This window comes from Uloborus diversus, chromosome 5, assembly GCF_026930045.1.
Source record: "Uloborus diversus isolate 005 chromosome 5, Udiv.v.3.1, whole genome shotgun sequence".
In the NCBI taxonomy this organism is placed as follows: domain Eukaryota; kingdom Metazoa; phylum Arthropoda; class Arachnida; order Araneae; family Uloboridae; genus Uloborus; species Uloborus diversus.
The window spans coordinates 40,760,226-40,904,404 of record NC_072735.1 but is presented as its reverse complement, the minus strand read 5'-3'; the positions used below and the strand labels follow the sequence as shown (position 1 = coordinate 40,904,404).

General features: G+C 32.1%; 1 protein-coding gene across 1 annotated transcript; it reads right to left on the bottom strand.

The window, feature by feature from the left end:
- Positions 1 to 36,634: 36,634 nt before the first annotated feature.
- Positions 36,635 to 138,766, bottom strand: LOC129222177 (cell adhesion molecule DSCAM-like). Its single transcript, XM_054856642.1, has 24 exons — positions 138,605 to 138,766; positions 134,176 to 134,322; positions 131,589 to 131,882; positions 112,289 to 112,558; positions 108,568 to 108,978; positions 96,714 to 96,878; positions 94,109 to 94,399; positions 92,622 to 92,741; positions 83,892 to 84,065; positions 83,120 to 83,267; positions 78,641 to 78,792; positions 78,098 to 78,229; positions 70,266 to 70,427; positions 69,474 to 69,544; positions 58,684 to 58,921; positions 55,675 to 55,773; positions 53,359 to 53,544; positions 50,270 to 50,563; positions 48,331 to 48,501; positions 46,952 to 47,178; positions 44,843 to 44,906; positions 43,850 to 43,952; positions 41,349 to 41,461; positions 36,635 to 36,783 (listed from the first exon to the last, which is right to left on the bottom strand). Exons 1-24 carry the CDS (start codon positions 138,759 to 138,761, stop codon positions 36,716 to 36,718), a joined length of 4,257 nt encoding a protein of 1,418 aa, XP_054712617.1. The 5' UTR covers positions 138,762 to 138,766; the 3' UTR covers positions 36,635 to 36,715.
- Positions 138,767 to 144,179: the final 5,413 nt, after the last annotated feature.

Here is a 144,179-nt window from a genome sequence, read left to right as displayed (position 1 = left end):
GACTCTTGTGAAGGGAATAATAAATAAATAGGTATATACTTTTAATTAAACAAGTTACTAAGCAACATAAACTGTCACACGTGACATGCCACGGAGGTGAGAATTCACATATTGTGAACCAAAAATATACTCAAATAAAATTAGCATTAAAAAATTGTTGGCTGGTTTAAAAAGATATATTTTTGATGAAATTAAAAAGCACTGTTAAATAAATTGTTCCTTCAAATTTTTACTGTAAAAAGCGTTTGACAGAAACGTTACACTTTTTGAAGAATGACCCTTATAAGTAATTTGTGTTGGTTATACTATTTATAACTGAAGAACGGTTGAACCGATTTGGCTGAAAATGGGTGGGGAGGTAACTTAGAACCAGGAGACGGACATGGGATACTTTTTATCCCGTTCGACTGCGTTCCCGAAACATTTGTAATAGCAAATTAAATGTTTAAATATTCGTTTAGTTCTATGAATTCCTAATAGATGGCGGCATGAGTTAACTTTAGAGGGCACTGGCCAACAGTGTCGATAGCTACGCTATTGTGGGACTGTTGTGGTCAGCGAACTGATTTTTGAATACGTTTTTTTTTTTTTTTTTCGATATTCAGGTACATAATTTGATTTTGTAGGATTTTTCTATTGGGTTTTGTTTTCCTTATTTCTACAACGTTCGTTTTAATTCTTATACTTGAAGATAGTTACTTATAAGTAAATAATTTCATAAGTTGTATTATTCAGTTGTGATTGTTCTTTATAACATTTTTATTATAGTATTGTTTATTTGGTGAAACATTTTAAATTGCAGAAAAAAAAACACTTCCCTCGCTAAAGGGCAGGTTTACGGTACCGTGGTTGTTTGACGCGTTAAGCGATGAACTATACAGTGAAGGATTATTTTGAGTTTTAAAGCTAATGTTAATCGGTTTATGTATTTTGGGGAATAGTTTTAAATTCCATATAGATTCTAATAGGTTTTTGAAAATGTGTGTACGCATTTTAGTTGAAGAAAAATGATTATTTTACATCAGAAGGAATGGAAGGAATCGTTCAACAGACTTCCTTTAAATTATTGGCACGGCCATCGCCGTGCGGGTGCTGCTAGTTATTTGTAAAAGACCTTTTCGACTTTACGCAACCATTTTTACGCGGAAACAATATTTAGCACACAACATCATCCAGCATCCAGTTCCTGGTATTCATTTGGACTTTGACGTCTTGAACTCAAAATATGGTTGCGATAAAACCATTAGTAGAAACAAGAAACCCAGATATTAGGGTCCTATTACAAATCGTGATTGCGAAAAACATAATTTGAATTCAAGAACTCAAAATTCGAATTTTCTTTTTCTTTTTTTTTTTCAATTTTATTTATGTTTTAACTAATTCTTGGATCCGTGAAGAATTTTGGAGCAAACCGCATATTCATGCAGCAACTTTTAGATTCTCTATAAATTTTCTGAGGGACTTTTCGGACACCCTGTATATTGCAAATTATTTTGAATGAATTTAATCGGACATACATTTAAAAATGTATGATATCAACTTTTTAGAAAATTTATTTGCAACACTGATATCTATTTTTTTTTCTACGCTACAACATTTGCCAATTATTACAATTAGAGTAACATGCTTAATGTAAGCAACTATGTTGGGACTTTTAAGATTATGTGACTCGTCTTGTTATTACATTATTAATATTTTTTTCACTTGTATAAACAAATGTGATATATACATTTATCTTAGTAACATAGTTTTTTTTCCGTCTGCATTAGTAAAAATGTACTGCTACCAAAAAAAAGTCTTTTTTTTTCTCTCTCTCTCTCTCTTTGTTAACTAATGCTCTCTTAGCGACTAAAAAAAATCTTTATTTTGTGCCTCATTTCTACTCTCTGTTTCGAGTATCGTTGTTTTGCTCTAGGACACAAATAGTCATTAGGTTCTTTGAATAAGTTTTTATACTGCTCTCACTGTAAGAAATTTTCTTTCTATTTTTTCTTTTTAACATCACAAATTCTACATTAAAAATGAGTTTCAATTTTAGTACCGGTTTTCACATTTTACAGTTCCTTATTTTAAGTTTAAGAAGTGAAATATTATGAACTAGCTCTGCATCGAAATCATTATTTAAACATAAAAATAGCTCATTATGAAAAACAGATATGCAAAATACATATAGAAGATTCTGCCATAAGTATTTCCAAATGCAGTTTGTGTTTCATATGTAAGCTAAAATGAATTATTGATTAAAAACTAAAATAATAAATTAACTAAACGTTAATAACTATTTGGATGTATTAAAACGTAAAAGTACGTTGTTTACATTGAAGGAAAAAAAAAAAAACATCGATAGAGGTAAATACTGAATTAGGAAATTTACGTTGCTTCCTCAAAGTACTAATTGTTACACATATTTTAAGGGGTCAGAGACATAAAAAAATAACATAAATATTAAAAAAACATCTTTTCATTTACAATTAATTATTTAAAAAAAAACCTAGCGTTACTTTAAATCGCTAAAACTCAAACTATTCTTCGTCAACTTTCAAAATTCTTTCAGGAAATTGTGAAAAAATATGTAGCTTCAATTTTTATTCGGCAATTGATAAAACATTAATTCAATAAAAAATAGAAAATACTTGAAGAAAATTTCGAAAAATTCTGATATTTTTTTTTAAATTTTTTAAATCGCATTTTTTGCCGTAAACTTTTTTTTTTCAAATTTTCCGAATAAAAATCAAAGTAAACTGTTTGAAAAAGATATACTTCAAATGTCATTACATTGCCTTTATCAGTTCTTCACTTATAAGAGTTTGAATGCAAAAAATCGGGAAAAATTGCATTATGGAGAAAAACGCGTTTAAAGTTTTAAAACAAAAAAATCATACTAATTAAAAGCTTGCAGAAAAAATAGATATATCTTTCGTTCTAGTTAAGATAGAAACAAGATTTAAAGGTGATTTTAAACAGAAAAAAGTTAGAAAAGTTTTTTAAATGAAAAAAAAAATGCAAAATTTGACAATTTTTGTCTAACGAATCCCCCCTAATAAAGATACAAAATAAACATTAGCAATGTTTTCCGTAAAATGCAATATGTGTGAGTCAAATATACGGCGAAATTTAGAAGTCATAAATATATTTTCATAAAATGTTAATGTTATTTTTGTAATAATCTGGGCATAGAAACTTCGCAGTGCTAAACTTTTACCAATCTTTTATATTTTATTTGACACTCATCAAAGAGGAAAAAACACAAGTCATAGAAAAACAAAATAAAAGAGCAGTTGAAACAGTTTAAAAGCAAATCTGTAGTCTTACAAAAAAAATACTGGAAAATAACGAGAAAAAAAACGAGATGATTTCGAAACAAATCCGCATATTAAGAAAAAAAAATCCTGAGAATCCTTCAAAATATTTTAAATTGCATATGACTTGTAATAGTTGAAGAATATACTGCAGTTATGAACCAGCTGAATGCACTCACAACACACAATAAATCCCCCCCCCCCCACTCTGCACTCTGCATTGACAAGTTTCATTTTCAATGAAAACTCCATTTTAGTTCTAGAGTTCAAGAACTCAAACTAGTTCTGGTGTCAAAATCCTGAGCGACACGAATCTGGATAAACTTCTGGATTTAGGTCAATTCGTGCTAGATATGAGCCCAGGTTAAATAGTTTGAGTTCGGCTGCTAGGAGAGTTCAAACTTGCTTGTTTGGCTCCAGAATTGCAATAGCGTTTTTTTTTTTTGGAATGAGAAACTGTGACACAATCTTTACTCTCCTAACAATTTTCGTGTATCTTGTTAGTACAATGTTAGGGCGGGGGAATTACTTCGCTATTGCGAATGTATTCAGTGTGGTGGTTCTGCAATGCAATAGCAAGAAACGGCTAAAAAAATAATATTTCAAATGAAAAACCAAAGATTTTCTGGAAGCTAAACTAGCAAATTTGAACCCCCATTGTGATCGAACTAGGGCCTATGCAGTCAAACCGCTGTACCTCTGTTCATATGTAACGCAAATTGACCTAAATCCAGAATTTCGTCCAGATCCGTGACTCTCAAGGTCGTGCCGTTTGGTAGTGAGTCAAGCTTTGCGTGCGATAAAAATAATAGTACGTGGGCACAAATGTGGAACCGAAATATTCTCTCCAACTCACGTGATCAAATTCGATGAACAAAACTTCCAGCTCAGAGTAAAAAACTTGCTCAACTCTTTGTAGTTTAATTTCCGTTGATCTTTTAATTTTACTTATTTCTTTGTATATTTATTAATTCACTTAGTTTTTGATGTAGTAACTATCTTTTTATTTCAAACTCTTGTCATAACTAATTTTTCAACTGTTTAAAATTTTATTTGGCATTTCTCTTCATCAAAGCAAATGTTTACTGCTGTGCAAAGTCGATGTTACTTTAAATTACTGGAACGTGTTATTACTGGTGACGTTATTTAAAAAAAAAAAATCAATGATAGCACAAAACTCGTTGGCTAAGACAATCAATGCTCTGTTGTCCGAAAAAACTTTGCAAAGGATATCACAGAAATCTATATAAATAAAACAGAGAGTATATATGTATGTGTGTATGTTCCCTATACAAATCCACAGTTTATGTCGGATCTCGACTAAATTTGGCACTGAGGTACTTGGGCACCGGAGAAGGAACGTGGGGGGGGGGGGGGGGCTTCAAAGGCCAAAAAAGAACCGAACCGTTCGATTTTTAATCTTAGGGCCCGAAAATGACATTGAATGGCTCTTTCTACCCGAAATAATTTACCAATTTCTTTGATTCAGGTCCCATTCGAAAGCCCGTGAAAAACATCCATAGAATTTCTTCATTTCCTCGAATTTCAAACAAAGAAAAAGGCTGCTAAGCCTAATGGAACAGAAATTTCAAATCTTAAAATTATCGCTTGCGCGATCTCATTTTAAATTAGCGTTCAGAAGGTTACCACTTTTTTTTCCTCGGTTGGGACTAAATAAAATTTGTTTTTGTTTTGAGGTAAAATTTTCCCATTTTAATTATTATTTGGCGATGTAGGATTTTAGTTGTATTTATGGAGTGTTGCATTCCTTTTTTTCGGGAACTTTTGATTTGCCGTTTTCTTTCTTTGAAAATAATTATTTAGACGGTATTTTTTTCCCCTCTAATTGAAGCCTGATTGTTGAACATGAGTCATTTGACAAACTTTTGTTTTCGTGGTAGACCGTACGAAGACGGGCAATGCAACTATTCAATATATATAATCGAACTTAGTTGTAATATTCTAATGGAACTAGTATTCATTGCAGTACATGTGCGAGGCATAGAGATGAATACCCTGCTTATTTTTGAGTAAACACGGGAACTAAACTATTTAAAAAAGAAAACTTGAAATATACATTTATTGAATAAGATTCCAAAATTTGAAGTTTATGAGGGTTCGAATATTACTAAACGCATTCGTTTTCATCATTAGCGCGTTGTTTAATGCTAAACGATATCCACATTGTCTGAGAGAATTCGATGTTCAGATTACAAGAAAGATAGATGGTCTTTCCATCGACAAGCCTCGCTTAACAGATTAAATCCCAACCAGATAATTTATGTTATCATTAGAAAAGGTAAGATAATAGTTACCCAGAGATTGAATTTAATCCGAAGACGAAAATTATATTTACAGTTCACCAAATGTAATAAAACAATTATTTCAAGCAAATACTTTTATTTTAAAATCAGTAATTAATGGGTAATCCATAAAAATATGTCATATGCTTATTGTTTTTTACTGTTGTAGTTGTTCCTTGTAGTTCTCTAAACATGTTTTTCATTTTTTCACCTGACTTTTGCAAAGTGAAGGGTGTGGTTAAGATGAAATTTGAAGATGTAGCACATGATACAAACAATTACCAGTGCATGCAAAAATATTTTTTTGCTCTAAAAGTTTTAAAAAATCATGAATTTTCTGAGTGCAATTTCCAGCAAACATATATAAGAACATATATGCTGTCTGCCCACGGTTGCGATGGAATTGGCAAATTTCCAGTTAAAACTAGTCTATCTAAACAATAGGGGAAATGAAAAATTTGAAGCATTTGTTTCGTCAATTTTTATGCGAGTCTGTCTTAAAAAGAGTAACACACATCTATAAAAGCTGTTATCCTTGAAATGAACAGATGTGTCCATTTCTACCTACAAGCCGGATGTTCGCATTTTATCTCATTGGTGGTCAGACAATAGTTTGTCGTTTTTCAATGAATCGAGATTTCTTATTGTTTCCGTTAAGCCAAATTTCTCGTTCCCTCTCTTTTCGAAACCATCCTTCAAATGCGCAAAGGTAAGTACTTTTTTTATATCTTACTAGCAAACATAGCCAGCGTTGCCTGAGTCAGTATTAACAATAAGAAATAATTTCTACTTGCCTTCATTTATTTTTAGCTGTGCCCTGCGGTTTCACCCGCGTTAATAAAGAACTATTTTATGTACATCATGCTATGATATATACATGATATATATATGTATAGTAAAAAAAATACACACCCTTTTTCTTATCCATGTTTTCGTTAAAGAAGAAAAATTGAAAAATAATCAATAAAAAAATAATGAATATGCTTATTCTAAAGAATTTTATGTTGGCCCAATAAAACTTACAGTTCTTTTTACATATTATAAGATAAATGTTTAAATTAGTTTGGGTATTTCACTGAAAATATTTGCGTTAGGTTAGTCACGAAAATGTACTATTTTCTGCTTAAAAACTAAACCAGATTATTGAGCCAAGCAGCGTTTTTTCTTTCTTACACTTGTATCACATCTACTTAAAAAGTGCAAAATATTTATTTTAGGTACAGTAGTTACAGAATAATTAGTGTAACTAACGTAACATTTCAGCTGTGACTAATGTAACAGTTTAGATGCGAGTAGCGTAACATTTTAAAAATGATTGCTAATATTTAAAATTTATTTAATTTAATGTACATTTTCATGAACAATTATGAATATTTAAACATTCTACATTGATTAAAAATATTTAGGGTAAAAAATAACAGTAATATTACATGTAGACCTTCTGTCTACTTTTAAAAACAAGCTGATGTGTGCATCACATGACTTCCTTTTACTCCAATTTAGTGTCATTTCTCTATTACTGGCAATTTCAATGTGATTCAATAGTTTACTACATAAATATCATCAATAGTGGCTATATTGAAACCAGATTTAAAAAAAAAAATCGCCAAATTTGTCGCCAAGTTGTTGACAAAAACTTGGCGACCAAAACAGTGGCGATATATCGCCACTTGTCCGGCAAATTATAACACCACTTGAGTTTACATCGAAATTAACGATGATTTCCTCCCAAAAAGGGGCAAAAGATCCCTTTAGAAACAACCGAATGCAACCAAAAGGGAAAGTGCACAAATAGACTCCACTAGGAGTCTACGTACAAAATTTCAACTTTCTAGGACATACCGTTCTTGAGTCATGCGACATTCATACGCACATACGCACAGACGCACATACGCACCTACATACACACGTACATACAGACGTCACGAGAAAAATTGTTGTAATTAGCTCGGGAATCATAAAAATGGATATTTCGCGTGTCTATACGTTTTTAGGCACTTATCCACGTGTGGTCGAGTCGAAAAAAAAACTCAACATTCATTCGGGGGTGAGCAAAATGGAAATTAGGGTCGATTTTTGAGTGAAATTTTTTTCGTGAAAACAATACTTCCTTTTTTGTAAAAGGAAAAAAGGCTATTTTAAAGGTCTTCTTTAAAAAGAAACACTTCCAATTCAAAGAATAATATTTAAAAAAAAAAAAAAAAAAAGAAGGGTGAGAAAAGCAACATGAGTACTCTGCTGAACATGCATTTGGGATACGAATCCAAGGTTAATTAAATAGAAAGACAATCTTAACAAAGGAAAACGTTTCTATTTTCTAGAAAATATATCCATTCATTATTAAAACGAAGTAATTGCAGTTCGTTTGAAAACATTTGAAGATGTTACATGTTACAGTGACAGTAAACGCTGCTGCAGCATGCTACATAAAATTCATGATCATTTAGAAATTTAAATATTTGCAGTGATACCTGGAATTAAAATGCATTCTGAAAAAATGTTTGAAATGTTTTCTTTCAATATTACATTTTAATTCAGGATGTAGGACGCTATTCGTTAGATGAATCAGTAAACCTTGAAGAATAGGAGAAGGTTGCGACAATGAACCGTTCCATTACTGCACTGTGAAGATATTTCCTGTACCAGAGTTTGCGCAGACGCGTAATCAGTTTTAGTACCTTTCTTTGTCTGAAAAGTCGCAGTCGTCAAATTAGCTAAAATTTTTTCATCATATTGTTAATCGGTTAGAAAAGATTTTTAATATTATTTTACTAATTTCTGAGATTTTGAATTAGTTATAACATGCTTTGAATATCACTGATCAATTAAACCTGAACATTGACTTTAAAGAGCGCCTATTCAAGTATAATTCCCCATACTTCATGTTTTATCATGATTCGTCACAGCAGTAACACCTATAAGAATATTTAAAATGACACAGTTGCTATCATTGGACCACTAGACCACGAATGAACCACCTGACAAAGTGGTTTATTCATGAAAATTTTCAAATATTGTTGTAACTTCATCTCAATTACCTTTGAAAATTGCTCAATTGTTTTAACATAAATATGACAATGAAAAAAAATAATCTCAGTAATTCATGAACACTCTTATACTTTGTTATAATTTCAAGCAATTTTTCTTTATATAAAATTGATTAAAACTTAATACATAATGATGCAGTTTCAAATGCCTTTGCTGTTCCGAAAAATGCAATAATTAGTAAAACATGGCCAGTGGACGAGTGCGAGCATGTAACGTGCTACAGTAGCTTACAGAAATAGTGGTATGGACTTAAACGAAGTCTGCCGACAGTATAGTGTCCTGAAAGCAACTTTAAACAGTCGCATGGAAGATAAAAACCGGTTTGTTGTCAACTTAGTCACTTATTAAAAATTTAGGAAATAAGCCCTCTGAAATTAAAATATAATTAGTGAATCATATTTTGAACTAGAGAAGAAGTTTTTGGAATTACATCCGACAAATTAAGGGAATCGGCCTTTCAAGAGGCTGAGAAAAATAACATGTTCCACAGATTTAATTAAGACAAAACGTCTGTTAGTTCTATATTATCTGGTAGTTTGAGACGTAAGCTTCTTGTTTCAGTAATAAAATGGTCAAAAATGTTCTCTGACATTTTAGAGAGCAAGTACAATCTTGCGTCACACGAAAAGTTTCAAAATCGATTTAATAAAATTCTCATCTGTTCAAAAGAGGTTGAAAAGATATAGATAAAGAATATTAAGAACAGTTGCACACGTTGGGAAACTATCAAGTGGTGAACGAGGTGCGATGACAACATCTGTTAGTTGTGTGAGTGCTGGTGTTTATTTATGTTCCTCTTATCCGAAAGTAAAGCATTTTAGAAAATAAATCTATTTTCCTATAACATATTGTTATTTGTTGTGTTTATTGATCACTTGTCATAAATATTTGCAAGTTACGCATTGATTTTTAATTTGAGAATGTGGTCCATCGATGGAAACTCGATGGTCCATCTATAGCAAACGGTAACCATGAATGGACCACATCCTAAAATATTTATTTTCAATTTTCATTCTTTACTGTGTATATTTATCATGAAAATTGATATTATTTTAAAAAGAGAAATATACTGAGAAATTGTTCCTATAATTAACGTGACATTTGAGCAGGATTTCCTTTTTAAAAAAAATTGAAAATTGTTATGTGGTTCATTGACGGCAACCTTCCTCTATGTCGTTGAAAAGTACTACAGAGCTTCTCATGACAATAACTAACATCTGCGTTAAATACTAGAATTTGGTGAGACTATCAACTTGTATGAAGTTAACCTTTTAAAAGAGAGATGTTTGAGATTTAATTAGCACACAAGTGATGTTATTCAGTTAGTAAAATCTTTTGTTTTTCTTTTTTGGGGCACATTCAACTTGAGTTAATTGAACTCAATGATTCAATTCAATTTCTTACACTAAGGAAGAAAACAAAGTAAATAAAAAACCATGATGCAACATAAAAAAGTTTCTCAAAAGTGTAAAAGTAATGTAAGAGCAAGAGAATAATTACAAAAAGTTTTTTTTTTTTTTGTATGTGTGCATTGCTGGAGTTTCAGAGATTACGTTAATCACAGTCTTTCGTAAAAATACTTTTAACGGCCAAAAAAGATTTAGTTGTAACAAGTCTGTAGTGTGTTTTTTTAAAAAAAAGACTGTTTACCTTTTGCAAATATATCAACCATATTTGAATGCCTGCATAAATTTCAGAAAAATTTGCCTCGCCACATAAGCATTGTTTCTAAAGGTTGCAAAATTGTTACATTAGTCACAATGCTTTTTTTGGTGTAAAAAACCTATCACGATTATATTGCTTCAAACTCTTGATAGAAATGAAAAATACTTGTACATTTCAAATCTGCATTTTAAACCAAAAAAGAAAAAATGGTTTTTAACTCCCGGTTTTAAGTAAAATAAGTTAAAAATCAGCTGCGAATGTTACGTTAGTCACAACGTTAGTCCCGAGATGAAATTTACTCATCTTAGCAAACATTTAAAAATTATTCCCGGTTTTTCGATGGATCATGCGTTTTAAATGGTGGAAGGAGTAAGAATTTGTGGGAGAGGAGGAAGTTGAAATGACTTTGGCAGAGAGCATTATACACTGAATATATTTTTTCAAATATTGTCATTTGCCCACGTTCGGGGTCTGCGTTCTCGATTCGGAATTGCTTGATCAAATTTCTGTGTTTCATCATTAGAAACAAAAGTAATATACTACATTGTCTTCAGGTATTGCAAAAGCTGCCTGAATACCAGTTAGACAACTAATGCAGAATAAACATTCTATCAGAGGTTCTATAAGTTTTAAATAGCAACTACACTGTATTTCTGTTAAAGAGAAAAATAAAACAATGACACTATTGTTGAGTGATTTTTTGCTGCTCGTAGTGAATAAAGTATGTTTTAAAGACAATTTTACGAAGCATGTTTTTGTTTTAGTGATGCTTCTAGCCAAAGCGACTAAAGCTGCGCGAAGAGCGACATTCCCCACATTGATACTTTTTTTGTATAAAAACCTCTGGAAGAGACGAAGTCATGGACAGGGTCATTTGATGGAAGGCTTGCATCTGTGTGATGACTCTAAGGTGAAACGAAATGGAGCACCACTAGACATCTGCTAAAGAGATATTGCCTTCTTTTTCTTTTGTGATTTAGTTCATGTTTCTTATTTTGAAGAGTTTATCATTTTCTTGAACCATTAGAAATAAAAAAAAAGGAATAGTTTCAGTGATTTAAACATATAAGGAACTATTTTTCAAATAAAAGGAAGTAGTTTTATTAAATTAAAACATAAGTACATTAGAAATTAATTTTAGTATTTTTTTAATCATAAAGTTTACAATGTAAAAATGACGTTTTGCAACAAATCCTTAATTTGATAATAAAGGGTTGTATGAAGTTGGTACTTAATGCATATTCTCAATGCTATACAGTTCAAATACCAAATCAATCTTGATTCTGAACTAATGTGTTAACTAGTTGTTTCACACTTTAATTTATGTTCATATATTTCACCATAATGAAAGGAAGCTTATGTTTATCTTAGAAATAAAATATGTTAATAACGTCTTTAATTACAGATAATTACTTCTCAAATTAACATAATATTGGTTTTTATCTTTAAAAAAAATATGAACTCATTAGCTGGCGTCAGATTAATCATGTATTGCAAAAATAATGCAGAATTTAAAATATTTTAAAGAAATAATATACGCAGGAACTTCTCAAAATAACAGGGTTTTTTCCTTCTAATCATCTTTTCGGAGCAAGAAAAGTATCAAATTTGAGTTATTTATCTAATTACTTATTCCTTTTTTTTTTGAGTAATTATGTCATATCGATTGTTAAAACTAAATAATAAATTGCGGAAATATCCTCGTATCAAATTTGGAAAGTTGATTAAGATTGAGAGGTCGTATTGATGTAAGTTTATGTAAAATTTAAAAATATACTTATAATTGTTTTATGTTAGCTTGTTTATTGCATACATTTGCTGTAGGCTGTAATATACTCCTTTCTTAAACCCTTAAAAAGCAGGATTTTTTTTTTTTTTTTGGAAACATTCATAAAAAATGATAGAGGTTTTTCGTTCTTTCTTTTAGCGGACATACATGTAAACATATATAAAATTGTATGCGAAGTAGACAACTTTATTGATTTTAAACTTGCAGCTACTAAAATCAAGCAAAATCAAATTGTCAAACTTGAAGATATTTAATTCAGTTAAACTGGATATATTATATTTTGCACTCCAAACATTTCTTCTTAATAATTAACTTCTAACGAGCTAATGGCTAGTCATCAAAATGCAAAAAAAAGTTTCCACAAGAAAAATGCTTATCTATGATAAATAAGTTTAATTTTAATCTAGTCCATCTGTTTTGAAAAAAAAAAAAAGTTCTAACACGGACGTTAGAAATGAAACAAGGCAAGCTATAAGATTGCCCGTAAGAAACACGGTCATTTAGAAATTTAGCAGTAACTTAGCCCGTGTTAGACACGAGTGTTAAGTGGTTAAAGCAGCTGATGTGGCTGATGGATAGAAGAACACTTGACAAGACTTCAGTCGAACTGTTTCTGTCCCGGGTGTTCTTTCGCTCCTTAATCACGTCTTCTACATTTAAAAAACGTTAGATTTAACCCCAAAACGCGTGTAATAAAAATTCGTTTTCTATGCTTTATGAACTTTATTTTTACCTCTTACCTTAATTTTGGACATTGTATCTAAAATAAAATGTTTTCCACTGTACTACGAGAATTTTAATAAAAATCGTATTTTGATAAAACATGTGTTACATAGTTTGCATTACTTTTCAATAACAACTGACACTACAGCGCAGTAAGGTTCTAGAGTAGTAGTGGTCAAATCTTAATAGAATTATCTTTCAAATATATTTGGCATAATTTAAGTACGGCGTATAGTTAAAGAAGCATAGCAATTTTAATTTGTGTCCATTTTTTTGAATCTCCCTGCTATGTTTTGTTAATTTTAAAGGTACAATGACTCCAATGGATAGTACTATAATTACGATTTATAATATAGATATTTTAAAATTTGTATCCACATTTTTTTCGTTATAATTCAATTCATGGTAACTTTTAAATACTTTGCGAATAGTAAAATAAAGTTATTGCGCACATTTTGCAATTTCGATACTTATTTTACTAAATATCGATACACATTACTAAAAGGATCAAAAACTACATCAAGCTCAACACTGGTTTACTTGAAATATTTATTTTTATTACTAATTTAAATAGGATTGATATTTAAAAGGATTGCTTACTCTCGTAGAAATTAAATACGTTCTAAAGATTAAAATGAAATTACCTAAAACTGATTTCATACAACTAAAATTAAATTATTTCCAACATACTGATAACTATATAGTTAAAATTTGCGTTAGTCGAAAGCAAAAGCAAACAGGTATTTATTCAGCGGCTTATAATTATTTATTAATGTGTGTCATAAAATATCCAACAATGTATTTATTATAGAAACTGATTTTTCTTAAAAGCGGAAGCTGAAATATATCTTTTATATCCCATGAACATAAAATGAAAATTGCATTACGAAACAAAATTGAATTTTCGGCGCTCTAATGAGTCTTCGTTTCTAATGCGCTTAGTTTTTTTTTTTTTTTTTTTTTTACTTTTGCTTTGGTTCGTTACTGAAAATTTAATGAACCGTTTATCGTGTTTACTAGAAATAATATACGATTTTCATTTCGTAAGTAAAACAATTATACCCGTCGAAAAAGTTTCTTTTATTCCCTAGTTGTCGTCTAAACTTTTGTATTTATATTTTCAATTATCAATTTCAGCTCGAAATAATAAGTGCATGCTGAAGTCATTATTGTATCTTTGTACAGAAATGCTTGTTTATTATCCAGAAAATCATTTTTAAAGTATTGTTTTCCCCCTTTATGTTTTTCCTCATTTATTTAAACCAGTTGGATATAAAAACTGTGTTTTAAATCTATGTTAAGTAAATGACGATCATTTGAACACATTCGGTAAAATTTTGTAGCAAAATATAAATTTATTCTTTAGAAGGAATTGGATTACAATGATTTGAGAAGAGCACTTTTCGAATGATTTGAATTATCTAAATTTTTTTTTTCTAATATCACAGTTTAAATTGCCTTATTTTAATGTGCATTTTCCGGTGTTTAACTTTTATACGATAGGTAAGTGCTTTAATATTAGACCCATCTCCAGAAATCGGTTACGATTATATAAAATACCTAATAAATAGTATTTTCCTAATTTTAAATCAAGTGTGGCGCATTCCCCCATTCACTTACCTGCTACCATTAAGCGTCAGCCAATAGCAATGAGTTGCAGGTAGAGTAGGCCGGGGGATTGCCGCCACCTCTGATATTCGAGTCAAGGAAACCAGATAGCCGGCCTGACAGCTCCTGACCCATAGCAAACGATGCTACAACCAATGCCCCAAGACGATATCAGACATTGCGCTTGTTGTTTTTTTCTTATTGTGTCGAACGTTGTTTTGAAGAAGTTTGATCTCATTTTTCCCCTTTAAATAAGCTGAGGTATGTACCTTTAGATGCTCAGTGGCAGCATTTCCTATGAACAACCTTTAACTAGATATTTTAGCCTATTTTTCAATCAACAATATTGATCACTTCCGTTTGTTTTGTGATGTCTTTAATCTGCATTTCTTCCACCTTGTCGGATCGAGGTTATGACGCCACCTCTCCGGGAGTGATGCCGTCATGGTGGCGCATTACCCCCGGAAGCATATTTCCACTGTATATGTTAAAAGCTATGGAGATTCCCTACATGGACAGGAACAAGGAACCCTCGGAGAGTGATGTATGAGTCAAAAGCAGTTTTTTTAACGGAACGAAAATGCGCTCTTGTAAACTGTGCTTAGTAAAAAGTGTTAGCTAACAGAAATTAGTCTTAACAGAAGAAACTGGCGAAGAAAATAATCTAGTGAATGCGAGCATACGTCTGAAGGTTAGTTACTGGATGTAGCACCTTGCTGATCTTAGACCGTTCAGGAAGTGCTTCAGAAAACGTATCTTCAATCGCTAGAAAAGTTTTCACCAATTCCAAAATTGGCAGTAGAAAGGGTAGAGGAAAGTTCTCAAAGAAACGGCCATTTGTCAATTCTAACGGGAACCCCAATGAAGGCAGTTTTGAAAGAAACAGTAGCTAAAAGAAAGAAAAAACATTGAAAAAAAAAAAATAAACCGAAAGAAAAATCTGCAGCAAAGGTTTTGGGAATGTCCATTAAAACTGAATCCAAGGCAAAGAAAGAGAAAGCAGTGACAACGCGGCAAAAGAAAATGAATAAACCTGTTAAGAAAAGGGGCAAACGACTTTTTAGTTTTGAAAACTCTTCAGATGAGGAAGACATCGACGTAAAAAGGTTTTGTGACGACGACGAAAATGATGACCTTTTTGATCCAAGCGATCCAAACATTCAAATTTGTCCTACATGCAATAAATGTGGAACGAACGAACTGTGATACAGATGCACTTACTGCGGCAAGTGGGTGCATTCAGAGTGTAGAGATGCTGAAATAGTTGAAACTTTCAAGAAGCATTTGATTTTTCTAATTTTAAGAAAATCAGATGAATTCAAAATACTGTTTTTTCACTCGAATAAACTAAAAATGTCATTTCTTTTGATTTAAATTCCTATATTGAAATGCTTCTTGTTGCATATAGGATTTTCAATAAATTTTCCATCTAAGTCTTTTAGTCATATCGGCTAGTGGCGGGATTACCCCAGGTCCGTGGCGGCATTACCCCAGCTCCCTGGGTAATGCCGCCACAGTGCAGAGGTTGACAAGATGATGTTTTATGACTATTTTTTTATAGATTTATTTATAACAAATTTTGCATACATTCTTAAGATGGCGTACAAAAATCAAAAATATTGATCTAGGTAATAAATACGATTTTTGATGGTCATAAAAGTTGAAGTTCTTTAAAGTGGTGGCATTCCCCGGGTCTACCCTAACTGTTCTTCATTTAGTAATTAATCAATTACCGTCGTGCCCTGATCGGTAAAGGCATCGGACTTATGACTGCAGGATCCCAGGTTCGATCCTTGCCGGTCGAAGATCCACTGTCTTCGTTAATAGTGACTGGGGGACGTTAAATATACTCGTGATCACAAAGTCCTCCAAGTGAAACGATATCTCTGGGGGGTGCTGTACCCTAAATTGCTCGACTCCTAGTCTGGATCAAAACATCAGAGCTGTCTTCAGGACCCCCATCTAACTGGTTAATCCTCAAATAGTAATATGTACAGAGGACCCTGGAGTGAAAAGTGAAGAGTGTTCTCGTTCTTCTAGTTTGCATTTCCTCTCATTTTTCAGTTAGCTGAAAACGCTTCCCTTAAATAACAACTGTTTGTTTTTAATTATTTCTATTATAAATTTTAATGGCTTTAATTTTAAAGGTGTATATAATCTAATGCTTCAATAAAATATAAACATCTCTTAAGATCAAGTAGTGTTTAAAGGGATGGACAGACCATCTTTATTGTATCTGCATTTTCAATAGTCAGCCATGGTAGGCTGAGTACTGATACTGTTCTGTTTGGGGAGTTCGGTTGAGTACACTGTAGTCAGCCACGTTCTTAAAGTGGCTTTTCAAATGCTCATCAAATAAAAAGTAAATTTACGGTATTGAATGCCAATTTATCTGCGTTGAGTGCAACTTTTCTTTTCTACATTACTTCTTTAAAAAAATAAAATAAATATTCTGCCTAAACAAAAGGAGTTAGAAAAACTATCTCGTGTTGATATTAGTTTAGGAATTTCTGAAACAACTATTGCAAGTTGTCTGTCGATGCGTTAAAATTTTAGAATTTAGTAATAACCTTTTTAATACCAAAGCTGACAGTGGTGGCTTAATCGTGGTTCAAAATAAATCTTATGCTATGAAACAAATGATTTAATATCCAGCTGTCCAAGTTCAGAAATAAGCAACATTTTAGAAGTAAGGAACTAAGCATCACCAATTTTCCGATTATGTTAGCACAAATTATTCAAACGCGTATGTAACCCGTGGTTATTATTCCTATTATTTAATATATTAAATTTGTATGCTTTAACAAGGTTTAAGAAGCAAGTGTTGCATTTGGGTAATTTAGTTTCAATTTTTGTTTAGCTTCTTATTACTACTTGTTTTCCAATATTTAATTTATTGAATTTTTGAGAGCAATGATACAAGCTAGGAATATCACAAAAATATGATTTCTTTTGTAAGTACTGCAATAATAAATATTATAAGTATTATAAGTTCGTTAGTTTAGGCAAAAATAAATGGGAAACTCATCTAGGGTTTTGGGGAAACTCACAAATGAGAAGGTACACTACAAGTACACCTGCGCATTTTGAACACTTGTTTTTTTTTTCAGAAAAAGTGATCCTAATATGTGAATGTGCAATATGACGTGTTCTGAATATGCTCCGTCAGAAGAAAATTCCAAAAGTGTTCCGAATGTGTTCTGGGTACTTAAAAACGCGTACCAGCACACGATTTTATACAACAGATGGTACGTCAACACATTTGAAAGCATATTTGGTCACATTTGGGCACGTTTGTGAAATCATTGCTTTCTTTGCTGCAACGAGGATGGCTAGATCAGTGTTGGGCATTAATCAACTAAATCCTCTATCGACTAAAGTAATCTGACTCCCATTTAGTTCACACTAATATTTTAAAAATTTAATTCAATTGCAGACGAAGATTAACGTTAGTTTAAACTAACTCGTTAGTTGACTAAAAAAACTAATTTAGTTCAGATTGATTTAGTTCAGATTAAATTAATCAGATTGAATTTAATCAAACTAATTTAATCAGATTGATTTAGTCAACTAAAGTAATCAGATTAAATTTCGTCAGATTAAAATTTATACTAAATCTAATCAGATTGAAATAAATCTACACTGTTAAAACTACAGATTGCGTTTAGATTCTTTAAGGGGTTCCTTTCTCTTCTCCCCCCCCCCCAATGAATATTAAGTAGCTCCTAATGTGTTACGGGGGGACATTGGGGGTTGGGGGGGCTGCCCCCCTTACCGATTTAAGACCTTAAAAAATCAATAATTTTTAATAACATCCCCTTTGGAGTGACGCAGTTTGCAACATGACCCACACTAAACCCCCCCGCCCCCATTTGGTATACAATACTGCTTTTGGTCTTCTTTATCTTTTATCTTCTTTATCTTTACTAATAATAAAGCTGAAAGTCTCTCTGTCGGGAGGATGTCTGTAGGATGTCTGCACCTCTGTGACGCGCATAGCGCCTAGACCGTTCGGCCGATTTTCATGAAATTTGGCACAAAGTTAGTTTGTTGCACAGTGGTGTGCACCTCGAAGCGATTTTTCGAAAATTCGATTTTATGAATTTTCTATTAAAATTTTAAGCCCTTTTTCACATAATATTTACTAATAATAAAGCTGAAATTCTCTCTGTTCGGAGGATGTCTGGATGTCTGAATCTCTGTGACGCGCATAGCGCCTAGACCGTTCAGCCGATTTTCATGAAATTTGGCACAAAGTTAGTTTGTTGCATAGTGGTGTGCACCTCGAAGCGATTTTTCGAAAATTCGATTTTGTTCTTTTTCTATTCCAATTTTAAGCCCATTTTTCACAGAAATTTTATAAAATGGGAAAGAATTTGTTCTGAAAATTATCCTTCTTTATCTTTCTCCTTTTCTTTTCTTTTTAAATAACAAACCTGAAAGTCTCTCTGTATGGATGTTTGGATCTCTGTGACGCGCATAGCGCCTAGACCGTTCAGTCGATTTTCATGAAATTTGGCACAAAGTTAGTTTGTTGCATAGTGGTGTGCACCTCGAAGCGATTTTTTCGAAAATTCGATTTTATGAATTTTCTATTAAAATTTTAAGCCCTTTTTCACATAATCGTTACTAATAATAAAGCTGAAATTCTCTCTGTTCGGAGGATGTCTGTAGGATGTCTGGATGTCTGAATCTCTGTGACGCGCATAGCGCCTAGACCGTTCAGCCGATTTTCATGAAATTTGGCACAAAGTTAGTTTGTTGCATAGTGGTGTGCACCTCGAAGCGATTTTTCGAAAATTCGATTTTGTTCTTTTTCTATTCCAATTTTAAGCCCATTTTTCACAGAAATTTTATAAAATGGGAAAGAATTTGTTCTGAAAATTATCTTTCTTTATCTTTCTCCTTTTCTTATCTTTTTAAATAACAAACCTGAAAGTCTCTCTGTATGGATGTTTGGATCTCTGTGACGCGCATAGCGCCTAGACCGCTCAGCCGATTTTCATGAAATTTGACACACAATTAGTTTGAAACATGGGGGTGTGCACCTCGAAGCGATTTTTCGAAAATTCCATTTTATTTATTTTCTATTAAAATTTTAAGCCCTTTTTCACTATCTTTAATAATAATAAAGCTGAAATTCTCTCTGTCCGGAGGATATCTGGATGTCTGGATCTTTGTGACGCGCATAGCGCCTAGACCGTTCGGCCGATTTTCATGAAATTTGGCACACAGTTAGTTTGTTGCATAGTGGTGTGCACCTTGAAGCGATTTTTCGAAAATTCGATTTTGTTCTTTTTCTATTCCAATTTTAAGCCCATTTTTCACAGAAATTTAATAAAATGGGAAAGAATTTGTTCTGAAAATTATCTTTCTTTATCTTTCTTTTCTTTACTTCTTTATGTTTCTCCTTTTCCTTTCTTTTTAAATAACAAACCTGAAAGTCTCTCTGTATGGATGTTTGGATCTCTGTGACGCGCATAGCGCCTAGACCGTTCAGCCGATATTCATGAAATTTGACTCACAATTAGTTTGAAGCATGGGGGTGTGCACCTCGAAGCGATTTTTCGAAAATTCCATTTTATTAATTTTCTATTAAAATTTTAAGCCCTTTTTCACTATCTTTACTAATAATAAAGCTGAAAGTCTCTCTGTCCGGAGGATGTCTGGGTGTCTGCATCTTTGTGACGCGCATAGCGCCTAGACCGTTCGGCCGATTTTCATGAAATTTGGCACACAGTTAGTTTGTTGCATAGTGGTGTGCACCTTGAAGCGATTTTTCGAAAATTCGATTTTGTTCTTTTTCTATTCCAATTTTAAGCCCATTTTTCACAGAAATTTAATAAAATGGGAAAGAATTTGTTCTGAAAATTATCTTTCTTTATCTTTCTTTTCTTTACTTCTTTATGCTTCTCCTTTTCCTTTTTTTTTAAATAACAAACCTGAAAGTCTCTCTGTATAGATGTTTGGATCTCTGTGACGCGTATAGCGCTTAGACTGTTCGGCCGATTTTCATGAAATTTGGCAAAGTTAGTTTGTATCATGGGGGTGTGCACCTCGAAGCGATTTTTCGAAAATTCGATGTAGTTCTTTTTCTATTCCGATTTTAGGAACAAAATTATCATAAGATGGACGAGATTACCATAACGTGGAACCATAACATGGGCATAAGCCAATTGGCGATAAAATTCACCATACATTATTTGTAAATATACAGGCGGACCAAAAGACCTTTTAATTTTCTATTACGGGCAAAGCCGTGCGGGTACCACTAGTACTGGAATAAAGGCTTGATTTTTTTCATATCCAGATAGCCGATGCCTATTCTCTATTGCAGTTACTTATATGAAGGGATGCTCCCGTCTCAAAAAGAAATTCACTCCACTCAAATTATGGGGGGTGGTTAAAAACGCGAACCCCCCCCCCCATCATGTAGGCCACACCACTTCTGATCTTATTCGAATAAAATGCTTGAATTTTTTTATCCAGATGGCCGATGCTTGTTCTGTTTCAAAGTAACTTACTTAAGGGGATACCCTCCTTAGATTGAACCCCCCTCAAATTACGGGGGAAGGGGGCTCCCCCCAAAAAAACATAAGTTCAAATTTTTTTCAAAAACAAGCGCTTAAAATTTTAAGTTTGAACCAACTTTTCCACTGACCACGCCCCCCCCCCCCCCGTAGACCACACTGCTTCTGGTTTTATTGGAATAAAATGCTTGAATTTTTTAAATCCAGATGGCTGATGCATGGTCTGTTTCTGAGTAACTTACGTAAGGGGATACCCCTCCTTTAATAAGAAAGTCCCTCATATTCTGGGGGGCTCCCCCACCTTCAAAAAACCTATTAAAACACGAAAATTTTTCAAAAACAAACCTTACAAATTTGAAGTCGGCGCCACGGACCCCGTTAGTCTGGATCACCGGATAATCCGGCTCGATCGATTTGACCGATTTCCCTTTACATTTAAAGAGCGATCGTCAAAATTCCATAATAATTAAATATTTATTTAACCCTCTCACGGGCAAGACCGTGTTATGTCGTTGATTGAGTTCCATTTTCTTCGCAATGCAACTTTTGAATCAATTTGTTTTACTCGATAGGGAAAAATTGAACTGTCACAGGAGAAGATTACACACTTTGTAATAATAAAGTAGACATGTTTACTGTTTATTTGTAATTCTATGTGTTTCCTTTTAAGGTGATTTTCAGTGAGTATGTTTTATTTTGTTTTGTTTTTTTCATTCTCCGGATTTTCGATATTCCGGATTGGGTCAGATTCCAATTAATTCAAATTATCGAGGTTCTACTGTAATGCCCCCCCCCCCCCCACCAAAAAAAATTCAAAAAGATTATTACATTTTCTCATGGTTTCGATATTTTTTTTTTTTTTTTTTTGTATTTTTCAAGCAAACGTTCAAAATTTTCACCGCGGGGTGGGGGGGGAGCGGGTCCTTACCTTCATGACCCCTCTTTGTATCTGCAATTGACATACACTTGGACATAAAAATATACATCTGTACACCAATATACTCGGGATAACAAGTTACACTTATATACTCGTATATACACGTATTTACTTGTGTTTGGACGTACTTTGATGTACATACACGTGGCAAATACAAAATTAGTGTGTAAACGTATATACTCGGATTAACACGTTTACATACGTGTATACACGCACATACTCGTATATACACGTACTTACTCGTATATACACGCATTAACTCGTGTATGCATCATAAATATGTATTTTAACTTACAAATACAAATGTACGTCTGTACACGAGTATACTCGGGTTAAACAAGTATCTATACGCATATTCTCGTCTGTACACGTACATACTCGAAAATACAAGTATTTTTTCTTATATGCACGCATGAATATATATATACACGTTTAAAAGCTAATTTACCTCTGTACACGAGTACACTTGGGGTAACACGTATCTATACGCATATTCTCGTGTGTACAAGTACACACTCGTATATACACGTATTTACTCGTGCAAAAATGCATAAATATGCATATACGCGTAGAAATACAAATGTACCATTGTACACGAGTATATTCAGATTAAACACGTATCTATGTCTTTTTTCGTGTGGAATCGCACTTACTCGTTTGTACACGTATTTTCTCGTATATGCATGCATAAATATGTATATAAACGTTTAAATACAAATTTACCTTTGTACGCGAATTTAGTCGGGTTAACACGTATCCATACACAAATTCTAGTATGTACACGAACATACTCGTATATACAAGTATTTACTCGTGTTTGCACACATAAATAAGTATACAGGATGTATCAGTACAGCGTTTACATACTTTCAGGGCAGATACAGTGCACCTAGACGCGATAGTGACGACACAAAGCGTGAGACAGAGCACGATTAAGAGGATAAAACATGTTTATTATTTTTAATGCAGCAAAAATACTGCTAAGATTTGTCGAGTGCATACAACAGATGTTGCTACGTAAACCGAAGCATCAGATGACGGTGCATGCGCACACGTGGTTTTTGTTCCACCAGGAAGTCCGGGACCCGCCCGGTATTTTTGCTAAATTTCGATATTACGGGCGGGGTCGTAATTTCGAACACCTTCTTTGATGATGATCGTTGGCCCCTAATTTTATTTTTCCTTAGTTTTTTGCTGTACTAAAGATTCTGAACACGTTCTCTTCTCTTATTCGTGTTTTGTCTTTTTGGTGATTGGTGTTGTCACTACCGCGCCAGGAAAGTGTTTCCGACCATGCATTGCTATGTGTTTCCCCCCGTCTAGGTGTACTCTATCTGCCCTGAAAATCTGTAAACGCTGTACTGATAAACATTGTGTACACTTAGAAGTTTGAATATAAATCCGTGCACTAATAGACTCGGGAAATACGTATTTATACGCAAAATTTCGTGTTTACACTTACGAACTCGTATATACACATATTTACTTCTGTTTGCACGTAGAGATACAAAATTCCTGTAGACACGAGTATACTCAGGTTAACACGTACAGCTCCGTATATACACGTACACACTCGTATATACACGTACTTACTCGTATATACACGTACTAACTCGTGTATGCACGCATAAATATGTATTTTAACCAAAAATACAAATGTACCTCTCTACTCGAGTATACTCGGGTTAAACACGTATCTATACGCATATTCTTGTGTGTGCACGTGCATACTCGTATATACTTGTATTTTCTCATGTATGCACGCATGAAAATGTATATGCAATCTTAAATACAAATGTACCTCTACACACGAGTATACTCGGTGTAACATTTATCTATACGCATATTCTCGTGTAAATACAACGACCTCTACACACGAGTATACTCGGTGTAACATTTATCTATACGCATATACTCGTGTGAATACGTGCATACTCGTATTCTCTTATATGCACGCATAAATATGTATATACAAAGCAAATTTCTCTGTACACGAGTATATTCGGGTTAACAAGTATCTATACACATATTCTCTCGTGTGTTCACGTACATACTCGTTTATGCACGCATTTATTTATGTATAAACGCACAAATATGCATATACACATAGAAATACAAATGTACCATTGTACACAAGTATACTCGGGCTAAAAAAAGAACCTAGACATCTATTCTCGCTTGTACACGAACTTACTCGAATATACACGTATTTTCTCGTATATGCATGCATAAATATGTATATATACGTTTAAATACAAATTTACCTCTGTTCACGAGTATACTCGGATTAACACGTATCCATACGTATATTTCTTTGTGTACACGTATATACTCGTGTATACATGTATTTACTCGTGTATGCTATGCACAAATAAATTTGTACATACACTTAGAAATTAAACATATCTCCGTGAACGAATATACTCGGGATAACACGTATTTTTACGTATAAACTCGTGTTTACAAATATGTATCGTATATACACATATTTACTTGTGTTCACACGTACTTGTAGGTATATACACGTAGAAATACAAAATTCCTGTATACACGAATATCGTCGAGTCAACACGGATATACACGTATATGTACAAAAATACTCGTATGTACACGTACTTACTCGTATATACACGTATAACTCGTGTATGCACGCATAAATATGCATTTTAACATACAAGTACAAATGTACCTCTGTACACGAGTATACTCGGGTTAAACACGTATCTATACGCATATTCTCGTGCGTACATGAACATACTCGTATATACTTGTCTTTTCTCGTATATGCACGCATAAAAGTGCATGTACTGGATTAAATACGAATTCACCTCTGTGCACGAGTATACTCGGGTTAACACGTATCTATATGCATATTCTCGTGTGTACACGTATATACACGTATCTTCGCTTGTGTGCACGCATAAATATGTATATACACAATTAAAAGCAAATTTACCTCTATACACGAGTATACTCGGGGTAACACGTATCTAGACGCATAATCGTGTGTACACGTACATACTCGTATATACACGTATTTACTCGTTTATAAACGCATAAATATGCACATACACGTAGAAATACAAATGTGCCATGTTACACGAGTCTACTCGGGTTAAAGAAGTATCTATAAGACTATTATCATGTGTGCACGTACTTACTCGTATATACACGTGTTTTCTCGTATATGCATGCATCGATATGTAAATACACGTTTAAATAGAAATTTACCTCTGTACGAGTATACTCGGGGTAACACGTATGTATAAGTATATTCTCCTGTGTACATGAACATACTTGTATATACACGTACCTTCTCGTATATGCACGCTTAAATATGTATATAAACGTAGAAATACAAATGTACCTCTTTACACGAGTATACTCGGAGTAACACGTATCTATACGCATTTTCTCATGTGTACACGTATATACACGTATCTTAGCTTGTGTGTACGCATAAATATGTATATACACAATTAAAAGCAAAATTACCTCTGTACACGAGTATACTCGGGGTAACACGTATCTATACGCATAATCGTGTGTACACGTACATACTCGTATATACACATATTTACTCGCTTATAAACGCATAAATATGCACATACACATAGAAATACAAATGTGCCATCTTACACGAGTATACTCGGGTTAAACACGTATCTATAAGCCTATTGTCGTGTGTGCACGTACTTACTCGTATATACACGTATTTTCTCGTATATGCCTGCATAAATATGTATATACACGTTTAAATAGAAATGTACCTCTTTACACGAGTATATTCGGGGTAACACATATCTATAAGCATATTCTCGTGTGTGCACGAACATACTTGTATATACACGTACTTTCTCGTATACGCACGCTGGAATATGACGTAGAAATACAAATGTACCTTTTTACACGAGTATACTCGAGGTAACATGTATCTAGACGCATATTCTCATGTGTACACGTACATACTCTTATATACACCTACATACTCGTATATACACGTATTTACTGGTGTATGCACACATAAATATGTATATTTACTTAAAATTTCAAATATACCTCCGTACACGAACATACGCGGGATAACACGTTTATATACGTATATACCCGCACGTAGTCGTATGTACACGCATTAACTCGTCTATGCTTGCATAACTATATATATACACGTAGAAATACAAATGTACCTCTGTTCATGTGATATTTATATTTTACGAATTTAATCTGAATTAAAAAATTAATCAAATCAATTTGATTACTTTTAATCTGATTACTTTTAGTTTGATTAAATTCAATCTGATTAATTTAATCTGAACTAAATCAATCAGAACTAAATTAGTTTTTTTAGTCAACTAACGAGTTAGTTTAAAATAACGTTAATCTTCGTCTGCAATTGAATTAAATTTTTAAAATATTAGTCTGAACTAAATGGGAGTCAGATTACTTTAGTCAACTAATCAATCAATTACAAATTTAGTTGATTTTTTTAGTTGATGCCCAACACTGGGCTAGATAAAGATTGGTTGGTTGTACTCTATACTGCACGTATACACTATTAAAAAAATGTTGTTACTTTTACTTCAAATTTTGTTACATTTTTTTCAATCCCCTTACTCATAAACTTATCTGAAAGAACTTTGTGATACGAAATTGTAACGTATTTCATCATGTTTGCCAAAATCAGCGGTTATCAAAGATAATTTAGTGTATATAAAGGTGACATATATCATTTGTGTTCAACTAAGAAAGTTAATAAATGTAAAAAATAGCTTTTATAAATTAAATTTTTCTGGAATTTTGTAATAGAATTGACCTGCAAGTAAAACGAGAAATACAACCGTCCAGCAATGTGATATAAGTTTTAAAATCTATGATGTTAATGAGTTTAATGACCGTTTAGTAGTAAAAGTGCAAACTATTTCTGCAGATGCGTTTCAAGATTTCTTTTTATTGTAACAATTGAACATACTTTTGCTCAAGCTCGAGTTATGTAACACTTTTTCCTGATGACGCTTGTAATTAAATTTCCAGACATTTGAAATCGAAATTTATTTTTTTTCGTATTTTGAAAAGCCTTGAAAGCCTTTTTTAAGTATCTGCAATTTAAATTATACTTCATTAATTGAGCAATAGCTTTGGATTTTGGTGCATATAACTCATTGTAAACATGCAATCACGGAAAAACATTCTTCACGTTGTCAGTTACCTAACCCAGGTTAATCTACGAAAGTATGTTATTCTGTGATCCTTCTAATCTCTACTACCATATGATCAGGGCAATTTGCAGGCAAAATAAGCATCAATATTCAAGAAGAAATCAATATTACCGTATGCCTCTACACAGTTTCAAACCAGGAAAATTTGCACATCGTTGTAAGGCAATATAAATCATTTTGAAACTAGTTTAATATATATTTATTTGCCCTTGGTTCACTTTATTTTAGTGATGTTGAAAAACATGCTGTTTTTTTTTCTTATAAAAGCCAATCGATTACTACTTCAACAAACTTTTAAGCATTAAAGTTTTCTAAGAGCCTGGAAACATTGTTTCTAAAACACATATTATGATACTAACTTTCACTTCCACACTAGAAGTTTCAAAACACATTTGCGTCTTTTTTTTAAATACATTCCCCAAATCTCGCTTTAAAAACATCCAGGAAACTGGGAAACATTAGAAAACATTAGCCTTAAGCTTCGAATTCGGTCTTGATTCGACGGTTCGTTTAACACAGACATAGTTACAAGGATTTCGGATGCTGTTGAATATTTCGGTAACAGAACAAAGCTATTTTTTCCCCTTTACTCGAATCCAAAATATTTCCGCTCGAGGAGAAATAGTTCAAGTTCTGGTTTCAAAGTAATAATTAGCTTAACTTTTTTTTTTTTAACAGCTAAAACTCGAGCACATATCTTACAGTTAAATGAAAATTATTTTTATAGAAACTTCGAAAACTAGAAAACAAGAGTAAAGAGCTTTATTTTGAAATGTTCAAAGCAAATTTTCAGTTCCTCTTTACCTACCACTTCGAGGTGCAGTTTTTAGTTATAGTAGAATTAATACTGTGATTATTGTTTATATACTTTTCAATCCACATTTTCAGTATTCGAGTATTTAGAGAAGATCAAATCTCAGATTGAAGCTACTAAGATGATTGCAGCAACTTAACAGAAATGCTATGAAAGTTTCTTTTCTTTTTTTTTAATTTTATTGTTCAGACTTTTAAGAGAGTTGAAAGAATTCTTTTAAGCAATTCAGTCAATTAAGCAATTATTTCAGTCAAAGCTGAACATTTCTGACACTTATTTTATACAAAACATTTTCATATCTGCTAAATGTGTTTCACACAAACAAAACGATAAGTTTTCAAAAATATGTACGCAAATAATGTGACGTTAATTATTTCGTTTTTTCTTTTCCTAGACAGCCATACCATGATAACTTTTGCATTTCAACTGTTGTTGAGCAAAGATATATAGTTTTAGTAGTTGTTTTAAATAACATTTTAACATTATTTTATGGTCAAACGGATACCAGATCAAGCGTAGTGGAATCGTGCTTAAATATCATGATCGGTAAAAAGCAAACTAAGACAATACAACTTGAATTTTGAAAATTATTCCCCGCCTTCTCAAATAGCAAATTTAAATGTGAGAAAAACTGTAGAATGAAATAAATAAAGGCTCAAAAAGACGCTTAAAAATCCAATTTAGCAGCACCTTTAAAAAATCTTAAAACTGAACTTTCTGTACTACAAATGGAGCTTTTTCTTCTTTTTTTTACAGGAAATTGTTTCAATTCTGCTTTGATTGACGTCAAAATCATTTAATCAATAGAATGCTTAAAAATAAATTGTTGTCTCCCCCTGCGGCAATGCATTGTTTCTCGCAGCTTTGCAGTCAATCATTGTTCCGGTACTTTATATATTGTAGTTCTAATTTAAGTCAGAGTAAGAAGACTTTATTTTTACGAGCAAAATTAATCGTGCTAAATTTTGCATACAATCAAATGTTCTTACAAATACTGCGTTTGGAAGTTTATGATGCATAATTTTTTCAAGCAAAATTCAATATGAATATTAAACGTAACTCCCACAGATATATATTGTAAATTTATTTTTTTAAAGAAAAAAATCTCATCATTAAAATTAAAAACATTTTCATCAATTCGAATCTTTTAATTATTAATTATTGTTATTTCCTTATTAGTATTTTAAGTTTGGAGCACTTATAAGATAAAACAACAAAAAAGTAGTAATATCTTCAGGCTTTCAAAATTGCATCATTTGCAGAATAAAAGCCTTTATGAATGTGAGAACCTATAAAAATAATAAGTTCATGACGGTGGCTCATAACTTTGATAAAATAAAAAATGTTTTTGAGTGCTAGTATTTTTTCAAAAGAAAAGCCCTAAGAATCGCAGTTTACATATTTTAGTGGAATGAAGTACATATTTAATAGTAGTGCAGGACATGTTACGCAATCTTAAATGGTGTTTCAACCTCGTTTTCACTGAAAATGTGAAAGTAAAAATGCGTTTTGCTTTTAACGAACATTGGTTGGAAAAACTTAATTTTATCTACTGTTGTAGCACAAAAGATAAACTGGAGGGGAGGGCGGAGGGAGATTTAAGGAATGAGAAAAATTTCTGGCAAATAAAAAAAGAAGGAAGAGAAGAAATGCGTGTCACGTACGTATGAGGAGTTTTTTTTAACATAATACATTTTTTCTATTTCTAAAAGAAAGGAAAAATAAATTTTAAAGGTACTTGACAGCAGATGAAAGAAAAATGAGAAGTGGCACATGTTAAAAAATACAGAACATTATAAAATACTCTTTAAAAAAACTTTTTTTTTTTCGAAATGAAAACGCTGTTATATAATAATGTTACTGGATTAACAAACTTCAGACTTTATCTCAAAAATGAAAGTTTAGAGGGAAAAAAAGAAAGATATTATGGTATCATTTAAACTACTTGTAAAATTTATTTTTAAAAATGTAATATGTCTTAAGTTAGCCTGAAATTAATTGCCTTGGTTAACGCTGCCACTAATTGAAAAACAGAGAGGCATAATGAGAAAACGAAAAAAGTTTAAGAATCACTTGAAAGTAAATGTCAAGTGCATTGTTATAAACTTTTCTTGAGCTATAAAATTTTTCTTTTTTTCTTTATTTTACGTTTTTTACGTTAAAGTACATTGAAGACGACTTAAGCTACTTTTATCATATTATTTTGAGAAATATCTTAGGAAACCGCCATATTAAAACACATTTGTTTTTTTCTTTCTTGAAGTTAAAATCTTATGGCACGTATTTTCATACAAAAAAAAAACACCTCAATATACGTTTTTATTTTAAAGTGATGCATTAAAATTAGCATTTTTTTTAAAAAACTTTTATCAAAATATACGTGAAATATTCGGTAAGCAATTATAAAAAGAACTTATTATGAAATTAAATGTAAAAGACTAATAATAATGATCTAAAAAAAACATCTATTCTAACTTTTAGCTTTAGCTATGTGTCGATCAAGGCTATAAGTGATATATTACTAATAATAATAATAATAATAAACTTAATGTTATAACTTTTTAAAACTATATATAGTACTGCTTTTTAGAAAAAAAAAAAAACATGGCTTTGAGGTACAGTCATTCGAGGTATTTTTGGGTTTTATTTCAGAAACAGTTCACAGGGTCGGGGGGGGGGGTATCCCTGCGTCTTAGTGTTTGGAAAATCTTCTTATTGCAAGTATACTGTTTGAAAAATATACATATTGTAAATATACTGCTTTCATAACTATTAACGGTTAAATATACGGGTTAAATATACTGCTATTTAAATAAGTGCTTAGAAAATCTACTTATAATGTAAATATATTGTAAGGAAAATCGACTTATTGTAAATATATTGTTAGACATGTTCTGATACCTTTTAAATAAACATATGAATTTTCGAAATTTTTGACTTACTCCTTTCATAAACAAGCTCTTCAATTGCGTAATGGGTATTTAAATTGATTTATTTTTTTATGGGGGGTAAATACAAGGATTTCAATTTATTTGTTTTGATTTTACTTCAATTTTGTTCTGATGAATATTTTAATTGCAAAAATATTTCACTGGTAGCATCATGATTTTTGTTTCGTACAAATTGTAAACCCTATTTTATTCAATTTGGTTTCTTTTCAAGGAGGTGGGTATTTAACTGTAACCTGTTATTTATCACATTCGTTTCTTAGACTTTTCTTTTGTCCTGAGTGTAACACCAAGTTATATAATCATTTTCTAATTCTTACGAGAAAAATGATTCCCGATCTCTTCTACTGTTAATGCCTTTTATAATCAAGCTATTTTTTTTTCGGAAATAGAAGCGGGGGGATGTTTATTTTTCTTATTTTAATGCGTGTTTTCAAACAAAATTATGTTGTTGTTGTTATTTATGCCACTCGGTCGGGAACCCGAGCCCGAGTAGCGATGCTACTCAATTTTAAGGCAGAGGGGTTACGGCTTTCGTTAAATCGAGCGCCTATTTCTAGGTGGAAGTCCGATTTGGTTCAGACAACACAATAGACGACAGCACCATCTATGGACAGTTCGATAATTTAGAACCAGACCAGAACCGAATAACTTTCTGGTCTAGCATCCCCAGAGGTATCTTTTCACGTGGAGGACATTGTGACCCCGAGCATATTTAACGTCGCCCAGTCACCATTAATGACGACGGTGGATCTTCGACCAGCGAGGATCGAACCCGAGACCCTCCGGTCACAAGTCCGATGCCTTACCGATCAGGCCACCACGGCCTCACAAAATTTTGTTTTCATCGGAAGCGGGGGCCTTAAGAGACAGTTTTATTCTATTAGGGCTCTGTATCACTTCATAGGAATACCTCGTGAACTTCAAGCAAAATAAGTGTACGCATTTTAATTACAGGATTTCATTTTTTCGTTTTTTCACTGTGACGTTCCACTCTACAGTTCAACAAATCGACTTTTTACTTCATGAGTTTTCATTAACTCAAGAGAGCTGAAAGCAAAACTTTGGTACAATATTTCTTTGGACCCTGAGGATTTTTAAAGTAATTTTCTCTCGGTTTTATTTCCGATTTTTTTTAAATTGATCTTTCTATTCCTCAGTGCCAGACTAACGTAAGTCACATAATCGCTACTCTACTGGAGAGAGGGAGAACGTTTGCGTGGTGCTTACAAAGGGTGGGGCTTGCGCTCTTTCAACACTGCTATATAATTACAAAGGATTTTCTTTTTGTAATTACGTTTATATGGCTCAATGCGGATTCGAATTCTACATAGAATGCCCTTATAAACTGAAAATCGTAGTTTTTTGACTTAGGGGAGGGTGGCCCAAAGCGGGTAGGTCACCTGAATCGGGTCGGCATTCGTATGCCGCCGTATGGTTTACAAACTGCAATGTATGCGTATGTGATGTTTACTCGAACCCCCGAGTTTTAATCAGTCACAGCGAAGCAGCAGTGAAGCGGCAGGGCTTAAGCTGGTTTTAAATACGGAAAATGATACATATCTAGAAATACTGAAGGGATGTAACTTGTCGAAGATCAGTTTATTTTTTCAAATGCCTATAATATTACGTTATTCTGACTCCATCTACCTACAAACAACAATGGTAATTTTGTTTGTTTCTTTTTTAAATTGAAATTTATAATTATTGAAATAAAAAACATGTCTTCCCTCAAAGCGGATAGAAGATTTAATCATATATTTATACATAACTTCTTGACACATATGCTCACTTTTTTCTATTTAAATAGGGCAAGTGTAAAGTTAAAAAGTTATTTTTTATGGTGGGAATTAGTTAGTCTATCAATTTAATCAGTTATTTCTTTATGTTTAATAAACAAATGTGCTGGCTTAGATTTTCAATTTAAATTGTATAAGTATAATGTTTTTTGTTTTTTGTTTTTTTTTTTACAATGGCTGTAGGTAAGTCAATGAATTTAATCGTTTATACTTTCATATTTGATTCACTTGCGTAAACGTTTCTAATTACACAAAATTCTAGAATAAACTCACTTCTCATAAAAAAAATTATTGATATTTGTAAAGTAGACGATTTATCACTTTAGGTTCTTTAACTGAAAAAGACTGCAAAGCAGTCTTTGAGTTTTTACGAGCGTTAGTAAGCTGGGAGTAGACCTACTTTGTATTAAAATTGAATAGCAAAGAATAAAATTAATGAAATAAATAAAATATATCCGCTTAAGAACTTGGTACGGGGAATATGACATGACACATTATCTGTTACATAAAATATTTTGAAAGCAGTCGTAGACCCCACGAGAGTGATTGCCTTTTGATAAAAAAGTAATAATCCCCTCAATTATGAGATTGATTTCCGATCGATGCATACTAGTTGCGTGACTAAGATTTTCTCTTCCCGTCATCAATACAAGCTCAACCTCTTTCTAACCATGATCATTAATGAAAGAATGCAAAAAGAAAAAAAAATTCTGGCGCATGCAAACCTATATGCGAAAAAAAAAAAAAAAAAAAAAAGAAAAAAAACTCAAGTTACTTGTAATGTCATAGGGTCATTCTCACAGAAACGGTCATTTTCATGTCGTTTATTATAATTTACGAATGTCTTATGAAGCAAACATATTTCTAGGAATTTTAATCCTTTTCGGAATATAATTTAACAAGATAATTAAAGTAAAATTTCTATATTTTATTTTAACAATATTGTATGTGTTACATTAAAAAATAAGCAAACATTATTTTGAAGAAAATGAAAAATCATTTCACATTTTGTGTTTTTTATTTCATAATATTAAATAATTTAAGTAAAAAAAAATCTTTTTAAACTAAATTTCCAATTCAGGCAATTATTTTTAAGTTTGTCCCCAGAGGTAGTGTAATTCCCTTATTACAGTCAATTTCCTTCTCAGAATCGCAACAAAATTTGGTTTGACTAAAAGTCTAGTAATGTATAGCTGGAAACCCGGAAAAGTATCGCATCATATTTGTGTCTTTAAGTTGCTCCTGAATATTTCCTCTTGAAATCTATATGAAAGCATAAAACCAGATGCGGTGTAATGCATCTGACATTCTCTGACATCTGTTTTAACAATTAAATAAAATAAATTGATGATTGAAAACTTAAATATTATTAGTTAAATTCCTCGCTTGAGAGTATTTGCGTGCAAATCACGCAAATATCAGACAGGCGTAACTACTCGAGTCAAATTGTAGGGGAAGCTGCTGTACCCACGGACGGTTGTACCTACGGATGTTGGACGGGAAATTCCGGGTATCGTCGAGAGAGATCCTAATTGAGGTTCAACGTGTGTGTCACAGCCCTCTCCAGTAGCCCAGGAAGTTTCAACGCCATCAAACGTACATTTAAGATACTATCACATTTTTTCGGTTTTACTAGGATCTAAGTAAAAAAAAAAAAAAACATGGGCAGTTTCTTTTCTTTTCTTTTTTGTCCGTCGTGGATTGTCATTTTTGTTTTAGGTATCATGATTCCCTATAGTTTGAAGGTTTTGTTTCTGATTTTTAATTTTGTAAAACTGTGGTCTTGTCGATGTGACTGGCTTGCAAAACCAAAATGGCGTACCTTTGTACCCAAGGACACATAACCACGGACCTCAAAATGGTGCTTTGTCATCAATGTCCGAAATTTGCTTTCAGCAAGCTGATAAATTTGAAGTAGGGCTTAAAGATATAGTGTTGAAGTAACTCCCACCTGTTGTAGGATCTACAGACAGTCAATCCTACCTGTTTTCATTTGAAATCGACTTTTCTAGATTTTTGTTGGTTTAATTTAAACTGATTTTTTTTTGTAATGGGTTAATTTTGGTTAAAGGTTTCAGTTTGCATATAAATTGAAGTTATAATGTTGGTACATAGAGAGTCATACTGTCATGAATCTAGTTATTTTTTGTTTAAAAATATATTAATTATTCCTAACATCATAAACTCTCTTAAGAGTAATAACTTTTCCAAAGAGTTCACTGATGTTGAAAATTAAGGAAAATTTAAAAAAAAGGGAAAAAACTTCGATTAATTTTCAAAGTTTAATTTCTGTTGAATATTTTATTTCATGTTATTTTCAATGGATGTTGAAGTATTTCAATATAAAATGGCTTATGAAAATGTATTGAGTATAATTGAGTTCCTGAGATCTATTTATGTAATATTTTTTTATATGTCCATGGGTAAAAAGGTACCTGTCCGCGGGGTGAACGGGGTGCTGTACCCACGTACAAAAAAGATGGTTTTTAAGAACAATTTTTTGAAGTTGAAAGCTTTGAGATTTTCACCTGACAAAAATTGCCAAATTAGATGATAAGTTGTAGATTCTACCAGAAAAATTTTACGATCGATTATCCATTCCCAGAGATCAGCAAAAATTGAAAAGTAAATTTTGTCCGTGGGTACAGCAGCTTCCTCTATTGGATTCGTCATTCCCTCATTAAAAAGATGTAGTGTTAAATAAAAAAAAATACTTTTTTTTCAGGGTCGAGGTTTTTCTAATTAATCACTTACATATATCTATTGCTATAACATGTTTTATCTGATTATACAAACTTTACTTTTTCTAAACTTAAGCTTAAAATGAATGTTTTCATGTGAATGACCCTAAAATAAGTTATTAGCAGTCTTATAATTTGGTTGACCGTGACAAGCGACGTGCAGTAAACTCCAAATTATCCGCAGGGCGAATTATCCGCGAGTCAATCGAAAGTGAGGAACATGTATCTTTTCAGTAAAAAACAAATACAAAAATATTCTTTACTTGTGGAAAAATTGTAAATTTAAACTCAGTTGCTTTTGTTTGATTGATTGATTTATTTTTTATGCTTTCTTCTTCGTTCATATACTTTTTCTTTATTGATGTACAGGTAGTTATCAAAATAATGGAAACACTTGGAAAACAATTTTTTGGGAATCGCTACTCTGCCGTAAATGTTCTGTTTCTAAGGTGCCCCCCTTCTAACTTTAATCGCTCACACTGGATCTGTGGTCACTTTTGCTGCTGTTGCTCGTTTTTTAGACATTACAATCCACTTCAATATCCGTCGGTTTATTTCACTGAGCTTCTCTTTCCGCCCACTATTTTGCTTTGCAGAGCTTGTCTTACCGCGCTGTGTGTATGCTGTCATGATTTTAGATACTGTACTTTTAGATGCGGCAAACAGTTGAAATGTTTCAGTTACACTTGCTTCAGCTATGCGCTCCAAAAATTTGAGAGATCCGACAGTTCACGTGCTTGAAAAAAATCCAAGACTTCCAGAACTTTTGTTAAACCACAAAATTGTACCAGAATATGTACATTGCTATTTATAAAAAAGAAACAGATATCTAATTTTATTCTTTATTACTTACAAAGTGCATTCAAAAATGTCACTTTTATTCTCAGGTGTTTCCATTATTTTATAACTACCTGTACAGTTCTGTTGTGAAAAAATATAAAACATTTTTACTGTACTGTATATATTTTCACTATTTGAAGAAAGTATTATGCATCAATACAGCTAAGTTTTTGAGGAAGGACAATTTTTAAACTTATTTGTCCTTGATTTTAGCCTTTTTGCGGTTTATCCGCGGCACTTGTGTCACCCGATTCCGCGGATAATCGGGAGTATTTGACGATGGAGAAGCAAAAAAAAAAAAAGACATAACATTTTTACGATAATAATTTTAATTACATATATATATTTCATATTTACAAAGCGTATAACAAAATATGATTATTTTTTTTACAAAATTTATACACCATAATTTAAAGTTTCAGAATGTACAATAACTGCATTTTGACTTTAGCCACCTATGACACAAGAACTTCTCGAGTCCATCGGCGTTCTTCTTGACATCTCCTAACTTCGTATGCTTTCCCTGAAAAGATTGAGAAAAAAAGTGCTTCAAATATTTTTACAAGAACTGAATGCTTCCGTTCTTTAATTCCTACTTTTTTATTCATAGTTTGACCAAGTTCAAGGATTTTCTGAAAGTAGAACCAACAGTTGAATATACCATTTGGCAAATGGAAAAAACTACTTCAATCAGCAGTGAGTGATAAATATTTCACAGCCTTTTCCAATGCTGCTAGACTGCTTTGGAAATTCGGATAAAAAAACGCTCAGAATTTTCAAGTCTTAAAACAGGTTTATTTGTTTTTTTATTTATGTATTTCCGTTCCCTTCTTAGCAACGTATTCTTTTTCTCACGGTTTCGAAAAAAAAGGATTCCACTTTACTTTGAGAGGAAGAAATAAAGATCAGCTGTGTGTCGATGCGAAACGAAATGCATGTTAAATCGAATAGTACGCTTCGTTTTCTTATTGAGGGGCCATTGTGTAACAGGTATTTGATATATTTGAATAGTTGTTAAACTTTCAATACAAATAAGTTACCGAACAAAATTAAAAATGCACTTTAACGGACTTACTACATTATTATGTTTTATAGTTGTTGTTTTTTAGATATCCCTCTTTTTATGAACTATTTAAAACTGCACGAAAAATTGCCTAAGTTAAAATACTTAACATGGGAATGAGATTTCATAGACAAGATCTCCTAAATAAAATACATTGTCCTTGAGTTGGAGAATTCCCTTAATATTATTAAAGACGACGCACAAACGAATAAATATAACTTTAAAATATTTCATAAAATAATAAATTTTATTTTATGAGTTATTTTTAAAATTAAAACTATTTTTTTATTTTTTATGCTGCTTTTCTTTCTTTCTTTCTTTTTTTTGTGCGTTTTACAATTACAATAGCACGCTTAAATCTTAAACTCTCATTAATCTTAATATACTGCGAGTATTAAAGAAATATTTCCATCAGGAAATCGCTTAAGTGTTATCTATATAATTTCTAAAAGTAAAAAATCATTCTTGGTACATATTTATATCAAAAAAAAATAATTTCATAAATAAGTACATGAAATAAAAAACAATGAGAAAATAGTTGAATAATCTCCTCTAAAGGTGCATGACGTTTGGAACTATTTTTTCAGTAATCACGATCGCTAATTGTTTTCACTTGACCGTTCTTTGCAGGCGCAGCTCATTCGCTCCTGAGCAATGTCCCCCTGAGTCCACTTCTCCTGGTCGGTGGTGTCCATAACCTACGCACACGCAAGCTCGTGTACACACATACACACACGCGCCTTTACACACATACACGCCAAAGTGCATTCACACAGGTCTACGCGCACACACTTTCACTACACATACCACAACTACAGAAACCACTACACATACACAACTATACACAAGTAACCGCCCAAGTGGAGGGCCAGGCTTGAAGGGACAGGAGCCATTTCTAGAAACAAGTGATTAGGGTAGTAACCAATGAGTAGGTTCCTGTCGCAACTCGTGATTGCGAAAAACATAATTTTAATTCAAAGTTTTAGAATTCAAATTAATATTTTTTTTCTTTAATTTCGTACTGAATTCTAAAAAAAGTTACAGGTTTTATTGACATTTCGACTCTCATTAACATTGATACACTCTCAGTTATTGAATAATATCAGTCTCTAAAGACATATGATTTCACTAGACTTCGCTTTTCAAGGTATTCTCGCTGTTTTAGGGACGGAAAGCGCAGCATCTGAAGAAATCAGTTTTTGAGATATTTGAAGAAATGCGTTTTGGATTCCGACAAATGATAGGGAAATGTAGAAACTTGATACGTCTTTTGTGCCTTATTTGCAGCGAAACCCATTACGCAAGCTTGTAGAAGAAAACAATGCATGAATAAATGCAAAAAAAAAGGAAAAATTAATTTTAATTCTGAAATTTTGAATTCAAATTATGTTTTACGCAATCATGAGTTGCGACAGGACCCTACCCATTGGTTACTACCCTACTCACTTGTTTCTAGACACGGCTCCTGTCTCTCTAAGTCTACCTCTCCTCTTGAACGGAGACGTGTGTATTATTGTGTATGTGTAGGTTTTTTTTGTGTGATTTGATCTATGTGTATGCACGTTGGCGTGTGTATGTGTGTGAGTGGGTATGTGTACGAGCGTGCATGTGTGTAGGACGCCACCGACCAGGAGCGGCTACCGGGGGACGGAGTCCCACCTGCAGGTGACATGTGGGGGCAAAAAAAGGCACGGACACCAAAGACGGTCAAATGAGAACAATAAGCAATCGTGATTGCTCAAAAAAAAATCAAAACAAAATAAAATAAAATTTACATTTACTGCACTTTACCTTCCCATGGCCGTACCAGCCTCGTACAGTCAGTTATCATTGCTGTATTTTTAAAAGGAACAGAAGATATACACCGTTGTGCAAATTAACTGAAATAAAGTATTTTTTTTTATCAATTTAAAAATTATTCCAAGTATTTTCTACCAACCAAAAAAAAAAAAATGTTAAAATATGGAAGGGATGAAAAAATCCTTTTCCTAGCACCAATTTCCACCAATCAGAGGATTTCTGAGAGCTCGTGTTCAGGAACTTCCGAAAGTGAAAGCTGCAGCGATGATCATGTCAGTTGCAATTTTACTGTCGCCAACCGATGAATATGACATCGTGAAAGCATACACAGATTGTTACTCTTTCCAAACATACGCCGAAGATTTATAGAGAGATTTCAAAGATAGTTGACGTTAGCATTGCAACTGTGAGTCGCATAAAACAAAATAGAGATAGAGGATCCATAGCTCAAAAGCGGAAAGGGAAATGTGGTCGAAAACTGAAAATCGAAGTATAAAAGACTCCACAGGCTACTGCAGCATTTAATAAAGATTTTAATAAGAATAGAATAAATATTAGCTCATCTACTGTTCGGAGGCACCTCATTGTAGCCAGTCGGTCAGCCTATCGACCTATGAAGGATCAGATTCTGCCCCAACGAATGAGAAAAAGAAAAAGCTACTTGAGGGCGATAAAATGTAAGAATTGAGCTTTTGAAAATTTAAGGCTAGTACTATTTAGCGCCGAAAGTCAGACGAAAGAACATGAACCAATTTGCCAAACTCCCTCAAATTCGATGTCTTGGGGTTGTTTCAGTAACAATGGGGGTATGATACATTTTGATTTTTTTTTCACTATTCTGAAAAAAAAAGGTTTTACCAGAGTTGAAAAAATGATACCCAGATGGAAAGGGCATTTTTCAGCAATATTTAGACCGTTTCCAAGACCCATCAAGAAATTCATGTCAAAGAACCAAATTGAGACATTGAATTGGCCTGGGAACTTTCTCGATATAAACCCAATGGAGAATCTTTGGGAATGCAATAATCACCTTTTAATACGGACTGTTAAACTCTGAAGAAGCTAATTACTGCTCTAATTCATATCTGGTACAAAGACACAAATATTACAAATGAGAGTAAAAAATTGGTGGATTCCACGCTGAATCGTTGCCAAATGTTACTAAATAGTTCTAGGCATCATATTATGTACTAAAAACATTCGATTTTATATAAATCTAACTAAAATACCATTTCATCTTAGTTTTCTAATTTTTTTGAGTTTATCTCAGTTAATTTGCACAAGGTTATAAATGTGCGCGAGTTAAAAAATAAGAGAATAATATTCATAACTTTAGAAGGGAAATAACGGGTAAATTATACTAAATTGTCGAAAATAGATACCAAAATTTCAACATTATTGAAAGTGCATCTCGTGTGGCCAGGGCGAGGTGCATATTTGTCTATAAAATGGGATAAGATTATAATACGCAGTGAAAAATAAGTTTGGCCAAATACATTTGAAAAATAGACATTTTTGTCGATTTACTATTGCTGTGTGACATTTTTTGGCGTTAATATTTAAAAAATCTTTGCAATAAAATATAAAACTTCAAGTTCATTAAAAATGGAGGTTATACGCCTCTTTATAAACAAAACAGGTGCTATACGTTGTAAACCTTCAAAAGTTCTAAGAGTCATTAAAATAAAAGTTTAATAACTCATTGTTTTGTGTACTCAGTCAGCAGAAAACTTTTCCAAACCTCTAACATTATAATACTTACACAACCACATGACTCCTGGAAGTACTTGGAGGTTTTTTTTAAATACTTTTGTCCCCATATACATACATATGCTGCTTAATAATATTTTTTGATAAGCCATGCTCTATTTTTTGTTGATTTAGCTTCTGTTAAATTACAATACAACACTTGCAATAATAGTTATGTTTTTAAAAAAGACATATTTCTAAACATGTGTGTGAGTGATGCAATTTATTTTCAGTGTATCTTCTATATATTGAAAGACAACTTTTGTGTATAAAGAAAAAAAAAGAATCCAGCGAAATGGTAGCATTTTTCTACTATTGAATAAATGGGGCATCACGCCTCTACGTTTTGTGCAAGTATCCGAAAATGGACTATTTGAGAAAATATTTAAATTAATGAATAAATTGACACGTATTTTATGAAAACCATATTCTCATTTTAATTCTGTCGAAATAAAATTAATTTTATGAATACTTACACAATCTATCACACTCAGTTTCTGATTCAACTCCTTCCTCTCTGAGGATGATTTCATCTTGCGTATTTAAGCACAGCAGCATGTCTTCATTGTCAGATTCGGTGCTTGAATTTCTAATAAGAAATCCAGAGGTAAAGAACGTACAGCCAAAACGTTGATAGTGTAATCAATTAGTCTAATTCAATTACATTTACTCTGTGCTGGGCACAAAAAAATTCTCAAACAAAGCATATTTCGAAACGAGTCGTTCTTCAAATCTGTAAGTTCATTCAAATGTGAAAATTCAAGTTTAAAGCAGATGTAGTTTTCAACTCCGATCGATAAAAGTATATTGCTTAGCTTTTAGCCAATGTAAGGTATAAACTGGTTAATTTATTCTTTTTGTTACCATCAACTCTCCCGAAATCAATACATATAATTTTTTTTTATCCTGACAGGAATGTGAGTGAGAAAACAAAACAAAAAAATGATTGACGCGCTGCCAAAACTTTAGTCGAGAGCTTAGAGCTAGAAGCCGATATAAATGAAATCATTTATCGTCCTTGTGAAAGAGATATCATTCATCACAGTTTTAATTTTGACGCACATATTTTACACTGTTTAATTACGAAAAAAATATTTTTGAATGTTTATATTTTAATGCTTTTGAATTATGATATCAATGTATTTAACAAAGATAAAACTGTGAAAGCTCAAACATCATCATGTACAATTTCTAGTTTTTTTCTCTCTCTCTTTTTTTTTTTTTTTTTTGTTATATAACGCCACAATTTGATCAATACTTCATCAAACTTCATAAGTAAAGCATAATTTAAAAGCTTTTTTCTCACCGCTTTGAATGCAAAATAAACAGACAGTTCCCATTTTGATTGTTTCGTCAAAAAATAAATAAATAAAATAAAACAAATAAAAACGATCTATTCTGTTTTTCTTTTCTTATTATGCCCTGCTTCTATGCGTAGCATCCTGATAAAATTGAGGTCCATCAGTTCGTTTGTTGACAGCGTCGTGCTAATAATGTGAAGGTTGTGAGTTTGCGAATCAGCATGGACCGAAAAATATATCATTCTTATGATTTATTTTCTTCCGCAGAGCCCTAATCTACAGTTATGTTGTTGTTTAAATCAAGAAAAAAGACATTAAATTTAATATAGAAAATAGCAGAAAAACAATTTTCAAATATTTTAACGAAAGCGTGAACTTTCATTTATTTTGTTGCTTTATTGCGTTTTGCTTCAGTGTATAATATCTCGAGATGTAGGTTCCTTAGCTTATGTGGAAAAAGCATCCTGCTAATAAGGCACGAGGTCATTGGATCGTTCTTCCCATAGGCCAATAAATATTGTTATTAAATGAATAATTTTCCTCAGTTGAATTCTAAACTAAATTTCCATAATCCTAATTCATTGCAGGGGCAGGGGAGGGTTCTAAACCACAGTTGTGTTGTTGCATTGAGATCAGAAAAAAATAAAATGTATTTTAACAATTAACATGGTACACCGCAGTATAATATATATATATAATATATATATAATATATATATATATATATATATATATATATATATATATATATATATATATATATATATATATATATATATATATATAAGTTATCAAAGGTGTTATTTGTGAGTTATGCCATAACTTCCTTAATACCTCATTCACTTCCGACTGTGAGAGATCATTTTAAAGATTTTTTTTTACGGCTATCAGCGAAAAGTAAACAAACAAGTATCATTTTTGCTATAATTTAAAATTACCTAAAACAAAAAACTAAAAATTTAGCATCTGAATTTTTTCCGTCGAGAACAAATGCTTTGCAAGTGTCCGCTAGTCTCATATGTTATTTTAAAAAAATTTTTTTTTTTTTGCCTCAACCATAATTTTCGCAAATGTTCTTTTAATTGGATGTACTTTCTGCGGAAAATTTACATACAACCTGCATTGCCATGTTTTCTTGAAAAATCATTTTGTTTTCCTATTTTTATCAAGCATTGCTTTACCTAGAGCCATCCGAGTGAAGTCGTGTCGCTTAGTTGGTTGGAGCGTCATGCTAAGAATGTGAATATCGTGGACTCGACCTACCTCAAATGGGATTTAAGTTTGATCCAAATTTCCAAAACTATATAATCGAAACTCATTTCAGAATTTTGAACCACAGTTGGGCTGCTGCATTAACATCAGAAAGGAAAACTTTTAATTTAGCAAGGTAAATATCTGTATATTTCTGAAGAAAAGGTTTTTATTTCTTCGTGCCGCCTTATATACTTCATAAAACTACAAAAACTAGGCATTATTTCTTTTATTTTTCACCGTCATCGGTAAGAAATAAAAAATATTCCATTGTGGATTTTCTCCGAAAAAATTATCTTAAAGTAATGCTACATAAGGATCAGCTAGAGTGTATGTTATTTCCAAAAGGTGTTTATTAGCGAAAAATAAACCTACAAGTAACATTATAAACAAAAATTAAGATATAAATAAAAAAGTAGTGCCTACCCATCCGCATTTTCCGTCCAAAACTTTTCTCCTGAAACTAAAGGTCTTCCTCTGTCAGGTACAGCATAAATGGCATGTTCTCTTTGTGATCTCAGCTCTAGGCCTGTTTTAAAAATAGTGTAAATTTAATGTAAATTAAAAGCTACCGTACACTATTCACAACTTTAGTTTATAATGTAGGTTCATTTCTTTTTTAATATGAAGTTGTTTTATGTAGGTATTTATTCATATTTCATTAATGGGCCCTTTTTTTTTAATGCAACAGTCTTCCGTAGGTGCTTATCAATGCATCTTAGTTTTTTTAAAAAGATGCATTTTTGAAGAAAAAATACCTACATATTTTTAAAATAATATAAAACTATAAAAAAATTACAAACGTATGCGAAGTTTTAATAAATTTACTTACCAAGTTTATCTTTTTTTTTTGAAAAAAATGTATTGAGCAAGCGAGAACGTGTACTCTCGAATACAAAAATTAATTAATAAAGAAATAAAATAAAATAGTTTTTTAAGGCACAGACTACTTAAAACAGAAACTTATAGAGGCGTTATATAATAGGGTATTACCTTTTATTTTTATTTGAAATATTGCATTTAAAACTCTTTCAATAAAAATCAAAAAGGGATTCTTTTATTTTCTAATTTCCAAAGTCTAATAATTTCCTATCCTCACAATCTCGCTCTGTTTATTGAAGACTACCATACAATCTAACCAAGATTTATGCCTTTCTTATCGCCCTAATTATTCAAAACTGTTTCATTGATCTTTATTCAAACAGTTAATAAGCTCGCAACATGGATCATTTGCTTAGATAAGGGAGATTGAAAGCTGAATTATAAACGAGCTGATAATTTCATCAAAAATAAGTGCATGACGGCCTAATTCTGAAAACTTTCTTCATTTATTTAAAGTAATCTGATTTTTGAGTAAATCAATAAACCTTATTTATTCAGGAAACGCATATACATTTTCTAAGAAGATAAATGACTTACCATTACGCTGGTATGTTGAGAAATATATCATTGATGTCTGATAAATGCATTCCTCCTTTTCACACTGTAACATAGGATTTTTTTTCCAATATTAAAAAATAGAAAGTAAATAAAGTGAAATAAAGTTAAAAATGTTATTTCAGTTTGGGAAGGTATATTTCATGAGTAATTCGATTAAACAGAAATGAAGAAAAATGTTTGAAAAGTTGTACAGTTTGAAAAAAAATGAATTTTATAAATCAATATCATTAAATCAAAATTTGCAGTTTAGTTTTGGAATAAAATTTAAATCTAAATCATGATTTCTGGTGAAAATTTAATAAGTACATATTGTTTGAAAATAGTGATTAAACTGCATTATATTGCTGAAGTAGCGTATCTGCTCCATATATAGGGTATTTAGAACTCCCGAGAATATAGGATGCATCCTGACGACTCGAAATCATATGGCAATGGGAATCGGGAATGATTTCGAAACCCGAGAATTGTTTATGTGCCAGGAGTATTCCAGATTGTTCGGAATCCAATACCCAGAAGATGTGAGAGGTGCATTGAAGCCAGTGGAAAAATCTCGAACACTTCCTTTGACTCATATACGTTTTGATGTTTTACGTGTAAAATTAAAAATATTTTTCACTTACTAATATCTTTCTTTATGATGCTTCTGTGTACAAAACCACTTCAGGAAAGCATTTCTGACCCCACATTACAATATCATTTCGAGTTGTCCGGATGTACCCTACCCCTCTTAGAAGTTCTGGAACTTTTAACTGAAACACCCTAATGATAATATAGAGGTTCCCTAACCTTTCTGATCCGCGGCACCCTCTAAGGGATTAAAATTTCCTTACGACACCCTTGTCTATCTCTGTTCTACGTATATGCAGTAAATTACGATATACGTAGTGCAGCTACGTATATGCAGTAAATTACTATTGCTACGTATATGCTCCTAATTATACGCGGAATTGGGTAGCACGGTAACCGCGGATAATTTGAATAATAGGTAAAAAACGATACTAGCGTAACAGTAGCTTAAAAAAAAATGAATAACGTTCAAAGCTACATTGAAATTATAGCTAAATTCGACAACATTGAATGTAAAACATATCTATATATAAAAGCTAAAAACGAAGAACAAAAAAAAAAAAAAAACATTTAATAACTATAATATTAGTACCATTAAAAAACATGTGAAAAAACCTGCAGAGAATTCGAACCGTCCAATAAATAATGTGTGAAGTACAAAATTTGTTTACTGTGTTTATACCTAAATACCAAAACTTGATAATGAAATTTTTTAAGTAACATTTCACATAGCTTATAGAATAAATTATTTGTAAAGCTTTTCGTGCAAATATAAATAATTGTTGTGACAAAAAAAAACATAAAACAATGGGAAAAAATAAGTTTTTCCAAAAGAAAACTTTAAAATTAAAACTGCAAAAGCTTTAATGGTATGTTAAATCACAAAACAGTGCCAATTTGCTAGCAAAAAAAGATGGTGCTTCATTTTGCTATTGACGTCATTTTTTAGTACTGCACACTACTAATAATTATACAGCATCAGCACTTCTGCCAAATAACTTTTAAAAAGTTTCTAATAAGATATAAATAGGTCTAAAGGCTAGAATCACTGTCTTCTATCCACACGACCAAGGCCACAATCCCCGGCTTGGAAACAATCTGAACATTTCTTCAAAAAGTATTCCAGTTTAGAGATAAATTTGTTTGAATCGCTAGAAGACCTGTCACTTTCATGTGACGGGTCTTCACCATTACCCATGGCAATATTACTTCGCTCCCGATCCAAGGCTATTATTGGTTTAATAATATCTATTTCAGTTACGGGAAAAAATTCGTGCCAAAAAAAAGCAATAATAAGTATCACTTTGATTTCCTTGAAATCTGACAAAACAGCGAAATGTCACGTGACAATCAAATTAATGTGTTTCCTGTCGGTGGCTGAAAAGCTGAAATAGCAAACTAAAATATTTTCTAAATATGCTTTCTGCTTTTCAGGGATCATGTGACAGTGCATAAAAATCAAAAAGTTTTAAGTTAAATGTCCGAGAGTAGGGAAAAAAAGAAATTGAAAAAAAAAATTACCCTTTTTGGAGTGCATGGAGTATTATACGTATATCCACTTCTGGTACTTCCAAACGTTCCACTGTTTTGCTGATTTCGTATATTGGGATGTATTCTTAATTCTCTATTGCAGTTTTGTACAGCACTGGTAGCATAGGGCGATGGAAAATAAGCGGATTCACGTCCACTGTCATAAGTGCCTGACAACTGAATACTTTCTTGCTTTAAGCCATCACCTCCTTCTGTTCCTTCAAAATAAGTTTATCATTAATGTGCGTCGAATTGAATGTAGAGTAGAAGATTACTTTCTTAGGATGAATTGAAATGTGATTCGAACAATGTTCAGTATGAGACCAAAATTTCGGAATTCCAAAATCCGGCATTTTTCCATTCAATATTATTAAAAAAAAAAAAAAAATATCAAAAAAAAACCTTTTTTTTAAATTTTTAAATTTTAAAATTGTGAATATTTGGCGATAAACACAGTACTTTCAGTTTAGCTTTTTTAAAAAAAGTTTGTTCACTGCCACGTGTTATGAGTAAATAAGCGCGAGTTTGCTGTAATCGTCCAGCAATCTTTTAACATCCACTTTCGGTTAACGATTTTTTGTCTTCTCTTATGCAGTACAAAGCCTATTGAACAAAAGTACAATATTACTTTTAGTAAAAATATGATTTATTTATTGTCTCAATCAGCTCGTTGCATAACAATGAAAGGAGCATCCGCGGACCACGCTGTTGCAAGTTATCTCCGACTTTTGTTTTAGCATAATCAAGTGTACTTTCATTCATATTCATCGAAAGAAAATTAGCACGAACATTAGTCAAATAAGAAAAAAAGGGTAAACACCGCCCGACGGGGGGGGGGGGGTCACCATTTTTTGAGTCCGAATCCAAAATCTAGAAAATTCCTCAATCCGGAAAGGTCGCGGTCCCGAGCATTTCGAATTTGGGGTCCCATACTGTGAATGTAATAAATCAGAATGAACTTTTTGGATAGGTACAAATCAATATTTATCTATATTGTAAATACGTATGAACACTGGACATCAGTCAATATGAAATGATACTTAAAATGTCAATTACCAAAAATGATTCATTCCATTGTAAGAAAAATTAATTTACTAGACCACAATATATCATAATATGTAATTTAACAAATTTTGAAAATGACTTGTAATAGTAAATACCTTGACCTTTAGATTCATTCATTTATTCATTTATTTTTCTTTTTCTATTGTTTTTTTGACTGGAATCAGCTATATGCTTAAAAACATATATAACATATCGCTCGATAGGTGGCGCTGAAAACTGAAAATATTTTACCATTACTTTTGTCTTGACTTCACCCCAATCCCACATTCCCCTACTATAAATTGACTTTGTAAATTGCTCATTACCATCTGGCGTTCTTGGGCGGCAGCCTGGAGTTCTTCGTTTAGTTATTATGCAAACAACGCATGTGACTAGAAGCAGTACTATGGCCGAGCTTACAACTGGAACCGTTATCGTCAGATGTCTGTAGAATACATTGGACACATCACTCACTTCCGAAGGATGAGGTGGAAATTCTAAAAGGGAAACATAAGGAAATGGCGAATTTTAGTACCTACTATTGTGCACTGCGCAGGCTGGGAAACATTACTGGAAAAGATAAATATGGATCAATAAATATTCAACGGGTACTAATGAACGGTTATAAATGCTATTTTTAATGTTTTCTATCACAGATAGTTTTATAATGATCGTCAGATGAATCATTTAACATTGCTCAAAAGTATTTCCGCCAACGGTAAAATGAATTTTGATGGATGGAAAGCTCTTGCGGTGTAGGTATTATTGCTCCTAAAGAAATACTACGAAAATAAGTTTAAAATATTTTGAGTGAATTAATTGCTGCAAAAATCTTAATTATATTATAAGTGAACTAATCATAATTTTAAAACTGTGGAGTCCAATGTTCAGTGTAGGACTTCTGAGGGTAAGAACACCCCCCAAAAGCTTTGGTTTTAATATTATCGCAAATCCTAATACAGTGGTTTATGCTCATACGGGGGCTGTTTTGATCAAATTAAAAAAAAAAAAAAACTTTCAGAAGGTAATTCTGGCTGTGCTTGTGTAATTTTTCTTCAATTCAGTTTAAAAGAAAATACTATTGCAGGAATTAAGTGTGGTGAGATATGAAAAGCAGTGAGACATGATGTCAGATACATAAAAAAAGGTATCTTCACTTATTAAATAAAAAATATGTAAAAGCTTACAGTGTTTCACTAAAGTTAATAAGAATAGTAAAATAACCATTTAATATTTACTAGCATGTTTCAATCCCTACTGAAATAAGAAATTCGTAATGTCAGATTAAAACATATTTAGCCCAAATACTGATGCCAAGTTATGTTTGTTTCAACTGTATAATATAATGTTTGCAGTTTCCTTACAAAATACTACTCATATAACGACTACATTTCTTAAACATTTGTCCTCAGGTATCAGTCTGTAAAGATGGATAGTTTACTCAGGTGCAAAATTTTTTTTGTTCTCGCAAAACAACCATATTTCTAAGACAAACTGACTTCCCTGAAGACAATTATTCTACTTCTCAATCAGGCATAGTGTTGAAAATTGGTAAGCAGTGATTCTGTCTTCGATCTGAATGAGTTTAAGAGCGGAAAATGAAAAATAGCGAGGGATTTTAAAGTTTGTTCCGTGTTTTTCCGACGTGCCTGTGCTTTGAATTCAGTAAATTGGCATGACTGAAAAGCAAAGCGTTCTCCTCTTCTACATGTAAACTGGATATTAAGCATTCAATCTTCTAGTTGGTAAAACAGTATTCACACTCAATCTTTTTCGAAGTCAGGCAATTCCCGTTGCACCATACATTCAACGACGTCTTAATTTAAAATTAGATGCATCACAAACGACTTTTTAAATACAATTACCCATAAATTGTTTGATACAATGTTGATTTTTTTGATTGTTTGGCAGATAAACTTGAAATTTATCCCCACATTTTATTATTGATGTAATTCAACTGACAAGCATTTTTGTTTCTTATTCTTTTTCTTTTTCTAGTTGAGCAGTTGGATAAAATTACTTTGAAGACATAATCTATACTAACGTTTTCACTCACACTAAATACCCCAACGAAATCAATGGGAAATTTTCATTTCAGATGATAGCACTCGGGGGTTAAATTTGTACTTACTTATTTTCTTTTAAATATAATATTTATTTACAATGCCATAGAAATTAAAGCATTAGTTTTAATTTTGATTATTTTACTTAGAAGTAAAATGTAAAAAATATAATAGCAATTAAACAAATTACAATAAATCTGACCTCCTGCAAGAGTCAAAGTTGCGAAAACGTATTCAGCATCCGTTGATCCAGCGTCATTTCTTGCTGTCATGAGCAAAGAGTACCATGTTCCTGGAACTAAGTCTGTAACTAATACGGTTTTCTGCTCTGGAATCACGTTATTACTAACTAGTGTCCATTCTTGAGATCCACTTATCTTGTATTGGATGATGAAATATCGAAGGGGACAGCCTCCATTGTGCCAGCTATTCAGATTAACAGACACGTTTGTTGAGTTGAGCGATAGTAAATGTCTCTTATCAGGTGCTAATGGAGCTATAAAAATTGAATTAAAACAAAGTTAAAAAAAATACATAAAAAAGCTTTAATACATTCTTAGAGTGCAGTAAACTCCCGATGATCCGCGAGGCGTATTACCCACGTGTCAGTCAACACTGAGGAACATCTATTTCCGCAGTAAAAAGCAAACTCCAATGTCTGCTTTTTATCAAAAATTTGTAGATTTAAAGTCAGTTGTTTTTTATTTATTTATTTATTTATTGTGTTTCCTTCATCGTACATACACTTATTCTTAATTCATGTTAAAATCTGTTGTGAAAAAATTCAAAAAATTTTTACTGTACTATACAGGATTTTCCGTTTAAACCTGCAAGATGTTTATTTCCGCAACCGTTAGTCCTAGATGTATACTTCCAATTGCAAAACTTTTCAAAATCAGATGCATAGTTAAGATATTGAAAGTTTGAAGCAAAACTAAAAATGAGTCAAAACATACAAAATTTAACTTTTTATACGAGCCCTAGGTTCTCTAACTAATATTTAGAGAAAAAATCTCCATTGAAAACTATTACTGACACAAAAAAACTTGATATTTGAGCGACCAAAACTCATGGAGGTATTCTGGTTCAAAGTTTTAAGGGACCATACAGAAGATGAGATTATAACTTATCGCCCATTCAGAAGAATGACAGGTCGTCAAAGTATGGAAAACAAGGAATTTATATGAAATACATCGCCAGCTCAGTCATTTCCAGCAGAGGACTGCAGTTTCGTGCTTATTAGCACTCATCAGCCAGGCATAGGAAAGTGACTGAGCTGGAGATGGAAAACCTCTTAAGGAAGCCAAGAGTGCCAAACAAACTGGTAGCTAATATAGAATTAGCGCAGACCAGACGAGTGACCGAAGCAATGGTTCGGTTCGACTAGAGGATTGAAGGCAAGGCATGGTATAGTCAGTAAATTACCGCCCAATAGCCAGGGCTAAAGCAGAAATACATGAAACACACCGCCAGCTCAGTCATTTCCAGCCGAGGACTGCAGTTTCGTGCTATTAGCACTCTTCAGCCCGGCATAGGAAAATTTGACTGAGCTGGAGATGGAAAACCTCTTAAGGAAGCCAAGAGTGCCCCATTGCTTCGGTCACTCGTCTGGTCTGCGCTAATTCTATATTAGCTATCAGTTTGTTTGGCACTCTTGGCTTCCTTAAGAGGTTTTTCATTTCCAGCTCAGTCACTTTCCTATGCCGGGCTGATGAGTGCTAACAAGCCCGAAACTGCAGCCCTCGGTTGGAAATGACTGAGCTGGCGGTGTATTTCATGTATTTCTGCTTTAGCCCTGGCTATTGGGCGGTAATTTACTGAATATAAGGAATTTATATTTTTCATTGCTATTCAAAAACAAATGCAAATGTAATGCCGTGATACGCAAAAACAACCTACAAAACCAAGAACAATTTGAAAAACCACACTCTATGCACGCATATAATTTTTTTAACAGTTGTTAACTGCAATATCCCCCCCCCCCCCAAAGGTGTTATTGATAGCGAGTGAAACGTGGTGTAAGTCACAGAAGGCTGCTTTTTATATCTCGGTGAATATTGATTGTACTAAATTCAAACTTGCTGCATTGGAATTATTTTTCAAGGGAGATTATTTCCCTAAACATAAGTTAGTTGACACTGACTTGGGGCCCGTATAAGAAGTTAAATTTTGTATTTTGTGAATTATTTTTATTTTCACTTCTGATTTTGAAAATTTCCGTAATTGGAAAAGTATACATCTAGGATTAACGGTTGTGCAAATAAAGCTCTTGCAGGTTAAAACGGAACAATCTGCATATATGTTTAATGTTTAAAGAAATTATTTTGCATCAATGCAGTTAGGTTTTGAAGAAGGATAATGTTTTAATAATTTGTCCCTCATTTTTGACTTTTTGCGGTTTATCCACTATATTTATAATCTGCGGCACTTATCCGTGCCACCCAATTCCGTGGATAATCGGGAGGTTTCTATAATTCAAAGAAACTAATTGTAACTGCAAAAGTTTTAAACAGTTATCCTGAATTACGTTTTAAATGGCAAATTTCAAATAGATTTCGTTGAACCGCTGAATCTGTTGAATTGACGATAATATATTTTGATGCTGAAAATTAAGAATATCTGCTTAACTATGTAGTAATTCCTCTAAAAAAATATTAATTAAATAGCAAAAAAAAAAAAAAAAAAATCGATTTTGTAACTGTTCGTTGTATGTGACAATCATTGTTTTTAAAACAGCGTGACGAGATGATGAGAAACTCAAATGACGTTAAAAATTAATAATGCAAGAAATTTTAAGCTTAACGTTTACTGTAAATAAGGCAGTGAGAAGCAAAGGAATGTAAGTCGGCCTTTTAAAGTATTGAATAAAACGGTTTAAAGTTCAGATCCTAGGTAGACTTTTATTGAAATGTTTTTCTAAATCATGCTATATAGCAGCAACGGATTCCTTACCCCAATGCAGAAGACAAGTTCTCCTACTAGTTGTACTGGTTATCTTTTTTTTTTTTTTTTGGCACTTACGTCCGTTTGCCTCACACTGCCTGATATATGAAGGGTTAAATTAGTTTCCGTAAAACTCCGCCGATTAAGTTATTACTATTTTATTATCAGTAAAATTTAGTATTTGTAATCCATAACTCAGCACAACTGTTAAACTCAATTATTTGCATAAAAAATTGTCCACCGTACATCCGCGGCAGAAAAAAAAATTGGACAAGCTTTTTTTCTTGTATTTTTTCCCAGCTCAGAATCAAAAGGTAAATAGCAAAAATATGTTACTTTATTGCTTACCGCTGCCAGTAGTTTTAGTAGAAACAATTTCGCTGCTATTTCCTTTCCCAGCATTATTTGTTGCCACAATAAACATATAGTACTTCGTGCCACATAAAAGGTCATGAAGAGTAAAAGATGTTCTGTCTCCAGCAATTGGTGTTTCCTGCCAAGTAGTTCCATCCATTCTGTGATGTATTATAAACCCTATAAAACGCCAGCATATGTGCTTTATTAAGATTGAAAAAGGAAATATCTTCTTTAAGAGGTCGTTTATTAATTAGAGTCGGAGAAAAGTAAGTTTACGATACTATTTTTTTCGTAAATATTTTATTTATGAAATACTGCTAGTTTTTCTTTAGATTCGTATAAAAAATTACTACATTTTTTAAATTGAATTTAGAATTTAGGAAATGGTACAATTGGTTTTGCACTTGGAAAATTAATTCGAAAATAGTAATTCACACCAGCCGATATGCCGGGAAAAACGAGTTTAGATAACTGCATTTAATATGATAAAATAAACATATGTTCAATTCATAGGAGTTTCGTGCATTATTTTATTAATATTAATTAATGGTTAAATAGCATTAAAATAATTTCATGTTATTTTCTTTATACCGATAAGAAAAATCTCATAAAATACAACTTATTTTATAAAATTTTAAAATACAACGAAGCAAAAATTTATAGTCCTAAAATTAAAATATTATGCAGTTACTTAAATAATTTAATACAACTACATGTTGAATAAATAATAAACTCTCTTCAAAATATAACTTAATATAATTTATATAAAAAAATATATGTGAATCGCAACTCCTATGTTTACTTATGAATCAATGATTTTATCATACAGGTCATATAAGGTGTAACTAAAGCTACAGCAAAAGAGATAAACTATTAACAAACATAATTGATTTTCATTTATCTTCTTGTTTAAATTGTTCGTTCTTGACGAAACAAGCAGTGTGCACCTTTTTGTTCAGATTATTGCAAAATACCACCCAAATAATCCGGTATGCCGGATAAATCGAATTTTACGTCATGCTGGTCAACATGCTCAATTATGTATCACATATGGGCAACAAGAAATCACTCCATAAAGACCTGGCAGTTCAATAAACAACGAAGCAAGACGAATGCAATACATAAAAGAACAATCAATAAAGGAAAAATTGGTTGAGTTCAATAAATTTTCGTTAGAGTTCTGGCAGTTCAAAAAAATTTAGGCATTTCACCTAGTCTCTGAGATCTGGTTCTAAGCCTGGGTTCTAAGGAAGATGTTTTGCGTTCATAGGACTTATTTATGTATAAAGGCTTTTAAAAAGTACACTATTTTTTTATTGTGAAAACATGATGCATACTCAACAAGCGTCCACTACTTTTTTGTTGTGAAAAGATGATGGATACTCAACAAGCGTCTTGCATGAACTGATATTGAGCCATTCTGTGCATGCGTGGTTTTTTTCATGCCTGTTGATAGCTTCAGACACTGGCAAGTGAACTGAAGTTCGACTGAACTAGTATGTCGGGTTCTCATCGGTTCCCTTATTACAAGAATTTAATTTCAAATGAAGAACCATTGGAATATAGCTACTGCATCAAAAATTGCTAGAAACTGAGAGACAGCCAAGTGGAAGCCATTCGAAAGATGCAGACGGGTTTGGGTGATAGTTTTTCGGCACTTTTCTCACTTTTAGTGTCGACATTTTTTGCGAAAAACCAGATTCCTGTAGTTCAAGACGCTCCTTACTCTGTTGACATTATTCCTCGTGACTTCTAGTTTATAACCAAACTCAAGAGGTGATCGAGAGGTTAGTGCTTCTCCAGTCTTTTCGCCATTTTACTTGAAATTAAGATATCTGACGAGGACACCAATTTTACGTTAGTCAAACTCTGTTTGCCAGCCATTGACGCTATTGACAGACAGGGAAAGATTCCTGCATTTGCAGTAAGGTTCAAAGTGAGCTCGTGCAAACGTGCTTTATTCATATGCAACAAGATTTCACACCAAAAAATAAAGTCGGATACTTCTCCAACAGCTCCCCCCCCCCTCTCCCTTTTTAAGTCTAAGTAAAAAGTGAATCATTTGCACACCACAACTCACAAGTTACGGTAACTATTTACTATGCTCGTATCGTGGGAAGGATAATCATACAAAATGAGATTTTAAAAACATAATTAATACGTATTTCACAATGTTTACTCTATAGTTACTTGTAAGCAATAAATACGCATGATAATGCACAATTTTACCTAAAGAAACTATCAGGAGAATAAAAACACATTTGTTGCAATGCACAAATGGATCACTCCGATATCGTGTTTACTTACCATCTACTGGAGCTAATGGCAAGCTGAGGTATTCCCAGGATAATTTGATAGATGTTGATGTTGCATAATATGATTTAATGATGGGAGCAGATGGATGATCTGTATTGAAAAAGATATTCAGCAGTCATCAATTTACATGTATTGGATTGATTATAATGTTATATTTTTTTGTGCTCTACAAAATCATTTGCCATTTTGTAAATGCTTAAATGAGGTCGTTTCCGGAATTTTAAAAATATTTTTTTTCTGAAAGAGCATGTTTAAAAACAGGCTCTGACAATTTTTTATAAATAATTTGACTAAGTTTAATTTTTTATAAGAATATTTTAATCGTTGAGCAGATTCAATTTCATTTTTTACGCTTCTGCACATGACATCACAAATGATGAAATGCCATTCACTGATGCCATTAGCCTTAGCGCAATATTTAATTCGCATATTTACTCACATGTTATGGTTGGTAGCAAGCATAGAACACAATATTTAGTTCGTTTTAAATCACCATAACGTGGAAACTCGGTAGAGAGCAAGCGAAAGCATTCAGTGCGCCAGTGGATTACGCACCAAAGTATATCACTTGTGACGTCATAAAGACCACGCCTTGTTTGAAAAACGGACATTTAAAAAAATTAAAAATTAAATGTTGGGAAAATGAAATTATTCTCTGAGTCCATGTTGTTTTTATTTATTTTTTTTTTTTATTTTTTATTTTTATTTTTTGCTTATTCTATCTACTTCAGTGACTAAAAGTAGTACTTTTGAAGGATGGAAACAACTCCATTTTCATAAATACAATACGTGTTTCTTCTAGCAGAAAACATTAAACAAAAAATAGTAATTGGTAGATTTAAGGGGTTAGTATAAATTCGAATGCATGTGCTCTGGATGAGACTAAAAAATCAACAGTTCATAAATTGTTTAGCGATAGTTATAAAAAGCGGCCTTTTCTTATCTAATTTAAGTGTTGTAAATTTTTGCCCGATGAGCAAAAAGTATTGATTCACCAGGACCCCATTCTTCAATTTTTATCGATTTTCTCCGTTTAAATATATATTTTTTAATGCAAATATGTGCTCAAAGTTTCAAAATTTCTTAGCGATAGAACCAGAAAGAGACTTTTCCCCCATCTGAAAAGTGCTCAAAAGTTCGACGAGATGAGGTTTTTTTTTTCTCTTAGGAAATCACGAGAAAAGAAAAAGAAAAAAAAACTTTTGTTGCAATGAACAAATGGATCACTCCGTTATCATGTAATAACGGCTCCTAATAATTTGCACTGTTTTCGATGTTTTTGGTTTTTGTTCTTTATTATGAACATGTGCTTAAAATATTTGAATTCTTCAGCGATTATACGAAAATGGACCTTTTCTCACCTTAAGCGTTAAAAATTTTGATGTGAGCAAAAAAAAAAAAATGCATGAAAATTAATAGTAATGGAGTTTAAGGCCCTAAATTTTTGAATTTTGTTGACTTTTTCAGCTTTTGTAAACATACAGAAGAAATTAATATACATTAATAGGCAAATAATTTCTGGAAACGGCATACACGTGTTTCGAGAGGACACTTTCTTTTTTTGCTGCGAAAGAAGTGAACTTACCGATGCAAACACATTCTTTATGAGAAGTGGCCCTTCTATGAAAATTAAATTCCTTTGCAACATTTCTATGTTTTAACTGAATAACTATGGGGCCAGAGATCTATTCAGATGACAATGGAAAAGCTTTGAAGAATTGTGAAAAACAGAGTCATTGCTTTTTGATGGATTGAAAGTAATCTGACAGGTAACATTTTTGTGAGAGCACTTGCAGTAGTGATTAGAAATATCCTCTTGAAGAATGTCTGCCAGTATCGAGTGACATTTGCACCTCTGATTTAGCTGATCGGGCTCATTCAAGATGGAAACCATTGGTAAAAATTATAAGTATAATAATTAACCAGATTGTTAAACCATACTTGAGACAAGGAAGGTGTGGATAAATTTTAGACAGATATTTTTTTCCAAATTATTTGCTACTGCTGCAAAATTTCAAATTGCAGAAAAGTGGAAATATTTTAACATTATTAAAAATATAAAACTGATGGAAATTTTTACAGTATTTGCATTTTTTAAAAATAGATTTAAAATATCCCCCTCTCCCTTTCAAATGAACGCATGTCCCATGAAGGGACATGCATTTGAAAGCAAAAATATGACCACCCATAATTTTCAAAAATTTGGTATTACTATGTAATAAGGTTTATATAATGATGAGAAAAATATATTTCATGTAACTTTACACTACAAGCGAGAAGTGTTCCTTTGCTATTAGCCACTTTTTGCGGGGAAGTTTCTATTAATGTCTGATTTTTGAAAAAAGAAAAAAAATGCATACTCACTATTCAACTTCAAATATTGAACGGAGAGAACTTACCTCCACGAACCATGTTGCCCCATTTCTCCTCCTTTATACAATATTTTAAATTTGTGGCTCTTTATTAGAGATAAACTATATTTTAGGTTTAAATGCTCTTTAGTAAAAGTTAAAAGCTACAATGATAGATGCATAAATTTTTAAAATAACATTTGTTACGTTAATAAATAATATCAAAAACCTACAATAAGAAGTATTGGTTCAGTCACTTCTGGTAATATTTTCGAAAATTATTTTTACCTAATCCTGCTGCTAAAATGATTTACAACAACAGTTACGGTGCTATGACTATTCCATCTGGATCTGGTTTAGAAATAAGAATTTGGAATTGTGAATTTTAAGCACAATTCTAGTTGTAACTTCCCTCTCTAGCCCCATCCATATTTAAACATTTTTATAGCTTTTCATTTGTGTTAATTTTTAATTATATGTTTTAAAATATGTTTAATTTGTAGAAGACATTTGAACATATTCTTGCAAAATTTCGATAACTACTAAATCCACTTAAAATAATTAGAGACGTTGCATTTTTGAGTAAGATAGAATATTTCTCCTCCAACAGATTATGTAAAGAATCTAAAATGAAAATAAGGAAACGAACCGAATTCGAACGTCTTTGCTGTTACGGCCTCAGATGGTGGTCCAGCTCCTCGTTTGTTGAATGCTTGAATTATGAAACTATATTCAGTGAACCGGTTCAGATTCTGAACCTCAAAGACTTGTACATCTGCATCATGGATTGCGTCAACTGGGATAAACGTGTAAGGTCCTGGATTAGTTACGGTTTTGTAACCAACATAGTATCCCTCAATACTTGAAACTCGTTCTTCGGGTGGTGCCTATATAAAGTAAGAAGAAATATTCATTGAAATTTGCATATTTTTAACGAAAAAATAACAGACGTCAATTTTGCCAAAAACCAAGAGAAACAATTATTTAGTTTTTGATACTGAAGATTGTTTCGCTGAAACGTCACTTGGAACATTTTTTTTATTTTTGTGATTTTAATGTAATTATTGTAATCGCTAAGCTATTGCAAAGCTAGATGTTCTAGCAAATAATACGATCAATTTACGCTGCGGAAGCAAAGCATCCAATTTTAAAAAGTCTCAGTAAGTATGCCATTATATTTTTAACTGTTCTTTAATTTGTTCATTTCAGTTCATTGTGATTAAACTTTAAGACTTAATCAATCTTCACATCCTATTGATGACTACAATATTCGAAGTAAAGACACAGAACAATTGAAGGATTAATTAAAAGCAACTCAATGCATTTCGCATAGCGAAACATTCACTTTTACTTCAATGAAATCCAATAAACAAAACTAAATGTAGTAAAAATTCTTTTAGAAATGCCCGAAATGTTTATTGACCTTTTGTTACCTGTGTATTTTTTCCTTCGTTTAATTATGTTTGTTGAAGCAAAGTACTATCTAAAAAACATTCCAGTAAAGAAATTCAATCAATTGCCAAGAAGAATAAAAAGTTAACCATTTAATTTCCCGAGCTAATCCCATCAAATAGCGAAAGAACATCATAAAAGTTTGAACCCGAATTAGCAGTAAAACCAAAATAAATTAATTTTATTCTTCCTTAAGGAAAGAAAACGTAATTAACAAGCATCAATTGATCGATTTTTGTAGCTTCTTTATTTGTTTGCTCTGCTAGAATTAAGTTTCTTTCAAGGTAGTAAAATAATTTCCTGAAAAAATCAAAATGATTATTTACCACACAATAGACGGTAGACGGAGTTTTGATTTTAAAAAAGAAAGAAAATGTCGTTATGAAGTTTAAGGAAAAAAATGATTTACATACAACGTAGTAATTAAAAGCTGAAGTTTAATCAATAACATATTATTGGATTGATAAATATTTACACGATTCTTTTGTTAGGACTTCTATATTAAAATCGTGCTGATATTTTGATAAATTATTTTTTGACTGAATTGACTATTCTTGTGGCAATATTAGTTAAGATAAATAAACAAAATTTAGGTAGAAACTTGCAAATCTGTCATAACAGAAGTCCCTAACACATCGCTCGTTTAGAAGAAGAGTGCCACTATACAAAGTTTTAATTTTTCTTATTTTTTCGCTTAAAGGACCTCAAATGACGTTTTCTTCTTTGGGAAATATTGACAGATTTTCTGTTCTAATATTAACCACTGGAGAGCACAGAAAACTTACTTTTCGTAATGCAAATTGCCTTGAAGAGTTCAACTTCAAACGCTTCTCCTGTAAAATTTCATTTCTTCGTATTGTGGCACACTTCTTCCAAAAAAGCAACATGTTCTTAGATCTGCCCTTTACCCAGTAAGCTCTAGTAGAGATACGAGCTAAAACGAAGAGATTCTCTGCTGCTCGATGGCGCAATCATAGAAGATAAAATTTTAACGCACCGAATCACCTAATATTTTCTTATCCTTAAAATGCGTGCATGACAATTTATTATGCAAATTGAGTCATATTTGTATTCAAGCCTCAACAGTTAACTTTTTAGTAACATAAATATTAGATGTCCAACATGTCAAACTCATAAAATCACCTGTTATCTTTACAGAACTGCGATTTTACATGGTAGTCGCTTCAAAGGGAATTGTATAAAGAAAAGAATTAATTCTAAAAAATTTCGCTGATTTGATACTGTTTGATGCTATTGAACACAATGCGGTTTCAATGGGAAAAAGTTGGATATTGTCCAGTTAAAAGTCTAGTGCTTTTCAGTATATGAAAATAGTTATATTTTCCTGCCTCATTCGACATCAGAACTAACCTAGGTGCAAAAAATAAATAAATAAATAAATAAAAAAGGAGTGTCTTTTTAAGTTTTGTAAAAAGTCGATTAATTAAGTAATTTCGAGTTTAGTAAAATTGCAAAAATACAAATCAGAGACAAACATATATCCAAACATCTGTGAGTTTGTGCATAAACTTAAATGATGAATTAATTAGTTCAAATGCAGCACAATATTTCGTTAAATTGCATAATGTAACTTGAAATATACAGAAAATGAATCCGGAAAAATAAACGAATAAATATTACACATACTTATTTACTGAGTTTTAAAAGTTATCTATTATTACCATTGAGGAGGAACTGCAATGGACAGGTAAAGGACAATAACTGCAAATTTAATTAATTTATTTATTTATTTTTGCATTTTTGTCATCTATTGTAAGTATGCTTTATTATAAGAGCTTGCTTTTTTGGCTTCCGCTGAGAAAACGAACTGATGTGTGCCTCAAATGACTTTCTTTTACTCCAATTTAATGTCATTTTCCCATTATTGGTAATTTTACTGTGATTCAATAGTTTACTCTCTAAAAATAGCCAACAGTGGCCAAATTAAAACCAGATTTTTTAAAAACTGGCGATATATCGCCAAGTTTCCGCCAAGTTGTAACACCACTTGAGTTTACATCGAAATTAACAATGCTTTCCCTCCAAAAAGGGGCGAAAGACCCCCTTAGAAACACCCGAATGCAACCAAAAGGGGAGGTGCACAACTAGACCCCGCTAGGGGTCTACGTACCAAATTTCAACTTTCTAGGATTTACCGTTCTTCAGTTATGCGAAATACATACGCATATCCGCACCTACGCACATCCGCACATGCGCACATACATACCTACATACAGACGCCACGAGAAACATCGTTCTAACTAACTCGGGAATCGTCAAAATGGATACTTCTCGTGTCTATACGTTCTTAGGCACTTATCCACGTGTGGTCGAGTCGAAAAATAAACTCAACATTCATTCGGGGGTGGGCAAAATGGAAATCAAGGTCTATTTTTGAGGTAAAGTTTCTTCGCGAATACAACACTTCCTTTTTTGTAAAAGGAAGTAAAAAAAAAAACATCATAAAACGCCTAATCCCAACTTTCCTTTATTTTGATTATAAAACCGCGTGGCTTCAAATATCTCGAAAACTCATTTCTACAGAAACTGCCATTTACCTGCCCTCGTCAGCATAAAACCAAACAATTCCTTTGCACCAAATAAACAAAGGCGCGATAAAGAATGAAAACAGTTTGATAGTCGACCTCAGGATTGTCGGCAATCGCCTTCAAAGGAATTTTCATTAATAAAGTTACGTGAAAACAAGAGAAACCCGACTTGGGGAAAAATTAAGCAGTGGCGAAACAAGTGGAGCATCGTTGCATGTTTAAAACTCTACTAGAGGCTTGGTATAAAATTATTGTTTTCCATAGTTTTTCGAGAGTCAACAGCAATAAATATGACTATAAAATATTAGAGAAAGAATATTTTAAAAACAACAATTTCAAAAATGACGAAAAAGTACTCAAATTTGAGCATATCGCGAGTCAAAATGGCTCCGACTATGTGGGATTCAAATTTGAAACAAACTACTCATCTAGTACTTAAATCAACTTGTGTGCTCATTTTTGGGGGATTTGTTTTCATTTGTGAATACGTAATAATTTCAAAACTGAGTAGTATTATGTCCTCATTTTTGAGTATGAAATAATTCAGCACACAATTTTAAAACACTGGTACTCATATTTGAAACAAAAGGTTTCAAGAAAATTTAAAAACATGAATGGACTCATTTTTGAAAACTTCATTTTTCTCAGTGAAAAGAACACTTACAACTTAGTAACATCAAAACATAATGCTTCTGGAGCAAAGACTAAAGACACCCAAAATTTGGAGCCAAAAGAGACAACGGGGCGGAAGAGGGGGGGGGGAGTTTTCAACTGCCCCTTCCTGGTCAAGCTGGTATAAATCAAGCTGATATATATTTGAGTACATAATAAGATGATGATCATTGACCTTCCTTTAAAGCCGCGAAAGTCGTGCTAATAACAGTAGCGGGCGAATAATAAATGGAAAAGCAATTTTATATTTTCACAAGAAAGACGCCCTCTAAAGTATGGCGGTGAAACTAGCTTCTACATTTAAATGAAGCAATTTCTGTTTGGTGATGTTTTGATAGTTGAAATTTTAATCCTAACTCCAGGGGATTAACCCTAAACTCCAGTATGTAGCGTTCATTGTTGACCACTTTTTCGCTTCTTCATTCTCCTAAAATTAGTGTGTACCAGTAAAACAGTTAAGTTACCGGATTCACTTCAGCATTATCAAAATAAAGCATTTCCTACATGTCAAACATTACCAAAATATATTATTAAATTTTAATAACTTAATGAATTTTTGGTGCTTCAACAATGAAATAATGACGTCAGGTATTTTATGACGCAAGTTTCAATGTTGGTGACGTCAGAGCGTTACTCGATTAGTGATTGTGGCCATTATATATATATGAGGATTATTTTATTTTATTTTTTTTATTTTACAAATGCTGAACACTGCCGTCCCACGCTCCCTAATATTTTTTGATAATGTGCTCATATTGAGATAGCACAAATGCAACTTTCTGATTGTTCAAAAGTCATTGGTTTTTTAGAATCACACAAAGAACAATCGGCGGAATCCGCTTCACTGATTCTACAAAGAGGGTTAACGGTGCACTCTTGTATTTTAAGTTCAAGTTAAAAAATAATAATAATAAGCAATTTCACATCGCACCACAGCAATGTGTAAATACTATGCGAAAAAAAATCCCTTTTAAAATTATAATCAGTTTCGCGAACACTTTTGATATTTACGTCTCATTGCAACCAGGCAAAAATCTGACGACATATATATTGTATCATCGAATATCGCCTAATTTGTAATGGCTCGTGATAAGTATGTACCATTTTTAGCCTACTTTCAGAGAAAGACGAAAGAAGCAAAAAAGAAGGCTAAATGCATCTTCAAAATATCGCGAAAATTAAAAAAATGAGTCAAAAATAAATAAAACAATTAAATAAACCTCGAAAAATTCAAAATTGGAAAGTAGGGTATTGAGATGGGGAAACCTGTATGTCTGTCGGTCTATCTGTCCCCCCTCCTCCTCCCCCCATTGAGTGAATAGTCCGAAACGAACAATTTTTTTTGTTCAAAAAAACTTGGCGAGGAAACCTTAGTTCCCATGTTTGATTTTTTTGATTTGAACAATGTTTCGTTCAGTTGTGAACAGCTAAAAAAAACTTAATATTAGCGCCTACGGGGAAATTCAAGGCAAAAATAAATATTGAACTTAGAGGCGAAGTAGCTTCAAACAAATTTTGTAAAAAAAAAAGCTTTTAATCAAGAACGTGTATAGAAAATACCTTTTTGATTTAAACAATTTTTCGTTCAATTTTAAACAGTTCAAATCTCTTAACATTAGCACCTACGGGTAAACTGAAAGTCAAATAGACTCCGAACTAAAAGGCGGATTTACTTCAAATAAACTTTGTTGGAAATACCTCTTGACGATCTACTTTTGACTCCGACACCGAGAATTTTGGGGCACTTGACTCCGGCTCCTGTGCACGAAAATTAGTCGGCCTCCGATTCCTCGATTTCGACTCTGAGTATATAGCTTTGGCAAAAAATTATACACGGATAAAAAAGGGACTGAATCCGACTCCGACTCCTGTACCAAAAAATAAGTCCGACTCCAACTCCGCAAACGTTGGCAGAGTTGCGGACTTTAAGGGAAAATGACAGATTTCAACTCTGAGTCTTTGAATTAAAATCTTTCGGCTCTCTCGATTCTGACTCTTTTGTGCCAAAATCAAATTGGCTCCGACTCCGACTCCGCAGCCATGGTTTTTACTGTGAAATAATTATTTTTAATACGATTTTATTTTATTTTCACTCTAAAGTTTTAATTTATGTACAGGTGTATCCTTCGTATAACACGGTTAATTTCTTTCCGCACAATATCAAAACCGTGTTAACCAAAACTTTTATTATAAACAGTATTTTTTACTTATTTTTTAACCTAATTAATCATGTACATGTCATAAATCATGTCAATGTGTACCGTGTTGTATCGAAATCGTGTTCCGTGTTATATCGAAACCGTTTTATACGAGACCTTGAAATAATGTAAATCAAAGAATGTAAATCAATCGTGTTATATTGAAACCAAGTCTTAAGGTAAAAATTTTATAATAGCTGAAATTTCTGTTCAATAAAACATACAATCGAAAAACTGGCTACCAGAACTTACCAAGATCCACTGGCTTAAAAATAGGAGTTGTTATAAACGAAAAAACTTAATTATTTTACATACCTAAATAAGTAAGGGAAATGAATCTGAGCTTTTCTATAGCAATAAAGTTCGTCTGAGCAACAATAACAAAACAAAGATAAAATAAAATAAATATAATTGTTCTATTTATTTTATTTCATACTAGTGGTACCCGCACTGCTTTGCCCGTAGTAGAAAAATTAAAAAGTATTTCGGTTCGTCTGTATATTTACAAATAATGTAAGGTGAATTTATCGCCAATTGGCTTGCCCATGTTACGGTTTCACGTTATGATAACTTGGTAATTTAATCGTCCATCTTATGATAAACTTGCTCGAGAAAATGTTCTTAAAATTGGAATAGAAAAAGAAGAGCTGAGCGAATTTGACTGTACAGTTCCCTGAAAGTTGAACGTTTTCGAAAACTTAACTGTGTTATCATGACTTTTAAGTTCATTATTGATTAAATGATCTTCTCAAAAATCGGGAAATTATTTAAAAGCATGAACGGAAAATTTGAATTTTCAGTCATTATTGGGCCGCTGAAAATTCTGCGGGGAAGTTGAAGCTTCCTGATCATTTTGGGTAACTAGGCCCTGGTCAGGAAAAGGCCGGCTAGGTCATTACCTAGGCTCCCCACCAGCACAAATTTGCGGCCACCAAATGGTAATATTGTTTTAATAAATGGCTGAAATTGATTTTCTCAATGTCTAAAATTGTAAAGTTTGAATACAGGTGACCCAAAAAAATTATTGGGCATTTGGCCGACAGATACCTTAATAGGGCCCTGGCCCTGGTGCCCACTAAAGACATATTTTGACCTTGATACCTTTTTCAATTATATTTTTCCAGCATTTTGATCTCAAAATTCTGTTCATTCTATAGATAAAAATCTATATTTATAAAGAGAAGGATTTTTATGAGCAAACATGCGGTTTATTTCTTTACTTTTATTTATTTATTTATTTATGTTCTAACCTATATTCCTTTTCTCAACAAAGCTGTTGAGTAAAAGAAAAAATAAGTAAAGAAGTAACATGTACTTGCATTATTTCTGGTTTGATAGTGAAATGCATCGAAATGCGAAAAGCCTTTCTCGGAATAAAGATATTAGGAATGTCGTCTCTCGATAACAAGGAGAAAAGAGAAATGAAGACAAAATACTTCTAGGGACTCTTTGTGAATTCGATCGGGAAAACAAGTTAAGCAAGTCATTGAAAGGGACAGAAAACGGACAAAACATGTTGTTCAGACACAATGGAACACAGCCCTCCTGGTGATGCTGTAGGGGAGTGCAGAACCAGTAAGTAGTCTTTCATTGATCGCACAGCAGGTCATGCTTAAAGCTGTCTTTGTTAAGAACACGTGGGACCGAAAGCAGATTCTTTTCTTCGTTCGCATAATGATAAGAGCAACAAATTCGAACTATTTCTGTTCCTAAGTAGTGACAAGTACGAATTGCATTTTAAAACAACTTCGAAAAGCGAAAGTTTTCTGAGGGAAGAAAATTGAAAGAAAAATATTTTAAAATATTTTTAAAGTAATGTTTTTAAAAGTTCAAGCGAAAATTGGTCGGTTTGAAAAGAAAGGGATTTTTCATTTTCTCTCTTTATTTTACGACTTTAATTTTAGTACTCCACTAGCGTTATAAATTATAAGGAACGGTTTTCTAGCAGCAAATCGATTTTCTTAATTAATATCTAAGGTTTCAAATATGGTAAACATTAAAATTTGAAACTAAAATGAAGGGCTCGTTGCAAAAATGTGATATGCCACACGATGTAAATTTTTCAGTAGGCCAATTTTCAACTTTTAAAAAATGTTTGATAAATTTTTCAAAGGTATTATGTATTTATTCTATATTCTGCAATATTCAAACCAGATATGTTTTTCTCCAAATGACATAATCCATCGACATGTTTATTTCAATTTTAGTTATGAGCAACACAAATTTTTATCAAAAAATCACTCTTGTAGATTGTCATATTTCTGCTCCAAGCCCTTCATTTCTAAAATCAAAATACGACACTCAAACGTAAAAAAAATGGAGGAGAGGGTGATATAGAATTTATATCGAATTCAGTTTATCAAAATGATATGCTTTGTCTCGTAAGTTTCAACCATTAATGACATTTCCATTAGGATCACTTCAAATTAAGCTACATTTCCCAATGTTTGAGCGGGCGAATTCACGAGTGGTGCAGTAAAGAAAAAAATTACAGAAAACATTTCATCGAACATACAATTTCGAATTTGAAATGGAGAAAAAAATAAATAACAAATACAGATTTTGTTTAACAATTTAAAGAGAGGGTTTGAAAATTAAAAACGTCGTTTGCAATATATATATATATATATATATATATATATATATATATATATATATATATATATATATATATATATATATATATATATATATATATATATATATATATATATATATATATATATATATATATTCATCAAAAATATCTTCATTTACAACTGTTTTCAATTGGTAAAAAGCAATTTGCATTAAACTTCTTTTTTTATATTTGACAAAAATTCAAAAGTAACAGTTTTTTTTTCGAGTAAAAAATAAAGTCACCCCGCATTTTTCCCGTAGCCCCCCCCCCCCTCCCATAGGAAAATTTAAACATCAGACTAAAAACAAAAAGACGAATAAATAATCACGGTTACACTGTAAAAGACATTTGCTCTTTGAATTCACTTCATTTTGATTTAGGCGATATATTTGTGACCAGGGCCTGATTACCCAAAAGGCTCGGGAAGCTTGTGCTTCCCCTCAGAATTTTAAGGGGTCCCAAATATGGCTGTAAAACTGTTCTTAACAAATCCAGTTTCTGCTTTTAACTGCGTTTTTTAAAGAAATTGCTAACATTCGAACTTGCTAAACAAAATGTTTGAAAGAATTAAATTCTTGAAAGTGAAGACTCATTTGATAAAATGTAGCTGCATGCTAGATTTTCAAATGTGGGCTCTGTTGAACTCTGTTGCAATGTACTTTCATGATATTTAATTAATTTCCTTTCTGCAGTGTCAAATATGATTCAAAATGTTATTAACCAAATATGCTGAGAATGCAAGTGCAACAAATGTAATAATCAAAATTTCTGTCGGTCGGTCGGTAAGATGGAATTAACTCTGAATACTGCGGGGCCACTTAGCATTAGCCAGTGTTGTATCAAACTGCATAGAATGTTTAGAAAAATTTCCCGAAACAAAAAGTGTGTGGAGGGGGGGGGGGGGGGAATGAGGCTGAGCTTTCCCTAATATCAGCAATTAATCGGGTTATGTTTATGACTGGTGGTAACCGCACGGCTTTTTTACCCGTAGTAGAAAATTAAAAGGTTATTTGGTTCGCCTGTAGATTTACAAATAATGGATGATGAATTTCTCGCCAATTTGCTAGTTCATTTGCTCGCCCATGTTACGGTTTCACGTTATGATAATTTTGTAATTTACTCTTCCACGTTGTGATAATTTTCTCGGTAAAATGTTCTTAAAATTAGAACTAGAAAAGAAGATTCCGTCATTGACAAGAAGCAAAAATTTGGAATGTAGCCCAAATCTGCACATTTTTCTCTATTTTTTTACGCTTTTTTTTAAAAAAAGTTTTAGTTTTTAGGAGAAAAATGAAATTCCCCCTTTAACGTTAACGTAAGGTTTTTAGACTGTTTAAAATTAGATAAAAGATTTCTGGGATCAAAAAATGGAATATGGAACCGCGGTGTTTACGCCGCGATCTTTTGAAGAGAAGGTACACTTTCTTTCGAATCGGGCTATTCCCACAAAATGTACTAGTGTAGACCTACAGACACACAAGCATTTTCCCCATCTTGAAACCACACTTTCCCATTTTTCAATTTTTATTTAAACATTTTAAGTATTTCAGACTTTTTTTTCCTTGCTTTTTGCGGTATTTTTAAGAAGCATTACACCTTTTAAGTACTTTTAGTTTATTTTTTCCCTTCTTTTTTAACTTTTAAGGGAAAGTTAGTTGAAAAAGAAACGAAAATTCTACAAATATTTAAAAAAATGTCAATTTGGAATTATAAAAAATATTAATAAGTCAAATATGATGTCAATACAAGATGGGTGATAAAAGTTGGATTTTATAGCCAAAATACAGAATTTATTTACTGGAAAGTGTAAGTACCGCCTTCAAAGATATCACTATTTGGTTAATCGCGCGTTGTGAAAATGTTATCACTTTTATTTTTACCCCCCTCCCCCCGCAAGAGTTGTCGTGTTCAGTTATTAAAAACACTTTCAATGCTAACGAATACATACTTGCCATGATATGTTTAAGCTTCTTGATGACACGGGAACTGCTTTTACTGCTTGAGGCGAATTTCTCGGTGCTATAAAAAGTATAAAATCATAAAAATTGTTACTATTAAACTTCGTGAGCATAACTGTTATGCAACTCATTGTTTAACCAGAGTTGAAATTGAATGGTAAAAAAACTATTAAATAAGGTTTCAAAATACTAATAGAGCTCAAAGTTGTTAAAGAAATTGTATTACACAATACCAGGTATTAAAAGAAGTAAAAAATTCAGAAATAAATATAATATAGTAGAAAAAAAAGAGATATAAATTTAACGTAAGACAATAAATGCCGTAAAAGTTATGATAAAATTGATGAATTGATTTAAAGCTAATAATCCACATAAATTTTTTGACACAATGTATTTATATAGATACATGTATATGTAGATACAAATGTACAGATATATATGTTTAAATATTGTATTTATATAGATACATGTTCAAATAATTCACTGAAATACTGAACAAAAATATATATTACTTCAATAACAGTTGTCTAAAGTTGAAGAACGCAGTTATCTGGCTAAATAAATATACTAAAATCAAGAAAAAATAAATACAAGCGAAAAAAACTTCGACACAGCTATACATTTTTTAAAAATAACTTCCACATTTTTCAGTAACATATTTTTTTTTTTTTTTTTTCAGAAATTAAAACTGAGCCTTCATTATTTTTAGCGAAAAAAAAAATTAAATTACATTTAAATAAAACTTGTACTTAAGTGATTAAGATTGAACACGTAATACCTACGTTCTTCCAGTGTTGTAACAGCAACTTCAGCACTGTACTGACTCTCCCCCAAGGCATTCAGACATTTCACGCGAAAAAAATATCTTGTTTTCGGTTGTAATCCACGAATGTTCAAGGTACGTTCTGTACCATGGACAGTCAAAGGGCCGCCATCTGCCTGATCTGCAAATGATTTATAAGTTCAGACATGCGCGAACAATGTACACATGAACAATGACAATGGCCTTCAGAAGTTAAGCCTTCATTTTCAGTGTTATATCAATGTTTGGATTGATATTTACTAGGTGAATTGTAATGATCTCAAAAAAATGAAAATTATAGGCATATACATTCAAAACAGAATTTCAAAATTCGGCTCAAAATGTCATAATTGTGTTAGTTTTTCATTGATTTATATGTATAGAAACGCAGAGGAACGTCTTATATAAATCTTTATTATCGTTAAATTCTTAATTTGTAGATTTCTACGATGTCTTTCAAATCCCCCCTCCCCCATCCCCTCTCATTCCAATAGTTGGTTTCCAATGAGTAAAGAGACTATTTTACATTACCTTTCAACTCATCAACATTTATAGGTTACTTTCATCCCAGTACTTCTTAGCATTTTTTATCTTTGGCAGTCATCTGTGCAATTCAAAATTTGAAGGTTTTTTTTTTGAGCAATCACGATTGCTTATTGCTTTTATTTGACTGTTTTTGGCGTCCTTTCATTTTATTTTCCCACCGCCGCCCTCCGCACCATCACCGTCGACCGGCTCCTCACGATGCTGCTCGTATAGCGAAAGCCGTTTCCAAGTTTCATCCATGTCCTACACACACGCGCATACATACACAACTACACACACACACACAAACACACACATACACCTACACACATACACACGCGCATACATACAGACACCTACACATATACACACAAAAACATACACACACACAACTACCCACACATTCATGCCTGCACACAGACACAAACACATATGCCTACACAAACACATACACATACCCCGCACACACACATTCATACACACAATTACCCACACACTTATGCCAGCACACAGACACAAACACACATGCCTACACACACATACACACACCCCTACACGCACATACACACACCCCTACACACAAACACACATACCCCCACACATAGACACACACGCCTACATACACACACTCGTGATTGCGAAAAACATAATTTGAATTCAAGATATCAAAATTCTTTTTTTTTTTTTTTTGTTGTCTTGCATCTACCGCAGTCACATACGGACCAGTAGAGACTCATTCGAGTACTTATCTTAAAGCGAAACATCACTACCAATAAGCATCATTATAGAACTGTCCTAAGTCTGTTTTTGGAACCTACTCCTTTGAATCTGTAGCTGATATTAAAAAGACCGTTTTGCCAGAAATTGGAGTTCATCGACATGTGTCTTTAATATGTCGGACTTAATTGTATAGTATTTTGATTGCTAAAATCAATAATTCGTTTGCCACCAAAAATGCACATAAATATCATTAAATACAAGAAACGTATATATTTTTCATTTTATTAAGTTTGTTCATTAATATGATCGTTTTTATTTAAAAAAAGCAGAAAAAAAGTTATGTTTAATGAGTAAATAGTTTTTTTTCCGAAAACAAAACCTATATTTCAAATAACATTTGCAGTACATGCTCGATAAATGCGTTGAATAATATTAACAGAAAATAAATATATCCAGTTTCTTATTTACAGCAGGTAATTTTAAAAATGAAGAAAAATAAAAGAACTGAAAAGTATTAATTGTATAAATAATGATACTAATTACCATGATGTTACCGAAAAATCTCGCCTATAAAATCAGACAATGGTAATGAAATCAGTTTTACTTAATTTACTACTTCCAATCGATCATCCCTATCACTGAATTTCCTCCATTGTTATGCAGAAAAGAATAGCTTTTTGCAATTCATTAAAGACTACTTTTAAATTTATTCTGCCCTCCCCTTCGAATTTGTTGGCATTATTACGCTATTTTTCATTCTTATGCTTAATAAGTTCCCTTCGGAATTACGATTAAGTTCGTTAAAAACAAGAACTTTTTAGCGCATTGAAATACAAATATTAACATTAAACTGTAATATTTTAGCTTTTGGGCATTTTCAATTTATTTAGCTTTGAGATGCAAATTTTCAAGTTCTCTATTCCGCCATAATTCTTAGTTTTCTGCCGAAAATACATACACGAATAATCAATTTAAAATCGTTTATTCGGCTTACATTTCCTATTCTCAAGAGAAATGTGGTCTCCCGAACTTGCTAGATTAAACTCGCTTTCATGAAATCCGATTCCACTTCCAACCACGTTCAATTCTGGTGTGATGCAAACTACTCTCAATTTTACTGATGGCCTGTTGCCAAATGAAGGGGAAATGAGTCTAGGAGATTCATTTCAAAAGCCTTCAGGCATGAGAGCCGGTTATCGTTATGATCAGGAGGAATGCTTTCTGTGATTTATGCGAGAGATTTTTGATTACAAATTTACGAATCTCCAATGTTTTGTGGTTCTTCACTAAATGTGATTCAGAAGTTTTGGAATAAGTAAAATTTAATTAACATGTAAATCACTAACATATAGATTTCTTGAGATCTATGAAAAATGACACTTTTATGCAGAGGAAGCAGGTACCTTGAAAGAAACACAATAGCATGAGTTTCTTCAAGATTTTTTTTTTCTTTGAGGGACGTTCATAATACCTTTCCTAAAGCTCTAAAACTGGTGTAAGCCATTGTTGTGTTTATAATCTTATTATCTTGATGCCATTGTGAAACTTAGCGATGAAAAATGCCCCCCCCCCCCCTTCCTTCTACGTGTCTTCGACGCACATTATTTGAACAAAAACGTTTTTTGAACCAGTAAATTTACTATAAAAGTGTCTGGGAAAAAAGTTAAAACAACAATTTTCCTAAAACTCATTGAAGAAGTAATTATGCATCTAGTATTTTTTCGCATTTACTTATTTATTATGCGCGCTATAGTATTTATGCGTTGTAGATCCAATCAGGGTACTTATACTGAGAATTTTTCGTTCCACCATAATCTTTACTATGTTAAAGCACAAAAAAAAAAAAAAAAAAAAAAAAACCCGGATTTAAAAGAAGTTGCTCTTTTGCATAATAATTTAATGAGAGTTATATCTTTGGATTTAAGATGATCTTCCATTTTTAAAAGAAAAAAAGGGGGGAGGAGTGTTAAAAATTGATCAAATGAAAAAATGCTTTTTTGAAGTGCCAAAATAAGTACTATATGAAAGCGTATTTAAATAACATTAGTAGGGAAACAATCAGATTAATGTGTTGGAATCAGCAGTTCCTATACCAGACGAGTAGTGTCTGACAAAGTTTTTAGACCATATAAATTATGCTACGATGGCTGGTATTTGTGCTTTAAGTGATTTTGAACATGGTTTTCTAGTTCGTTCGCGAGAAATGGGCCATAGCACCTATATGGTTTCATCAAACTTTGTATTATCTCTTACGAGTAACACCATTTCTTGAGCTTATCGTAAATATAGTGGTTCCGGTTAAACATCAAATCTAACGTATCACTGGGACTGGTGATGTGTAGCGTGAAAGAACGTGTAAAAAGATGACTAAAGTCATAATTATGACTTACAAGAAACCCTCTCTGAAATGTGAGGCAGTCAATGCAGACGTCAATGCTGGAACATCAACAAGTGCCACTCTCAGAACGATTAAATGGACCAACATCGAACCGGTATTACCGTATAGTACGGAAGGTTTCAACCTGACTAGAAGCTAGATATTCGACGTCCGTCTCGTTGTGCGTCGCATCTCGTTTCTCGTTGGTCTCCACCATATGATTTCACTATAAATCATTTTTGACTGAACGATACAAAATGTTTTGACTCCCTTGAGCCGGCAACATTCATTGAACTGTTGACCACTGGATACGCAAGACTTGCCTCCTTGCCTAGGTGGACGAATCACGTTTCTGATCGGCAGGGAGACATACGTGAACCATCCATCTCAAAAACGGACTGTTCAAGCTGTGTATTCTCTGTTAAGTATAAGGCGTGGTCAGTTGACATGATATCAGACCCCTGATAGGACTGGATACTAATTCGACAAGCAACATATTTAAACAACCTATTCGACCACCTGCACTGAATCATGTATTGTAAATGGGTTATGAATGCAGAATACGTTAAAAATGATTTAAAATAGACAAATTTAGGCGAATTTCTTAAAAGGTGATGGCTGATGCACGACCAAGAAACATTACAAGAATACAATATTTTTAAAGATATATGGTACTTTTAAAATGAACTAAAAATATACTTTGGAAAAAACAGGAAAGTTTTCCATTTAATTTTGAAAATTTAGAAACATGACTGTTTTTACAATGTATTCAAAATTTTAATATCTTGCACGATCTAAAAAAAAAAGAAAAAACCCAAATACTGTCCGACCACGGATTGTATGGAAAGACAAAAATCCGTTTTACAGCCGGAAATGGAGGAATCTATTACTTTTTACCGATGTCAGCTTTTGCAGAAGCAGAGTCTCATTCAAATGAGCGGAATACGCGCATCGATTTTTTACTTTTCCCCTTATTCACATAGATTCGTCTTATCTGGACATTTGAAAATTCCATGCAATCCGTGGTGGGACAGTACGCATAAATTTATTTATTTTGTTGTTCTTTCCGAATTAAAATAAAAGAAAACGTAAGTAAGTAAACAGAAGTAGCTACTCTAAAATTATCTATTTTTCGACGCATCCAAATTTCTACCGATAAACTAGTCCACAAAATTATATCAAATAAATAAATATATTTTGGAAACTGAATAACATGCATCTATCGTTTACTTACTTGCAAAATAGCTTACTGAACGGCGAAATGAATCATACAGTAATGTGCGCTTGGAAATGCTTGCGGAACTACTTTAACGTGTTTCTTCCGATGGAGTTTATAATTATGTCTATCTATCCGTTCATAGATCTTTCTTCACATAATAAGTAGCAATGAATATAATAAAGGTTTAATACAAATGAATTAAACTCAAACTCATGGTGCTGAAATCAATCATGACTCTTTTTCTATGAAAAATAGCTGTTAATTATCTGTAACTGAACCTGCCAGAATTACTAAATTTGTAATTATCAGAAGCCAGTTTGAAAATAATGTTAGAATAATAATCCAAGGGTGTTTAATGGTCAAAGTCAACAAATTCTAAATTCAACAATTAAGATCATAAACGTAAAAAATAAATCAATCAATTTAAGACAAATAAATAAATAATTAAATAAAATTAAGAAAAAGCGCATGTTTTGGTACAGATTAGAAACATAGTTGTTTCTTCTTTTAAAGATTGCACTGAACACTTAAGGTCAAAAATGTCAAAATAAATAAATTAATTTGAGACAAGAAAAAAAAGTTTATTAAAAAAAGAAAAAACATTGCGCATTGTTTTGATACAGGTTGGAAACAGAGATTCTTTTTTTCCTTTTAAAGATTTGAAAACTTTCATTTACCAATGATGTATCAAAATAAAATATTTCCAAAATGCCAAAAGAAAAAAAAAGTTTACTTAACTAACAGAGATAAGGAGCCAAAAGTTGTCGTGAAATAGTTAATTAATAAATCTTTACCAAAAACAATTTTCGAAACAGAAATGCTACTTTTGATGAAATAATTATATTGCAAGAAAACAGTCATTCAAATATATATTTTATGCTCTTAACTTACGTTTTCCAATTTAGAACAGAATGGGTGTATCTTAATCTGACTAAATTAAATACATTTACATGAAATACCTTTCAGGCATATTGCATTTCAATGATATTACTGCTTTCAATTTTATTGATGGATTGTTGCCGGATGAAGAGGAAATGAGCTCAAGAGATTTATTTCAGAAAGGTTCAGGTTGAGATAATCCCTCCAAATCGTAATCCAGACTGCTTTCCGGAATCTATTCGGAATCGATTTTAATACGGGATTGGAAGTTTTACGCGGTAGCTCTTCTAAAAATGAGAATTCATTATCCTTGAATCAACCGAATTTTAATTAAAATGGAAATCATGGTTACGTTGTATTTTTGAGATTATATAGGGACGAATTATTTTTATCAGAGCATAATCAAGAGTAGCTAACTCATTTAAATCGAATGTACTCATAAAACTGAAACTACTGTAAGCACTAGGATTATATTTTAAGAACTCAATTCTATCAATTTAGGCTATAATTGATCTGTAACGTAATGTCGATCTTTTAAGCCTCGCAACTTGTGTATAAAGCAGAGTTATATTTGGTTTTTCATTTTAACGAAAGGTTTATACAAAGTATTGCAGCAGTGTTTTAATGTATGTTAAGTTTTGAAATAACTTTTAAAATGACTAACGATACTAATGAAAAATGTCCTTACTCAATGAACATATAATTTTTATTTTGTGGACAGTTTATTGTATTTAGGGAGGCCAGGAGGCAGCAAGTTGTTTTAACTCATATAACTAATAATAATACAATAGTATATAACATACCTGCATACATATTATTATGATCCCCCATATGGTAAGCCCTGGTTCGGCTAGTGAGAAAGGTAAAGTTAATGTAACTTCTTTTTGACTTAATTTTTATTCTTTTTAAAAATATGTATAGTGTCATGCTTTCAGATTAGTCCGATTTCTACAACAATATTTTGCCACATTGTTTATCAAGCCCAATAAGAAGTCAAACGTTTTTCTTTTTTATTTCTAATTAAAAAATAAATGAAAGGATTGATATTGAATCAGAAGCTTTTAATTAAAACTACTGCGGAGTAAAAATAAACGAATATGTCCCTGTAAAAAACACATATGTGAAATTCCTACTTCTAAACACCAACACGCATTCCAAAAAGGAAGCATATGACAACGAAAAAAAGACAAAAAACCTCAAGTTTGCATTATTTTTTTTTAATATATTTTTTTAAAAGTTGACGTCAGGCAATATGCAAGCTTGTTCGGGGCTTGTGAAAAAATCTACTGTAAAATTACTTATTTTTGTGAGCCGTAGTTTTCGCGAAAGTAAACATATCGGTGATTTCGTGAGCTGAAAATGTCTCGAATCTTATAAGAACGAGACAGAAAGTTAAAAAAAATAAAAAAATTTCACGAAGCTAAAATTTTTGCGATTGCTTTTAATTGCTTTTAAAGTAATATTATCTTATTATAAGTTATACGACGTTACGTTTTTTTCCTTTTGTCATTTTCAAAATATTTTATTTTGATGCATCATTCGTAAATGAAAGTTTTCAAATCTTTAAAAGAAAAAGAAAATCTGTGTTTCCAATTTGTATCAAAACATGCGGATTTTTTTTTTTTTTTTAATACATGTGTTTTCTTTTTTTTTTTGTCTTAAATCAATTTATTTATTTTGACATTTTTGACCTTAAGTGTTAAGTGCAAACTTTAAAAGAAAAAACAAATCTATATTTCCAATCTGTACCACAACATGCGTAATGTTTTTATTTTATTTTATTTTATTTACTTATTTATTTTTTTAAATTTTTTTGTATTTATTTTTTACATTTATGATTTTGATTGTTGAATTTAGAATTTACTGACTTTGACCATTAAACACCCTTGGATTATTATTCTAACCTTATTTTTTTGTTTTCTTTTAGGTCTAATAAATAAATAAATAAGTAAATAATAAATAAATAAACACTTATTTCTTGAAGATGATAGTCTTTAAAGACTAAAAGATATTTCTATGATTAATGTTTGCTATTTCTTTTGAGGAAATTTCTCAAGTAAGCTGCTAATAAAAGCGGAAGACTCACACTGACCATCTCTTTGCCTCCAAGTGACTACATATTGGGTAATGGGAGAATTTCCATCGAATGGGCGGTCCCAGGTAAGTCTCACATTTCTGCTAGAAACATCATGCACTTCTAAATTCTGAGGAGCATCAGGAATATCTACAACAGAAAACAAAATCCAGTAGAGTAGCAATCGCTAGAGAATATTCATGTACTATTTGAATTTTTGCTTTTTCGTATATTTTTATAGCATACTTTATATTCTCTAATTTTTTTTAACATGAGAATTGCATATTTTTCACTGAAATAGTAAAATACATGCAGAAACGCTAACAAATGTATTTGAATAAACATTAGTAAAAAGTATTTTTTTTAAAAACTCTATACACAAAATTTATGGAAGCTGATGTTTTTTTTTTTTTTTTTTCATATACTAAACTCTTATAGCTTTATCTGACAAGATACTTTGTAGTCTCTATCAGTTGTTATTGTAGTAATTTCTTTAGTCAATATAGTTATTGAAATACATTAAGAGTAAGAATTTGAAAAATATATTTATTGACTTCTCACCCTGAACAGTAACTTGTATGTTTAATGTATCTTCTCCGTATTTATTCGCTGCTATACAAAGAAATAGGGCAGAATCTTTTCGTTCAGCTTTTTCAATTATGAAAGATGCTTTTAATCCGTACTCGCCAACTTCTGTCACGTCTTCTCTGTACCTTAAAAATAAATAATGAAATAAATGGCATGGTTTTTGACATTATTTAAAAATAATCGTTTAACAATTGCCTCAAAAACAACAAAAACTGAAAATAATGCAATGAAGAAAAAAAAAGCCTGGAAGAGTCGGTTTTTAAATATAAAATGCATATATATTTATAGTGACATTCTTAATAGTGCATATTTTTCGGAACGTAGTGCTGATTAAGGTAGCATTTCTCAGCCTTTTGGCCTTTGCAATTTGCAATACATGTACGCCCCATTTGCACAATACGTGTGCCACTGATTTTTAACCTTCCCACTGATGAAAAATATGGAAAATAAAAATTTTTATAATTTCAACGCTATAGCTTCTCTACACTGTAAAAACTGAGGTGTAATAATTCTCCGAGTTTGGTGTTAAGCAACTTCAAAAATTGTGCAAATCAACGCTTTATTTCTAGTCAACACCATATCTAGCTTACCCATATAGTAAAAGCGTTGTAATTGAAACCTAACACCAATATTGGTGAATTTTTACACCATCGTCACATGCGCAAACACCATTTGAGGAATGTTTTTGACTCCGTTAACACCAACTTTGGCGTACGATTAGAAATCGGCCGTTGGCAACAAAACATTAATCAGGCTAAAGCACGTTGCAACGTCTGCAGCAAATAATCGTCGGTGTGCACGGGATTGAAGTTTTCAAAAGGTATGTTAAATTTTATTTGTAATGAAATGTTAATTACCGTAAACCAAGGCTACTTTGCACCATACGGGAAAGTCTTTAGTCCATTCTAAAGATAAACTATTGAATATATTCTTTTATGAATGATCGTTACAACTTTAGCAGTCATTTTCAACATGGCTGCTTTACGGTTGGGTTTACGATAGATCAATTCATAAAAAAATAACATGCTCGTGTGTGTATATGGCGCGCTTCCCGGGAAAATAATAAGGCCTGTTAAACACTTTTCTTTTTGTAATATAAAAAGTTTTTGTGGGAGCGAGAAACTTTATCGTTATTGTATCGTTATTTTTTTAAATTTTTATATTCTACTGTTGTTATGTGTAATTTGTGTTTATATATACCAGATTTTATAAAGACTGATTAAGAAATCTTCTTGAATAAATTTGATTGAAATCTTAAAATGTTCCATTTTAATGTTGTTTTTTGAAAAGTGTTAATTTCATTGATCTAATATACAGATAATTTTAATTTAAGTACTTTAAAAATTCCTATTTTAAAAACAATTTATAGTCATAAATGTCTATTTCTCGTATTAAAAATAAAAAGTTGAATCCTCATATACAAAATAATTCTATATTTTTTTGTTGTTAATAATCAATTGAGAAATTAAAACTTGCATAATAAGTTTAGTGTATCTCAACACCAAAAATGGTGGCAACTACTTTACACCAAGTGTCGTGCAGTGAAATAACACAGATAATTATTGGTGTTATCAAACACCAAGACGAATTTTTGGTGTTGCCAAGCACCAAGAACTTTTCCTGGTGTTTGATAACACCAAGAATTATCTGTGGTGTTTCACTACACTACACTTGGTGTAAAGTAGTTGCCACCATTTTTTTGTGTGTAGGTACACTAAATGTTTTACAATGTACGATCTTTTTCCAATCTTCACTAAAACCTTTTTCTAAAACTTTGTTTTTACACTAATTAACAGGTTTCCACAGCTTTCATTAAGTAATAATACTTAACTTTAAAAATGTGTTTAAAATCACTGATGCCTAATTTTAATTTAATCTGACCTAAAATAAATACTTCGTAATAATGCAAAGCTTTAATTAAAATTTCATTATCAGAAATGCCCTGAAAGGATACTAAACCTACAAAAATAAATAAACTTTCCTTAATTCAAAATTAGAATGATCTTTTGCAGTCCTCCCAAAATAAAAAACACTTTGGAGACTAAATGTGAAACAAATGTTTTCAATAAATTCAGTGTCCATACTACAGAAATTTATTACATCTTTGCATAGGACTAGAAAGAGAAACGTAGTTACACTACGCCTGGAAAAAAATATATTCTCACAATTCATAGACAAACATTTTACTATATGAGAAAGCAATTTTCAATTTTAAACAAGTTTCAAACAGAATAAAATGTAACAGGTTGTCAAGAACTTATTAATTGTTTGCTTTAAAATTCAAAATCTCCGATGTTGGGAAAATAATTTTCAACGAAATAAATGAGAAATGTTTCAAACATAAATTTTGAAACTGTAATGTATCAAGGGAAAAGATTTTGATTTTCCTCCCATCCTTTCATGGGCAATCTGTCATTCATCCTAGACAACCACTTGGAAACTGAAATAAGCCTCCTGTTTCTGACACTGATTTTGAATGAAGGAAGAATGTTTCAAGAAAGTTTAATTTAACGTGATGGAAACTTTCGATTAAACTTTTTGTTTTTTTGTTCATCAAAATTTTAGTCCTGTATTGCTTTTAAACTTTCTTTATGACAGTACTCTCCTTTAGCAAACACAATTTTAAAAGAAATGCTAGGAATATCACTTTTTCCATGTACTTCAGCTGAGAATTTTATTTTACTTTTCTGAAACTTGAAAGAGCTTTTTGTTAAAAATATAAAGAAATCGTTGTGTAGGGGAGGCTGCAATTGCAATAAATGTGTTATTTATATTTCTATGGTTCAAATCATTGTCCACGGTGCTGCACAAACAAAACACAAAAATATTTTAGAAATAAAAATATTCAAAATTTCTGAAAAGGTAAATTTATTTTTTTTCAAAAAATAAAATAAAATAAAAAATAAATAAATAAAATAAATAAATATAATGTAGTTCTTTTTATGAAAGATTATTAAATATTTTACTGAAAGTTAACTGATAAACTATATTTTTTTTTTTTAATTACGACAAACAGCAATATATCTCTTTTGTTCAATGTTATTAACATTTTATTGGTTAAAAAAAACTATATTGCTTTTTTTTTCTAATTTTTTGCTAGTTCTATTTTTTACATATAGTAAGAATACTAAGAATACAACTTTTTGTTCAACAAAACTGTTTCTTCTAACAAGACGAAATTAAAAATTTAGTATAATACCTTAATAAACCTTATGATTTTATTCATATCTATTTTGGTTGGAAAAAATGGTCTTCTTCTTTACTAATAATAAAACTGAAAGTCTCTCTGTCCGGATCTCTCTCTGTCTGTCGGGATGTATGGCACGCGCATATAGCACCTAGACCGTTCGGCCGATTTTCATGAAATTCGGCACATAATTAGTTGGTATCATGGGGGTGTGCACTTCGAAGCGATTTCTCGAAAATTCGAGTTTTTTCTTTTTCTATTCCTATTTCAAGAACATTTTCCCGAGCAAAATTATCATAAGATGAACGAGTAAATTGCCATGATATCATAACGTGGAACCGTAACATAGGCAAGCCAACTGGCGAGAAATTCATCATACATTATTTGTATATATACAGACGAACCGAAAAACCTTTTAATTTTCTACTACAGGCAAAGCCGTGCGGGTTCCACTAGTATTTAAAATGAGGATTTAAATAAGAAAAAAGAAGAAAATGCCTTTACACTACTATTTGCAATGGTTTGCAGTGAACTCGAGAACATACTGCTCATTGAAGTTGCAAGATATGTGTTCTTAGGATTTTGATTGCTTCGAGAAAGTTTTTTTTATCATAAAATGATTCAAGACTTAACAGCGAAATTCTTGTAAAATGCGATTGATCTACGGAAAGAGTTCGCTATGAAGTTTAGATCAGTGTAATGTGGTCATGTCAGTGACTTTCGGAAAGTAGGAAATAACAAAAACGATTGACCATTGATACATTCTGTAGTTGTGTGATAAACAAAAGAAAAAAAAAACATACATACTCCTTGTGGGACATTTCTACTTTCGGATGTCATGTTTTGGTTGTCCATAAATTACCACAAACTCAGAAGGTTGTAGAAAACTTCTCACCACCTCAGTCTAACGTCTAAATTTCGGATGTGGTAATTACTGCATTCGACATCTCTTGTTGCTAAGGCAATTATCGTTGTTCCTTTAGGATTAATGACTGTCACCTACTAGAGGCCCCTTAACAGATTTTCATAATGTTTGGTGTTTGCAAGGGCGACTACTGAAAAGCGAAGTAGTCAACAGGAGAAAACTCCTATGCAATAAATGGGGTGGTAGCATTTGCGTTTAGAATATAAAAAGCTCTTCCCAGACTCTGTCAAGAATACGATAGTTTATTCAAACATAACATAGTAACTACTGCCACTGCAGAACAGCAGTCAGTAATTAGTTATTTACTTTATATTTAAATTAGCTAAAAAGTTTCAGTGACCTGTTTTCGTTGTTAGCCTCCATTATTTGTCCATTCTTTTTCCACGATACAGTCATAGGTAAATCTCCTTGAGGATTGCATTCCAGTGTCGCTTTGTCTCCTCTTCTGGTTGACATAACAACAAACTTGGATGGAAACTGAGGAGGACCTATGAAAATAATTTTTATGAGGACTTGCTGAAATTTTTAACTTTCAACTGGTTTTATTAAATTCGTAGTATAATTTTATTAGCGAGCAATAGACGTTAATATGCTAAGAGAAACTCCAAAAACATAAAACCAATAGGGTTGACTTGAATTCTTTAATCTTATTATAAAATGCATTAGCGAAGTTAATTTTTATAAAATATTATTTCAAAATACTTCAACATTTTATTCGAAAATATTACATATTTTTCTCTATTTCACTATTCTGGAAGATTAAAAAGAAAAATGAGACTATGGGACAGAGAGAAAAAAACTCTCCGCGAGAAGAAAAGAAAATGTTTTCTTTAAAAACTATAAGCTTCGAGTTTTCAGCAGTCAAAAATTATATTTATGAGAAAGTAAAAATAACGTATATCTTAGTTAAGGAAATTAATTAACATTGAACAAGAATAGGATAGGATTGATAATTTGAAGAGACATTATTTTCTAAAAACACACTACTTTTATTGCTAAAAATTATACAAATACCTTTACGGTATTTGTATAATTACAGTATTAACAAAATAATATGGTAATTACGGTAATTTAATACCGTAATTAATAATTACGGTATTAACAAAACTTACTGTGCACCGTCAATCGAACAACAGTTGTTAATCCTGCACCAACTCCATTATTTGCTTCACAAAGATAAAATCCTCCATCAGATGTTTCCACGTTACGGAAGTTTAGAGATCCATTTACAAGAATATGAATATGAGAGCTGCTTACAATGGGCCTAAATACTCCGGGAGGATGATCTAAACAAAAAGATTAAAGTTTCGGATGGAGCATTTTATAACGATGCTAGAAAACACAGTTAATGCTATTTGGAAATGCACTATCGTATGCTAGGTTGTCAATCTTTTATCCAAAGTTTTAAGGGGAAATAGTGGCACGATATTTAATGCATATTAATGCTGGCATGTACGGATATATTTACATACGAAGATTGGAAATGCGGCTTAAAAATCCAGGTTGTTATGAAATTATTAATCCTAATGACGTATTACAGAGTCCCTAGATTTAATAATGCGCAAAAAAGTCATAACTGGCTAAAGACCCGGATCTACGAACCCACTGATCCTGCAGTGCAGACGGCGAGGGGCACACCACTAAAGGACCCTCGGCCAGAGAAAATAAAGATTTTTTTTTTAAATAAAAAAAACTATTGACTAACATTTTAAAAGTTGAAAATATTTTCAGCATTGTTATAAAAATCAGGATTAAAATCCCAACATAACAGCTCAAAACTTTAGGCATTCATAATAAATAAATTTAAAAAAAAGAAAAAAAAAAATAAACTAGCGAACTCATAATTAAGGTAGAAATATTGAAGCAGTTAAAAACGAAAAACAATCCCTCGTTTAGAAAAATGGTTAATTGTGAGGGGTGGGGACAATCCGGTGGCAGATTTGATGCCCTTGTGATATTTAGCGGGAGGGGGCTTAAAATGTATATATCCGGGCTTTTATAAATAACAATGATCTTTTTTTTACTATATATCCCAAAGTAACACTGCCATAACTGCAAACATTGGCACTTTCATGATCTCAATTTATACACTTTTGTAGGAAACATGAATTTACTTTAGTGATTCTAAGATGGAAAAAAAATGTTTGCACTGCGGGCACATTGCTTCCTCATAGCGTTTGTGGTTTAGGATAGATACGAGGGGGGACCCAAAAATAACCAGATTTTTGTTCTAAAATATTTATATATTAATTTATTCACAAAACTTTTTTAGTCACCTTCAAAGTGTTCACGCCTAGATGCAATATACTTGTTAATTCCTTTTTCCATTGTTAGAAGCTCCCCTGGAACTCTAACTTTGACCATGTCCAGTGCCCGTTACGAAGCAGTTTTTACACCCTCTACATTATCAAAATGCTTCACTTTCAGAATTTGTTTCACCCTCGGGAACAGAAAAAATCACAGGGGGTTAGGTCTGGCGAATACGGGGGTCGAAGAACGACTGGCTACCCCTGTGATCCAAATAGCGGTTAAGGCTGCTCTTCAGTGGGAAAGAAAAACGATCTCGCTTGAAAATGGGCTTTTTCTTTAAACGAAAGCAGTGCTCATCAGTGAAGTGATTGACACTTCAACAACCAATAGAACGAGCGTTGGCCGATGAAAGTGTGGATCATGTGACCTGTCACATTTTGCAGGGGGACAGACCGGACGCTCCCCTGCTGTGCAGAGTAGTCGAAGGAGGTAATAGCTGACGGCGAAATGAAACCGCAGCTTTTTACAGACCCTTCCAAGGAAATTCTAGTTCTTTCCCTCTTGAGTCTTGACTACATAGGTAAAAGAAAAATAACTCAGTGTAAAAGCGCGGCATTTTGCAATCCCGCTTGTGATATTAATTTATTTGCATTCGCACTAAAATTAATTTTTGAAACGAAGATTTTTTTCCCCATTAATACGGTTCCTGATCTCATCTAGGAAAAATTAACGAATGAATGAATATTTGCAATAAATAAATTTATAAATTCGTTTTATTTTTAGAAAAATGTTCGTTATTGAAAATTGATAATATCAAAAAAGGAAGGAAAAAAAAGATAGCATGCATGACCACACTGAATTTTAACGAAATGAACTCCAAATTCTAACCAAAAAATATTCTTTAAAAATGGATGATCCTACTTAATAAATTTGAAAAATCGAGTGCCGAATAAAAGTGGGGACTAACTAGTTATCGGTTGGCGAAATTCTTTCACTTCCTCTGCCTGTTTGCCACTCTCCCCAACCTCATCCGAGTTGCCAGAAAACATTCTTCTTAAAAATAAAACTAGATCCTCTTTGCATAGTAAATACTTGATTGTACAATAAACATTAATGCCTTTAATTAGTTACATTAACCTTTATTTGAACTGATAATATTTATATTTTAGTGCTAAATTAAATACTACTTTGTTGGTTAGTTACCTGTTTTACAAATGCAGTGGCGGCTAGAAAAAAATGTGGCTACTATAATTGCCTTTTCTCACCACTGGTGACCAGAAAATTCCCCTAATCTTTATCTTTGAATCCTTTTCTTTTTGAAAAAATATTTATTTATTTATCTAATTACTATATGCAGATGAGAAGGCTACGATAGTATTTCTCAAGGGGTTGTTATGGTGAAAGCTCTTTCAAATTGAGCATAACAACGGCCAAGTCGCGGACGGCTACGGATAAGGATTTCCTGAATTTGAAAAATTAAAGATTTTTCTGTGATCTTTGTTTGTATGCAGGGATGCTCACCCTGCTCCAAGCTCAAAGGCAAAAATCACCCCTTCCCCCACTCTCAATATTTGTAAACTATCTTGCGTTGAAATTTTGGAATAAAGCTAAACCTAGCACTTTTAGCGTCTCAAATTACCAGTTACTAAAGTCGGCAAAATACATGAGGTATTACATACACTATATGACCAAAAGTATTGGGACACTTTTGGAAATTCACAATTTTACGGATTTCTCGAGAAATAAAAGACAAATTGCTCTCTGCTCTGTAATTTTTTTCACATGAAAAGTATACTCCAGACGTCAAATCCAATAACAATTAAGTCTGCTATTCATTTAGGGGACCAGCAACAAATAATCCGTTCTTATCATGAATCACTCTGCAACGATGGCAGGAAAGTGTTGCCAGTTTGCTAACGATCCCTTACCATTCGTTGCCTATCCTAGAATTATAGAAATTCGGCTCATTAGATCGCTGATAACTTTTTCAATTTTAAAGAAATTGCGGTGGAATTTTTTTCATGGATTGTAGGATGTATCTGAGCTTTGGATTATGAACGTTATGAATTGCTATCCTTCGTGGATGCGCAGTGAAAAATTAATAGCTTTAATTGTTCATATTAATGTTCAATATTTTAACTTCAAATTTTATTATTATGTTTCTCTAAAATGCTGTCAAATATTTTAAAAGTTTAGTAACGTTTGACGAAATACTCTGCGTTATATATGAGGCGAAAACCTTCAAAATATTTTGCATTTTTGAAAGAAATGCTTATATTTCCGTGGGTATAAGAGATACTTTCACAAAAATATAAAAATAAGTTTTTGATAGATTTTTAACTCATTTCTGAAAATTATAGCTTATTCCCAGCAATTTACAATGAAAAATGATCAAAAAACCTTTTTTTTTCCCTCAATTTGTTGTTGGTCCCCTAAATGAATAGCAGACTTAATTTTTATACGAAAAGACAACTAGAGTATATATTTTATGAAAAACAAATTATAGAGCAATTGGTCTATTATTTCTCGAGAAATCCCTAAAAATGTGAATTTTTGAAAGTGTCCCAATATTTTTGGTCACATAGTGTATAGTGCTTCTGCTTCAACACTATGAGTTTTTATTAAAATTTTCTAATAAGTCTTGTGAGTGTTTGATCCTCGTTAGTTGTCATAATAAATATTAAAGGTTGTCCTTTTTCTCAGGAGGCACGAAAATATTACCTAAATGTATATCTGCCTGAAAAAAAAAAAACTCGAAATACTTAGGAGAAAAAATCTCAATGCCTCGCTCTGCCAGATTTTAAAGTTTTTAGCGCTCTGCCTCGTTTTCATGCATCTTGCATTTAATGAATCAATAATAAAAGAAAATAAAAAAAATTGCAAGAAACAGATTTGCAGGAAATACATAAAGTTACAACAAAAATGAAAATGAACAGCTTACATTTAGGAAAGCAATTATAAGTACAAGTAAGGGTGTTTCACATTAAAAAAAAAAAAAAAAAAAAAAAAAAAACAAGACAAACTTTTTTTTTAAAGTTCTGTGTTACGCACTTCTGTTTCCGAAAAATTGTCGTATCGTGTCTTCAGTCACAGAATAAAATGAATGTTCTAATCAAATGATTATCAAGTAATTTTCATTCGTATAGAACAAAAATCTTTTTTGAAATCCCACATTTTCTATTCTATTGACTCCTAGTAATATGCAAATACAACGAGAGAAAGGATTTAGCTTCTTGTTTAGGAGAGGGAACCATTTCTATATTTAATTAACATGATATTTATAGTAAGTATACTATTTACTCAGAAATACGCCCTATTTTTCCAAGCACTCTGTTTGGGGGCTATGCCTTTTAATTTTCTTGAAAATAAAATTTTCAAAATGCAGTTTTACACGATCTCTGGTAGTATTTGGAAGTAAGAGGTCCTGAGATCTTCCAACAGCAAATTTTTGAACTTGAAACGCCAAAAACACAATTTCAAGTAGTCTTCAATTCTGTTAGGAAACGGGGAGTTCGGAAGCTTTCCCCGGAATTTTACGAAATATTCTAAAAACGCAGTCTTAGTGCGATGTTGGGGGAGGCAAAATTTTCAAAGTGTTATAAACATCATTGTAGGCCATCTTTAGTAACATTCAGGGACATGTAGGTTTTTGAAATCAAAGTTCCAAAAATGCAATTTTAGACGACTTTTTTTTATGGTCAAAGAAGGACTTTTCGCAAACTCCCTTCCCGAAATTTTTCGAAATTAAAGCCATAAAAACGAAATTTAAGGCGATCTTTATTAATGTTTTTTTAAGGGAGGGGGGGTGCTTATGTGACCTGAAAACCTTTATGCCTGTAATTAATTGTTTTCTACATTGTATTAAAATGCTGATCTAGCTTCTGAGAAAGCAGTGAAAACTTGTAACCCCCATTCTATATTGTTCACATCTTTGTTAGATTTGTCAGCAACATAAGGCTTAAAACGTCAATAAAACTAATACATACAACGCTTAGTAATTCTACGACGGTGTGCTTTTTACATTAACCGAATCATATTAAATTACTAATATATTTTTCATGATTTTCTATGTATTTAATGAGTATGTTGGTATACGGAATGTTTTTCGCAATTGAATAAATGTTTTTAAAAAGTATTTTTATCCTCCAAAAATACAGCTTCCAAATTCTTATAAAGATAAATAAAAAAAAAACTATTTCTATTGTGAAAAACTTTTTGAAGACATCAGAAAGCCTTCTGAATTTTTGTTTTCTTGTCAATCTTAAATGTCGGTATTAGTAATCTGGAAATTTTGTATTTGGATGAAATCTTTCTTTTTAATTTCATCCACATTGATGTTTTTTTTCTGAAATGTAAATTTACACCCTCCCCCCTTTTAAAAGTAAAATCTACTTAAGTTAAATCTTGAATGAACACAAACGATTAGTAACCATGGTGACGAAAATTTGACTTCTTTGTAAATATTGAAACAACGAGCTAAAGTAATTCTTGTCATCATGACAATCTGAAAAATCATAGCAACATCAGCTTTGTTCAAGTAAGGATAATAAGCATTCGCAACTGCTCAAAAAAAAAAAAAAAAAAAAACTTATTTTTTTTCTGGAAGAATAAATATTGTCCTGAATTTTAGTTGTTTTCCAAAAATGATAGCGCGGTTGGAGAAATAATATTTAAGCAACGTACTTCAAAAAATATAAAACATGTTTTTTAATTGTAAAGCTTGATTCGCTCTAAAAAGTATGGAATAACACAAGTACATGGTTTCTTGATTGAAACACTCAAAACCTGCAGTTAATCACAATATCGATATATTTAAGCTATACCCAAAACAGCTAATTTAAAATAAGCATTTTAACTTTTTTTTTCCAAATTTTCTGCCAATAAATAAAAACTTGAGGTAAAACGCAGGAATTATGACACAAAATGTAAGCTAGGAAATAGTCTTTAATAAAAATAAAAGTAACCACGATTCGCATTGCTGCGCTGGAAAATAAAAATTATGCTATTTTGTTTATCACGTAATGTTTTAAAAACTGTATAATATCGTACATGTCTTAAAAGAAGGAGTAATATTGCGACCCCATAAGAAACGTTTCACGATTCTATTTGGGGTCAAATTATGCATCGTTTTCCTCCTTGGGAAGTTTTCTAAAGAGAAATACAGTAAAATCCTATTACAACGTATACTAATGCAACGAAATACTTGTTTCAACCAAATAAATTTCCAGTCCCGATTCTGAAATTCGATGGATTTTACTGTATATTATGAATTACATGTTCAATGTGTATCTACCTTCTAAAGAAATTTGATGAGTCTGGCTCTTAAAGACACAAATTATTTTCAAAAATGTTTGTTGAGCTGTGGAAAGCACTTTATGTGTGTACATTTGTAGTAACATAAAACACATGTAAAACGATGCAAAATACCTAGTATCTGGAATACGATTTAATCTATATATAAAAATATTTTTCTACTGGAAGGGAAAAATGACAACTTTTCGCATTCGAAAGCATTGTAACAATGTTCATTATATTGTTAATAAACAATTTGACTTAGAAATATCCCTTTCAAACCTGTTTCTTTTCACACTAATTTGAAAAAGAGCAGATGTTGCTAATTTAACAGCTAATACCACGCATCTACATGGATTCACTTTCAAAAGCACTTGATTCTTCAAGAAAGCCTTAGGAAAAGAGGAAAGAAGAAAGGACGTCCAGCGAAGGTCATTGAGGGGGACTAATGAGAGGGTAATAAATCTTACACCCCATTAGTGTTTACCCCTCAAAAAGGGGAGTTAACTTATAGGAGGCGGGGCGAATGCAAAAAGTGAACGTATTTTGAATTTTTTTTCAATAGTTAGAACCCGATATTTGTTTAAAAAATGGTCGCATTAATTCAAACAAGATCTCAAAAGAGAGCTGGAAATATTTTGCATGTCAGGGCGTTCTTAAAATTTCGATAGCACGAGTTGCAGATGTTTTACAGAGCAAAATGTCCAACAGTACCTCGTTTTCGAAGAAATTCATTTTTTCTCGAATTTTAAAAAATCGGAGAATGGACACATCAAAAAAGTAAAAACTAAAAGACACAGACATAGTCTTGAAAAATACTCAGAAAAAAAAATGATCTGAAAACTTCACAGGAATTTGTAAAACAAGCTCCAACTTTCCCCGTAGGTTAACATTAGATCCGAATCTTTCAGACTCTCAGTGAAGAGCACCCTTTTTACAGGAGCGTTATCATGGTGAAGGAACCATTCTTCCGATCGCCCGCGAGAGCTCCAACTCACTCTTGTTTCAATTTCGTCAATCGTAAAACGACGACTCTCGTTGATTTTTGTCGGATTTTATCAACGTTTTCATCATGTCCAGATGTTGAAGGGCACTAAGAGCGAATATGGTATTTAACATTCATGCAACCACGTTTCAAGCGCTCAAACTACTCGAAAACTTGTGTACGGATCATGGCATCGTTCTTGAAAGCTTGTTGAAGCATTTGACGTTACCAACCGGTACCACTTGCACAGCTGGTTTGTGAAGGTCACTACTTGAGCCATCCAGCTGGAGAACACTCTACTACATCTGGGATTGGCATTGCACCATCAGTTCGGTTTCTTTTGGGCCCCCTCATAAAGTAAAAGAACCCATGTGAACGCGAAAAAAATGTTAGTTTGAAGCATTCAGAAGCAATCAGCGTTTACAAAATATGCCAGTTTTGGTCTGGAGAGCAAAGCCTAGAGCTATTTTTATCTTATTATCCAGCTTCAATGATGAATTTACGTTAAACACATAGTTTAACAAAATACAGGTACAAAATTTTAAATACTAAAAATATTACATGCATAAAAGATGCTACTGATTTTAAAATCAGCGAGAGCGGTTCTTTCGCAACTGATTTTTAGAAACAGAAGAAAGTTTCACAGAATTTAAATTAATTTCTGCTAATTTTACGAATTGAAATTGATTTTATTTTTATCGCGCTTGGAAAGTACTCGTTATTAATAAATATTCACCGGTCTACCTCGAAAATAAAAGTTAAGTCAAATGACGTGTGTTTAGCAATTAGGCTTGAATAATAGAAAACAAAAATACTGCAAAATTTCCCGTCAAAATAATGATTCTTAAATTTCGGTAACAGTAAATTTTAAATTGCTGCTGTATAGTAGGTTTGAGAAAAAAAAATAATGAAAGTCTATCTAGGAGCTAATTTTTAAACGCGTTTTACCCAAAATTTGAAAATGTCCACTTGCATCCCTTTGCTTCTCACTGCCTCAATTAAAGATTCGTTTTTTTCTTATTTACTTGATCTAAATTACAGCTGATCCTTTTCCCTAATGGATGTATTTTGTAAGCATATTTTAAACTAAATATTTATTAAGTTTTAAATAAAGCAATATATAAAAAATTAAATGAATGTCTTCGGAGAAGCAAATTATATCAATAGCAAACTGATATAATTTGCATTGCTACTTCAAGGCCATTTTTGAACCATCAAAATAAGGATTTAAAAGCAATGACCTGAATTTATGGAATGGATTCTACTGTAATTGATTCATACAAGACTGTCATCTTAAAGTTGATAGAAAATATACCTGTTGCAACTTTCCATCTAACATGAGGTTGTGGAACTCCAGCTGCTTGACAATCAATCACAACAGTTCTGCCAACCACAGCAAATGTGTCACTTGGCTCCAATATCCAACGAGGAGGAACTAATGGATGAAATTCTTTTGTACTTCTCCTATGCATCAAAATGTTTGATGATACTCATATTTTTAGTCGGTACTTCCTAAAATATTTCTTAGAATAATACTGAAGGTACTTAGTTAAAAGGTTTTGCTTTAAGGAATAACTCTCTGTTAGAAATGATTTTAAATACATTTATGAAATTGATATCTTTCAAATTAATGCGAAAAAAAAGAAAGATTTTATTGAATAAATAATGACAAAACAGTCAGTTCCAGACACATATATTTTTAACTCCCCTGCAAACATATTTCACTCAATGAAAATTAAAAAATCGCCTCAAAAATGTAATCAAGCGATTTTTTGCGCTTTGTATTTTAAAACAATATAAAATTTTTAAAAAAATTGCATTTAATTTTTTTTTATTTTATTCACAATTTAAAATGTCAAGTGTTCTAAAGGTAACAAAAAATGAAAATAGCACTCATATTTTCTTTCCTGACTATATTCTATCTAATCTTTAGAAAGTTTTTTATAAAATTAACGGTATTCACTGTTTCATAATGTTTCACTTCCCAAACAAACAAACAAAAAAAAAAAAAAAAAAAAACTCCTTGAAACACATGTCAAGGAGCATTTTCATGAAAAGGAAAAATTATATATCAATATGTGAGGTCATAGGTCTTTATACTTAGGAATTTAGTTGTGAAAAAAGAGTGGAATGAAAGTTGATGACACATAAAATGCATTTTTGACTTACAGTAAATGCGAAACATGTTCGTGCAAGTGTTCTAGAATGTTTGCTTCAAAATTTTATCTGATTTATTTATTTCTCTATTTTGTTTACAAGATTTTATTTTTAAGATTGTAATTTTGCGACATTTCAATGCCTTATAGGGAAATGATGAATAAGCAGCAAATATTTTCCTCTTAATCTTTAATTTTTCAGGGAAATATTTCTTCAGTTACCATGAAATCACAATGCGGAAATTTAATTATTTTTAATAACGTTATCAGTCATAAAATTCAATAAGAAAACTTAAAAACCAAATTCTTTCCCTTCTTTCTTAACTAGGGGGGTATATGTATTTTACGAGTTTTAACTAACCACTCCTTAACTTACTCCAAAACTGGTTTTTATTCGCAATATTATACATGTAGTTAATTTAAGCCTAATCTGGTAGCATTGTGAAGCGAGGCTACATAAATCATAACCAAAGCATTACGACACTACCAAGTTGCCCAAGTAGCCCAAAGTATACTTGGCAAGTAGTACCAAGTAGCCCAAAGTATAGAGTGCGGACTTTCTTTTTAAAGAAAACTATTCAAAGTGTCAATATCTCCCAGGTGTCGATATGTAACTTGCCATTATCCTTAATACTTTGAACATTACCTTTAACTGTCAGAACAGCGCTGTAGGATCCAGTTGCAACTTCATTTCTTGCCAGACAAGTATAGTTCCCGTTATGCTTGTGAGTAAGAGTTTTGATGGTGACGGTAGTAACAAATCCCTCTTCAGCTGGAATTATTTTAACATCCAACGATTGTTCGTCTATAGGTAGACCATCTTTTAACCAACGAGTCGACAGTGGTCCATCTCCAGCGACAACAATGCAAGTGACTGCAGTTCTCATTCCCTCGTGCAAGTTGTCTTGAAAGGAAAATTTGGCTATCGTAGGCTTTGCTGCAATAAATTATGAAGTTGTTAAAGTGTTTTATTAATATAGGGTAGACCGGGGCAGGTTTACGCATGGGGCACGTTTGCGCAGTGCCCTTTTTTCAAAACGAATTATAAATAGAGAGCCAACAGTCATAACAGATTGATGCTACTCCCTAGTAAATATTCTCACAAGTTTTTGAGCATTAGTCGAGCTTCGGCCCAGCTTGCAGGAAGAATAATCTGTTTTCTACCAAGTTGAGTAAATTTTGTGCTGAACGTATTGAAGCGTATTGTGAATAAATAATACTTGGTAAAGAAAAAACAAATATATGAAAAATAGCAGAACTTTATTTTTTTCTCAGAATTGTATATGTATGAACTGAATGTTATTATTATTTTTTTTGTACGTTAAAAATAAATCTAAACTTGGTGACGGGGCAAGTTTACGCGTTGTACGTCGGAGCACCTTTACGATAGTTCTTACTGTATCTTACTTAAAAGTGCTCCTGACACTTTTTTCGCTCCAAACTCTCTCAAACATTTTTAGTATTTTCCAGCAATCTAAGTTTGAAAATTCCCATTTATTTTTTAATTAAGTTACACATTCGTATCTTATATCTTACAATCATTAGTGCTGTCTTCATGCCCCTTCAGCTTCATTTTTATACACTATTCAATCTGTAATAAATTTGCTTTATTTTAGCAATGGCAAGATATTGTGTTTAAAACACTAACAGAACCACGTTAGGTGTCAAAATAAATATTCCTAAACGTGCCCCGTATCCGGGGCACGTTTACGCAATCGACTTGAACTCAAAAATAATTTTTTTAACGGTTAATAACACAAGCTGAGCAACAACTGAATATATCAATTTTGACTCCATTAACTGCTTCATAAAACCCAAATGTTTAAAATTTCCTAAGTTACAACATAAAATTTAGAAAATTCTTTGAAAAAAATCCGCGTAAACGTGCTCCGGTCTTCCCTACTTACTGCCAAAAGTTAAGCTTGGAAAGTAAGATATTCATTTTCTGTAGTCAATCGGAACTGGAGTAGCTGAACTGTGTTGCAGAGGCAAAAGCGGATATACCATACCGCAAATGTCTTGCTTATGAGGGGCTTCTCCAACATTAAGGCCCCAAAACAGACCCAATACTACACATACAATTTTTTTTTTAAGGTTGTACAAAGGAGCTATCAGAAATGCATTGTTACGGTACCCCAAATCTTTGAATCTGCCAACGTATAGAAGTAGAATAATAAGTGGTGTGTTTACTGATCCGCTCTTAACTGTTGGAAGTAAATACTCTCTCTTTAACGACGCTCTATTTATCGACGACTTTTCACGGTCCCAGATGGTTCATTACAGTGTTAAAAGCATTCTATTTAAGGATGCTTTCTACTCAAGGACGATTTTTTGTGATCCCTTGAAAGTCGTTAAACAGAGAGCCAACTGTATGTGTGAAATATAAGTACTTGTCGGAAATATGAAAGACTCAGTAGGCCGCGACTAAAAATTATTAAAAGAATTATGTCAAGAAAACGCGAATTGTTTCGCATGTGAATAAAGGATATATGTAAACATATCTGTCATTTTTAAAATCATTTTCTTCAGAAAATATCAGTGTTTGTGGAAAATATGTTTACGATGTAACAGAATATTAATGGCAGTGATATAATTAATAATGTCATGACTAACTCACGATAGATAAAAATATTTTAAGTTAAATGACTTTATAACGGCAAGGCATAAAATAAGAAATCACTGTGCTAAAAATTAATTGATCAAAACAACTATAAACTACCGTAACTGACAACCCACCGAATCTTGAGTTGAACACTAATTTAACAAATCGCGAAATTAGTCTTTAAAACTAAACCTACTCAGTTACGTTATTAAGCCCCGAATTCTAATGATTATTAAAAATTGAGACATCGTATATAATTATTTAGGTATTAGAATAATTCATGATACAGTAAATAAAATCAGTGTTTATTTTATAATTGGGTGTTTAGTTTAGTTGATTTTTGTACTGGAATTGTGAAATAAATTTCATTTATACGGTTGGGTAGGAAAGCATATGTAAGTATGATCAATTATTTTTTACTTTTTAGTTCCACTTTGTTTTCTGAAGTCGGTTCTTTTTTTATTTGAAAATAATTTATTAGGAATACTGACTGAAACACGCCACCTGTTGGTCATTAAGTCAGTTTACAAAAATCTGGGGGCAACGATGGAATACCTACAATGTAAACTTTTACAAATTACCTCCAGATTCCTGAGTCTCAAAGGGAGAATTACTTAAAAAAAGAAGAAAAAAACGTGTTTTGACTTACTTCGAGTAATGACTCGAAATGAACGGGACACGGGCATTAGTCCTTGCCCCGATCTGACTTCACAGCTATATATTCCATCATCAATGCTTGGCTGCATGCCCCATACCACCAATGTTCCATTTGAAAAGACCCTTTGTCTCTCATTAACTGGTAAAACACGGTCATCTGTTGAAAACACACAAAAATTAAAAAAAAACATACAAAAGGGTACGTTTTATTTTTTAATATAAAACTTGCTTAGAAAATATTTTATTGCATGCACTTATGTATAATTAAAAATTTTGAAAAAGCTATTTCTTTGAAATTTATTCAGGTACATTTGTAGGTTCGAATTTTGCTTCGTATCCCTAGAGGCAGGTTTAAAATCAACCCTTATCGTTCACTAGCTTTAAACTAATTTATTACTATGTTTCTAAAAAAAAAAAAAAACAGCTTCATGAGATTAAGGCATAGAAGTATTCTTTGGTAAAGAAAATGTTAATATAAAAATTTAAAAAAAATAAATAAACAATACTGACGGTTTGTTTTCAACGTCTCCGACTTGACCTGCACAAATTCTGCTCTATTACCTCTATCTCTCTCTAGTACCGTTAATTCCAGATACACACACCCAACTGCAAAAGTGTTGGAAAAAACAGTTCGTTATAAAAATAACAAATCTAAGTTTTCATATAGTCCCTCTGCCCCCCCCCCCATTAAAATTTGGAGAAATCAAGAGTATAATAAAAAAACACAAAAAAAAAAAAAAAAAAAAAGACATCAGTGCGACTAATATTTACCGAGATATGAGGATACCCATTTTGTGACTTATACCACGTTACATTCGTAGTTTTTAGAGGCCATTAAGTAGCTTACTATGTTTGATTTTTCTCCCTCCAATTGTAGAAGCAGTTGTAGTATGTGTTTATGTATCATAGGATAATTTTTCCTTTTCCTCCCATCGGCAATAACACATATAGGAATGAACTGTTTTTTTTTTTTGCTTCAACAACTGTCGTAAATTTTCTTCTTCTAGTAAGACGATATGTTTGCTCCAATCTCCTTTTTGTATGGTCCCTTAAAATTTTGAGTATTAGAAACCTCGATGAATCTTGGTCATACTGTCAAACTTTATGTGTTCAATTTTTTTTATGCTTGTGATTTCCCTAAACATGAATGGGGGGACATGGGGATCAAATAAAAAGTAAGATTTCGTTTTTTCTTTCAAGTCTTTTGTTGCATGTTTTTTTTTTTTTTTTTTTTTTTTTTAATCCATGAGCTCACATCTTTTGCTTTGAAAATGCGTTCCTTCTAACGTCAAAACACGTGGACGAAAATTTCGTGCACTTAAACGTTGTTATGTATTTCAAAATCTTGTTGCTCATGACATCACTTTACATTATTATTTCTCCACAAATGAGATATGCTTTGCATTGAACCCTTAGCTTTAAAACTTTTTTTTTTCATTCCTATATTAATAGAGCAAAAATATTAATTAATTCAAGAAGGAAATTATTTAAGGATTAAAAAATGTGCATGTTTCTGTTTAATAAAAATCTATTTAAAATCAGCGGTTCCCAACCTTTTCCCCCTTGTGAACCCCTTCCTAACTCCGAAAGAAGTTGGCGAACTAGGGGTACTAGGTAATAAGTAACGAGCAAAAAAAAAAAAAAAAAAAAAAAAAACGCGCGCACACAACTACACATGGACAATACAATTTGTGAGATTTTTGTTTTTGCTAGATGCTGCTGCATAGTTTAGAACCAAAACAAAAACATAATTGTAAAATATAGAATTACAAATATTGCTACGAACTAAAATGATCGCTAAAAAATGAATGAAAAACAAATTCATCAGAAAAAAAAAACACACACAGTGATTATTCTGTGTTGAGCTTCAATCAACATTGAAAAAAAATATGAAAATGGGATATTTGTGGAACAAAGAGGCTCAAAAAAAGTTTGGCTGAAAATTTTCCGACCCTCAGGTACATTTATCTCTATTATCACTAAATCAGAAGTCAATTAAAGAATGACCTTTAAAATACCTTTCAGGGAACTCTCAGATTAACTAAATGAACATTTTTCTTACAGTAAAATGAGAAAGATTTTGGTTAAGGTCTTCTTGAAAAGGACTACGAGCCTAACTGTTTAATAAAGATTTACTGTTACATTAATCGTTTGATTTGCTAAAGAATTTTCTTGAAATTATGCTATAAGTGAGGAGTAAACTGCGTATATTGAAAAATAATAGAAGCATCTATTTTCAATATGCGCATTTACTCTAATTTGTACGTAAAGGGTAATTTTTATCGAAACAAATATACAAACAAGTCAACAAATGTTTTATCAAAACAAATAACTCACTACAAAAGAAATTTTCTTTACAAATTTCAGAAATTCCAAATTTACATATCGCGCAAATTAAGTTGCACGGTTAAATTCCGTTGATTTTTTTTTTTTACTGCGTAAACCTCACAGCGCCAAACTTTCATCCACGAAAATTTTCTATAGGAATACATTTTTCATACTTCCTGTGGGATTTTTGGGTTGCTAGCCATTCTTTTCTTTTTTCGAGAATAAAGCTCGAAGTAAATTGTAGTCTACGTAGTGTGAAAATTATAGCAACAAACAACAGCGCGATCACATTTCTATGCAATTTTGACTCAACACAAGAGAAGAGCGATAGCTCTTCGTCAGATTTAAATGGTAAAGAAACTAAACATCAAAATATTTTAGACTGCCGTATATGCTCCATGTAATGTTTTCATCAAGTTTCCAATCAAAAGCTTTTGAGGAAACGAACGCTTTCAAAGTCTTTCATCTGAGGACATTGTATTCATAAGAATAGCTTTTTCAACATAGCTTCAGGGCTATCACCTTTGTCAATGGAAACTCTAAAACTTTCACTTTGCAATGATAGAATAAATTATTTAAATTTAAAATATCAGGAAGTATGCAAATATTTTCAAGCTAAGAGTATCGAATGTGCGAGAGACAAATGAATGAAAAAGCAGCAAAATTTGCTTGAAGCTGCTTGAGCATGAAACTTCATCAGAAACAGGCATGTTAAAAATCCGCCATTACAATTTTTTTTTTGCGAACTCCCAGGGGTTCGCAAAGCACCGTTTAGGAACCATTGAGAAGATCTATACTGCCGTTAGTAGGTAAAAAGCAGTAGCTGCAAATATTTCATTTTAATTAATTAATTTATTATTATTATTTCGCATTTTTATCATCAATTGTACTTTTGTTTCACTGTACAAGCTTGCTCATTTGGTTTCTGCTTAACACAAAGTATGAGACTAACATCAAATCCCAACGATTCCCTATTTTTACTATGGAATCCAAAGCGTATTTCTTCAAATATCTCAAAAATTCATTTTTTGCACTTCTCTTTAACTTCCTACGGCATCGGCAGTGTAGCAACATGTTGGTTATATTATCGAGTCTGATTGTCCCACTCTTTACGATGGAACGCCTAATAGATGAAAATAATTTGTAAGGTGCAAATAGTTTGAAATAGCTTGTTTGTTGTATCGCAGTAACAATGAATATATACGTACAGCCAAAGTTTCATCATGTTAGTTCTCTAAAAAACATTATATATTATGTAATATCGATTATATTATAAATATTATATTAACATTTTGATAAATTATAAATAAAAGATATTTGATCCTCATAAAAAAATTAAGATTGAGCGATAATTATTATGTTTCAGAAATTGCGCGTTTAGCATGTAGTGGTGTTCAACGCTTATCTGCTGCTGGGCCGCACCTCAGACTCAAAACATTCCCTCGGTACAGAATACGTATACCAATTTCAAAATATTTTATTATTTTCTGAATAACATAGGAAAAGATGAAAAAGGAAATAAAACAAGCCAATAATGTTGTTATCATTACTTTGTTGCCCATTTTTTCAAATGCAGGCGTTTTCAAAAACGAATTACTGAATATTTGGCTCCAAATTTGTAACATTTTCACAAAAAGTGCTTTTCAAATTTTAGCATTGGACAAAGCAGAGGACGACGTGGATTAGCTTTACGGACCGGATGTGGCCCGTGACCGCAGGTTGGGAATAAGAGAACAATATTGATCTAAGTATTGACTTTAATTGTAAATATATCTGAAGGTAAAAATTCATGATCACATTTTCCTTTTTTTCCGTATAGTTTCATCTAATACATTCCAATAACTTTGCATTTTTTTCAATTGCATTTTACTTTATGAGATGTTACGTACAATTTCTTAGTTACAGGCTGACAAAAGAAATAATTTAGACACACATAATACACTATAACTTTATTGCTAATGAAAATATTACGACCAAACTTCAAAATAAATATAAATACCTAATTCCGGCTAATATATTTACAAATTTTCAAAGTGGGGGGTAACCGACCTTTAGGGTTAATACAGAGTTTTAAACGTGTCAGAAAATTTTCAGCTGTGGCCCGCAACTCGCTTACTGATATTTTAGCCCATCCCTTGCATAAGGATTTCTTTAGGGGTGCCGAAGTTAGGGGTGCCGAAGTTTGGCACACAACCTTGTCTCCAGGAGCTTCTTGCGCTGTTTAACTGCGTCAACAACCCCAATTTAATGGTTCGGGGTGAGATATGTGCTAGTATTAAAATATCACTTGTTTTGTTGATCATGGGATAATATTAGTCAGGAAACATATCGCAAACGAATTTTGGAAGATGTAGTCTTACTTTGGTCGCAAAAGTTCTTTGGAAATAAAAGATGGAACTTCCAACAGGATTCCAGACCTGCACACAGAGTTAAAGGCACTCAATACTGGTGCAAGACACGTTTTCAGAATTCATTGGAGCTCAAGAATGGCCACTGTATTCCGCAGATTTGACCCCAATGGATTATTCTATTTTATCCATCGTGGAGACGAGGGTGTGTGCTAAACCTCAAAAAGCTTTGGCATCCCAAAAGAAATCCTTATGCAAGGCATAGGATGAAATATCAGTAAATGAGTTACGGTCCAGAGTCGAAAATTTTGTGACACGTTTAAACCTCTGTATTAATCTTAAAGGTAGCCACTTTGAAAACTTGTAAATACAAGGTCCGGCTATTAATTTCCAGGACTGACGTAACTGTAGGAGAACGAAAAGGCGGATATGGCGCTGATGATTGCATATTGAAGAGTGTTTTCTTGCGCATTTGCGCTGCAATCGGCGTCATTCTAAAGTAAGTGGTTTACGTAGAAAGGCACATGAAAACGTAACTCTTAGATTCCTCTCGTCAAAGTGAAAATGGAGCAAAGAATTAGCATTAAATTTTGCTTCAAATTGGGCAAGACAGCTGCAGAAACATACAAAATGTTGAAACAAGTTTACGGCGAGTAAACGTTACCTATTATAACTTTTTAATGATTTAAACACTTTCAGGATTGGTGCGAAAGCGTCGAGAAAGATCGACACGCAGGTCGACCGCAGTCCGTAAGCGCGCTGGAAATCCGCATTAAGGTGACAACAGGAATTGAGATGCTACGTGGTTTTTCGTTCTGTTGTCAGTCTTGGAAATTAATAGCCGGACCTTGTATATTAGACGAAATAATGTGTTCATATGTATTTTGAAGTTTGATCGTAACATTTTCATTTGCAGTAAAGTTAAGGCGTATTATATGTGTCCAAGTTATTTCTTGTCACCCTGTATAAACTAAAATAATACTACGTGATTTATAAGAGCTCAATTTTTTTCCCGCTGTAGTTCCTTGCTTTTATTCTTATAACATTTTTATTTTATGCTGCATCGAAATAATACTTTCATACTTTTGTCTAATATATGATTCTAAAAATAGCCAAAAAATGAATGTGGGTACATATTGTGTAAATATTCATTTCTAAAATATTCTTTGTAAATCTTATTTATTCCCTGATACGAAAAAGGAATGAAAAAAGCTCTGCGAGGGAAAAAAATCAAATAAAAGTAAGGACATTTTTATTTTATCTCAACCTGCGGAATGCTGGGAGCAAAATAGTTCGAAAAAACTTAAGTAACACTAATTCTCTCATGGAATCTGCAGAAGAAGAAGAAAATAAAAGAGCGACCTTTCTTTAAATTTTTCGAACACCGGATGAAAAAAGAAAATAAGTGCCCGAGAAATTTCGGAAAGTGAAAGTATTTATATAGCAGGAATTTTTCTCATTTTGTGCTCAAGCTGAGATTCTTTTATGTAGATGAAGAGCAAAGTAAATAGTTTCAGTTTTATGACGCTTTGAGAAACGAAATCTTTGGTTTTGAGAAATGAGTTAATATTTTTTCTGAGAAGAATAGAATAATAGCAAAATATCTTTAGGATTGCAGAAAGCTACATAAAAATCGAAGACTACTTACACAAAAAGATATACGAATGGAACATTGTAGAATTTTAAATTACAGTACTGATCAAAGTTTAAGCTGTCTAACATTTTTTTAAGCATGCAAATCCAGAAATGTTTTTTACAGTGTACGGTGTACGCATCGTCAGATTTTATGGTGAAGATTTCATGTTGCTGCGTAATTTTTTATTTAATTGTACTTGCATGGGAGCATAAATACAATTAAAAGTAAAGTAAATTGAGTAGAATTACCTCTTAAAGTGCGAAAAAAAATATCGATAGTTATTCTCTGAATCAGAACTATATAAGCTCGAGAATGGATCAATGAGTATTAAACACGAAATTAGGAGTTGCAATGTGGTATTGCTCATAATAGTGAACCATAATACGGCGTACCCCGAGAAGCAAAGAGGTGCAAGTGATAAAAATTTGGTGAATGATGAAAGAAACAGCCAATTTTTTTGCGGATTTATTTTTGAGAAATATTTAATGGTGTCCTTGACAGATAATGCCATAAAGTGGGGTTGAAAAGCAATACGAAGTAAAGACTTCATTCTAAATGACGGTGAAATGGATTTAAAGGCACTTGCATACCTTACACGGCATGCATCCATTAGCCTCTAAATATATAAGGTTCATTCAAATGAAACCAGGTCAGTGCGTCTAACTTCAAATTAGACGTTAGACGATGCTACGTAACTCCATGTATGGAGACACCATATATTGGTAGAGAGACTGACGCATGCTCAACGTTTCATGTTTCACAGTGACAGTGTTAATGCCGAAGAGAAGGTGGTCACACGAGTTATCGTCCACTACAATACAGGTCCTTTTTTTGACCACAAGGGCCCACTGCTTGTCGATTTCCTAAAACGAGGAACCACCATCAATACCCAGCGTTATCAAGCCACTTTACAGAGCCTTAGACGAGCCATTAAGTCGAAACGCCCAGGCATGTTGTGCAAAGGCGTCCACATACGGCCAATACGGTGAAGACGATATTACAGTAGTTTTGGTGGGAAACGCTGGAACTGGAACATCCACCGTGCACCGGGCAGACCTTTCACTGTGTGACTTTCATGTTTTTCGACTCCTAAAACAAGCTATTCGCAGATGATACACCTGATATGGCGGGTGTTACAATGGACGACAAAGTGTGTGACTGGGTTCACACACAGTCCTGAATCCGATAGCAACTACTAGCTTCTTCAAAGATGGAATTGATTGCCTATTGTTGCAATAAGATAAATGTGCCAACAGTTTTGGCGATTATTTTAGGCTACTTTAGGCAATTGACAACGTTTCATTTGAATGCCCCACATATTTGATATTTCAGTTGAATGAAACACGCAATGCAAACGATTTATGATCAAGACTTTAAAGGAGAGAAATAACAAAAATAGATCCACATATTTATTGGTAACTAATTTAATAAAAACGAGCACTAAACGTCCGTTATAAGCTTTCTTTATTTGTCATGTTTCGCTTTCGAAGGTTTTTTTAATTTTTTTTTATTTTTTATCAACAACAGTAAGAGATTGTTGATAATTATAAGTACTGTATTATTGTTATCGTGAAATACTTTGAACAAAGAATAATAAATAACTATTAGAAGTTATTTAAAATACGTTATGTTTCGACTAACTAAACACAATGGTATTGAAAGTATTTTGTCTGTATCTTATTCAGCACCATATTTATAAAACGCAGAAAAACGGAAACAAAATATCGACGCTCATGGAAATTTCGAAAGACAAAGGCAAAACAAAAAACAAGAGAAGAAGAAGAAAGGTGCTTCTTTCAAGGAAAAACCTACAACAGAGGCACCTACCCCAACAGGTGCAAAGGAAAAACTAGAAACAGAAAATATCCCAGATTTACGATTGGGGCTGAAGCTAGTTAATTCATAAATTTTCGCATTGTTTTCCTCATTATATCGTCGCCTCAGAGCAACACTAAGACATCTAATCCCAGGAATAACACTAAGATATCTTACTGCTGCTCTGAGCTGACGATATGTCATAATTTTCAAGAATTTTCTGCCAGTGATAATGAGCTATTTTTAACGAATTTTAAGAACAAGACAATTGTTTCTTATTATTAGTAACTGAATAAAATGAAAATAACACAATTTATGTAATGGCAATAATGTTTAAGTTAGATAGTGGTAATTTACAGGGCGTAAGTAAATATAGAGCAAAAAAAAAAAAAAAAAAAAAAAAAACCTACTTCAAAATTAATCATTACAAACACTTTATACTTAAACAAACACTTCCACACAGAGCAAAGAAAAAAAAATCTTATGAAAATCCTTTAAAATTGTGTACTCCACCTAAACTTAGAGCGAGTTTTATACAAAACGTAGTTTTAATCATTTTCATCTCTTTGATTCTCACTGTCTCATATAATGTGTCCGTTGAAAAATATTTTAATGGTTCTATGTTGTCTTACTTTATACATAGAGAGAGAAAGTGGCTCATCCCTTTGGACTTAGTTTTATTATTTGCATTGAAGTAGACCTAAAGGTAACTTTTAAAAAATGCATTGTTTTTAAAACATAGTTAACCGAAAAACCTTGCGTTTACTTATTATTTGTTGTGCAGAAAATCAAAATAATTCTTCATTAACACAGAAAATATTATAGGGTAACGGCACTAGTAACAGACATGCTTAAGACATCGCTCTCAGGTTAACTCAATTTTCTGGCCCTTTAAATGTAGTTAGATTAAAAAAAAAAATATCCCATGCAACAGCATCTCATCTAAGCTTTAACTGTATCTGTATCCCCTGATTTAGTCAATTCTAGTTTTATTTGCTGAATTTCGTAGAAAGTTCCGAACCGCGGTAACAGACACCGAAAAATCTGATGACATCCAGTAACAGACATGCTAAAAGGATGAGTAGCAGATAGGATGAGTAATAGACAAAATTCCGTTTTCATCTTAAAAATTTGCAAACGTTCTTTATTTCTAGTACAAAAGCCTTTAGATTTTAACAGAACAATAATTGTGTACCTACCCAACTAGAAAATTTTCATCACAAAAAAAAAAATGAATAAATAACTAAAATCAATTAGAATTTAAGACGACACAGAGGTTTTTACCAACAAAAATTAGATTTAAACTCGTGCAATTATCTGGATTTAAACTTTCAAATTATTAACATTTTACTTGTAATATAAGTAGGAAAGCAACTTTCCTAACTGCCTCTTTACTAAACTAAGCAAATGTAAAAATAAAAATACGTAGGTAATCAGACTTCTTCATAATTCTTCACCTCTTTCTGAATTCGAAGCTATATGGCGCTCTTCTTCTTCTTCTGTAGATGATGACACTTTCCTCTTTCTGTAATTTCGTGGTCTTGTTCTTTTTTTTTCTATTCTCTCCCTTTCTTCATCTTTTCCTCTGCTTTCTTTTTCTTGATGTCTTTCTGTTCCTTCTTTTTTTGAAGTCTTGCTTCAGCTCGTATCTTCTTAGCATCTTCTTGTTCCTGTTTGTATTTCTGTTATTTCAACACCTCGCTTTGCCACTCTTGTAAACTAATAACTGCTACCTGTGCTCTGTTGTAGCTGTTAGATTTTATATTTTTATTTTTGGCAGGAACAAAAGCGGCGGAAATCTAAACAAGGGCTTTTTTGAAGGGGCTGGAAATGCCGCCCAAGACACTACTAATGTTCTTATCACCATCACCAGTCTCATTGTATTTTGATGATCCGCGTTGTTAGATGTTTTGACAAATTACTGGATCATTAAGGGACGGATTTAAGATGACACTTAGAAGTAACTGATATTGAGTGGTGTTTGATTGAAGATGTTCTTGAATAGAATCAATGTTTCCCGTTTCATTTGCATTTGTTGTAATTTCCGTAATTTTTGCAACATCACCTCAATCACTTGTCACTTGACTCTTTACTACTTATTTCCTCCCATGATTATTTGGCTGCTGATGCAATTAATTTCTGTGGTGTTAAAGTATTTGTAGTCTGTTCCAAAAGACCAGTAAAAGGATTTTTTTTTACAAAAGGCACATCTGAAAAGGTTTTTCTCCATCAATTGTCTGTTTTTTTTTACCACTTTGTTTTCAAGGGTTTGAAAACAGAAACGTCCAATGGCTGTAAAATATCAGTAGCACTGGGGGGGGGGGGTAAAGCAATCAAAATTAATTTCCCTTTTTCACAGATTCTGCTTGTCTCAAGTGTTAAATGAGATACATGTCCATCTACAAATATAATTATTGGTTCTGAATTCAGTCTTTCAGTTTCCGTTTTTTACTGTAACAGAATTTCCTGGCAGGGGGAGGGGCGGCATCCTGAACTGAAAAAAAGAGGTGTATTCACTATTCTGAGGTTCCAAAAAAAATATGGCGTGAGAAAAAAACCACCCTTTTGGGCCAGTAACAGACACTCTGTTTGAGACTAGCCACGTTGTTTGAATGAAAAAGGCTTCAAGGATCAATAACAGACATGGATGTCTGTTACTAGAAAAACAAATTTTCTGGGGATGAGTAACAGACATAGATAAAACTCACAATAAAAGTGCGTGTACGTGAAAAACGATGTAAAATCCGAAAAGAGCACAGTACAAACATTAAAAATAATTCCAGCATGCACTTATATCGACATTTTACAGTGCAAAATGATGGCTGAAAACACTCACTTTCTTAACGTAAACAGTCAACTGCAGCATGAACACTGCAGCATGAAACATAACCTCGTAGTGGCTATTCATACCCTTCCACTACTGCCTTGTAAATACCAACTGACTCATGAAATTCACTCTGATGAGACTAGATGACTGCAACGTATTCATTGGCCACATCAACTTCAGTTTAAACCGCCTAAAATTCTTATTGTCGAAATCCAAACTTATGACTGTTTGTTACTGGACCCTTGTCTGTTACTGCGGTACCGCCACCCTATCTTATCCCAAAAAATTTGTGGAATATCTCAAGACATCCATTTTTCATTGAAAAACCTCTTTTTTATATTGTAATTTAATAAACTAAACTTTTCAACTATATTTTTAACTCTTCCAAGGTTCCTAATCTGATATAAACCATGAAACAGAAATAAAGTTCACCAAAAAATTAATTATTAATTTCCACAGACGATATAAGAGTGAAACCCTATTTAATAATATCTGCAAATGTAACAATAAAACCAGGTAAAGTTTTGACTTCAGTTGATCAGCTTTGAAAATTTGAGGAAATGAAAAATGGCAATTATCTCTCTCAAGTGGAGCCTTTCTTCTTTCTACCTTTGTTTTAAGCATTCGTAAAATTCCTTTTGTTTTTAAGTCAAATTTATGCCATTCAGTTTATTTTAATCCATACAAATTAGTGTAAATATAAACACCTATAGTCAACTAACAGAAAAATATATGTATGAGACATAATATGAGAATATAAAACAGCGAACATTTTCATTTAGTGATTAAAAATAGTAACATGTAAAAACTACAGCTATATAGCTCTCTAAATGATGATTAATAAGTTATATCTATCAGTTACAACTGAATTTATGAAACAGTTCATGCTCACCTTTTTTCCAAGTAATAGATTCATAAGGATATCCTCCAAAAGGACATATCACTGAAAACTTTTCTCCATTTATAGCAGTCAAATTATTGATATTTCTGATGAAAACGTGTCCAAATACATTCAATCTGTTGGAGTAGTCAATTAATCCGGCATCGTTTGATGCTTCACATGAATACACTCCACTGTTTGTAATCTCTACAGCGGTGAAATTTATAGAACTTGCTACGTCTCCGTTGCTTGTTTGATATGAACTGATAAGAACGCCGTGCCTCGTAGAAAGTGTCCATATGCCATCTAGAGTCCATCGGAATAAAGGCTCTGGGTGACCGGATGCAATGCAGGTTAAAGAAACATATGTTCCTGGTCTCACTGTCTTTTCTGGAAACGTCTGTTTAAAAGATGGTGATAAATCTGAAAATCAAACATTATGATTGAAATAAACAGTTTGAATTTAACATTTTAGAAACAACACATTTTTCAAAAACAGTCTGAATTAAAGATAAGAATGATTAAAAATATACTGGTGCAGTAACAAGGTCATGAGATCAGTAGAATGTCACAATTGGTAATTTGGTCATGATCAGTAAATTGTTGGCTTTTATAAATTAGTGGGAAACATAACTGAGTTTTTTTTTCTTTTTTTTTTTTGAATTTCATTAAAGTAAGAGTTTAAGAGGAAAACAAAAATAACAATACCATTTCAAAAAAAAAAAAAAAAATAAATTCTGAGATCCTAAATATTTATTTTTCTTTATTTCAATGAGGGGAAAAATAAAGATTTGTGCTTTTAAATAAAATTGAGAAGGTTTTGAACATTTTTAAACGCCTTTTAATCAATAAAACAGTAGGTTTTTCTAGTTTGAGTCGGTAATAGAGGACGAAAATTTAAGATGTGTGTGTGTGGAAGATTTGAGCAAACCTACAATAGAAAAGAAAATGTTTGTAGTCTCCAATTTCTCCACAGATGCAATCTGGAGAATTGAGGATTGTTATTTTAAAAAAGTAAGAATAAGTTTATCCATGATTGGCAAGAAATTTATTGAAATTGGTGTTGAGCAATCTGTTAAAAGAAACATTCGGAAGGATTCCAAAAGTCCATCTTGCGTTTTATGAATTATTCCAATAGGTTTGCCAATCAGCAAAAAAAGTATTGTTGACGATATTTTAAGAACTTTAATTGGAATTAGAACATGAAAGTTAGTAGAAAGGAAGTGGCCTGTTTGACTAAAAAATCAGCTGAATCATAACCCAGATTAATACTATGACCTTTGATCCAAGAAACCGTGGTGAAATTTTAATTTTAAGGAGGTTAACTTGAGTACTAAAAGAAAGAGGGGAAGAAGGGGAAGAATTCATTAAGGCAAGGATGGTTGAAAGGCTGTCAGAAATAATATGAAAGAAAAATGGAGAAGTGATAGAAGAGCAGAACTTATAAATCCAAATACTAGCTTAATTTACAGCGGTGAGTTCGGCTTGAAAAATAGAGTTTTCTGACTTGAGAGTAAATGAATTAGAAAAAAAAAAAGTCATTCTTATAATAAACAATGAAGGATCAAGCAGTACCATCATCTGTCCTTGAACCATCCGTATAAATATAATAATGATCGTCATTCAAGTTTAATTTTAAGGAATGATCAAAAATAAAGTCGGAGAAAGAGATTTTGTAACTGCGAAAAAACAGTTTTGATTTCAAAGTTAATTGTATCATAAGAAACATTGTCAAGCAGAATTTGCTTAGAATTTTTGGAGAATTGAAAGAAAATATTTTGATAGTGAAGGTACAAAAACAGAGGAAGTGTGCCTGCAAGGACTTGGAGAGCTTCAGTAGAGGTTGACCTAAAACAATGGGTTAAAAGTAGAAGTAAAAGTCGTTCAATAGTAGAAACGATATTATAATAAGAAGGAGTAATTGCTGGAATCCAAATTCCAACAGCATAGTCTATAACTTTATGGAAAACGTTGTTGTAAAGGATTTTTCGTATTTTAGGGGAGAAGGAGCCTTTATTGTATGAAATACGGTTGAATTTCTGGAGGAGAGTACATATCTGTTTACTCTCTAAGGTATTTACTATGGGATACAAAGTTAACCCGTAACAGGGGAGTTGAAAAAGTAGGACGTAACAGGGGACGTGAGGTCTCAGAGACCGTTCAATTTAAAAATGTCTTAAAAACCGTGTAATTGAGATACATTCCTGTGCCTTAGATGTTCTCTGAACTTTTAGTAGCACGGGGGAAAAATATTTTGGACTTAAAATTGAAATATACCTTTTTCGAGGACATTTTGCTAGAATTTTAAATTTTTTCGAGAAAAATCACATGCTGCAGTAAATAACGTACTACTCACAATAAATATGAATCTGTTATGTGCTAATGATTTCAGTTTAGTTATTAAATATATAAAGAAATTTTTAACACCGGAAAAGTAATTATATCTCTTTACTGGAAAATTTTGACAGCAACTAAACTATTAGTATATCGCGTCGTATTTCCAGAAATAATTAAACTTTCATTGTCACTTTAACAGTCACTGTGTACCTTTTAAGAACATTTTAAACAAACCTTTTAAACCTTTTTTTGAACAGTTTGCATCTTTTCCGCATAACGCGGATCAAATAAATAAATCCATATTCGCCGTACAAATGTTAAAAGCCGTGTCTACTACTGCCGAAAATTGCACCACCGAAGGGAAGGTGAAGTCTCACAGACAGCTCCTAAAAAATGCAATGAACTTTAAACCTGATGTACGTGCCAAAATATACTGATGAGCAAGGGCGGGGGGGGGGGGGGGCGTGTTTAATGTCACAATACAAAAAGCTATTGGGACAAACCATTCAATCGGACTGAAGTAGGGGTGGTGGGATAAGCTTTTAAGCAGTCTGTGAGACCGCACCTCCCCTGTTACGGGGTAAGAAGAGGGTCAAAAACAATGCTAAGATATTTTAAATTATCGGTGAATTTATTGCTTGAATTGAAAATTTTATCCTATTTTACTGTTAAATTTTTCAGTAGAATAAACGAGAGTTTAAAAAACGAAAGATGCTACTAGCAGGCTCAATCCCGGTACCTTCGGATTGGCAGGCGGCTTTGCTACTACTTGGTGTGTCTCAACTTGTATTGCGCACCATACAAGTTGGGACACATCAAGAAAGAGGAAATATGGTGTTTTGTGTTTCGCACGTAACACCGTGTATCAACTGGGTATCATACTTGAGGTGCACCAACTGGCGCAGCAATCTTTTTTTTTCCGGTACAATTTACTGTAAATTTTGTATGTAATGTAAACACTTAAGGACCGTGGTAGCCCGAACGGTAGAGTGTCGGATTCGGGGCCGGAGGGTCCTGAGTTCGAACCTTGATGGTCGAAGACCCACCGTCGTCATTAAAGGGGACTGGGCGACGTTAAATATGCTCGTGGTCTCAATGTCCTCCAAGTGAAACGATACCTCTGGGGATGCTAGCACCAGGTAGCTATTAGCTCCTGGACTAGTTCTAAATTCTCATTAACTGTTCGATCCGGTGATGGTGCTGCCATCTATCGGTATAAAAAATATTGGAGGCAAGGCACTTAGTATGCAGTCCTCGACATAAATACAGTTGTAGTCAGTTGTGACTCGGAATCGGAATGTAAACACTTCATTTTAAAGCAATATTTACCATAAACATTTCCTGAATTTTTAAACAGTGCAATGTATTTTCTGTACTTTTTCCAAATAATAGTTACCTCCAATTATTATTCTTGCAGAAGCTTGGGCTGAATGAAGCTCTCGTTGAACGAAACATTGATATATTCCAGCATCTTGTCTTCTTATTTCTCTAACTTGAAGTAAAAAGGGATGTGGAAATGATATTCTTGAACTGGACTGTAAGAGTACCATATCTTTTCGCCAAAGCACAGTTCCAACAGGATTTCCAATCACAGAACAATTTAGAGTTGCTGTTTTGCCAACTTCAAGACGAAGCTCAGGTGGGGTTATGGAAACTTTGTATGGCTCTGTGAGAAAAAATAATATTCAAATAGAAAAAAAAAATGTACTCAAATCATACAGGATGTCCACACTTATCAAGAAACAACAGTAAATTTTTAAAGATAGACTACTGATTCATTTTACATAATAGTACTTCAAATTACGAATGGAAATTTTATTAATGTTATCTAAGTTAATATATTTCTAAAAAAGTTGCGAATTTGTAGGAAATTTGATTTTTAGTAAAATATCATCAATACATCTAAATCAGTTTTGCTCTTTTATTATCAAACCTAAATAAAAAACGAAATTTTGAACATTACTGTTTCCGAAAAAAATTAAGAGAGCTCTCATGAGATTGTACGCAATTTCATACTGTTTAACATGTGATTTGTCTGTAAACAATAGGAAATGATAAGTTTTGCTTTACAAAATCCCGTTTGTTTAAAACAGCTATACACTAACTTTAGTCAGGAAACAATGAAATTTCCTGCATTGTCTTCGTTAGGGCGTCAAAACTGCTTCTAAACATGATTAGCAGAACAAAGGATTTGCATAAAATTCAGATTTCACTAATTTTTGTAGAAATACATTCATTGACTTGTACAGCACAAATTAAAACCTCATTTAACCAATTTTAAATAGTTTTAATTCAAATTTTACGCCAAGCTTTAAAGGTTAAAAATTTACTGATAGGGCCCGAATAAGGTGCTCATCAGATTGATGCATAAATTAAAAAATCAATCATTTGTTCTTTTACCTTAAACATACTAATTATGTGAAAAAAAAATGGTTTAAGACTTTGATAGTTTTCTTCAAAAAAGCTGTTGCGTAAGAGCAAGTTCATATAACATATGACTTGCTTTTCTTCCAAATTATTCCGAGCAATTAAAGAAGATTAAATCAATTATTTTGAAGATCTAGTACTAAATATGGTGAAAAGTAATATACGCCCAAACTTACCATAATAAATTCATAATCTGTGCCAGAGCACAAGTGCAAAAAGAAGGGGAAAAAATAACTCAACTGCTTGTTCAGCTAACGACATCTATAAATCACGTAAAACGAGTTATCTCTTTTTCACGTGAATTGGAGTTCTGTGTAAAGATTTTCTGGTGAAAATATTGATAGGCAAATGATTTTGGAACAAGCTATTAAGAAAGTTGTTCTGTGTGGGGAAATGAATAACGTATATTGCTTAATATCGATTAAAAATTATTTCAGAGCTGCATAATAATTCTTCTGCTACAAAGGAAATCTTTTCTGTTTTGAATTACGCTTATTCTTGTAAGAACGATTTGCTTTTGAGTATTTATTTGAACAGTTTTTCTACTAAAAGAAACGACTACGACGCTAATTAACACAAAATTGCTTATAACTACATAGCTGCATATTTGTGAGAAGTATCTTTGTATATTTGTTTTTTTCTGTACAAAGGGATTTTTTAGCCTTTCAATTTTTGTAAACGTAACTCCTCTAAAATTGTTCTGGAAAGGATAATAGAATATAGATATATTTTCCTAAAAGCAATACTTTGGAAAATTTAAAAGTTATAAAAGTTGTTATGATATAAAAATGTGATTGGTTTTGAGAAGTGTTGTAAAAGAGTAGTTGAGAAGTGTTTTAATGTTAAGTATTTTTTACTTTCGAAAGAAACAATTAGGGAAGGAACGAAAATAGAATACATTAGATGCCAAAAAGTCATCGAAACATTTTAAAAATTTACAGAGCGATAACAAGTTGTATGAACATGCGGTTTGTGCCATAATATTTCATAGGTTCAAGATTTTTTTAATGACATCGTAAAAAAAAAAAAAATCGTAACAGTAAGAAAAAACAAACGTCATGTGAGGTTGTTTAATCATTTTATTAAATAGAAAGCAATACATTTCACTATTAGAGTCACATGTGTGTACCGTTTGTGGACATGGGATGAAATAGATTACCGTTTAGATGTGGTTCGAGCAACACACGTGCGCTCTATATAACTTTTTTTTTTTTTAATAGATACTTTCCTGCAAAAATGTTGCTAATGCTGTTGGGAGTATGTTTATTAAAATTAGTTGTTAATTTGCTGACCTCAAAGGATTTTAATAAATGAGCATGTCCATGAAACTAGGGACATCAAAGTAAAAAAAAAAATAATAGTAACTTCATTGTACCGATCGATATTTGTTTTCCTATTATATCAAGTATAAAATATTATATTTTTATAAAACTATGCCAAAAAAGGAATAAACACATTTCTTGTAAGTTTTATAGGCAAATTTTGACAACACTACTCAGTGCCTATGTGTTGCTGTAAAGGATGTTTTTTTAGAGGTATATAACTTTAAGTTGGCAACACTGTTTGATATGTGTGCCATTTTGATAGCTGTCCTTTGTTTTGTATTATTGCTTTTGTCACTATTTGTGACTCAACCAGTTGGATGGGATCCGGAAGACAACTCTGATTTTTTGAACAAGATCAGAAACCGAGCAATCCCTGGTCCAGCATCCCCAGAGGTATCGTTTCATTTGGAGGACTTTGTGACCGCGAGAATATTTCAGATCCCTCAGTCACCATTAATGAAGACGGTATATCTTCGATCCGGCCAAGATCGAACCCGGGACCCTCCGGTCACAAGTCCGATGCCTTATCGATCAGGCCACCACTGCCCTCTTTCTTCACATACTGTAATTTTCAAAACAAATTTCCAATTTGTTCATTTTGAAAAAGCTCAGTCATCTGAACCATTTTACTTTACCCTTTGTTCCCCTACTTTTGAAAAATCTCATAACATACGTCTGTAGTTATAACTCATATATAATAGTTTTATTTAATTCTTAAAAAAAAGTGTCACATAATGATCTTGCACCATAAAAGTAAATCAAAATTTAATGAGAAAAAGAGCAATTGTTGACATTTTTAGAAGTATTGAAATTCTAGGAAATTAGATATACTTTAGCTAATATTCGTATTTTAAGCAGTAAATATTCATATTGTCTTTATAATCCTATCAACCCTGGTTTTGGAATACCTATCTTTCGAATATTTAGTACGATTTCATAGGATAAATATTCAAGAACATATCTTTCAATACTTTCATAAGCGAGTTTAATACTCTCCGAAAACGGGAAATTTTCTCGGATCAAAATTTGAATTGCAAATTTTGGAACGCGTATAGCTTTTCCCAACGAACCGTTTCTATTGTTATTCATTCTTAAGTCAGAAGAACGGATTTGAAATTGTTGCTTACGAGGATATTTTAATTTTCAAGATATCCTGAAATGAATCGAAATAGCAAGTATAGACGCACCATATGGGATAATTTTGTCTTAATTTGGAACAAATATATGAATTTGTGTCCTTTTTGAAGTTGATAAAAGTTTAACTTTAAAACTCATTCAAATGCAACTCATGAAGAATGAGAGAGGCAGTACGTGTTACATTGGAATGAAATCCGGCCTTTAGTTATTTAATAATGTTGACGTTTAACAATTGTTGAACACGATACAGAAACTTTTCATCGAAACTACGAAAAAACGAAAAAAAAAAAGGGAATTAAATAAAGATGTTGAATGTTTCGAAGTAATGTCCTCCGAATGTATTAAATAATGGCTATAAATGTTTGAACTGACGATAAGCAGTATTACAATTCTTGCAAATGATGGACGTAGGTAGTAAACAAAATACAATTCCGTCAAAAAGTATATATTTTATTTATTTAATTTTTGGGTTGAAATTGCCTCCAATTTTGTTGTGCTTTCAAATTTCTTGTGAATAATGAAGCAAAGAATGTTTCCGGAAATGCATAATAATTTTTAAAAATATTAATTATAACAGCAAAATGAAAAATGTAAAATAGGTTTGTGTAATAGATAAAAGAGAATCACTTCGGCTAACTATATTGGTAGTTGTCATTTTCTATAAAGAATTCATACAGACACATTTAATGTAAAATACAGTAGGTTAAGTTAGGCAAACATCCCAACATTTTTTTCTTCAATATTCATTGCATTTTTCTAAAACTGCATACGATTATTAAATATGACTTAAATAACACATTTTGACAATGTATTTGTTGAGAAAAAAATCCCTTTTTTTAAAATAAAAAAGCCATATTTTAGCAAAAAACTACCATTTTCTGAACACCTCCAGTGCATTCATTTTTTCATAATTTTAGAAACTTCTTGTGTCAATCTCTTCGTTAGATACCAGATAGTGATATAATCCTCAAATTTGGAAATAATTAGCAAAAAACAGGTTTTATTTGTAAATGTTTAAAAATTCACCAGAAGAACGTGCTTTCTGCCCCCTAAGTTTAATTGATTATTATTTCAAAACCACATATTGCTTGTACAATAACTTTTCAAGATTTATATCAGAGTAATACGTTTAATTATCATTTTTACAAAGTGTCAAACCTTTGGATTTAAATACTTTTTCCGTTAGAGTTGTTGGCGTAGATATAAACTTCGAAAACGTGGTTATGAGAAAATCAAGAATGAAAAAGTAAATTTAAGTTATTAGCAGTGCATTTGAGTTTAGTAAATTTCTTCCAGTTTTCACAAAATAAATAAATAAATAAATAAAATAAAAATAAATGCGGATTTGGAAAGAAGAACGGTGGGGCTCTCTAAATTTCTCAAAACCTCAAAATCAATTTTTTTCGAAAAATAGGGCGTAATCCCAGCTTATGATGTTGTGGTCTGATTGAGTTATGACAAGCAAAGCGTTATTTCTCGCTAAAATATTAATGAATATTTATCTTATGTCACAAATTCCTATTTATTGGTGTACACTCGCATGCGAAATTTCTTTTTAGTATAACCATAAGTTCATATTGTATAATGTTTTGAAAGTTTAGCTGAATTTTTAACCATCCTGTACTGTTATTCATATTAAAAGAGTTCAACAGAACATCAGTCACAATTTTTGCCGTTTTAGCGAGTTTATAAATGAGACAAATAGAGAAAACAAGAAAATTGCATCGATGTTTATTTCATATCTCAAAGATTTGAAAGTATAAAAGTATTAACAAAGCAACACATATCCTTAATTTAGACATACCGAATGACACGCACTAAAACGGTGTGTTCTAGATGGCCGGAATAATTTGACAACGACATTTGAAGAAAAAGCTGTTTCCAAATGACGTGAAGTTAAATGTTCTACAGTTTGACTTTTTGATTTAAAATATTCTATGCATTTCAATGTACATATTTGAAACAGTAGAATTTAAAAAAAAAAGCTTAATCAAGTTCAAAACAGAGGGATCAATTCCTGTTTTCTTTCTTCAAAACGAATGAGTGACAAGTAAGCTTTTGTGCCAAAAACAATTACGTCAAGATTTAGCCACTTGCAAGTGTTCCTTAAGATCAGGTGGTTTGTCTCACCTGTTGCACACGGGAAAAAAATCTAACTTGCCCCGTTTCTCAAATACAGCCAAAGCATATGTGAATCAAGGAAAACAAACATATATTTTAAAATTACTTGAATTGTTGAGATTTAACTAATTGCACGAACGTTTAAATTAACATAAACAATTTTTTAACGATACACCTAACGCTATCACAAGTGACAATCATGATAGCTATGAAGAAATAGGCTTTCTAACTGAAGATTTGCGAAAACTACCTTACAATATTGTGTACCTAAAATGTTTGCCGCATTTACATGAAAATAAAATACTTCGATTATTTTTGAACCAAATAAATTCATTTGATTTCTTTAATTGTTTGTGTCAAAGTTGCGTAATTCATATAATATAGTTCCAGTTATTTTTGTTTTTGTTTAAGTTATATTTATTTTTTGTCATAATTTCCCAAACTGTGTAACTTAGTGTTATTTTTATCCATAGGATACTGGTTTTTATTTTGTGTTCTTAAATTCAGTTGTGAATTTCGTCTCTTTTTAAGAATTAAAAAAAAATGACTTTACGCCATTCGGAAACACTCTTAAAAATCATTTTTAATCATTTTGGCAAAGAGTTTTACAATTTATGCTTTGCGCTGAGGTGAATGCAGCAAGTTTCGAATGACAAAATTTCATGAAAAAGCTCTTGCAAATCCACTAACTGCAGCAGAAAAAATCTTCATATACTGCAAGGAAATAGGCGAAATTAAAAAAGAATTTTGCAATAAATCATTCTTAGACCAGTTGAGAAAGGAAGATGAAGAGTTTTCTGCACTGAAGCTAAGATTATGTCGTATACTTTTACACACTACTACACTTTCAATACTGAATGAAAACTTAACATGTACGGATGCAACGATTTCTAAAAAGTTTTAAAACTTTTTTTAAAAAACTTCGTGTTGACAAGCTAATTTATTATCAGATCGGTTTTGGTACAATCTTATTGACAAGTGCACTACACACTTAATATATATATATATATATATATATATATATATATATATATATATATATATATATATATATATATATATATATATATATATATATATATATATATATATATATATATATATTATTTGCAGGTTTACTTTTTTTTTTGCTTTTCATTCAGTTTATTAATTACACTTACTACCTTGAGACACTCGTACTATTTATTGTGCTACCATATGCCCTGTATAACTACATCAAGCACATTGAAAATCAATCATATATTGCTATACAAAATTTTTAAAAATCCCTGAAATTTTACCGTAAAATTTACTGGCATTCATGTTGCTAGAAACTTTATTGTAAAAGCCTAGAATAAACAAACAATAAATAACAAACTTTATTGTAAAAGCCTGTAAAATTTAACGGTTGAAAAAACGAGAACACTGTGTCTAGTTGTACTGATTAAAAAGAACAAACTGCACGCAGTTGGGTCCGAAACTACGCCGTCATGATTCGAGACCACTTCGTTACCTACCCTACCAAGTGAGCTCACACCATAAGTGAAGTGGTGTATGAATTGGCTCTGAAATCGCTTAATTTTTTCCCGTCTAATTCACGGTTTTTTTTTTTTTTTTTTTTTTTGTACTTCAAACACTCCGTTTTACCGTAATAGTTACCTCAAAATGTTCCCGAATGTTTAACAGTGTACAAGTAGTATATATACGTCTTGTATTAATGCCAGGAAAAAAATGTAGAGTTAGAAAAATCATTGACTCATGACGGTGAGAACGACCAAAATCATTAGCTAAGAAAACTTTATATTTATGTAGAGATTCAAAAACATATCAGTATGGAAATAAGTATCATTAAATTAGTTTCTAATTATATTCCTTTCACCACTGAACGTTGGAAACAAGTCTTTAATTTCTTATAGCTCTTAGTTTAAGGATTTTACACTCTCTACCCAATTGCCAAGACTCTAATTCGCATTTATTATGTTCTCCAACTGTCTTACAGTTTGCATAATTGTATTGAAGGCTTGATCTCCGCAGTTTTTACTTCCCCATTCAGCAGTAAGTCTAACTCATATTTATTCACAAGTTAAGAGATTTTAAATTATCTGGTATATGCTGTCTTCAATAAAATACGATTATCTCCATCTATTAGTCTTTTGTGCAACTAAGATTTTGGAATTGAAAATCTCTAAAGACTTAGTTTAAACGTTATCTACGTGCCGCTCGCAGAGCTTCATTTTCGATATCTACAAGGTGTGTTTATGCACTTTAAGGTGATGATAGTTTTGCGTGTGATGCAAACTATGTATTTACTCCTTATATAAATTAGATTACTAGTTATAGTATTCCTAGTTTCATATTTACTTTTAATACATATTTTAACTAATAAATATTTCTGTTTGTACTTGCTTTGATTATTAATGATAACGGTGAATTACTTTGGGGTTTGTTATACCCTATTGAGTGGCAATACGTAATCAAAGACGCTTATATGTTTCGTGTTTGAAACCCTTGCTATCATCTAGAATCTCGATTACTGAACATTTTTACCATAAGTCTGAAAGTTTCAGTTGCAGCATTCTCTAGTGTTTTTACTTCTAAAGTTTGCCCTATCATTCCAATAACTGTTCTATTCATAAATTGGATCGTATTACTGCTTCTAACTTTAAATTGTAATACATATATACGTACAGGCGAATCGTGATAACTCGAAGATTATAACTCGAATTCTTCTTTATCTCGATGTTTTCATCGGGTCACAATCTATTGAGACTGTTGTGGAAACTTCCCATAACTCGAACTACCAATAACTCGAACGTTTTAGACGGTCCCTTGGGAGTTCGACTTAACGAGAGTTGACTGTATATACATCGACGCAGTATATACATCTTGCAAAAAATAATCTTCTAACTTACAACTTGTCCTTCGTTTTTACATAAACTGGGATGTTTATTGTTATGGTATAAAAGTGTCGTCTCTCTTACGTGGTTGAGAAAGTACAAGCGTTCAGTTCGACTCTGAAAGAGAGATAAAATTACTTAAATGTATTAACAAGTTTTCCAAATATTTTAATGCTGCAGGTAGGCTGTGAGACGAAGGCATAAAATATGCTTAGCATAAAAAAATGGTTTGTTTGCAAATTTCGGGGACTACAGAAAGTCCTGACTGTCTACAGATGAAAAAAGACTAATGTCCCCCCCCCAAAATACTGTCTCGTAACCATTAGAGTGCAGTGGTTCCCAACCTGTGGGTCGTGACCCCCAAGGGGGTCGCAAAGCCTTTCTTAGGGGGTCGTGACATTACCCCTACGTTTAAAAATGTTTCAATGCATAGTTCAAATATTAAAATACATAGGGAAAAAATATTATCATTTTAAAGTAGCATCAATGCTTGAGCTCAATGGCGAATCTAGGAATAGGGCTACGGGACTGCAGCAACACCCCCCCCCCTCATGCCAGAGTGTCTTATACCCAATATCCTCTAAGATTATCGTAAACTTTATATTAGAGATTTCAATCTCTACAAGTTTCCAAAATCCCTCTAACATCATCAAAAATCGTCTAAGCTTTCGTTTTTGGAACTTCAATTCAATAATTTCTGTGAGAAATTTTCTACATCCCAATCCTTATCCTGGAAGATGCCTTTTAGTTACGTTTTTAGCACTTAATTTTGGAAATATTCCTGGGAGAGTTCCGAACCCCATCATGTCCCCTAACTTCATCAAAAATAGCCAAGAAATAGGTGTTTAGGATTTTTAATTCGCTAAAAAAATTCAAAAAAAAAAAAAAAAAAAAATCCAGGGGAGTGCCTACTGTTCCTCTTCACATAATTAAAGATCGTACAAAATTTCGCTTTTAGGATTTAAATTTCAAAAAAAAAAAAAAATCCTGATGATGGTCTCCGATCATTTCCTCTTATCATCAAATATAAACTACTATTCTGTATCTTTGTTCCTAAATTTCGAAAAGGTTTCTTGGGAGTACCCCCATTTCTCTCTACCGCCACATCATTAAAACATGTCTAAAATTTCTTTTTGGAACCTCAATTTCGAAGAAACTCAGAGGGAGAGTATCCGAATCCAAAACTTTTCCCCAACAAAGATGGTCAATAATTGCGTTTTTTTTAAAACCTCAAAGTCAAAAATTTTCCTCAGAAAAGTCGCCTGAACCTCTTTTTTCTCTTTGTTTCAACAAAGACGTTATTTAACTTAGCTTATATAGGACGTGTTATTTTCATTTTCGAAAAATTAGAGAGTATCCCCGATCTTCCTCCCCCTCTCCTATCGTTAAATCGTCTACAATTTCAACATAACATAAATTTCAAGGGATTTCGAAGGCAGAGTCTTCACGCTTGAACCATCCATAAAAGTTCCCAAACATCTCTTCCTCCAAACATCACCAGGGGTCGTGTAAACTGCAATTTTAGAATTGCTACCATTTCGAATATTTTCCGAATGTTTGACTTATGACTATAGATTTATATTGTTAATTCTTTTTCTCCGCTTATACTTGTATAGCGCAATTCTCTTAATTTGATTGCTCATATGTTGGTAATGACAATCCCACCCCCCCTCCAAGCAAAAATCTGGACTATCTCTGTCTCTCTCTTTCTCTTGCGATATTTACGTTTGAAAAATTGCATGGTTGCCAAACGTCCTCCTCCCATTTTTTTTGACCTCGCGACTGCCTTGGTAAGAGATAATAAGGTTCACTCATTCAATGAAAGTTGGAGACAATATGACTATATAATATTTTTATGACCTTAGTTCCTCAGAAAACCAAATCCTGCATTCACCACTCCTAGGACGCAAGAATTTTGAAAGTGTTGAAATGTATGTTCATCATTTCCAAAACCATATATTATTTTTATTTCCGCAATCATTGTAGAAGTAAAAGAAACCGTTAAGCATAAATAAAATATCTCAAGCACCTTGAGTTATTATGTAAAATATGCGTTACGTTTGAGCATACTCTCACACACACACACACATACATATATATATATATATATATATATATATATATATATATATATATATATATATATATATATATATATATATATATATATATATAGATAGATAGATAGATAGACAGATAGATATTTAGCAGCAATATAAGAATTGAACAAGAAAGAACAAAAAATTTTTAAAGAACGAAAAATTGAAAAAATCCCAAAATACCCTGGGGTCTCAGAGGCCCCATTTTCGGAATGATCATGCTACTGTAAATTTCAAAAACGTAATAATATTACTGAGGATATGAAGTGGATGTACGAAAATTAGTGCACGAACAGAAAAATTCAAGTCATGAACACTTTTAAATTATGTTCGGAAGTTAAAATGCGATCAAATGCCTCACAATAGAAGTTTTAATCATTTTCAGAACTATTCAATGTGAAAAATATTCCAAGACATTGTTTTTTATAACTCAAAACAACAAATAATAATGTACACAATTGTATCCGAAAATGCACACAAAATCGAGGGGGAGGGGAAGCGTAATCATCAGGAAACAGAAAGGGTGCAAATGTTCTGCCATATTGGGTTCCATTTCTCACCGCGGTGCACGCTCAAGAAGGTGCCTGTTTTTCAGCCGTGTTAAGGGTGCAATTTCAGCACCGTATAGGGTGCCGCTGGTGAAAAAATTTTTCACCCTTGAAAGGTGCCAAATTTAACCTGTAGTTTTAACAGTGCAGTGCATCAAAAAAAAAAAAAAAAAAAGATTTTTTTTTTTTTTCAAGAAGCAAACATTTTATTCTGAATTATCGTCAAAGTCACGGAATTCATTTATCCATTTTTCATGTAATATAGTTTTTTTTCTTTCTGGAGTTTACACAGCTACTGTCAATAGAGCAAAATTATGTGCATGAACAGTTTTATATCTTGCATGTACATCTTTTCGAAGGACACTGTTTTCTTGCATGCAGACAAGACTAGTTTTTGTACATTATCTGGTACAATAGGAATAGTGCTCCATTGTATTTCAAAACTGCCCATATTTATAATCCGTCCAATTATCTGATGAACTAGGAGCATTGATTAAATCACCGGTGCTCAACCCAACGGACCAAATGTCCCGCGGACCAAATGTGGCCATTGAAGCTGACCTATGTGGCTCATCGTTGTATTCAGTGTCACAAAACGAAGAATAGGGGGGAGTGGCTAAAAGCGGGTAGGTCGCCCCAAGCGGTAGGCCTTTACATGATCCCCCATAATGTGTAAGCCGCGGTGCATATGTATATCGTGTTTACATGAACACCAACGAGTTTTTATCAGCCGCAGCGAAGCAGCAGTGAAGCGGCATGGCGTGACCAGCCTTTAAAAAAATGATACATTTCTAAAAAAAAATTGTAACCTTGTGATTCGTCGAAGACCAGTTTATTTTTTTGCTTGTCTATAATGTTACGTTTTTCTGACGTCAACCACCTACAAACTACGATTGTCATTTCGTGTGATTCTTTTTTAAATTTAGGTTTATAATTATTGAAATAAAAAGCGTGAAATTGGGCAAAACGGGTATATGATTCAATCATATATTTATTTATAATTTTTTGATTCGTTTGCTGACTTAGATTTTTTGATTTCAACAGGATAAGTACAACTTTGAAAAGTTATTTTTTAGGATGGCAATTAATTAGCCTATTAGTCAGTTATTTCTTTATGTTTTATAAAGAAATGTGATGACTTTAAATTGGATAAGTACAACTGTTTTAAATTTTTTTATATAATGGCAGGTAGCTAGATAACTCTTTTAATCATTTATAACTTACATATACATAAATGTGCTTACTTGGATTTGCAATTTAAATTCGATTAGCATCATTTTTTATATTTTATTTTTATAATGGCATTTCGCTAATTAATTCATCTAATCCTTTATAACTTCATATTTGATTGGCAAATTTACCAAACCACAATTAGTTAAGCTTCCCCGTTTTGGGCTCCCTGGTAGGGCAAAGCGGATTTTTCAAACGTTCTTAAAAATTGATAATAAATAAATATTAGGTTTGAAGTAATACAAAATCAGCTTTTAATTTGAAATTCAAGAACTCTGCTAGGAAGTAAAACTGAAATTGTTGTGATAAAAATCCAAAAACTACAACTTTCGAGCATTCTCCGAAAACCTACCCACTTTGGGCCACCCATCCTTTATTCTGAAACCTTCCAAAACTACTAATGATCTTCTTTTGGTGTTATGAATTGATTTCTAAAATACAGAACCAATAAAATAAGCATGTAGTAATGAAGATAGCAATTTTGGTTTGTATAGTTGCCTTTGATTTCCCTTATTTTCCCATTCTATCTAGAAAAATTTGAATCATATAACAAATTTTACATTTGTTCTCGCTCGCGAAATTACTATTAACGTGAGTTGTATCACAAGGTAAAAAAAAGGTTATTCAATACTGGATCAAATTATTCAAGCGTCAGCAGTGAGTATTTTCTTGATAGTTAGTGCCGTAGAAGGTTAGAGCACAAACGAAGGGATAGGGTAGGAGTCAGAGTCAGGAATTGTTCTTTTTTCCTCCAACTCCACAGCCCTGATTAAAATACTTGCGCTTTAAATTCATTTCGATTCAATTGTTATATTTACCTCCGACTTTGGCCAATGTTAAGTCTACGAGATATGCTTTTTTAAAAATGTTTATTAAATACTTTTTTTTTCGTTTTTCATGTCACCAAAAAAAAAAAAAAAAAGGAATGTATTCAGAATTTGAACACATTTTTCAGCTTTTATTGCCAAAAAGTAATTTTTCTCGCTGTCGTTAATGTTAAAAAACAAATAATTGTCGAAAAACTGCCCTTAAAATAGCTAATTAAAATAAATAAATAAATAAATGTACAAATTTTCGTCATCAAGATGTTTTTCCCCACAAAGTTTTTCTTAAACAAATCCGTCTTTAAGTTCGCACTTTATATTTGCCTTAAATATACCCGTTCACGATAATGTTAAATTTTTCGAACTGTTTAAAATTGAACGAAAAATTGTTAGAATCAAAAAATGAAACACGGAAATGATGTGTCGTCGGCAAAATCTTCAGAAATAAATAAATAAATAAATGTTTGTTTGAATCGTACTATTCGTTCAAAATTATTGGGGGGTGGGGGCAGATAGACCGACGGAAAAACAAATTTTCCCCATCTGAAAACCCTACTTTCGAATTGTTTTTTTTTTTTCGATAATTTTATTAATTTATTTAGTTTTGACATTTTTTTGCACTAAGCAATATTTTTACGATACATTAACCTTAACCGATCAAACCACTTTTTGTCTATATTTATTTTATTTTACTTTAACATGAAAGTAGGCTAAAATGAACTTAAAATATCGTCTATAATCAAAAAGCAATAATCATTAAAATGAAAAGATAAAACGTCATGACATGAAAGTGAAATATACTTTTTAATTTTTAATTTATCGTCTGCTGATGTTTAATTTTACTGTCTTTTAAGCGTGCATTGGCATCTGTTATAGTTGTTTATGTTCAAAAGATTTTGTTGGTCAATTATTTTTAATTGGTGATCTATTAATCTTTCTTGTTAAATAAAGTGCCTTCTAATTTTTTGTACTTAACAATGTATATCCCCGCAGCTTTAATAAACGAAATGTTGAGAGCGGATTGATACAATCTTGGATTTCCTTTTTAAAAAATTACAAAAAAAGTTAGTAATTTAAAACGTATTAATGTATTTTGCAACGAAAAATTGCGTAAAACAGTAAAATTACGGTTGAAAAAACAGATTCTTAAAATTTTAGATCACAAATATTTTGTGTAATAGTGCCACCTAGAGACAGGCGATGGAACATAGTTCCTATTTCAATTATTAATTAAAACTTAATGAGACAGTTTCTGCGTAGGAACATTGCATTTTTCTATTGAGTTCAAGCAACTTCTCTTTGAAGATTGGTAAACAAACTTGAAAGATATTTGTGCTTGGCCCATAGACCAGAGTTTTTTTGCTAATTAAACTAGAAATAGTGATAAATACTCTTCACTTTGGGCACACAGCGAATAGTTTTTTTTTAAATATGGTTGGGGAAAATGCATGCTTTCTATACCATGTCGTTCAATTCTATGATAACATGAACTGTGCTAAAATAACAATAACTGCGAAATCAGTTACCGATATATGAAGTTTTGAGTCTACAAAAAGTCGCCTTTAGAATGCCTATAAAGGAATTTATTAAGGAAAAGGCAACCTACAAAAGCCAGAAAAACATTTTTTTCGTGAATGTTGGGATTTCTTTTTTCTTTTATTATTTTTTTAGCGGCATTGCTTTTATTTTTACTTTGATATTATGTTTCATTTATTAGTTTTAACACAAATCAAGTACTAACCTTTTTCTCTGTATGCCATAGATTCTGATTCTTAAAAAAAAAAGTGTATACTAGAAATCTCAATCATTTTAAAAAGCAAGCTTTCCAATATTCTTCTTTAAGAAAAACGTTGTTATTTTGTAAGAAGCACCAACATTTTCGATTACTTTAAAGGGAGATGAAAAAAAAAATCTTGAAAACGCTTCGCGAGTAAACAACTTTTATTTCACGGCTAAAGAATGAAATTTGAGAGAGCGAGTGGGCAAAAAGAAAACCATTTAAGAAAGGAAAGAAACGCCGAGGAGATTAAAGTTGAAAACTTACTTTTAATAATGATGGAAAGAACACTTTTAAAATTATTCAGTGTTTTTTCCTCTTTTCTGACCAGGATGCTATCCACTTTTCGTTTTTTTTTTTTTTTTTTTTGATTTTTTTTCCTTTTAAAGTTTATCTTTTAGAAGTCGCTTCTCCTTTCATTACTCTGGATTTTTATTGCGAAAGGACTATTATGTAATGTTATGAAATGCATGTTTAAGTTCCATTAAAAGAGTATGTTCACTGGATATAATAATACCAATTCTGGTAACTTACTTTAAGATTAATTTTTATGAAAATTAGTTACTACTGTGTTTTACTTCTCATTTTTAAGATGTATCTTCGTTTTCTTTGTGTTTCCTTGTTCCTTTCTTGTTCTTATAATGTTTTCTGATAGGTTAATTGTACGTCGACTATAAACGATATTTTGCATCTATCTCTTAAACTTTACTTATTGCTGACACTGACATTTTTGAAGCAAAACAATACGTATTTCGCAAAATATATGTTGCCCAAACGATTTTTTTCCCTGCACGATTGTATTTTTTAAATTGAATTTAATAATGCAATTGAATTCCCGAATATATATATATATATACACTGCTCGACATTGAAAATGCAACACTAAGTAGGAGTGTTCAGAAATTTATGCACATTTTAGAGTAGACGTACATCACTGAGTTATGTAAATGATGTGAAATGCGCAGCTCTCCGACGCACGTGAAGTAAGATATAAGGGAAGGAACTTGCAGAATGGGAAATATTCGTCTCGTTATTTCTGACTGGAGAATCATCGAAGAAATTTTGTTTTTGTCTTGGAGGATACGTGTAACACAAGAGAATGCCAGTCCGACGTCAACGAAGGCACTTCCAGCAGATAGACGATTTTACTAGGGATATGGTGATCGGACTGAGGAAGGGAGGTTGGTCCGTACGTCAAATCGTAGCTGATACCCACATGGATGCGAGCACGGTGCATCGGCTGTGCCGACAATGGTAGGAACAACGAAATGTGGCAAGATTGAGGGGTGCAGGGAAAGCCAGAGTGACGTCAGAACGCGTGGATCAAAGCATCCACCGGCAAGCTGTAGCAGACCTACAAGTCACTTGTTCCTCGATTCTGCAGCAGATGCAAGTTACCCTGAATGTTCCTGTGTCAACCAGAACTCTTTCCCGTCGTTTGATCGCACGTGGTCTGCAATCACGGCGTCCGCTAAGAAGACTGCCCTTGATCCCACAACATAGACAGCAACGTTTAGTATGGTGCCGGACTAGAGCGACGTGGATGACAGAATGGCGAAATGTCGTGTTCTCAGATGAATCCCGCTTCTGTTTATCCAGTGATAGTCGCCGCATACGTGTGTGGCGTCGACATGGAGACAGATCTAATCCGGCAGTAACTGTGGAGCGTCCCACCGCACGACAACGTGGCATAATGGTTTGGGGCGCAACTGCGTATAATTCCATATCACCTCTAATTCGTATTCAGGCACTATGACGGCCCAACGATACTTGGATAATGTGCTGCGGCCTGTGGCAATCCCTTACCTTCAAGGGCTACCAAATGTAATTTTTCATCAGGATAACGCCCGACCACACAGTGCTCGCATCTGCCAACATGCTCTCCAAGGCACACAGATGCTTCCCTGACCACCATACTCCCCTGACCTGTCACCAATCGAATATGTGTGGGATGTGGATGGACGCCATTTGCAGACTCTGTCCCTGCCTCACAACACACAGCGATTCAGCGGTTGTTATCACACATCGTTCATCACTTGATATTTTTCCAACCTGTGCAACACCGTTCTTGGCTGTTATCTTTGCAACCACTTTTGAACAGTTAGAAGTTTTGTTAAATCCATTTTGAAAATTTTCGTTCGACGCAAGATTGCACTTGCTCTCTGAAATGTCAAACTTATTGACCATTTAATTACTGAAACCAGAAACTTAAGTCTCAAACTATACAGCACATTTGTTTGCAAGGGCGCATGTGGTAATGTCAGCACTTATATCAGCTGTGTACTATTTAGGGGTATATCTTAACGTCTTTTGGTGGTTCATCTCGAAACAATAACGTTACACATTAACATTTTTGTAGAAGTTGTATGGACAGGCTTTGATTTTAACACATTAACACATTAAGAGATTTTATTTCACATTGCAGAAAAATATTCCTCTCTTTCTTTCTGTACTTTAATAAGCTTTTAGTAATTTTATTGCATTAAATATGTTAACCTTTTTTTGCACTGGGTTTTAATTAAAACTTAACTAACTTCAATAAACCCACATTTTTCAGCAAAAATAAACATTCATAATACTCTTACGTAAGTTTAGTAAGCACAGAACATTTACTAAACTACGTTAACGTACTTTTAACTGCAGTAATCAACTTATGTAATTATTTGATCCCTTTCATAAAATGTGTTTTCTTCTTTTTCTTTGGTTACACTAGAAGCATAAACAGCATTTTCATTTTGTCAGAAGATAACAGAACTAAATTAAACTGAAATGGAAAATGAAAGTATTTTCACTTAAAATCGATTTCTTTTACTCACGACTAGCACTTGTTTTTCTAAAGAATAATTTCCCCTTTTAACTTTCCTTTTTAATTGTACGGAACAAAACTGAATTGGTTTTATGCATTTTCTGGAACTTTTATTAGAACACTTCCAATAGGGTTGAATTTTATTATTTTTCCGCCTTTATCATAAAGTTATTTTTAAATTGAAATTAGTTAAACAAATTTTAGCACATATTACAAAGATATAACATACTAAAAATGACTTAACAGACAAATTTCAGTGAAGAGATACTACTTAAAACAATATTTTACCTTTGGCAGAAAAACAAAAAGAAAGCTAAAAGTTTCTATTTTGCCAATTAATTAACCTTATTTTACAGTGAAATTATAACAGAATAGACTTTTGAATTCTGAGGATGAATAAGTAGCACGCAGTGGACGTTTTTATCATCATTTACTATTCGACTTCTTATTATAGGTATGCGATGTATCAATAGTTTGCGAAACACTTCGCTTTTCGTACTCCAGAACCTCCAGCACATAAAACTTTTGTATGTTTTTTTTAACTCTTTGATAAGACCCTAAAACGGCAGTTTTTTTTACGAGTCAGCAGGTTTTGTGCTCTCAACCTCTGACAGTGCTCGTAGACGTATAGATTCGGTATGGGAAATTGGAGGACAATATGACCATAAAATAAATGTAACGACTTATGCAATATTAATGCAAAAAAGTAAAGTAAATAAATAATCATTCATCAAGACTTATTCTGCAGTAATAAAAGTTACCTTAAAATATAGGAAACTTACTTTTCAGAAGCATTAAAAAATGTTATATATTGTGACTATCACAAAATTTTCTCCTGTAAAATTCGCGCAAATCCTCTGAGTTATCGTATATTATAAGCTGTAATAAATAGAGATACAATCACTTAAATATTACATATATAAATCTTAGTTTCAACTCTTTTCTTTGACATATGTTTAATAACAAAACTATATTAAATTCAACATCATCAAGCTTATTTAACAAATGTATTATTATAATGAAGTAAAAATAACCTTTTAGTGATACAGTAAAATATGCGTAGTAGTATGCTTTAAAGCTTTTTTTTTCAGAACAGGATCCAGTGGGGTCAATACAATCCTTTGAACTGTCAATTAATTTATTCATAGAATTTTTAAATGCGATCTATCACTAAAAAAATCGGTTGTTTTTAGATGACACTGTGTAAACGATAACACATTACGGCATAAATTTTAAACCTAATATTATTTAAATATTTTATTCATCTTTAATATTCCCAATCTGAATAGTGTGAAAAAATTTTAAGTATTTCAAAAGAATATTCTTTAACGTACTCAATCTGAGTTATGTTGAAATATTTTAAGCATTTAAAAATAAATTTCTCCAATATTATCAACCTAAATTGTGTAGAACTATTTTAAGCATTTCAAAAGAATGCCACAAGAACACATTCCAGAAAGTCTTTTATGACTATGACACGTGCTTAAATATGCAAAAGAACATGATCGATTGGAACTGCAACTTACCTTCAACTATAAGTTCGATATCCACTTTCTCCTCCCCCATCACGTTCGCGACGTGACACATGTAACGCCCACTATCACTTGGAAGCACTTTATGAAATATCAATACTCCAGCTTCTTGACTGACAGATATCGTGTGATCTGGCAGAGGCCGTTGATCGCCTTGATCTCTATACCAACGGTATGTGGGAACAGGATAACCCTGAGCAATGCAGGGAAGGGTTGCACGCTGTCCCTGTGGTACTGAGATACGGTTCAGACGCTTGGTTACTCTCGGAGGTTGATTATGATGTGGTTCTGGAGAAAGAGAGAAATGTTCGTGTAAAACATGAGACCATTTATTCTGATTGTTTTTACATGATTTTAATTTTGGAAATGAATGATTATGATGTCGTTCTAGAGAATGCGAGAAATGTTCGTGTAAAACAAGAGAATATTTATTCAGATTGTTTTTACATCATTTTAATTTCGGAAATGAATGATTATGATATCGTTCTCTAGAGAAAGAGATAAAAATTCGTGTAAAACAAGATTTCATCCTTCGTGATTGATTTTTTTATCATTTTAATTTTGGAAATGAATGATTATGATGTCGTTCTCTCTCTCTCTGGAGAAAGAGAAAATTGTTTGTGTAAAACAAGAGATCATTTATTCTGATTGTTTTTACATCATTTAATTTCGGAAATGAACGATTATGATGTGTTTCGAGTGAACGAGAAAAATATTCGTGTAAAACAGGAGATTATTTATTCAGATTGTTTTTACATCATTTTAATTTCGGAAATGAATGATTATGATATCGTTCTCTAGAGAAAGATATACATGTTCGGGTAAAACAAGATTTCATCTATTAAGATTGGTTTTACATCATTTAAATTTTGGAAATGAATTATTATGATGTCGTTCTCTAGAGAAAGAGATAAATGTTCGTGTAAAACAAGATTTCATCTATTCGGATTGTGTTTACATCATTTTAATTTCAAAAATGAATGAGTATGATGTTCTCCAGAGAAAGAGATAAATGTTCGTGTAAAACAAGATTTCATCTATTCCGATTGTTTTTACATCATTTTAATTTAAAAAATGAATTTTTATGATGCGGTTCTCTGGAGAAAGAGAAAAATGTTCGTGTAAAACAAGAGATTATTTTTTCAGATTGTTTTTACATCATTTTAATTTCGGAAATCAACGATTATGTGTTTCTAGTGAAAGAGAGAAATAACAAACAAGTAAAACAAGATTTCATTTACTCAGATTGTTTTAACACCATTTTAATTTACGGAATGGAATGAATATTAATTCTGGAAGGGTTTTTGTTCTTTTACCAAAAATTATAGCAGAAAGTATGTTTAACAAACGCAACGTTTTTAACGATTAAAATAATAAACAATAGGAATTAAATAAGAATTAAAAAGATAAATATGTTGAAAACTAAAAGATATAAATAAAACGTTACTATGCTCAATTTAAAGCATACCTATCCATATTAACTTTGTATTATTATCTTTTAGTCAAACATTGTTAATATGTCATTTTTTTTACTAAATAAATACAACATGCAGCTTATTTCAGGCAGCAACGAATTATCTTTAACGACGAAATGTAACCTACAGAAAGCAGCTTATCAAGGATTTTGGTAATAAGTTCATGTTCACTCACGCATTGGATTCAGTCGATTTTTCTATTGGTTTCAAATTTAATGAATCAGTAGAATTTCATTTTCGTAACGGAAGTTGTCTTTATTTGATTTTTCTGAGCGTTTTATTAACATAAATTGCATTAATAATTTAGTATACGTACTTAATATATGTCCGTTCTGCATTATTATTCTTTAAAATTATAAACTATGTGATATTACCTACTAATGACATTGTGCAATTGTTCATAACTAATCATAATAATAATTTTTATTAAAATAAAACAAAAAATGCTTATTTAAGATTATATTTGCTTAAATAGTGAATATTGTATAAACGTCACAGCATTTTATAAGACATTAATTTTCTCTCCAATTCAGATTACATGATATCTCATTATGTCATAAAACTACCATGAATTTATATTTTTTTTCAGTGCTTTCAATGTAGTGTGTTCAGTGTCTTTATGTAGGATGAAAAATAATGTTTAATTTAAATATAACTTATACGCAAATATAAAATTTTTTTTTGAGTCTTAAAAATATCTATTCAAATTCAATCGTGTGTCTTTATTTATTGATTTCAAATAATTACGTAACGCAAAAAAAAAAAAAAAAAAAAGAACTTAGAAAAACAATACGTGACATCAAACCAACTTGTTTCATTGATATACCCTCTATTAAATAAATCGTTTTTATTTAAAGGGATTTCTTTTAATAATTTTATTTGATTATTTTTATTATATATATATATATATATATATATATATATATATATATATATATATATATATATATATATATATATATATATATATATATATATATATATATATATATATATATATATATATATATATATATATATATATATATATATATATAATCCCTCATTTTCTTTCAAATATAATATCATAAAAATAGCGAAATATAAAAGGAAGAAGTTTTTTTTACCTGTCACAATGATCTTGGAATAGTTCATGCTGACTTTCTTCTCCTTTGTAACCACATTCTCGGTATGACATCGAAAGCTGTATGATCCATCATGCTCAGAAGTATCTCTGATGTACAGATCTCCGCTCTCAAGCATCCCATATTTAGCTGGAAGAAAGGAAATATTCAGAAACACATCTATTCGGCTAAGAAAGCCCAGGAAATCGTTTGACACTTTTTCAAGTTTTATACATAGTTCTATATATATATATATATGTACTAGTATAGTACGTATTTGAAAATAATATTCTTTCATGTTTTCGTTTTCTTTTCTTTGCCAACTTCCTTTTGGATAATTAAGAGTGTTTTCCTGTGAAATAAGGGTTTAAAGAAATCTACACATGCGTTTTGAAAGGCGTTTTGTCAACAACTGTTTAAAGGACAATTTTTTTCCAACAGGAGCATCCAAATCCAGAATCATTTAAGAAATGTTTTGCGTTTGAAGGTTGGCCAAAAAAAGGGGGTTTTTGTGCGTAAAAGCTTATTTCATAATTTTTCAGAAATAGTAAGACTACCAGCAATTACTTTAGGTTGCAGAATAAAAGTGTTTCGTCAAATTTTGAGCGGATCAATTCCAAAACCAGTTTTTTAAATACACAAAGCCATGGGAAGTTTTGAGTAAAAATAAACAAGGATTACGCCAAATACATGAAATTATAGCTTTCAGCAAGAGCTCATTTTAGATTAGTTATCTATTTTTCTTACGCTCTTTTGAGAACATTGTAGCAATTCGCTAAACACAAGCGGGCAATTTACGCTGACCCGTTATTTTCGTAATTTGCAAAAATAGAAGCTTCAGAACTGTAATGATCCTCTGTTGTATATTAAAAACCAGGTTAATGGCTTCTGAACTTTATATTCAACTCTATTTTATTTTTACTTTCCCCTTCCCATCAGCAGGTTTTGAGTGGAAGCCATGTCCTTTCTGTTTTACTTAGTAGTAAAGGTATTAAAGATGATAATGGTTATTCTGAAGAACCTTAATTCGGATGCTATCTGTTAGTATTAAGTTGCACTCCGTTTACATGAAATTGCAGCTAAATCATTTGAGTTATCCCTTATCTCCCGGGCCTAGAGTTTCATTTCAATTTTCATTATCTTTCTTCTCGTGCGCAAAGCAGTTTCTGCGCTGTATTTTTGCTAACGTTTCAAATTGTAAAACAGTTAGAAAAAACGTCGGACAAATGACTTTATGAACGTCTCTGATAGGGCATAAATAATGATCCAATAATAGATTTAGATAGAACAGATAGAGAAATTTTTTCAGATAGAATTGTTCCCGCTGAATTACATACGAATACAACTTCAGATTTAGAAGTGTCACGATAGGGTAAGGGGATTGTGACACATTTTTTCCGATCTAACCCCGAGAATTGAAATGGGTAATATGCACAAAGTAGATAAACATATTTGCATGTGAATTAGCACACTAGTGAACATATAACCAGAATATTTGGGTATTAGTAAAACACTGGACTGATAACGAATCTATAACAATTATTTGTTCCATATTTGCATATAAAAAATCATTTCAAAATGAATTACACCCAAACATTTTGTGATTTTTGTGTGGTGCATATACATATCAACGAAATTGTGACATAATTGACGACGTTATCTATAAAACTAGTGTGGCGACATAGTATATTCATGGGACGAAAAGATTTTGAACCAGTTTACTACAAGAAAGTTATTGTGCTGACAGACTACGAAAGAAAAAGTTTTACGTTTTGAAAATTTTTGAACGGGTAAAATAAGAATATAATTAAGCAATTTTTTTAATGTTCGCATGTGTATTTTTACAATCAGATTGTAAAATATTTGGCACCATTCCAAGTAGCCGTCAAGTCTTGAATTTCTTTAAAGACGACTTTTCTGTTTGTTTCATAAGGTTTTGAGTTACATTTTATACGTGAGACTTTTTTATGCGGTCCGTATTAACCATATTTTTTTTTATTGTGTTGCGAAAACGTTTTTTTACAGCTACACTAGTAAATTTTCGGGCGTTTTTCTTATGCGGAGATCTGTATGCAGTTTTCTTAATGTGGTCCTTATCACCAAACAAAAACATGTTAGAGTTATATTCATAATAATAATCTTTAATAATTACAAAGCTGAAAGTCTCTCTGCCTGGATGTCGGGAACTCTGTCAGTATTTCTGTGACGCGCATAGCGCCTAGACCGTTCAGTCGATTTTCATGAAATTTGGCAAAAAATTAGTTTGTAGCATGGGGGTGTGCTCCTCGAAACGATTTTTCGAAAATTTGATTTTATTCTTTTTCTATTCCAATTTTAAGAACATTTTACCGAGCAAAGTATCGCAAAGTGGACGAGTATATTACCAAATTATCATAACGTGGAACCGTTATAGGCGAGCAAATTGGCAAGAAATTCACGATCCATTATTTGTAAACATACAGGCGAACCAAATGATCTTTTAATTTTCAACTACGGGCAAAGCTGTGCGGGTACCCCTAGTTTAAAATATAATTAATAGCCTAAACTAATAGTTCAGGCCGCTAAATCTCGCTTCGTCTTTCCTTCTCCTGTTTTAACGATCGTTGTGACCAGATATCTGCTCGTCACACTAATTTGACAAACAAGCCAGGACTCTCAGAGCTGGCGCGACAGAAATTTCAGAGAAAATTGAGGTTTAGTTTTCCTCGAATGAAATCTAAAACGGTTTCTCTTCCGATCAGTCTTTACTACAACGAGTTACCTAATACTTAGTGACAAACTTCGTGTCACAAGGAAAAAATAATTTAGAATATTAAAAAAAGGTGCTTTTTAAATGCAAGAAAGCGGATATTGTCTTTGAAAAATAAATACAAATAAGACTTTTTCTCCAGCTAGGAGGAACCGTTAAAAATCAAGGGGTTAAATTTTAGCGGCCATATAGCTTGCTAAAAATTCTGATTACGTATCTTTATTTTTCGAAGACGTCACACAATTAGTTTTTAAAATATTAATGAATTTATAAATAGTCTTTTGCTTTTTTCGTTTAAAGTATTTGAAAACATACGTTAAAACAAGTCACGATATTATCCGCCGCAATTTGTTTCCCTCAGAATTTCTATCACTGTCTAAAACAGATTTTTTAGTACTATTTTTATATAAATTAATGTCATTTTTCTTTTCTTTCTTTAGGAATGTAGAATGGTTTTCAAAAGCATAAATTCTAAGTATTGCGTTGAAAATTTTCACATAATTGTCAGTGTGTTGATAGCGATAAGTAGGTGTAATGGAAAAACGATAGAAGATACAAAAAAGAAAAAAAAACTTTAATGGTTCTGCATGGAAATGGAAGTATAGAGTACATCAATTGATTACTAGCATTATAAAAGCGCGTACATTTCTTTAAAATTTAAGTATGTTAATTACTACCACTTCTACTACTAGTACCACTACCGCTACTGTTGTTATCATTGAAATAATGAATTAAATTTATTTCAAAACATCTCCAAATACTTAGAAATATATTCTGTGAGATGGTATGCACTTAATACTTTCTGATATCAAAAATATTGATTTATTAAAAAAAAATATGTACTCCTATTTTAACACTACAATTAAGACGTATATTCGTATAGCTAGAAATACGGAGAGGGTCATTTTGGCCCATGAAAAGAAATCTGCACAGTTCAATTCATAATGTTGTATATTTGTAAAAATTAGTTTGAAGTAAACATATGTAGAATAAATGCAGTTTTTTAAAGGATGCAGATATTCCAAAGATGTATATTGAAGCATTTAAAAAAAGTTTGAAAATCCTTAAAATAATCAGCGCTGTTTCACTTGCATTTCAGAAACTAGCGATTAATGCTCTCTTACATGTACAAAAACATTATGAATGCTTTAAGTTCTTACAATGTTACATTCTTAGAGACATTTTTAGGTTCTACTATGTTTCAGCATCAGTAAAGGTATAAACACTTCTTTTTTTCTCTCCAAAGGGTCAAAATGACTCATGACCAAACTTTTAGGTATAATCCTTTATTTAGATTTAATGTTTTTAAAGCTTTATATTACTAATTAGCATGATTATTTAGGAAAAGTTGAGGAACTATATTTAGCTTTTTGTAAAACTACAGAGGATGAGTTAGCAAAAAAAGTTTGCTTGGTGTCAAAATCACGCCCGTAATTCTGGGGTTATATATTGCAACTTAAAAAATGACAACTAAGATTTAAAATATGTTGATACTCTTAATATAAATTATCCTGTAATTATTGTTAAAATGAGATAAAACTTATAATTGTAAAAATACAAGATTAAATAGCTCCTAAATTATCTTACAAATGGAGTAGCCAACTAAAAAATACATGGTTTCTTTAAAAATTATACGCACAAATAATAATATTAGTCAGATAGTGAAAGATTATTTAAACGTACCACTTATGATGCCCGGAGTTATGAAAAACCCATCCATTCTCTCCCAGGCTGATACTTGCACGTAATCACTTACGAAACTAGGAACTGGACATCGAAGTACGGCCATGTTTCCTCTTAAGACGAATTCGTCGAACAACCGAATTTCATAATGTTGCATCACGACTGAAAAAAAAAATGAAGTACTTATTAGTAGAATTAGTTAAAATAAGAGAACAAAATATTGTTCAATCTGGTGCTACCAGTCTTTAATTTAGAAGCAAGTGTGTAGCACGAGTGAAAACCAGGTCGGTAGTTTAAGACAAATTATTTAACCCATTCCTTGCCCCGGCCGATACAGGATCGGCCGCGCAGTTTGTGTTAATACTGCCCCGGCCGATTCAGGCTCGTCGCAAGAAAATGGTTCCTAACTGCCCTCGACGATCCTGTGTCGTCACGGCGTTTCTAGCAGTTTTTGCTTCGGCCGAATATGTGTCGGCGATCCTTCCAGGAGCAGAACCCTGTTATTGCGCTTCTCTGTTGGGCTCTGGAGCTTTTAGGGGAGCGGTAATCAAGCTCTTTTCTTAGACAAAAGGGATGTAACTTATAGTATTTCACGGAACTTGTTGTAATTTATTTTATTTTACTAAGATATTAACTATTCAAGTACTCTTTGGTGGGGCACGTATAATGCTTCAAATAATCAGGCATTATATTTTTATCTTTTCGTGGAAGCTTTGTTTCTTAGCATTCTGGCATTTGAACTCCTGATGAACAAGTGTGAAAATATTTCCTTACATATTTATCAATATTTCTATGCCTGAATAAAGCAAATAAACAGAAATATGTTTTTCTTGTTATCAAAAATCTACCTTCTTACGCAAGTATCCTTCACTAAATTGTTCATAATCCTCAAATTTTACAATTTATTTTACGCAATATTTTTTTAAATTATCTTACGTATCTTAATTTTGTACGAGTTCGTTTTTTTTTATTATTATAATGTGTTTACTACGCTTTTTATTTATTTGCATACTATTATTATTTTTTAGTGCTTATTTATTTTTAAATCATGATATTTTGAAACGTAAATTATATCTTTTTATATTCGCGGCACCCTTTGATGGATTTTTAGTGATACGGTTTTGAATATTTTTTATTTCACGAAAAAAAAAAAGACAACCGCATTGACTATACGTAAAAATTGACTATGTAAAACATAAAATAGATACGACAGTACGAATAAAATGATAATATCTTGAGTTCTTTTTTTGTACGCTTTACTCATAAGAAGCGAAACATTCCTTTTCCCCCATTCTTTTTCAGATTTTATTTATTGTCTTAAAATAGCTCCAATGTTTTAATTGTACCTTCTTTTATGAGATTTAAAAAATATAAGTTAAATATTTGGTTTCTTTTCAATAATCAAATTGCCATAATTAGTAAATAATCCTATGAAACTAACTAAAATTTATCCAAGTATGTTTAAAAAAAAGATTTAAAATCCGACTCGATTTCAAGCAAGATCTCCTTTTTTTTTTCCTTCTGAAGACATGTTCCGTCATATAAGCATAAAAGCTTGCTTTGAAATTCCTTTCTGAGCTAAACTGTTTTGTTGTAAGAAAATAATGTGAAAGGGTTGACCACAAAACACTAAAACCTTCTGACCATTCTTTGAATGGAACTAACTTGCTCGGATGTTTGCAAAGAGGGTCCTTGGAGAATACAGACCTCCCAGTCGGTCTAGTTATTCCTCTCTCAGCTGGGGGCTTTTAGTTGCATGCACAAAAGTATCCTTTAGGGAAATAGGGGATTAGCCGCAAGTTTTGATCTTTTGTAATCATTTATCTTTAAAATACTTCCCACGCTTGAGCAACTGATATCTGGGCATTCAGAAGGGATTTAAAAGTCACCTGAATTACGATAAAAGTCGACCATAGTCCTGCCAACAAAGGGATGTCTCTGTGTTTATTGGTCGTTTTGAAGTGTCACAATATATCAAAAGACACCGAAGAATACTTTTTATCCTCTTAGGATATCATTCCCACACTTAAAGCGTTTTTGTCCATTCAGCGTTTTGTCCGCTTGCTCACACGTTGGATCGATCAGTCAATTGTTTGAAGAATGTTTTGTTGAGGCCTTTTGAAAGATAGATCGTCTTACGTTTAACAGTAAAAGAAAAACAAAAAAGATATACTGAGATAAAAGCAAAAAGAAAAATAAATGAATAAAATAATTAGTGTTATGAAAATAATTTCTTTTCGTCCAATCCTCTATAGTTTCTTATTTTCCTGTTATGTACTGCGTAAATGTATGAATATTTCAGCACATATTAGCAACCTTGTATTTTATTGCACTATTTAATTCAGAGCTTAAAAACAAATAAAGCAAAGCGATTTTCGAATGCAAGCTGAACAGCAAAAACAACATTAAAATACCGATAGCAAAATGGGGAGAAAAGTGTTATTACAACGTAGCAAAAAGCAACTCCGTTTCGTTATCTGCGGCATGCGCGTTAAGGGTTTTCGGGCTGGTCATCGAATGGGTTAAACCATTAATTCGTATAATTAATTTTAACATGGGAAAATGTTATATGCTTTATTCCATATCTCCTAATAGTGAAGCATAATTATAAAGTACAAGACGCCAGATGTTTGAATTCATCATTTGAAGGAAATTATATAATTTGTATTATCAAGAATGAAACTTTTCAGCTATCAAAATATGCCCTATTGTATGTGGGTAAATTTGCTTGACTAAAACAAGGAGGCAGATACATACGAGTGAGCTACTGTGTAAGCGTTAATTAACAAACCACCTGTATCAGGGGTACCAATTAAAAGAGTGGAAGTCATGCAGCAGTTGCTCTTGACGGGTGAGGCAACCCTGTCAATTCAATAATTTGAAAATTCATACCTTTACTTCGGTTGAACTCCGTCCCTGAAATCCATTCTTAGCACCCTTATACATAGAAATCTCTTTTTCTTTCTTTATTTTTTTTTCAAGTTACAGTTTCAAGCATTTTTTTAAAATGTAATTTTGTGCTTTGAAAGATAATCTAAGCTTCTTGCGTAAGTTTCTCGATAATGACAATGGTAGGGTAAAAGCTCCTTTTGATTTTGTCCCTAACAACTTAAAAGATTAAGGTAAAAAGAATAATATTGAGCGTAAAATGAAATTCAGGAATCTGGGATTTCCAGAATTGTAGTTTAAAAGCTTAAACTAAATGTTTAAGCTATAATATTTAATTTTAAAAAATACTGAAAAGGTATGTTTCTACCAAATGTCTCCTACTATGGAGTACAAAACAAAATAACGCTAGAAAACAACAGCTTGCATTTTATAAATGAAATATTTGCATTTCAATCAAATAATATTTTTTTCCAACTAACAGTGCAGCATTTAAGAGCTTATTTGATTCACTTTAGCACCAAAACCCAAACTTAACCCTTATGATCATTTGAAAATGACTCCGCGTAGCCACAAACTCAGCACCATTTATCTTTCCAGTTCATTTCTCTGTTCTTCCTTTTCTGAAACGAAATTAACTTGAGTCTCCTCATATTGCGCATTTGGCTCAATATTACTCACAACCTCCTACTCAGCTGTACTTTAACATGATTTTTATTATCTTTTATATGCAGTAATTATGCCTGACGCCTAAAAAATGCTGAAAAAGCACGAACTTAAAATCTTAATACAGAAGAAATAGTAAACTCATAAAGATATCTCATAAAGAAGAACTCACAAAGATATAATTTTAAACTTATATTAACGGTTTAACCTGTTTATTGTAGCAGTGTAAAGTAAAACCTTTTCAGAACTTAGAACAAAGTAAGCACTTTTTTCTTTCGTAACTGCAAATTAGATCAATTTGTGGTCATAATACAAATCAACTCTTAGACAGCTAGTAACGTAGGTGTTGGTTACACGCATAAAATAAGGGTTATCCTACATTGGAAGGTACCGTCATATTGGGTGACTGTTCAGATAAATGCATGTTGGTACTATTATTAGAATAAAAATTCAAAATCCCTTCCCGTAAAAAATATTTCCTTTTATTTCCTTTCTTTATCTTCGAATTAGGATTTTCGAATCGGACTTTTGAAAATTTTGATGAGAAAAATTCCACGCATTTAGGAAATTTAACATTAGAGAAAATCAAAATAACAATCCACAATAATAAGGAGCAAATAAGCATATATGTCCAAAATTATTTTTACATATCTAAACGAAGTTTTTCATAAAATATAAGCTATACTTTTAAGAATTACTGTGGAATGACAACATCATAACGCATATAAAAGAAAAAAAAATATAAGAGTTGGCTATCCTAAAATAAAACTACCACGAAACAATAAAACATAGCAAAATTCGTGGCAAACAACGACCCGAGAAAAAAAACAAATAACCTAGAAAACGTTCACGTTGATGAATTTAATATGGAATGTGTTCCTCTCTGAGCTGAACACAAACATCGAAAAGGAATTTAATGCTAGCAATAATGTTTCTAACCATACTTCGGGGAATTATATTCCACACATTCTGTAATGAGATCTTCAGGGCATTGCTGTCTCTAACTGGAAAACATTTCCTTTTACAAAGTACTTATTAGTCAAAAAAAGTAATAAAACAGGAATTTCTTGAGGATATTTTTTTTCGTTTCCTCGTGAGAAAATAACATTCGTAAAATGCATTTGTTTCAAAACTTTTCTTAAACAGTAGTATTTTAATAATACAGATAAAACAGGTAAGATATGTTTTTTTTTTAATTTAGAATTTATTTCAGCAGAGTTTTAGCCTACGGTATTTGTTTTTGTTATTTATTTATTTATGTTTTAAGTTTGTGTGACTAGTTTACTAATGCTTTTTGAATGCCGAATAATTTGGCCTTAAATGCATTGCATTTCATGGCTACAAATGTAGCTGAATTTATGGTCATAGAACTGATTACAGTGTAATTTCGATTAAACGATTCCCGATTTAACGATTTCCTCAATTCAATGATACATTTCACTGGTCCGGATTTAACTGCATTGAATGTATATGCACCTCGATTTAACAATGTCCTTTATTTAACGACATTTTTTCCAGTCCCTTGACAATCGTTAAATCAGGGTTATACTGTATTTACTGAAAGATTTTTTTTAAAATTCTAAACATTATGTGGTTATACAACATTAAGTAATAAATAAATACCTTGGTTTAGCAAAGTAAAAGATAGTAATGCACTGTTAAAATGTACAAAACTACAACAAGCTCCATACGTGTGTTTCGGCGTTACAAACAACCCATTTTCCAACACAATGCAAGGGAACTTAAAACATATGATAGCATGTGAAAACAAATACGATAATAGCTCCGCTTCATTCCTTATTATACATTTAATGTTGTATGCGAGTGTGAAACATAGGTAAAAATGAAAATTTCATTCTTTTTTGTGGTCAATATTTTAATATACAATATTTAATACAAACGCTAATAGCACATTCGTTTCATAGAAAAATTATCAAGTTAAAAAACTCATAACTTCTTCAGATATTTAAGTTATAGAGCTAAATTATGTTAGTTAGTATTATGTCATTATTGCTATTTATTG

Excerpts from the sequence above, each read along its gene's own strand:
- LOC129222177 (XM_054856642.1), bottom strand. The coding sequence starts at position 138,761 with ATGCAACATTATGAAATTCGGTTGTTCGACGAATTCGTCTTAAGAGGA. Across the intron at positions 70,428-78,097 it reads CACTTGGAGGCAAAGAGATG|ATCAGGCAGATGGCGGCCCT; the intron begins GTCAGTGTGAGT and ends AATCATTTGCAG. Across the intron at positions 53,545-55,674 it reads GCCATTAGCTCCAGTAGATG|GGTTTATAATACATCACAGA; the intron begins GTAAGTAAACAC and ends GGCGTTTTATAG.